General features: G+C 38.9%; 6 protein-coding genes across 10 annotated transcripts in view; 4 read left to right on the forward strand and 2 right to left on the reverse strand.

Annotated features, from left to right (window-relative positions):
* The first annotated feature begins 27,213 nt into the window (after positions 1 to 27,213).
* LOC105832753 (nephrin) lies at positions 27,214 to 110,214 on the forward strand. 4 transcript variants are annotated; one of them, XM_036293892.1, is made up of 17 exons: positions 27,221 to 28,267; positions 30,043 to 30,216; positions 80,612 to 80,800; positions 84,636 to 84,806; positions 85,779 to 86,069; positions 87,619 to 87,918; positions 89,326 to 89,462; positions 90,061 to 90,214; positions 90,455 to 90,757; positions 91,477 to 91,752; positions 92,063 to 92,353; positions 92,959 to 93,137; positions 93,539 to 93,959; positions 94,816 to 94,968; positions 95,757 to 95,884; positions 100,675 to 100,864; positions 101,602 to 110,214. In XM_036293892.1, the coding sequence occupies exons 1-17, from the start codon at positions 28,093 to 28,095 to the stop codon at positions 102,093 to 102,095; spliced, it is 4,026 nt and encodes a 1,341-aa protein (XP_036149785.1). In that variant the 5' UTR covers positions 27,221 to 28,092; the 3' UTR covers positions 102,096 to 110,214. The 4 variants fall into 4 exon arrangements, with proteins under 4 accessions (XP_036149786.1, XP_036149785.1, XP_036149782.1 ...); XM_036293889.1 differs by having other exon boundaries at positions 27,222 to 28,267; positions 94,816 to 95,172; XM_036293890.1 differs by lacking the exon at positions 94,816 to 94,968 and adding an exon at positions 95,017 to 95,172 and having other exon boundaries at positions 27,229 to 28,267.
* Positions 110,215 to 124,626: 14,412 nt separating this feature from the next.
* LOC105839394 (CTTNBP2 N-terminal-like protein) lies at positions 124,627 to 138,376 on the reverse strand. Of its 2 annotated transcripts, XM_012685681.3 has the most exons (8): positions 137,466 to 138,376; positions 137,014 to 137,115; positions 136,490 to 136,714; positions 135,734 to 136,355; positions 135,483 to 135,578; positions 135,052 to 135,161; positions 131,920 to 132,414; positions 124,627 to 131,704 (listed from the first exon to the last, which is right to left on the reverse strand). In XM_012685681.3, exons 1-8 carry the CDS (start codon positions 137,751 to 137,753, stop codon positions 131,690 to 131,692), a joined length of 1,953 nt encoding a protein of 650 aa, XP_012541135.1. In that variant the 5' UTR covers positions 137,754 to 138,376; the 3' UTR covers positions 124,627 to 131,689. The 2 variants fall into 2 exon arrangements, with proteins under 2 accessions (XP_012541135.1, XP_012541133.1); XM_012685679.3 differs by lacking the exon at positions 124,627 to 131,704 and having other exon boundaries at positions 131,753 to 132,414.
* LOC105839395 overlaps positions 134,524 to 144,179 on the forward strand; it is a 29,064-nt gene continuing 19,408 nt past the window's right edge. The window contains 1 exon segment of the mRNA XM_012685682.3: positions 134,524 to 134,530. The gene's annotated coding sequence lies outside the window, so the exon portion shown is untranslated.
* Positions 139,345 to 142,548, forward strand: LOC105839386. Its single transcript, XM_012685668.3, has 5 exons — positions 139,345 to 139,539; positions 140,624 to 141,004; positions 141,156 to 141,434; positions 141,599 to 142,092; positions 142,169 to 142,548. Exons 1-5 carry the CDS (start codon positions 139,345 to 139,347, stop codon positions 142,317 to 142,319), a joined length of 1,500 nt encoding a protein of 499 aa, XP_012541122.1. The 3' UTR covers positions 142,320 to 142,548.
* LOC105839388 (DNA replication ATP-dependent helicase/nuclease DNA2) overlaps positions 142,807 to 144,179 on the reverse strand; it is a 5,041-nt gene continuing 3,668 nt past the window's right edge. The window contains exon 3 of the mRNA XM_012685669.3: positions 142,807 to 144,179. This exon is cut by the window's right edge and continues 2,512 nt beyond it. Coding sequence (XP_012541123.1) covers positions 142,969 to 144,179 — 1,211 coding nt within the window. The 3' untranslated portion in view covers positions 142,807 to 142,968.
* Positions 143,872 to 144,179, forward strand: part of LOC105839389 (eukaryotic translation initiation factor 3 subunit C) — a 9,594-nt gene continuing 9,286 nt past the window's right edge. Inside the window, exon 1 of the mRNA XM_028190566.2 lies at positions 143,872 to 144,005. The gene's annotated coding sequence lies outside the window, so the exon portion shown is untranslated. The remainder of the gene's footprint in view (positions 144,006 to 144,179) is intronic.

Raw genomic sequence — 144,179 nt, forward strand, 5'->3', positions numbered from 1 at the left:
CAAAACTTGGCGCGAGGTTTAGCCCGCGCGAATTCCGAGACCCTCTTGGATCTCGTGTTAACGCGCGGCGCGCGCAAATAAAAGAGGTGAGTTCTACATTTCAGATTTACAAATTAGAATTATAAATTCTCGCGTCGAAGATAAATCGCTGGCAGTTCCCGCCGGAGCAGCGCGATTCCGTATCTTCAGAACGCGCTCCGCATATTTCTCCCGGCTACAGAGGGATTCAGTCGGATTTAAATAAGTGAAAACGCGAATGTAATTAACGGATATCTGCGATCTCGCTCTCTCTCTCTTTGCCTTTTTTCTTTCTTTCTTTCTACCTTCGCGCGTTACCGATAACTACATCCTCGCACCGACTCGACTCCGCTATCGATATGTACCCAGGCGGTCGAGCAGTCAACCCGGTTGGTTATCGAGCAGCAAGTGCCGAGAGTATCGCGTTCGATACGACCGTCATTAAACAAGCGATCGGCGATGCCGATAACCGCTCGCATAATTGCTCGCAGGGTCAAGTGTATCCGCCGCGTTCGCAGATACGCGTTTCCACGCGATCGGGAACGGGCGACGCAACTTTTCCGGGTGGTTTACCGAGCCGTGAAAGATAAAACGGTGTTGAAGCAGCCGAAGCGGGAACAAAGGGAAAAACGATTGGACTTGGACGCATTATCCCTCCCGTCGAGGAGAACGCTCGCGGGAGATTTTCCATCAATCTCACTCCCGAATTCGATGAGGAAGATTAAACGACGAGCGCGCGAGGGGGGGGGGGGGCGACGAAGCCCGACCTACCTACCGCTTTTTCCTTCGCGTCTCTGTAAATTATTCGTTGTCGCGCGTCCCGAAGGCACTAAACTGCTTTACGGTGGTCGCCAACTGCGGCGCTTCACCGGCTAAGTTGATTCGGCGACGCAATTTAACAGGGGTTAGGTGGGTAAACATTTCCGCAAGCAGCGATCTCTCACCGTTGCGGCGCGAAAAAGTCGATCCCTTACGATCGCATCGGATTTGCGAGACGTCGCCGCTAAACGATCGACGACAAACGTAGGGACACGAGTACTCGCGAAGTTAAAAATGTCACGGCTGTTTTCGCGTTGTCGGGATAATCGGGAGGGAGAGAGAAAAAAAAAGAAAAAAAAATGGATACGTAGGGATTTCTTTGAGATTTATCCGAATGATATATCTTGTTTGGAAGCATAATATTGATTCAACTTTTTAACGTTTAAAGCTTTGAGATTCTTTTAGCGTGGTCAATTGACATGAGCTTGAGGCTTATTATTACATGTAATTTCAATATTTGATCGTGCAATATAAGCTGATTGCATTGTAATTATTCTGTTATATGGGAGAGATTATTTTGATAGACCAGATATATTAGAGCATACCGATAACATAAATTCCAAGGATAACCGTCTCGTAAAGTAGCCTCATTAGCTACGTAATGGTAATCTTATTTCACCATGAAACAAGATGAAGCGCGGGGAGAGTTGCGAGTTATCCGACATTAAAAAGAAAGAGATTTTTCTCGCTGTATGAGCTTTTTAATATAAGACCGAAATAAGCCCGGCAGTAAAAACACGACGTTCAACTCAGGCATCAACAACAATGTATTACTTTCGGTATCAGAAAGAGAATTACATACAAAGCTTGTTACGTCAGACAGATTTCACGAATCGCATCGCGCGACCTGAATTTGCGTAATCCATATTTCTTTTTCAGATTTACGGAATTGTAATAATATTTATCAACACGCTTTTAAAACGTCTCTGCGATCTCTCGCGCGCGGAACATGTAACAAATACAAGAGACGTTTTCGCGCCGAGTCGAGATTCCGATTAAGAGATGACCCATTTAATCGCAGGTTGCGAGAGAGATTCCGTTCAATTAACTCGCGGCATGTAACGCTTTAGCGCAGAGCGTAGCTGAAATAAAGATATAGAGCTCTCTCTCTCTCTCTCTCTCTCTCTCTCTCTCTCTCTCTCTCTCTCTCTCTCTCTCTCTCTCTCTCTCTCTCATAGATCCGATTCGTCTATTGCGAATACGCTCGAATCCAAGTAATCGCTGATGCGATGCGCCCGCGAACTCGTAGAAAATAATGGAGCGCGAAAATATGAAAAATAAAAACTAGAAACATTACACTTCCAGCTGAGTAAATTTAATTTTGAAATATTACGAATTACAATGCAGCGCAGATATGAAATAAAAGATATTACGTGGAAAAAAAAACAACGTTATTACCGGGAAAGTAAGGAATATACTTTCGCGGAAGTTGATCGAATAACATTTTGTTTTTCCGTGGAAACGGAGGAAATACTTCGGTATTCGTTGTGCTGTATGATAGATCGGGTACACGACGTTAACGTAAAGTATAATTCCGTTTTACCTCCACATTGTGTGTTCCTTACTTTTTCCAGCTTGCCTTTTTCCCACCCCTTGCCTCCCGTATTTTTTATCGTGTTTTCTTACGTGCAGGCGCATGCCGGGACGACGCACGGCATATTTCGTTTTAAATCGCGCGTGCCCGCGTCTACGTTTTACACGCGCGTTTAAAACGGATTATTGCAAACACCTCGCGCGTTTAACGTATGCAAACTCGGTGGCGACAAACTCGCTTAACAAGCGAGCGAGCCCGCACGCGCGCGCGCGCGCGATGAATATTCGGCTACTTTAAGCCGTCCGGCCGGCCGGGGCTAATGTCAAGCCGGCCAACTTCGTCGCAACGTTTTTGCTTATCACGCTTCTCTCGCCGTCCCGTCGGCGAAAATTGAAAAGGGAAAAAGAAAACAGAGAGCTGACGAACTTTGCGCGCTTTCTACGACCCGCGGGGAAACTGCGGGAAGCGCAATTTCGGATCGTCGCCATTCCGCTTCTGTCGTATACACAGAACGCTCCGCAATTTGCGATTCTAATTTTAATACCAAATTCTCCGACCAATCTGGAGTCGATTTTTCCGAGGCGGGAATGTTCGCGGGAGGACGTCATTTTTCTGGGCGACGACTCTTTTTTTTTTTTTTTTAGCACCGGATATCCTTCGCGCGAACTGTGAGACTCGAATTAAAATTCCTTTAAACTTCACCTGTGAAATTAACTGGAGAATATGATTTTGTCTGTCCATCTTTTGGAGCTCAGTTTATGAAACACGTCTTCTTTTTACCTTGAAAATCATCGGTACGTTCCGCTGCGGAAAAATCGATTGAAAGTTGATCGGCAAATTTGCCGTTCAAATTAAGATTGCAGTTGCAGGAGATGCATCGTCAATAACTCAACAGTAATATAATAAAAGTAATATCTTTTTCCTTTTTTAAAGAAAAAGAAATCACGAATATTTTACTGTTGACGCCGAGTTGTCTTTTTTTTTTTCGATATTGTATCTTCGCTTCCGACATCGCTAAATCACCCGGGAGTTGGTATCAAATGGAAAACATCGGCGGCACCGATCGACACGCTGAAGAATAAAATGTTAAACCTTGCTCATGGATAACTCTGGTCGTTACCCTCTGTACGCCTGTACGGCGCGCTCCCAATTCTCAATTTTGGCGGTGTTTTTCTACATTGTTTTGTTTTTACGCGTTCGCGAAAATCTCACAGGAAAATATTCAGAATAGGATGGGTGGAAATAGTTTTCACATTTTTTTCTGTTTTGTTTCGTTAAACTATACTATTTTTTATGTAATTCGCACCGACCCGTGCGCGTAACTTGAATCCGTGCGAAAAAAAATAGTCCGCGTAAATCGGGGATGACTGTAGAGTCGAAATAATTGCGACAGCACCGTCACATCTTCCAACGTTAGGGGGAAAAACGCTCGGTGCGAAGTAGCAGCTCGAAAAACTACACTCGGAAATATTTCTTTTTTTTAATCCGCGAAAATTGACCCGAGGACTTTGTATGCGAGTCGCGGAACCCAGGAGACGGCGCTTTCCATAGTCCAAACGCCAGTTGCAGGAGAACGTAGTGTCGACTCGAGCAGTGCTCCTAATATCTCTCGCACATTCGGGAGAGCAGAGCGATGAAACAAGAGGGATACGCGAGAGAGAGAGAGAGAGAGAGAGAGATGACACAAGCAACGCGCGGCGACCGGTACAATGCTTACGTTCCGGAAGCGTGTACGAAGCGCTTCCACGGTAATTAGTGTATTCTCTGAGTGGCCGGAGTCATTAGGCCCGTCGGCGTTGCTTCGTCGAAAGCTCCACCTTGACTCCGCCGCAGGAGACAAGGTAGAGAGAGAAAGAGAGAAAGAGAGAGAATCTCTTTCTCGGTCTCTATCCGCATCCACCTGTTTATTGCTCTCTCTCCATCCACTTGTCCTCGCGCCGCGACGCTTTTATCCCCGTCCCCCTTTCACCCCGGAGTTTGAATAGTTTCGCCGAGGCTTCTTCCGACGTTCGAAGACTCGCGTGCACGCGAGTCAAAGCCAGGTATTCATCGTGCGCCAGCATGGGGTCGTTAGGCGAGTTTGTCCTCGTGGTCCGTGCCGTTCTTGCAGATTTAGCGCGCGATCAGCGAAGCTTGCCAAACGCACGAGATTCCAAGCGTATCGGAAGTATTACCAGTCCGTTGCTCCTCGATAATTCTCAATATCTGCCTCAAAAGATAAGGATATTCCGATGCAACTCGTGATAATCGAGGCGAAAAAATTTAACGATGATAAATTAATACTAAAATCAAAGCGGTGTATTTTCCGAGATTTTCCGTGATTTTATTGCAATATGTAAATGTGTGTGTGTGTGTGTGTAATTAAATTGATTGATTTATTTTCCCTTTCCTTTTCTCTTGTCAAAAAACATATACATTTAAGTAGAAATTAGTACATATTTATCATCATAATAATTTTAGTATTAAAGTAATAATATAAAAAGTACTTTTTTTGCTGTTTTGTATCCGACTTTTACATCCATTTAAAGTGGTTCAAAAAATGTCTAAAAATTTATGAACGTACTTTCAAGTTTCCAGAAACAAATGTCCGTACTTTATTTTGGACAAAATAAAATACAAGAAATAGAAGAAGTTTCTCGGTCGAGACAGTTCTTGGTGCTTAATAATAATTTTTGTATAAATTTTTACAATCTTCAGCTTCATGTAATCTGTACATCGTATATTCCTGATATACAACCTTCGTTGCTTGTCGATTTAATTTATTAATCCAGCTTCATGTAAGGGTTGCATTTCACGACGCGGTGCGCATTTCAGATAAGTTAGAGCTATCGTAAAATTTACACAAAAATTATTATTACGCACCAAAAGTTGCTTCGAGAAATTTCACTTTTCTTATTTCTTATATTAATTATATATTGAGCCAACATTCTGTTTATTAGAAAATAAAATGTACAATTTAATTATCATCGAAGATAAATCACAAGTTGGATAAGATTTTTATTTAACTTAAAAAATTGTAACTTTCTAATAAATGTAAATAAAAATAATTTTAAAATTTTTTAGTTTTGACATTAGCTTTGAAAAAAATACAGCAATTCTAAATTCTTCAAAAAAAAAACATAATTATCCGAGCACATAACGAGAGATGGAAAATTTGAGAAACTTGGATAGAAATCGAACATAATAAATATTAATGCTGATCAATGTAGGCTTGATCCATGAAATAAATGCGTGAAATGTCAAGAATACCAAAACGTGCGAAAATTCGTGAGAGCACGGCTTTATCATTCTTTCATTTTGCTCAATAAGTCATAATGGAGCATACACCTTGAAATGTATATCATCCCTGGCTCTAATTTATTCCCCCCCCCCCTCTCTCTCTCTCTCTCCCTTTTCTCCCGAATGTGCGAGATATTAGGAGCACGACTCGAGTCGTGCCACGTTCTCGTGCAACCGGCGTGTAAGCTATAAACTGACTATCCGTGCCTGTTCCCAGCTGCCAGCAGACGTGTAGGCGCTGTCCCGCCGAAAAACGGAGCTGCGCGGACGGAATTTATTAGGGCGCACAGCGCGAAACTTTCGGAGCGGTCCTATCCATACATTTTTCACATCGTGATAAATTCTTATTGTCTGCCCGCGTAATGTCCCGCGTTACGCTGTCCGAGTAGTGACGTTATTCCTGCATTACGTCCGATCGTGACGTGTGCGCTGGTTGCGTGAGAGTAAAAAAATGATTAAATAGCGACACGTTTTCTGAAAAGTAATTTAACCGTCCGTTGGCAAAGCTGGCTTTTCAATTGTACATTTCGCATTGCACGACAAGAAGGTGAAGAATTTAAAATAATTGTTAAATTTAGATTTTTCTAATTATTTTAAAATATAAAATATTACACGTGTGTAAATAGGTTGCTTTGGTCATAGCGAAAAGAAGTATATAATTTCTCATATGGTTTGGATATTAAAAGGCCAGTTTTACCGGCGATTTATTCTTATTACATAGTTCACCATTAATTTCAATTACGCGCTATTATCGATATTACATTATCGTAATAAGTGAACGTATATTAACGTGTAATGGAGATATAATGGATGTATTATGGAGATATTATACAAATACGATCTGCGCCTGTGTAAAAGGGAACGCGAGATATTTTTAATCTACGAGAGGAAACGTCAACGTCCATAAAAAAAAAAAATGCGGAGCACTAAAAAGGTGCATCGCCTTTGTTTCCTGCTCGCAGTAGACGCAGTACTAACTTGTCACGTCACGCGAACTCATGTTTTATTCCGTTACGTTAGAGCGTCACATAGAGAGCGGGAGAGTGTATCGTAGTTTCAGTTTAGATTTCCCGACCAGCTCCGAGCGCGAGACGTATTATTGTCGCGTTACACGAGGCTACGTGAGGTCAGCGACCTGATAACATAAATGCGTTTCTCCATTCGCTAATAAGCTTCTTTACATCATTGTTTAACTTTGGAACTCGTGAGAGATGTGCGTCGTGGTCGATACGGCGTAAACTTCGCCGTAATGTAGTTCACGAACTTTCTGTTCCCCCGCGCGAGTATACTTTCCCACAAGAGCTTCTCTTAAAGTATCATATTTACGACTTATAGACCTCGTCGTAGGTAGTCACATTCCCAGTTCGCGACTACATCTTCATTCAATGTATACCATATACGCGAAATAAAGGAGAAAGAACAATAACTATTTTTAACTCATACACTGTAGAAGAGATGATCAAAGTTATAATGTCTAATGTTGTTTTCTTGTGAATTATAAGAATGTATCACTCGATTTTCAATCGTCTGTTATAATTGGCTATTAACTTGGCGATAGTTCAAAATGTGCTGAGCATTATGTAAAAAAATCTCTCAGGTCCTCGAGTTAATGCCTTGATCATCGTCAAAAGTAATCAATCGTGAAAAATATAGCGTAGTCACTAATAATTTTTACACAAAAAATTATGCTAAAGGTAATATATTTACGATTATGCTCAAGTGTGTAAAATGACTATTAGATTGTCAATATCAGTATGTTAAAGTACGTTAAGTACGTAAAAGAAAACAGAATGGCAATAATGTTCATTTTGAGCACAGAGCAATTCCTGTATTCTTCAATCTTTCTTTATCGTTTATCAACGTTGCGGTATCTCCTCATGCGATAAAAGAATGCCATTCGTTTAATTGTGCTGGAAGAGAAAGGATTAAAAAGGGAAGATAGCGGCCATCAGCGCGTGCAGATACAACGGCTCGTTTTTCGAAATTTTTGTCAGACGCCCGAGATAACGCGGCCAGCAATTTCTTACATGGGCGAGCAATCTCAGAGGGAATTTTTCATTACGCGGGGGTTGAAGAAGATTGAATCGATTTTGCAAAATAGGCGCTTTCACGCGCTTTTGCAGCTCTTTTCGGTTACGTGCGCATATACCCATCAGCCGACGACTATCTCTCGCTGGCGAGAACATAACTCCCCTAATCGGATTAACCGGCTCGTGACTTGACAACTAATTAGAACTACATACATGTATAAATATGATGTTTTATTAGCTGAGAAGGTTTTGAAATGCAACACCGAGCGAAACGCCCTTCGATCCTCCTGAATTAATGAAAGTGATTTTAAAGAGCGTCGAATATATTACGTACGGAATATTGATGCCGGGGACACAAGCTTGTGGAAATGAAATAAAAACACATCGGTGGTGTCATCTTCTCGCACCGCGCAGTATAAAGTGTGTAAAATCAAACGGAGGAACAAACACTTGAGTTTTTTACGATGGCTATTACAAGAGAAATACGTGTCAAAATCGCGCTGACCAAGTTGATCGAAGTGTGATAGGCGGTAAATGGCGCTTTTTATTCATAAAAATTCCGCAGTACTACGACCCTTTTTGTCGCAGACACGTAAAACGCTTTAACTGCGAGCACAGTCGGGCGCACTGTAATATCTTTATTCACGTCTGTCCGTAGATTTTATTTCATGAATAAAAAGCAGAAGCATCGCGACCCCATTTTCTCCCCTCCCTCCCTTCCCCGTTTTATTCATACACAAAGCAAGCTCGAGCGGGGAGATAGCATCGAGAGACGCTCGATGAAACGCTCGGCAGGTAACGAAATTCGCCGTGCGAATTGCGCGACGGTATATGGCGGTGAAAACAGAAGGCGATTCGTCCCGTAATTGGCCCCCCGTCCTCGGCCGGGGATCCGGTGCGCGGGAACAAGGACGCGTTTTTGCGGCGCGCCAGCCTCCGCCCCGACGGGCCCCCGTACGAAGGAAGGAAAAGGCGCGCCGGGATCTCGGCTCGGATTTTCACTCCGGCCAACACGCCAACCGGCCATTACCTATCCCACAACTCGCGGCGAAGTAAGCCTGCTGCACCCCGCGGGGCCCCGAACCGGCCGGCCGCGATCCAGTAAATACCCGATACGAGCCGCGATGAATGAATGGAAACCAGTCCCTCGCGCTTCGCAATGAGTCCTCCGCGGTTCGCTCCCGGGCAGAGGCGGAATAAAACCGGACATCGCATGGTAGGTATTGCGCCGGTCGGTCGCAAACTCGAGAGCGAACTGCGAGAGATAGCGGGGCTCTCGTTAACCGGGTACTTCTCTGTCTCTCTCTCTCTCTCTCTCTCTCTCTCGCGTATCCGCGGGATGTCATCTCTCCCGTGGCACCGGTCGTCGGGAAATCACGGCGTAACATCTGTTTATTACGTATCGCGCGGAATCACCGGTTAATCACTTGGCGCTCGCATAGCTTTCCTCAAGTGTAGCCTCGTCTCTTCGTGAATAAACGCGGCGTACCTTTTTGTTCCGCGGGCTAAATTAATACCTGCTCCAGGTAAATAACCGCGTGGTATTATCTTGATAATAATGAGATTGATTTTGAAGATTATGTTAGAAAAGTTAATCAAGTCAAGAACGTATCTCGTATGTGGGTAAATGATTGAGAAATTATGGCAGGTGCCAATATTTGACAGGTTTATTGAATATTCCTGAGATACGTTAGTAATTTGTTATCGTTCCATGTTAATATTAACATTACTTAATTAATTCCAGAAATTAGCGTACAGCTATTTTTACTATTTAAACTATGAGGAATAAAGAAGGGAAATAAATTGATTTAATCACGTATTGCAGCAAAAATGACGGAGAATCTCAAACAATGTTCAATAGTACTAGCAATGCTAAGTGCGCGAATAGCGCAGTCGTATTTCGCAATTTATTGTATAAGGCGTCACATTTTATTCAGAATGATAAGAATGTATATAAATCCGGCGGTATCTGAATACGAGTTGGCCGGAGCAAGGCCGAAGGGCATCTAAGGTATCGCTCGATATCGAATGACCACTTCCCAATTCAATATCGGATATTCAGGTTCGTATCGAATATATACTGGGGTTCAATTGCTTTCGCCGGAGTAGGAAGTGAATCTTAACAGTCCGAGTCGGCAGCAGAATTGATATTTTCTTTCAATCCCGGACATCTGCACGGACGTCTTGTCGTACGTGTAAAGTGCCTCTCTGATCAGCGTTACTTCCCACCGATAGGTATGTAGATGTAGACGGCCTTTATCTTCTCCCTTCTTCACGCTACGTTCTTCAGCCGCGATCCCCTGTTACTTACGGCGTAACTATGAGTAAGATAAGGGATAGGAGATCAACCGGTGTAATTGAGACACGTCGAATAATCGGGACGCGACAATAGTAATCGATATTTATTTATGCGTCAAGTTCCGGTTTTCCATCAGATATTTCCTATAGCGATAACCCAGATAACCGCTGCTCGATCGATGGGCGCAGAACAGGCGTACAATATTCCAGGCTCTCATTCATTCCGGAACGATGTCGGCGCGAGCGTGCAACCCTGGCCCTGGCGATAGTTGTCCAGTATCTACTTTACGTCGCGACATGTCGGGCGTAAAACCAGTTCAGCCGGTTGCCAATCCAGTTGAGCAAATAGAACTGGCAAAAAAGAACGAGAGGGTTCGGGAGGGGGGAGAAGAAGAGGGTAGCGTACTCTTAACAGATTGTACCGCGCGGCCTGAAGTCGCGTTTGCGGCTGAAGGGGCCAATCGTAACGCATCCAATTAGTCACGCGTCCCCTACGTGTTATTATCCGTTTAGAGAACCAATAAATTTTCGCATTCTTTCGGTTTCCCTCAACATTGTGAATGGCTCGCGTGTTAACGCGGCAGAAGACTCGGGAGTCGACTCATGGAGCCGCCATATACACACGTTCTCTCCACTTGACATCGTCCATCATCCCCCCCCTTTTACGTAGAAAAACCATTGCCAAGGGTAAAAGCCACCGGAGTTAGATAACAATCCCGGGAATTTCAAAGGCGGCCACTCCCGCCCGTCATGTCGTCTATCACGCCCTAAAATTATCGGTGAAACGGGAGGATGTAAGTGATGGAAACTACCGCACCTCGTGTTACGAAACCTCGCTTCATTGTATGGCCTACTTCTTTAAAATTCCTTTTCTCGTCGTTTTAAAGTCTTGCGATATTCCCGGAGGCTTCGGCCGTCCGCCAGACTGAATTCAATGGGAGGCTTGAGTGTCGTATTCGTAAAAATTGCAATTTTCGTCCATGTGAATATAAACATATTAATTCCATATGTTTTCATCGCGCAAATTTATATCTTCAAATGTGTCATTTTTAATTAGGAAGCTACTTTTGTTTCAGAAAGATTTAATGCATTAAGAAGGAAATGTGAAATTTCGCGCGCTTCTATGAAGCAAATACGGGAGGATTATACGGTTACATAGGAAACTCGTTTCCGATGAACTTTACAGCTTACATATTATGTACTTGAGACATAAGACAACGCGACAGAGTTGGCGGCGCGGGTAAATTACGCGTTATGATTCCTCGCTCATTCGCCCGATGTGTAACGGAAGAACCGGCGACGCCGCAATTACTTCGCGGAAATGAGATACTAATCGCGCCGCGAATGCCTCTGAAAACCTGCTCTCGGGATGCGAAAATAGTATCGGCGAACAGTGACAAATGCGCGACAGGATTTTCTTTTCGATTTTATGGAGATGAAGGTGCGCGCGCGCGCGCATGCTTTCGTGAATACAGAGTACTAGAGATTAAAGTCCTTCACCTTTATTAAGCGTACGGACACGGCTATTAAATCCCGCAAGTACCACCCTTATAAGCGCGTACATAGGAAATGCCACTTTAAGTGGACACTTTAAAGTGCGTTGCCATCAATCCTTCATTCATTTTTAATTTATTTTAATTATAGTCATCAATACGTGTTGATTATAAATTGTCGTGTTATTTATGTGATATTAAATTACTGCCTGCACACCTGCGATATTAATTATCTACCGATGCCCCCTTCGGAGTAAGATGAAAACGCACCGCGACATAATTGGCCGAATATATTCGAAAAGGATTAAAAGGAACTAATTTCACGCGGCGGAGTTTCCGTTCGGAATTTTCCCCGCGCTACTTGAAACGTCACTTCGGTCATTAATAATGGGGGGCGTGCAGTGGGAAATTTTTACCGGCTTCGAAAGTTGACTTTTGAAAAATGTCGGAGCTCTCGCAACGGCGGTGGCGGCGGCGGCTGACAGTGCATCCGAGTGCGGGACTTTTACAAATTGCAGTTAAACCGACGAAAGCGCGCAGAATTCAATTTCGCCTGAAGTTACAAAGTCGGGCGCATCCTCGGAGGATAGGAGAGAGAAAGAGAGAGAGAGAGAGAGAGATCGGTATAGGGGAACGAGGAGGAGGGAAAGAGGGGCACCCCCGACGCTCCCGTCCCCGCGCCCCGTAATAGTAATAAAGTCTGCCTAGAATTTCATTATTTCTGGTGATGCAAATCCCATTTGTGTCAGCGTGGAAAATGCGGCCGGTGCGCCGCAGCCGCATGCAGCAGCGGCGGTTACGGCCTCCGAGCGAAGGGGACAAATCCTTCCGTTCGCGTCGGGAGGAAGATAATACGAATTAGCGAAATGTCCGAGCGGGCGTTAGTCAAAGAAATGTCGGTCGCGCGCGCGCGACAGCGACCGAATTACCATAACTCGAGCGGCCGTGGACGAAGAGCGACGGCTGAAGACCGAGGATTCCTCGATCGTGCGGGGGCGTTTTAAAGCGAACGCGGGTTCCCTCCATTTTACGTTATACATTTATTTATTTCATTAAAAATTTCCCTTCGACTGTCTAAAAAAAAAAAAAATGCGATTTTTCATTAACGACAAATAAAATTATAGCGCCACAGAGAACCCTGAGAATTGAATTTTATTTCGCGGTTTGTGGATTCTCCAGTCTCTGGCGGTGAATTACAAGTGGATCATTGACATCGGCAGCTGTGGAAAGCCGACCGAAACCCCCCTCCCCCTGGATAACCTTCCCCTCCCTCTGGTTTCCGTTATCCGCGAATTTAGCATCGCAAACTTTGCAATCGGCGCCCGTGGAAAATTAGTAAACTGCACTTACCGCATCTGTGCGTTCGTTCGTTGCGATCGCACCGTCATCGTCGTCGTCGTCGTGGTGTGTTCCGAATATAGGATATAACAATTTTAACATGTAACGTTTCGACGTGGCCGTCCACCGTCGCGCCGGCACACTCGATTGTCCGATACGCTCTAAATGACAAAGCGACGAGAGTACGTCATTTCCCGAGTGGGCATGTCAGTCTGCCAATAAAACGCAATCGGACACACGGCAGCGCGACGAGAATTCGCGTGTTTGTGTTTGCGAATTTTTTTGTTATGACGTTATCTAGCCGACCGAATTAATTTGAGTCGATAAACCGAGAACGGGAAATTTTAAACGTGTAATGTTTCAAGTATCTCTTCTTATATATTAAATAAACAAAGACTACATTATATTGTAACGTATAATATGTTATTTATATATATTAATGTTAATGTACAGGATGATCAAAAGTATAAAATATCTAGAAAACAAGACGTAGAGTTATGTGTGTTTTTTTTTTAATATAAATAAAAGATTCATATAATAGTATGAAAATAAAATTATCGGGAAATTAATAGTTATGAGATATTTTATATTTCACATCGAAATTATCATTTTTAGAAAAAATTTGGCACGACATTAATAACTTGATGAAGAGCATTATATAATCTTTTGAATAATAAAATAATGTAGATGAAAGTTAAAAGAAGCTTTGTTTGCCTCATAAACGCGCGTGTGTTGCACTTGGTTTATTCCAGGAACGCAACCTGCGTAAGAGGGTTAAATAAACGCTTCAATAAACCCGGCAAAGAAGCTACGCAACGGAATTAATGTTGCTGGCACGAGAGCACACGTTACAGTACCCACTTCCATAATACTTATTTATCATCCTCGCGCAAATATCTCTCGCAGCCAATTCCCTGTAGTCGCGCGCCGTGCAAGAGTATCATCTCCGAGGGAAAAAAGAGAGAGAGAGAGAGAGAGAGAGAGAGAGCTCAACGAGGTTGTAAACGACGCGACACGTTTTCTACTACGTAGCAACCAATTACTCCGCGACTCCGTACGTACGGAGGAGAAGGCGTACGTAACCGAAAGAACTCGTTAATCCCGAAGGAAGCGTAAAAGCTCGCTCGCGCGAGACATCGGAACAGTCGATCCACCGCTGCCAAACGATCGCCATCGGAGTTTCTGATCCGAGACGAAACGCTGCATTGGCTGCAAGTCCGCCGCTACCCTACGCGTACTCTCCGCCGCTCGGCGAGACCTCGTTCTTCATCCCCCGAAAGGATCCGACGACGGCTCGTCCGCCATGAAACTTTCCCCATTTCCGAACTCGCCCGCCCGGTGAATCGATGCACGTAATTCGGATCCCCGACACATGCATCCGCCGCCGTCTTGCCGCGGCCTATAATCCCTGTAACTGCCTCGCCATTCTTCCCTCTCTATCCGCTTCTCTCGAAAGGAGAATGCCTCGCATTCACGCTCATTCTTACATCGTCTCTCCTACGCTCGCTCGACATCTTCCTCTTCGAATCACCTTCCGTATAACTCCGTATATACGATGACGATCCAACTTGTGATCCGACATAAACGCGCACCTCGCTCCTGTGCGTCGTCGAAGCAGGCGCTCGAAACTCGCGAAATTACAAGCCGCGAGAGAAGTACAGGGTGCACCAAACAACTCGAACAATCATAGTAAAACGGTGTCTTCCGTCTTCTGAATTTTAGGGTAATTTCTTTCCCTCATTAAAAATAGAAAATATAGAAACTATGGAATTGTTCAAGAGCGAAAATTGAAGAGGGGTTCTAGTACATATTAAGAAAAAATACTTAAACATTTATTTACAAAATCCTAAATCAATCTGAAATCTATTTTTCATTAAACTTCAGATGAATTATGTACAATAAAATTTTAATTCGACACGTTTAATTTGACAAACTCGATATGGATAATTAAATCTAGATAATAAGAATCTGATAATTTTAATTTAATTTATATCGAGATATTAGAAATTTAAAAATTATGAAGACTCGTGAAGAAAAAAGAAATTTTGAATTTTTCGTTTTCTTAATAATTTATGCAAATTTTCTGTAAGATTCGATGTTATTATCATTGTTCAAGTTTGGGATGCATTATTGATATATTCATGATGAAAAACTGTTCGCGAACAGCTTAATATCTATGTCAGTAATATCGACGTATCCAAAATGCAAAAGCGTATTTAAGCCTCGTAATTTTCGAGCCGAACGTTCGCTTTCCATTATTGTTTCAACAACAGAAAATACATGCATACACGAGAGAATTATTCAGGTAGTGATTACGGAATAACGCCAACTTCGCGTTTTAATTATCGCATTCCATCTGGCGTATGAAAATATAACGCGGCGCGAAAATATCGAAAGCTTTTATTCTAGATTTGGATTAAACTTGTAAATCTAGATTTTATCGCGTAATTTTTTCAGTACTTTTTAAAGAAGAGTCTTTAAATTGAGAGGAAAAGAAATTCATGTTCTTATTTCAATTATATTAATTATTAATTTAATATTAATCGATTCTATTATATTAAACTGTAATAAGATTATATACGTTAATATCCTAATTATGTTACATACGTTCGCAACGAGACGTATTAATTAGTCATGTTATACGTGCGACTATCATATTTTCCGGAACTCACTGAGGGATCTTTCGAACGTATTCCTCGCGCGTACGTTCTATATTCCTCTCTCTTCCCGCATATTAATATTTTAACGTCACTATCGTACACGACGTCGCGACGTTTCGAAACCGAGTTCAAACTGTAACATTCGTGCAGGTGCAGTGTGATGCAATTAATTATCCAATTCTACAATCCCTATCCTACGCGAAGACTCTCACAGATAAATTTAAAAGACGTTCGTTGTATATAGATATATGTACACCACGATCACAGCGATTACGTTTCAGATATCTACGGTTGAGAGATCTAACGTTCGGTCGATTCAGTGGCATACCACTAACGAGATTCTCTCTCTCTCTCTCTCACACACACACACACATACACACACACACATTCTCTCTATCTTCCTCTCGATTCGTCGACTACGAGTCAGAATTAGACGAGATATTCGAGAAGCGTATAACTTTTTCCTCGCGCCCGCTGAAAAACACCGCCGAAAAATCCTTCCTCGATATTACCTTCGAAACATTCGATGTATGATGCACAGCTCGACAACCGTCAGGACGTAATGTTAATGACACTTTTAGGAAAATGTCACGTTGGAAAATGAGATGTTTTTCATTAGGAGTTACTAAACGCGAAAGCATAGTTTCGCAGACAAATGCGATTTGAGTTACCCGAGAAAATTTATATAATTCTAATTTAAATTTAAATTTTTTAAATCTGTTATTATATTACAATCATGCAGAATATTTTTTTATGAATAGTTATGTTATCTCGTGAAATTTATTACTCCAGTTATATGTATAATAAAACGATTTTCATAAGGATAAAATAAATACTTATTATCTATCTAAGAAAGATGGAACCAAAATTAACGAATATATATAATAGCGTTTTATATAATAGTGTTTTTTTTAAATTAGAAATATGTAAATCCATAATAATGCAAATGTCAAAAAGATGACTTTTGAGTAAATTGATACAGGTTTAATGTATTGAAAGGTACATTAGAATTTTAAATGCAGAAAAGTGGAAAGAGGACAAATAATGGTACTCGAGGCAAGTGCAGTAAAATCCATTTGCATATTACAGAGTAGGTATGACAGCACGAAACGTGAAGAGTATAAAAATATGAAAAATGTTTTTGGCACTTGCATAGTTTTGCATTTAACAACCTCAATTTCGTGTGATGTTACTTTTCTAAAGAATATACAACTTTACAGAATTAAAACACATCTGGTATTATGACTCTTATTATAACGTCGACGAGAGAGAGAGAGAGAGAGAGAGAGAGAGAGATTATAAAAAACAAAGAAACTACAAGAAAGCAGTTTAATACAAAAAAGTATTTTCTTGATTTATAATTATAGTAATCACGAAAAGTGTTATGATAGTTATGATTGTTTAATGTATATTTTAACTTATGAATTAATATTATAGGTAATCAATAGGCATACGTAATAATGCATGTTTATTATAATAGTTGAATTATTAATATTATAAACGATTATATGCGATGTTTACGTCGTATGAAAGAGCTTTCAGTATTTTTGCATGTTGCATTAAAGAAATTCTGTAAACTAAAATTGCGAAATTAATATTATTTTGTAGTCACTAGTCAAATGCAGACTTTTTGAAACGCGATTAAAGAACATATAGTATCGAATAGTTAATTTATTCAGATTTAATTTACTTATCCGTAAAGTTAATTGTATTTTAAACGTGTACACAATTATGTAACTGTAAATTAATTTAAGAGCAGAACGTATGTTAAATGGCTATAATCAAAAGAACGATTGACATCCATATGAATCCCTTTATCGTTCTAATAATAAATTTAAAGTGATTTTTTAATTAATTTTTAATCTTTGATTATACTATTCAATATTTAATTAAATCGGTAATAAATCTTACTAATTTAATTAAAAATCGAGTAAAAACAGTAGAATTTATTATTGATTTAATTTAAGAGTAGGATAATTATATATATCAGAAATTAAAGTAGCAATCGCTTTATGCACCCTATAAAGATGGATAATTGTAAAAAACCTGTTTAATATTCCAGTTTTTTTTCTATAATTTGAACTCAAACTTTGGACTATCAATCTCTTCTTATCAGACATCTAGTATCAGCAAAGTATCTTATCGTTACGAGGTTTTAGTTACACTTTGCACGGTTTGTTTTCTCCCTCTCTCTCTCGTCCTTCCCACGAAAACCCGACCGTGCATCTGTCACACTTTAAGTGCAGCCGAAATAAACAGACCTCTGTTTCTGCTCTGAAATTCTGCTCGCTTTTCACCACGATAAAGGTCGAGTTAAGACGGACTCTCTCTTTCCCCTTGATATCTCGACAGAAAACACACGAAACAATCCCACGATACGCGGCCGCGTAACGCGCGCGCCCATGCGTGCCGACCTGTGAGAAGAATCGCAATTAAGAACGTTGAAATAACCTGCCTACCTTGCCTGCCGGACAAGAATGGAGATCGCCAGGCGCGAAAGGAAGCGAGCTGCGGTATAAGCGACGACGGCGAAAGAAGCTCTGCATCCGGTCTGCGTTAGCGGCGACCGCGGGCCGCCTCCTCCGTGTATATGTATATATACTATATATACGCGTATTTCCTTTTTAGTGCAGAGAGAGAGAGAAACGTCTCGTGATATCGATTAACCGAAATAGGTTTATTTACCGCGCGACACGCTCCGGTGAGCGTCGAGGGTGAGTGAGCCTACGAGTGTAATGAGGTACAAGAGAAAAGGGGGAGGGAGAGGGAGAGAGAATATTTATCTCCTCTCGTGCACACAGAGGCAATATATACTTCAAAAGTCGCGGAAGAAACTTTTACTACTACTGTGATGTACTTTTCCTCGGGGAAGATTCGGTTAAGATCCCGTCTCTCTCTCTCTCTCTCTCTCTCTCTCTCTCTCTCCTCCGCAACTTTTACATTCGCGACATTAAATTTCTCGACAAGCGAGCCTTAAATTACGTTACACTAAACTCTGAAGCCGACCGAGAAATGAAATTGTCATCTGCCTGCGTTTCTCGCCAAGTTTAAGCCCCGTTATATCTAACGTCCAAAAGGCGCGAACAAGTTATTATTCGGGGAAAAGTGTGTACGTACAGAAATGCAGGAGGTTCTCGTTACACGATGACGAGATCACACAGATTTTGGACGTTTCCAATAGCCGCTTTATATCGCACGCGGGCACCTATCATAAATCATAATTTCTCATCCGATCAGACTGCACCGGGTGCTTTATAACCGCATGGAGCGAAAGCCCTCGACCATGAAGAGTCGCACGATCTCAGTCGACCGTGACTTATAGGTTCCCGTATACATATATATTATATAAAGCCTCAAAGCAAACATCTATTCAAGGAAAATCTAATATCTAATTTATACGTAGTAACACGTTTTACCTGTAAAGCGGCGCCGTATATCTTCCGTCCGACCGATCGAAGGACAACGTCTCAATTCTAAATTTCCTTGGCCAAGCTCAATTTTAACAGGATCTCCTCTCGGCGGCCATTTCTCGCGCAAGGATTTCTTCGGCACGTCAACGTGCACTTTGTTGGGACGCTGCTAAGAACTAGGAATTAGTAAAATAAATATTCCTTCCTGGCCTAAGGTTGAAGGACTCGCGCGCTCCTCCGCTCATTACCGTGTTCGCAGGTTGATTCGCGCATTCGCGAAACCTTCAATTATCGTGATTGCATAGCGGTGCGACTAATTACGCAAATCGATGGTCTGGAGGCAGGAAGGGGAGAGGAGCTTCTCCTGTGAGAAGCCCCTGTTTTGCTCTCGATACGAAATAAGACACGTTTCTTTGATAATATCGAACAACGTCGAACGGAGACTGCTCATTGAAATTCCGCGGAGATACAGCTCGGTGTACACTATCTTCTCTCCGGTTCGCTGCGTGTTCCGATGATAGATGGAACAAACGAGCTTGCTATTACATTTTGACGGACGTTGATCTCGCCAGAGAGACATTTCCAACGTAAGTGAGATGGAATGTTTTTTTCCTTTTTCCCTCAACAGAAATTTGCATTGCGCGAAACTGATTTCTGTTACTAATTCGGTTATTATAATATTTTCCTTAGTTTTAATGTAATAATTCACATGTAACGAATTATTAATTGTGCAGAAACCACTGAGCGAGCGTCCATTGAACGAAATACGCGAGGTAAAATATTAATGCTATAAATGCCGCAAACAGTCCGGAAGTAATATTTGGCTCTCTTCGTGTTATATTGTCTCCGCGTTATATTGTTTGTAAAGGGGGAAAAAGAGGATGCTACGATGACGCATGGATCACAGAGAAACCACCAAAGGACGTCGCTTTAAGCTCACTCCTGCCTTTAATCAAGACTTCGTTATATTTCGTGTGCATGTTCTGCGGCGGCGGGTCTCTAGTGCGAGGTGATTATAAGTTAACGAGGGAAACACTCTCGAGGTTTGTTCAGAAAACAATTACAGTCGATACGTCGATTTTGATATATATCTACAGACCGCGAACGAAAGCGCGGCGTTGGTCAATTACCGTATACCGGCCAATCATTGTATCGGTTACTCTATCTATGCCCGCATTGTCAGCGCGCCGCTCACAATGCGCTATTCTCTAATTTGAAATAACGAGATAGCGGTATGCTGCGTTTATTTTCGCGTCGCCCAGCTTTCGCTGTGCCATGCGTCTGGTTCACTAAACTTTAAGATCACGAAAGCGAGATATTCTTCTCTCTCTGAAAGCGAGGAAAAAAGAAATAGCAAACAGAAAATAATATTGCGTAAATACATTATATATAAAACGTTTAGAATCGCGCATTGTGAATTATAATAATTTATTTCATTACATCTTATATTATTATATAACATAATTATTATTAATTATTAATTCTAACAAGTTTGATTGACGATTTTTTATTTCTTATGTAATTTAAACAAAATTTTATCGAAATGATAATTCCGAGGAAAAAGGTTGAAATAAAAGTTGTTATTATTTAAATGTAAGAAATCGGAGAATATTAATATTGAGAGTCAGGACACGCACGGGCCGTATTCTAGAAAAGGCAATTAAGATATCCCTCGAGATGCCGCGGTAGTCGACTAAAAAGTATCAAAGCTGATAACCGAAAAACCGAGAGATATCCGGAAGCGGTTCGCCCTTTTTACCTTTTATATCGGGACAATCTGGCTGGAAACTCCGGCGCGAATTCCCAGCATAATGTACGTGTCCCGGGTGTTGTACTCTTTTCCGCTGCGAATTACCGCGGCTTATTCTCGGGCCGTTTCGTACTCTAATTCGAGGTCACGAAGCCCCCGACGGTCCCGATAATTTCCCACGAGCTCTTTTCATCGGGAGAACTGTCCGTCCGAAAAAAGAAGGGGGGAAAAAAAATCCACACATTATGCGGACGACAGTGGAGACGAGAGTGAACCGGAAGCGCGACGGGGCGCGTACGTCGTCTTTCAGATAAGTTATACGCTTTTACTCTCTCTCGGTCGAACGAGAGTCGACTCAGTCAGACACCCGGGTTTCCTTTGTGCCGGTGTAAACGAATGTTCTCATTTCGTGCGATGCGCCGCGACCGAAAGCTGAATGAAATCGCCGACGAGGGGGAGGAGGGGAGGGGGGGGGGGGAAATCGGCGCGGCACGAAACGGCAAAAAGGACGAGGCTCGATACGACTCTTTCATTCTCCTCTTCGCGCGCGAGACCTCCTTTCTGCCCGGTTAAAGGCGGGTTTGCACGCTTGAACACGGACGATCACGCCGGCTCGGGCATTATCCAGAGTGAATGCATCGATCGAACGACTTTTTACTTCGACTTCCGCCGTCGAAAGTGATGAACTGTGCGACTCTGATGCGCTCTTTATGATTTAATTACTGTTTACGACTTTCGGGAAACGAAACCTCTTCTATATGTTCCCGCGCAAAAACATGACCGCGTAAAAAAACAGGGATTGATCCATCGACTCTTGATGATCATGCATCTCCGGGGTATCATTAGGTACGTTAGATAATCTGGCGTTTTGCAATTTATTACGTAAAATATTCAAATATATTATCATGTTTCGCTCCAATTAATACGGATGATTTATGAACGATAGATATATACATAGGGAGTTAAAATTTGGCTTCGCCAAAGTTGTAACGAAGTCGAAATCCCCGATCCAAAACGGGCGGAAAAAGGGCGATGCGAAGGAGGCTCGGGGAAACAATGTCCATTTTCTCTCATCGCGAACCGCCTCAGCTCTTTGCTGAGCCATTACGCTTTAAGACACTTCTTTTTTTGATTTGGATGATTCACAATAAATCGTTGTAAGCGTAAATTTGCGTTAAGACTGAAACTTAAGGCAGACACAAAAGCTGGGAAGAAACGGGCGCGGATTGAATTAGATGTCGTCGCAATGCTGGAAATTGCATTTTCGAGCGCAAGGAGGAGGAGGAGGAGGAGATAACGGAGGAGAAACGGAGGATCATCGTTTCCCTACAGAATAGGAGAGGCTGGAAAGAAGGAGGAGAGAGAGAGAGAGAGAGAGCTTCTGCATCCACCTTCCACCGTCATTATGCCACCTTTTCATTGCGGGTGGCAGAATCCACCCGATCGGGACAAGAAAAGCACGAAATGCGGAATTTGTTATGCCTGCGAATTCAACGTTAATATTTGGCTGGCGATGGCTGGAGATAAACGGGACAACAACACGAGGATGTTTCGAGCTAACGACGGTCTTGAGGATGAATGCCTCTACAATCGTCACGCGCAAATTCGTGTTGATACAATCGGGCACGAGGATTTTCTCTTATTGCATCTCATCGGAACTTTTTCAATGTTGAATCGCTCCTCTTTAAAATTTCGGTCTTTAACAAACGATACGCAGTAAAAAAAACATTTTGTATTTACGTTGAAAACCGCTCTTTGTTAAGATTTTTCTGTCAAATGTTTAACATAGTCGAGTGTTTGATACAAGTTGATCGTTAATTAAAACTAACGTAGTTTTGAAATGTAAATTCTAAATGGTCGAAATGCATTAAAATGTTAATTTTACTAAAGAAAAATGTTTCCACATTGTATCAGTTACATTTTTTTTGTGTTAATTTTTTTACATAATATTTATGTTGCTCTCTAACATATTCGTCCTGTATTAAATTAACATGAAAATTCGAGTAAGCCATTTGAGACAATAATTTAACACAAACTTTCCAACCGCGTAAAAAATTGTAGTATAAAATACACCGTTCGCCAAAGTGATGTAATTCCTGCTTAGACGCTCGAGTACATTTTTTAACGTTTCCTTTCGGATTAACGGACTGTCGACTCCTTTTTTCCTGTCACTAAAATTAATAAATTAAAGCGGATAAGACGGGCTGATCGGGCAATGAATAGGACTTAAGGAGTACGCTTCTATCTCACCTCTAAGAATCGAAAAGAAGGACGACGGAGTGATTTTATCGAAAATTCCGTGAGCCGGATCCACGCTTGAAATTCTAATGGCCGAGCGCGGGAAGGAAGTGAGATCTACATAGAATTGCCGGGTAATGCCGGTGGAAAGGTAAGTACGTACGGTTCGCGCGGGCGAAAGCCAACCAGCGGCGATGTTTCAGCGCCGGATTAAAAAAAAAAGCACGCTCAATAATTGATCGACAGCGCGGTGATTAATCGCGGAATTTACGCGGACACCGGCGGCGGCGGCGGCGGCGTTGCGCGACGTTCTACTACTGACGCTCTCTTCGCGCGCAGCTGAAATAAGAACAGGAGCGCGATTTAATCCGCGCTCGTGCTAAAATAAACAAACCAGGAGGGAATCTAAGCCGTACATACCGGAATGTATATGTACGTATGTGCCGGATTCCGCACTTCTCCCCGTGCACTTCCTCACGCCCTTCCGCCAATTTGCAGCCGACCTCTTTCTCGCTCTCTCTCTTTCCCTTCATAAAAATCTCCTTCGACTCCGTATTTTCTGGTAAATTTTCTATCACTTTGCCCGCCCGCGTATTTTTCGCGGCTAATTTAACATTCGAATAAAAAAATCACGTCGGTATAATTATTATTTTAATTAAAAACTAGATTAAATTAAATAAGAGATAAAGTTTAATATGATCAATTTTTATGCATTCGGGAAAATTAATTCTTGAAAATCTCTGTCACACACGCATGCGGATGACATCTCTCCAATAATTTATAATTCAAAAACAGCTGATAGCTCGACATTTTTTGTCCGGAGCGTATTTTACGTGAAAATGCGCGGGAAGCTCTTCGAACGCACTGTGTGATGTAGAATGCACTCTTATTAAAATACCCCGGTTGTGCATAAAGCAGCGTTGCGCGTAGTGCAGTGCAGTCTGAACGGGAAAAGGTTGCGAAGCGCCGATAATCGCGTAATTCATACGGCAGATTTGCCTGCCGCCGCCGTCGCTGCTGCATGCCTCTTTTTTTCCTTCTCTTTTTCCTCCTCTTTTCCTTTTCCCCTCTGGCTGAGATGTTTATTTCTCGCTAGGCCGATTACACGCGCGTTTTCCGCCCTGCGTCAATTAAGAGCCCGCTGAAAGCTTCGGCGGGTTAAAATGAATTTTACTTAAGCAATCGGCCGAACGCGTTGTTACACACATGCCGCGGCATTACGCGTTACTCTGCATGTCCGTGGAGCTTGTGCTTGGCTGCCGTGACAATTATTTATCGTCCTTCCAGCTGTTAAAGCCGGCTTTGTATGCATTCGCGGCAGTATAAAATAGTTATAACGCTGCGATATTTTTAACGATTTATGTTCTATCAGCACGTTCAGAAAGATTTACCGGTATTTGTTTTTTATGTCAGAGGAGAAAAACAGAAATCGAGAATTGAAAAAGATTTAAGATTTTTGGTAGCAAAGCTTCAAAGAGGCACAAGATACATAGCTCCTGTTATATAAATAAAATCGATTAAATAAAATTCAATTAAATCGATTAAATTAAATATATTGTCTGCTTAGCATATAATACAAAAGATCAACTTTGTTCTTTCGTGCAATAAAACATTTACAATAGTTGTTTAAACCGCGTGGCAAAAAACAGGAAAAATTATTTTTGATACCATAAGTAATCTGTTTTGATACCATAAGTAATTGTAATGAAAATTATGTTTTATAATCAAATAAAGAGACTCACAGATTTAATAGATTTTAACTTCAAATAAATTTACATTCGAATAAAACATTTATCCCGTAGGTGGAGATAAAGTTAATTTTTTTTTCACTTATTCGAGCCCTTTGCCTAAATGAAATTTTTATTCGGATAATGCCGTAGTCCGGCGATGTGGACTCAATTATAAACTTTATTTTCGTATCTCTCGCCGCTCGTTTGTTTTCGAACTCTCGTTCGCCGACCGCGGGTGACCAGCGTCGTTTTAATCCGTTCTCCACAATCGCGCCCAATCATTGAATCCCTTTGGACGAATCGCGGAGCGTCGACCGGGTTGGTCTGTGCTACAAAATTAAACGACGGCAGTCGAATCGCGCGTTTAGACCTCGGCCGGCCGACTCACCTATATTTTATTGACGTTGCATTTGGACGGCGGGATTGCGTAAATTCGGGCCAGGCTAGGTGACCGCTGGAAACGCAATTTACACGGTTCACTCTGGGCGATCATCCCGGATGAATCGTCCCAAGTGCGTACGCGTATTGCACGAATGAGTTTTCGCTTAGACGCGCCATCGCAAATTCACTCGCAAATGCACTCGCAAATGCAATCCGCATCATAAAAATTAATCGCTCTTTGAAAAATGCAGGCGCGCAGGAGAATCGTTTTGCGCCTGACAGACATCATTGATTACGATGCATTAGGTTTTTTTTACAACGGCGCGATTAAATCGCTCGCTTAGGGCACGAAAGCAATTCCATCAATTTTATGGCAAGCGTGAAAATAGCATTCGAGAGAATAAAACTCTAACAATTCTAACAGTCGCAAAACAAACTGTATACGGCTATTGAAACTCGTAGGGCGCGTATGTACATACAGAGTATTAAATCAACTGTAACTAAACTGTCCTCTTTTGTTACAAAAAAAAAATTTGTCGCGCAATATTGTGCTGATTTGATCTTAAAATATTTGTATTTTGTATTTTTTTCGGAATAGAAAATTTTATTTATAATTTATTTATTGGAATATTTCAAAGTCGACATAAAAACACGCTCAATTAAATGAAACTTTATGAAATTGCAGCAATGATGTATTTTATTCATTCTGCGCTTGGCAATAAAACTAACTGATCAAGGAGAGTCAATATTTTTACGCTGAAATGAAATTAGCAGCGATAATTCATGACCTGTACCATTTTCAAAACTAACACGAGAGAACGTGTATCGCCGCAATGATGAATGATAGACACGTTTCAGAATAGAGAGGTTGAAAAGCATCATTGATTCAATTTAACCAAAAAACATGAGCTATACCGAAATAAATTCAATTGTAAATCACTTCACATGTCCTATACCAATCTTTTTATTTTTGCTGCAATATATGTATCAATTTTTCATGATAAGCCGCCATATGGAAAAACTGTTGAAAGATACATATTTAGTACTTTTTATGTATGTCAAAATATAAATATGATTTTCCAGGTGTGTGTGTGTGTGTGAGAAAGAGAGGGGAGAGAGAAACTATGTAGAGGTAAATATACCAAATCACAATCAGCGAAGTTAAGAAATAAATTGTGATCTTTGATCAGTTTTTTTATTATGCAAATTTCATTTTGATGTCACTTTCATTTCATTATTAGGGTCGATTCAAATTATTATTTTTGTATACACTTTTTTTAATATAAAAACAAAATTGAATTCTGGGTCAAAGGTACAACACCGTATGAAATACCTTTGCTCAATACATATATGAAAGGTGTGTGTAAAGGAAGTTGAGATATAAATTCGTATTTTTAGATTTGTATTTCCAACGTTTCTTGATATCATATCAAGTTTCATATAAAATAAAATATATGAAAGTTAACTCTAACAAACTAAAATAATATAATATAAGTTTCACTTGTTCAAATATCTATAAGATGGTTTTACAGAATAACACGAACAAAGGTACAACGGATCAACGGCGTGCCACCTTTCCCTATTCAAGTCTTATTACATTATCCCAAATTATAATTTCTATTATTATTCACACTATTGGTGCAATTACATAATTAATTCAAATTCGTCAGTTGACACGACGTGAATTCGCTTTTAACGCAGCGGCACAAAGGGAGAAACACTCGCGTGTAATGCGTATAACGCGGACCGACCGATCTCGTGTGTGCGGTACCGACAGTGGAATACCATGCGGTACAGGGATTATCGATCGTATCGAAGCTAAACCCGTCCGATTATCTCGATTCTTCCAGCAGCAACGATACCGGAGAGAGCTTAGCGGTGGCTTGCGTGATCGCCGACATTATCGGCATAATTATTGCGCTCTCTCCCGTTGCCTCGCTAGCGCGCGCCTAATCGATCCGCGTTGGCACAGGGGCGCATCCTTACGATGTTCAATAAGAAGCAATTAGAACCTCACTATCGCCCGCTAAAAATGAGAAATTATACCGAGGAGCTCTCGGTTCCTGGTAAACTTAACACAAGCACTTGAACGGCTGCACCGACCGGCGCGCTGCGGGCTCGCGCAGTTGATACGCGAAACTTTTCCTCGTCTCGCGTGATAATCAACGGTACGAGGAGCAAAAAGATCCGGGTAATATGCAATTAAAGTTAATTAGCCAAGACGGTCGACGCAACTGGAACGTAAAGAAGCCGTGGATTACGGAGCGAGTGACGGAATCGGAAGTGGACGTCGTGCCGCCGTCGTGCGATAAATGCTGGATAACCGCATTGGTTATTAGAGCCACCAAGCAGTTATCGATTCCGAAGTTACGGGTTCCTAACTGGACCCGTTTTTACGCTTATACCTCTTGCCATTAATTGACGACTTGCCTCGTTTCTTTTCTTTTTGTTTTTAAGAAACGATGGACAAGTATCTGAGAACTCTCGAGATATAAGTTTTTCATAATTATATCTGTTTGTACTGCTTAATGCGCGCCAAGTTGAAGTTTCAACGATGCGATGTCAATATTATAAATATGTATACATATTATATATTTCCGTTTGCCATTACGTGAGTAATATTTTAATATCTAATGTCGAAAGCACGACGTGAACCGTCATTCTCCGTTTCTGTTCGCAATTATGCATAAGTGCAGAAAAATAGTTACAGAATAACTTGTTCTTCTTTTTTTTTATTATTCCTCGAGTTCCTCACATTTACTTATCAAAATTTTACGTGTAAGATATGAAATTATTTGCAGTAAATGTATTTCTGCAGATATATAAGAAAAGTATTACTTTTAAGCATTTGTCTAAATTGTCTAAAAGATCAGGCATTTATCGACGTATTTACCATAAAATCAGTCATCAACTCCCAGTATTTCTTCATGCGGATAGATAAAAGCTCACGCGGACGATTTCTACAGGGAGAAAATGCGCCGTAAACGTAATTTTATAGTCTACAGCGCATCACCCTACTTCGCTTTACTCTATCAAGCAAGTAAAACGCCCGCGAAGCGGTGACTCACGGAAACACGTGAGCTTATCGTCCCTCCGAAGAAGCACTGCTGCCGAATGGAAGTCATTTTTCATTTTCTTTCTGTTACAGGCGAAGGACAATATTTTCGGGTCAGGCCGAGCAACAGCTCCGTGCTGGAGGGCGGCGAGGTGATAATTTCCTGCGAGGTGGGGAATCGAGTCGGTACCGTCCAATGGGTCAAAGACGGCTTTGCTTACGTCATACAACAAAGTGAGTACAAATTGAAGCATAAATAGTGCGTCTGTTCATCTCTCAAGCGTAGTCTTTCGGAGAAAGACTACGCTTTTTATTCAACGAAAATCAAGATACATTAGTAATAATTATTATGTATGTGATTATAAAATTTCACAACAATTTAAAAAAACGCGTTATTCTTTTTTTTAATGATTTATTACTTTAAAAAAAAACTTGATCTCAAGATTCAACGATGTCTAATTTAAGATTTATTGAACGACGTCGGAGAGGAGGATCGTTACATTCTGATTTCCTCTCCAGCCGCCTTAATTGAGCGCCAATTACCCTCAGAGGAAACTGATTAGACCAGTTTTTGCCTGGTATTAACGCTTGCCAGTTTAAATCTTCAACAGCGTGAAATATGAAAGTATTGGAAAATTATGATAAAGACGACCGATTATGTTTTCTTTGCAAACATGAGTTTGAGATAAGATTTTCAAAATTTCTGACGTAAACGCACAAACGTGAATTCTGCAATAGTGTACGACTTTAAAAAGTTATAATTATTTGTAAAATGAAATCTTTTGTCTTTACCATTCGCATTGGGTTCCAATAAACTTAAAAAGAGAATAATCCAAAAAGTCATTTATGATATTAACGTATCGATAATAACAAAAGATAAAAAGATCAAAATCATACAGAGAGCAAATCGTGCATGTTAAATTTGATAAAGACAGGTAATCCTGTGTTTGCACAATTAACGCCTCGGGAAAACCAGTTCGTGTCTAAATCCACCAATTAAAATCGGGCGCAAAAGCTGCTTACAATTTCAATAGGAAATTGGGTTTTCGCTTTACGCAGAATTGTTTTACATTGGAATTTTCGGAAACACATTAACGCGCTAATCAAGAACCACCAATGTTACCTCTATTGTTTTCTACTTCATCGGATTTACATCTCCGTATACATTACGATTACACGCAGCCCACACGAGTTGGTGGGATTTTACAATTTATTTCTATCACATTTATACCGGATACGTTAACTGAAATTTTGTTCTGAATAAAATCTTCCTATTCTGAAATCAATCTTTTAATAAAGTTTTACAAGTAAAAGAAAATAAATTCGCAAATGCAGAATGTTATCTCGTTGATCTATTAATTAAAAATTATGAAGCCTTGAATTGTCGAATAAATTAATTATTTTACAAAAAATTTCTATTTACGAAAAAAATATTTTATTCGATAAACTTTCGATTTATAATCGAGTAATTTAAACATTAGCGACTGACGAATATTTGTTAACAGTTTTCAGAACGTTCAGAATTAATTTCTGTGCACGACAGAAAAATCTGATACGGATAACATACAAAAAAAGACAGCCAAAAAAAGTTTGTTCTATGTATTTTACACGTATGTACGGTTTTTTACGATCTCTCAATTAAGGAACGTAGTATCGATGTGGATTTATTATTTAAGCTCAACTGGGAAGAGGAATCTCGTCCGAGAACGGGACCATCGATAGTGAGCGGTTAATTACTCAGCGGTCTCATTGGCTTCCGCCTATCGTAATCGCATCGTTTTGCCGTGTGCTCGCATACCAACCGAATGAGCGCGTAATAAACACAGAGCTAAAATTAAAGTCGAGATATCAGCCGCGTGTTCGCTCATAAATTATGACATTCCCTAACCACGAGGCGAAAATTGTTAATCAGCTAATTTCCAACGATCGATCGTTCGCTCGCTCGCAGAAATACACGTATAGTGATCCTGCGAGCTGACATGTAACCCGATCCCGAATGGATGTTACAGACGGCGACATCGTGGGCCATCCCAGGCTGAAATTGATCGGCGATCAGAACGCCGGTATTTTCAACCTGAGAATCACCGACGCGTCACTGACCGATGACGGCGAGTACGAGTGTCAAGTCGGGCGTTACCTCAAGATCAAGCCAATCCGCGCCAGCGCACACCTGACCGTCACCTGTAAGTCGAAATATGATGATGTACTCAGAAAAGAAAGTTTAACCAGACCTGTCCAATTCCAGCGCGAATGAAGGAGCAGAGCTATTCCTATTTCAGTTCGCTCATATAACTTCTCTCGACGATTCGATTAGAAACTGACTGCGAGACACGGATATAATGAACACATATATTTTGAAATGACGATTAATGGCTTCAAGTCTGTTTCTCTCTGTTACTTTCTCCCCGAGATTTTTCAATCAACGAGATGAGGAGGAGAAGGCGTTTTGTGCGAGAACTTGGACAGGTTTGTTTTAACCCTTCCGCCGCCGATTACAAGAATCTGATTTAATGCATTTTTAAATATATAAAAATAAGAAATGTATGAAAAGTGTTTTTGTTCAAATTACAAGATAGGAAAATTATCTCGAGCCAAGACTAACTAAAATTTTGACTGGCACGCGGCAGGGTCAAATTACTTCTCTTTAATTTTAATATTTTAATCTCTATTAATGCACGCAAGATTATAATTTTGCTTAATCTTACGATTTAACGTAAGATTTTACGGCAATTAAATATTTATTCGTAACAACGAGTTCTATTCATCCTTTTGGACACGAGACTTCCAACGATAAAACGACGCCGAAACGTCTATTATTTATTTATCGATAGAGCCCGAGCGGAATCGCGGAAGAGTTCGTAAGATAAACGAAGTCGCGAACACTGTATGTTAATTAACATTTTCTGAGCGTGACCCACGATATTTCCACGGCAATCCGGGGTAACCCCGGCGGCGGCGGCGGCGGGATATACGAAAAAATACTTGCTCCTGCCTGGGAATAATCGTGACCGTGTCGTTCCGACGATAGCCCCGCACGGGGCGTGATACTTAAAATGCAAAGCGTGCCGTAACTCGAATTACAAACTCACGATCTCGAAGCCGTGCTTAAAGTTAATTTACGCGGTCGTGTGGGCGTTACGCCGTGTAATGTCCCGTCGCGAAGAGGGAGGTCGACTTTCGGGGGAGGTTCTCTCGGCGAGAGTACGGTTGATCACACCCGACGATGACACATTCGTTAGCCCCGAGCTTTTGTCACCAGCGTTTTCGCGCCATCGACGACGTCTCCTCCATCTTTCTCTCCTTCTCTCTCGTCGGTAAATTATGCAGAGGTTATTAAGCGCGACAATATGCACTCGTGCGGACTTCCGTGTAAACTAGTTTTCACGCGACCCTTCCGGCGCGAAGACCAGGACGACAACGCTTTTTCGACAGCATCGCGGGATCGCGACCTTTCGTCGGGACCGTCCATCGACCGTCACTATATTCTTCCTGCTTTCCCTCGCCCTCCCCCTCCCCTCCGCGTGCATCGCATACGTGGTGGTGGTGCATCGCGGTCGCACGCCTCGCCCGCTATGACCGGAATGCAATAGTGCGTTCGCGAGTGCATCGCAAAGCTAATTCCGCGACTGCTCCCAGCGCATCAGCGGGTTCCGATGACAAACGTTCGCTCGAAAATGAATTTTTCTTTCACGCTTTGCGAAACGGGAACGCCACTCGCAAGTTCGATTAGCATTGATCCATTTATACCTCGGGATTCTTTCTCAATGAAATTGCGCTTTTTCTCGTTTCCGTTTCTGTTTGGCAGAAACGCGAGACAAAATACATGTTTTCTCTCTCTCTCTCTCTTTCTCTCTCTGTCGGCACAATTATTTTGAAGTATGAAACGTGCGCGCGATCCCTCGGCGATATTATTCAAAAAATCATCATATATAAACTGCAAGTGATTTGAATTCTCTGGATCTCAGATGTACGTATAAATTATAGATTATGAGATTACCATAATAAGGAATTCTCCGAGTTAATGTGACTTATCTGCTGAATGTTCAATGATTCGATGAAAGGGTAGAACTCTGACCTACTTTTCCGCTATTATAGGTGGCGGATTAAAAGAGAAGAGAAGTGCATTTTACTAATTCTACTGTATTTCGCTCTTTCTTGTTACAAATGCTTCTCACAATCAGAAATGGGTTGGTACAGTTAGACCAGGTCGTTCTTTCAAATATACATATTTTATGTTAAACTACTTAGCTTTGATACACGTGAGGGTTGAACAAAAAAAGATTTTATGTAACTCGATGAATTGATTTAAATTTGAGTAGTTAATATTTAACAGTACACGACACGAAAATTTTCATAAAACGCGCTGATACCCAAGCAACAATTATTTACAGTTAACGCCAATCAAATAACGCTTTAAAAAAAAAAATGAAATATTTTACGCGACAATAAATCCGCAACGGGATAACATTTTTTTAATACGCGAGTTTCACGCGTAGGGAACGAGCACCGTTAAAATGACATTAGCCTTGATGTGCAAATTCTTCGTTCTCGGGGATAAGTCTGGTTTTACACCTGCGCCGGGCTTTTAATAAAACGGCCATCGCACGGGCGCGGGCATATTACTAAGTCGTCATATCCGTCAAATCAATCTTCCTCGTTGCACACGTCCGCGTTCATTACGCTCGTATATACCGTTGATGCTGAAAATACGCGGGCAGACACCGTCGACGATAATCCATGCCGCGGGTCAAATGGATCATCGGTGAAAATCGCGCGCGCGCGCAAATCTCGAGCGATCGTTAACGAGGGACATCAAGCCGGTAAATTCTCACGCCCGGATGCGCCTATTTTGTAAACGCGCGCACGTGTGTGTTTTTCACGGGGAGTATTCGCGGCCCGATGTATTTCTCCCGCATGTGCCCACGTGCAAACGCGGGCGCACAAACGCAACGATCAATCTGCGCCGTTAATTACGCGCGTAACGGTATTTTCCCGATCCCGCACCGGTAAACGGATATAATTGTATTTCGCTTTACTCCATCGATACCCGTGTCCGTCGTCATATTTCCTCTACCTTAATAATTCAAATCGATTTCTCGTTTGTTTCCCCCATCTGGTCGATCGTTGCCGCTATTATTGCCAAATAGCGAAGTTATCCTGTCACGGGCAGACTTACAGGCATCGAGCGTAACAGGTTCGTGAAAATAATTGTCAGAGAAAAGGTCTTTAACCTTCCATCGTTTGTGCGGAGAGAATGCATTTATCGAATAAAATTAGAGCCGACAGCGCGTCGATATCACGGCAGATATGTCTGATCGATTTTACAACGCTTGTGAAAATTGAAGCGAATCGTGTCAATTAGCGAAGTCGCGAGAAAAATAAGATATTTCAAATGTTAAGAAAATTAATTAAAATTTACGGTTGGTTTGGATACTTACTTATCAAAAATAATTTGTTAACAAATAATGTAATGTATGGATTTTAATTAAATATAGGTACGTTTAAGATATAAAAAGGGTAATAAAAACAATTATTTTTATTTCTCTATATAATTAATACACTTTTTTTAGAATAAAATAAATTTATTTTTCTGCATCCATAAGAATCTTTGGAATTTTTGTCTTTAAAATAGTTGAGACTTTATCAGTGACAAATTTTTTTCGTAAATTGGATTTTAATTTTGAAAATAAAACCCACTAAGGGCTAAGTCAGATTATACGGGAAAAAGAAATAATCTTTGATATTAAATCATTTTAAAGATAATTATTTAAAAACAAAAATTCAAAATATTTTTTTAGTGTAGAAAAAATTGCCAATCGTTTTAAGAAACGTATTAAAACAAAAACCAATTATATATTGAATAACGAAAATAGTTATTTTATTGTTATCATCCTGTTATCATCCTTTTTAACATCCCACGAATTTTGCTACGTATATGTAAATTTGCTGAAAAGACGTGTCGAAGAGAAAATTGCGAGCGAGCATTCACGATGTTTAAGCTTAATCCATTCAAAATGATACTATACGTACATACACCTAAAGTTGTATTGATCATTGCGAAAGTACAACATGTTTTTCTACTTCGAAACGATATGCAAACGACGAGAAAATAAATGCTGTTCGCATACACGCCATAACCATTTGAAACTTGGTCTTTCCCGACTGCGACGCACGTGGAAGTGTTTCCGTGTACACGATTATTTTGCGAAAGAGACTATTGGGGCACGCGTAATGCGACCGCCGACATTGTACCTGTTCTTAAATGCAACGGCATTAAAAACACGCTCGTGTGTTCTTTCAAGATTGGGCGCGAATTCTTCGTTTACATTTTAACAATGTGGCGATACCGACGTTCTCTTATGAAATGATAACGGTATCTTTTGGTATCTTTAATTATTCGAGAATTATCATCTGCGAATAAATAAGAATAAAAGAGAGTTTTCCGCGAACAACACGAAAGAGCAAATTAATGTAACTTCGTATATTACGTAGAAATCAGAATTAAGAAAAGCATGATTATGATTCATTTACTGCTATTGTTAAAGAGGCATACGTTTTTACTAATTCATAATTCTCTTATTCCAACTAATATAAAAAGACTAATAATTTTTGTTATTTATGTGATTTATAATAATTATCTTTAACGTGAAACATTACTAAATGATAGATATTTTGAATTATATATAAAGGACAATGAGTAAAATGAACCATTTTAGTTCTTGGAATGTAAGTAAAAACATATGTATGTAACAGTATATATATTTTTACAGTTTTTGAGCGCAAAATTTGATTCTGATTATTAATAAATTTTAATTTGTCCACAAAGTTTAAAAAATCAATATATATAACTATTCAAATATATTATAAGAGCGCCGTCAAAATTTAAAATAGTTTCCATCGATAATTCTTTTTCGATAAGTCCATGTTTTTCAGATGTTAATAATTCTTTGGTCGTCGTCTTCGTCATTCACTTCTATCGCTGTCAGAGGGTAGTTTCGGATTGCCGGAAGGCCATCCTTGAACTCGTCTTGGAAAAAAACTCACGTATCTCTCCAGGCATCGTACGAATTCGTGATACGCAAAGAATGAGGAAGAGGAAGGGGGGAAGTCACGGGATAAAGACAAATAAAAATGTCTGAGCACGAGGGGACATTTCTTTCGATCCAACGAGCAAATGAAGAAGTTGCCAGAGACTAGGGCGAATGAAAGTGGTGTATACGTATATAGGTACCATCGGAATAAGAAGACGCCGGTGCTTTATTAAAAATAGCGGACCAAAGGCTCCCGATGAGACGTTTAAATCTTCCGGCCGACATTAAAAAAGTACTGTAAGCACCGGCAATGGTTAACTTTCAGTGGCGGTCATTTAATACGGCGAAAAGTTCCTCGCAATTTTTATCTTAGCTTTCGATGTATTTTTTTAGTGAAATAATTTCGCTGCATTCCCGCGTTTGACCGTGTGTGCGCTCTGTGCGTTTCCTTCAAATTTATAAAACTGCCATTTGGATACGTTCTTGTTTTCAGCTCTTCGCATATTTCCTCTTTGTTTACTCTTCATCTCTGTCTCCCTTTATTTTTATTGTGTTACCTTTCGCATTCATAATTATTTTTGCGCGTACATTCTTTTTGAAATGCTAATTAAATTAATTTAGCTTTCTCGTGCATTTTAGCTGCATTTTTCATTGATTATCGTTTTTTTATTTTTTATTTTTATTCTTTAATTATTTTTCATTATATTTTTTAAAATCGGCCGTTGTTTATTCTCTGTCTCGATTTTCTACTGTTTTTACATTATTTTATTAAGAGAAATCTGCTCTATATTTTAAAAAATTTATCTATTAAGTTACATCATTTACAGGTTGAACGAAACGCAACTATTTAAGCAAAATGACAAAATGTGTTCCCGATTATACACATTTTGCATTATATATGCATTCGATTCAGCGATTCATTACAGACCGGCTGGCATTTCTACAATACAATTTACGTATCGGTTAGTTAATTCGTTGCTGGACAACAATTATATAAATGTCATTCAATGCGCACACTAGAATCGTTCGCAACAATGCCGCTGTAAACATCGGATAATTTCAGGTAATCCGAGTCGTGTTTACCGATATTTACATATTGTCTTGCAAAATGGACCCGAAGAGCATGACGAAACACCTGTTTCGTAAATCAGGTTTTCAGGTTGCACCGAAGTAACTGTAGCCGTTGCGAGCGAGAGCTTTTGCAGACTTTTGACGTGAACGTCATCGGAAACGTCAATGGACGTTCGATAGATCGATGTCGGTATATGAAAAGAAATTTTACGAAGCACGGACATTACGTTTTTCCCCTTTAAATAAAATAAAAACGCTGGGGCATTATTTGCACGGGATGATCGATATCCGTCCGCCTGTCTCTATGTGTGCATTATTTATTCGAGAAGTTTAGGGAATGATTCCTACGCGATTTTCTTCCCCGTGTTTCCGATGGTTTTTTTTTCCGACGGTCACATCCGCGGGGATGAAAGACACAGAAAAGAAATCGAATTTCTCGTAATTTATTCGAGTCCACCGTGGACACGCGAGTCGTGGCGTCGTCGTTTCAGTTTGCTTCTCTCTTCCCGGCAACTTTGTGCGCGCGCTGGACCGTCTTGTCGCTCGCCTTTCTTCATGCAAGACACGTATGAGTCGAGAAAGGATATTCCGGACTAGCCCCCTGAATCGTTCACGGCCAGAGGAGCAGCCCCCACGTGTGCGCTCTTTGGCGCGATGTGTGCGTATGTGTGTGCATATGCATGCATCGCGGCACGCTTTATGTATGAGACCTGAAAAAGCCCCGGAAAAGCTCGCCGCATTCGTGGAAGGTGTATAAAATTTTGAAGGGTGGAAAGGTTTGTTTGCCGGAGAGACTACGCGTGATTGTCGTTCACCTCCACCGCGCGGTTATTCTTTCTAGTTACATATACATATACAATTGTGTACGCGCGTACACATACGTATGTACGATTCCGGGGTACCGTGAAAAATCCTTCAAAGTAGAAAGACATAAAAAAATATATAATACGCGTGTTGTAAAAAAAAAATTTTTTTTTCCTTTTATATCGTGCTCACCGCACTTTTCCGTGCGCAAAACCTGATCTTTTTTTTTTTTTAACCGGATTACCATCCACATGCTACGCGATCGCGAAACGAATGAATTCGAAAAGTGCGAATCAAACATTTTTTGCAAACAAAAAGGAGAATACTGCGTTTCGAACGCACCGCTTTACGCACCGCTCTCCCGCCTATATTTTTGTTAGGTGAAAAAGCACGATGTAAAAAATATTTTTCATGCCTTCGAGGATCACGGCCATCGCGCGGTCTGACGAAGCGTGGTTCCTGAAACGCGCGCACCCGCGCGCGCTCCCCCGTTATCGTCATTGCTTACGTGCCATTTTGTCGCGCCCGACTCGCTCGTTTTCGACATATCGCGCATCCTGATCGATACCATGTCACGGTTTCTATCTGCTATTTACAAAAGGCCAGGGGTGAAAGGGAAGGCATCGAAATCGCTGTACACCAGGCACGCCTGGCATCAGCAGCAGCAGCAGCAGCATTCCCTCTCCTTCTTTCTCTCTCTCTCTCTATCGCTACTACATTTTTTATTCCCGTAAGACCACCCTGCTCGACCGCCCTCTCTCTATTTCTCGCCACCTTATCCGCCTCATCCCTCTCGAACATGCAGTTAAGCGACTGATGCTGTTCGGGCGCTCAGTTTTCCACCAACAGTAAAACGGTGTCGCACAGCTCTACGAGTGGAATTTATTTCGCTTTGCGCAAAGGAAAAGCGGCTCCGCACGCCGCCTCTCACCCTACATCCTACACCCTACATCCAGGCCATCCGCTTCTCTCCATTACCCTTCCTTACCCCTCCCCCCCCCCTTTGCTCCTTGCTCCGGTATATATATATTATTTTTGCCGCCGCCGGTCGCCTCCTATCGTCGTCCCTTTCCGTCTCGCGCGTGCCACGGACGGCTTAACGGTAAAAATGAGACTTATAAGACGACCCGGCAAAGAAAAATACTTTCTTACCGGACCGAGGCGCCGCGAATAAATCCTCAGTCACAAATGCGAAGATAAGAGTGACACGTAAACGAAATGTAGCAAAATGGAACGTAAGCGACGAGCTATATAAAACGGATATGAGAATCCGATCCAGTATAGATGTCAGTTTATGCCATTTATATTGCCGTTTTTCGACGGGAGAGCAAGTGTTTTTCAGTATTGTCGCAGGGCACACATATAAAAAATATAGGATAACCCGAAATTCACGAATAAAATTCTTATAAACAACAAGAAAGTTCTTGAGAAAAAAAACGCTAAAACAGTCATACGTGAATTTTTATTTCAAGCAACAGTTTTTTTGAGGCATAAGAATTTTCAACTGGTCAGTTACTTACATCTCGAAACTAATGTTTGAAATGAAAATTTGCCAATAACTGTTTCACTTCATTTTTCGCGAATTTCAGAATATTCTGTAACAGATATAGATCTGTGCAAAATAACGACTTAACAATTACTGTAAATAGCTTAACAAACATTGTAAATAATAAATTAATAATTTAAATCGTACAATATGTTTCATGAAAAGATCTAATGCATAATTGCAATAACTGATTAACAGTAAAATATATTTGTCATATATTTGAATGTTCAAGGAAGAGCGTTAAGAATCCTAGCAGATATTTTATTTCTTATTAATCTGTTGTAGTTACGAATCTCCGGAATAAAAGGTTCACAGCATTTCCTCTTAAAGTATGTTTTTTATCGAGCGCTTGGTAAATCCGATAGAGTCTTCGCGATTCGACGGAAAACTCGATAGTGCTCGAACTGATGCAGAGCCTTGCATTTGTGACAAGTAACGAACGAAGTTACAAATGCAGCGCGGATGCCCTCGCTCACGTAGAGAGAGAGAGGGAGAGAGAGAATCGAGAGGGAAAGGTCTGGCGAGGGAGTTCTCCATTCGTTGATAATTAACTTTGCAAAACGTCGGCGTTACGCACGAAGGGCGCAGTCGTTAATGCCGATGATGCCTGACAGGAGACGCGGCCTGGCATAACGCGATTGTGTGTACACACGCGGCGTGTACCCCGCCGACGCGCGTGTGTCGCGGCGCGCGCAAATGCAATTCCACGCTTATCATCCGCCGGCGGATATAATTGAAGCAGCGCGAAAGAGATAATTTGACAAACGAGCGAGTACGGGAGCGCGATAAAATTAAGCGCGGCCGCGACGCCGCCGCCGCCGCCGGTACGTGTGATGCAACGGTCGGCAGATGAAGAAGGCTAATGTCGCGCGACGCGCGATGAATAATTTACGTCGTGTGTACGTCGTCGGGTCGCTCTCGCGATTAATTGGTCGTAAGACCGATACACGCGCTCGCATATATACGATATGGGTTTTTTATCGGGGGAAAACTCGGGCACGTGGAAAGTGTAAACGCGCTGGGTGATTTACGCGTTCGGTTCCGCTCGCGCATTAACCAACCCGACGATTTTCGCTGGCTGATTTTTTACGTCAGATTGAAAATGAATTTTTTTTTATCTTGACGAGAATTTGATGGCTGGTCATTTGCGTTGCAACCTGTTGAATTTGAAAAATTAGTGTTCGAAATTAATTAAAAGAAAAATTTTAATTGTCTATTTAATTTGTCGCTGTGCTTAATTTAATTTTTAATGCTACAAAGTTTCGGCCGTAGAGCGTATGAAAAAATTCAATCTGTTATTGCGATTGAAGAGAAGAAAAATCAACAATGTCGGACGTGTTCGCATATTGTGTGGTCGTTTATATTTACTGCATATGATGTGGCATGATCGTTATCATCGTTATCAGTATCACGTGCTATTTTTCCTCGTTTACGACTCGTGGCGCACTGATCCTATTTCTCGCGGTGAAATATATGGGCGATGCATATTCGCAAATTTAAATGGATTTTAAGAAACAGCGCGAGAGAGAGAAAGACCTCCCTGGTGGCTCGCAAGGCAACTGGAAAATCTGTACCTGAAATAATGATATATTAAGCGCAACAGGGAGCTCGTCTTAATGCAATTATTGTTGGCAATATTACCTAACGCTAATAACGCAACTCGATTTCTTACATATTACGAATCGAATGTAATTTGCAATATCGGTGAATGGTAGACAAGTAATAGCACATCTATCGGGATTTTTTTAAGACTTCGAAATACGGCCTAATCGCAGTCATAATAATTTTAATTAATTATATATAATACCATTGTTTTTTAATACATTAGTATCTCGATGTAAGCATTTAAACATAACTTAGCTCATAGTTTTATATTTATTTAATTCACTTTTTTTTTGTAAATCTCTAAATATCAATTACATATTTTTTATTTTTCTATTGCCAAAATGAATATCGCAAAATTTGCTTTGACGTACGTAATTATTTTAATGAGAGCTATCGCATAGTGTCACATTTGTTTAAGATCCGTTTAATATCTTAAACATTTAAAGAATATAAGAAATACAGGATATAAAAATTTAAGCAAAAATGAAGAGAGAACGTTCCGACGAGAGAAGACTCTGATGAAAGACTAGAAATGTTCTGCTACGCTTCTGACAAGAAAAATATTCCGAATTGCGAGTTGCCTGTAGCATCAATGAACCGACGACACCGGCGGCGGTTGGTGTAACGCGGTTGCGTTATACGTTCCATTTACATTGGCTTGCATTTTCACAAGCGATGGGACTTGCGGTTGCGCGTCGTCGCCGCCGGTGGAGATAATTGAAAAACGTCGAATGATTGAAATTCGAGGCAGCGACGATAGTCAGTGCCGCAGAAGGCAAGCAGGTAGATACATTAAATGGGCGGCATGAATAAACGCGAAGCATATGCAGTATCAGCCGAAGGTAGAAATCGGATTTAAAACTCGAAAATTTTTTACAGAGCCTCCATTAATTCCAGAGAAAATCGATACAAGCCGAGTAACGATCGTTGCCGAATGATTCCTTTGCAATAAAGCGCATCGTTAATAGGAGCAGCTTAATCTGAATATCCTCTACAAAATGGATATATGAATTTATCTATAATAAATAAGTTTGTCTATTCATATTTAATGAAGATATTATTTCGATAATTTCTCTTGGAAACATATGCGTATATGTGCATTATATGTTTAAATAATTACTCGATTTGCAATATATATATATATGTATCTAACCCTCTATCGAACTAATATCTATTCTATTCTATTTGATGAATTAATTTCAAATATTTATGCCACGTTCAGTCGTTATGATTAACTATTAAAAAAAGATTATATATCTCACATATATATATCTTTTTTTTTAACGTGTCAGAAAGATATTATTTGCTGCCAAAGGTTTCCAAGATGCTCGACAAATGGTGCAGAATACAGATAACCAGAAATTTGCCAAACGACGCAACTTGTTGCCACCGCTGACAATTCAATTGTTGTTTACAAGAGAAGCAAGCTCGAGTTTAAACTTAAGACGCGCCAGACGGATCCGATATAAAGCGCCGTAATTAATTCCGAAGTTCTCCAGATTTAATGCGTCTAAAGCGCGACGGGACGTATCGGGTGATCCACCACAGTGGATACGATAGTAGTTACGGAAATGATCTCTCTCTCTCTCTCTCTCTCTACCTATGTACCTACTTCTCCTTCTCTCTCCCTCTCGCGGATGTAATGAAAGCGGCGGTGTGTTTCCAGGGCGAATTCCCTGGTGACGTCTGGCAACGCCTGCTGCATGCGATGCACCGGTGCATCAGATCTGTCTGGATCACCGATCACGCGCCAGCCGATGTTGCGAGGAGTCATTGTATTATCGCGTTACAAACCGATTTTAATGCCAAGTATTTCGAAAACCGTGCTATTTTCTCTGATTTTTCTCTGCAGCTATTGCATTACCAATATTTAAGCCGAAATCTGATTACAGAGTTTTACTTAATATTACATATTAAGAAACTAAGTGCATTATAGACAGATTGATATGCTTCTCACTGTTCTCCCAATTTTAAATAAATTTTAATCGCAAAAAGAGTAATTTAGTAACTAAATAGATAAGTTTTAATTAATATTGGCAAATCTAAAATCATTAATTTTTGAAAAATAAAAAGAAATCGTTAAATTTGATAAAAAATACTTTAATTTTATCACGTAAGTTTCTCAGAAACATGTATATGTCCGTATATATGTGCACTTGATCTGCACACATTTTTTCTCCCTCATTTCATGGTGCAACAAAAGAGCACAATATGTGAGAGAAAACTTTGATACCGAAGTAAAATTACGTTCATGAGTTACACTGCGTTATTCTAATGTCCTATGCCATTATTGTCACCTCGCGAAACATCACACAAAAAGTCAAAATTTACAACTCGTAACCATCATTTGCAACATTTGGATTTCGGTCAATAAATCCTATTGATCTCAGCGCGGACGTTTTACATTGTCTCTGAATATTCGCCTTATAAATTTTTAATTAAAATTCGTAAGATAAAACTTCGATTGCAAATGAATTAACAAACAAAAATAAAGCTCCGTTTATTTAAACCGTTAATAATTTGTAAGTCTTAATATTTTTATGTAATTTAATTTCTATTTATATTTAATATGATTAATGCTAATACCTTGTATTACTAAAACATGTGCTCTTTATATTTTAATTTTTTTAAGGTAAAAATCTGCAGACATTAAACTATTGTATACTGTGATAACGATTTCAAATGGCTAAGCTAAAGGATTTTCTTTTGAAACAGGCAAGTTTGCTTTTATTAAAGTAACTTGTGTAATACAAAGCCAGCCGTATTAATTGCACCTAGGTAATTAAGTCTCTGATTAATTTCTCTGTGAACAAAGGTCGAATGCGCATTAGGTATACATTTGAAGCTCTACCATTGATATATTTTTCTATGAAATTTTTTATATACTCTCTAAGTTCTTTCAGTCTTCTGCGGTCAAACAATTTTTCCTTTACGAAAACGTCGGGAGAGATCATTATTTATCGCACACACAAACACTTCCCTGATTTTCAATATTATACATCTTTGTAAGTTTCAAATTAAAGTTCTACCAAAGTTAAGTTCCTTTGAAATTAACTGAAGGATACGATTTTGATCATCTATTTTCTCGTTTGAAGCTTAGCTTCTGTTTCACAGAACATCTTTATTCTCGTTAATTACTTGAAAACCGTCGATTTCTCAATATATTTTCATCGTGAAAAAATTTATTACAATCTAAAGAATCTATTGAATAGTATCCTGATGATTTTGAGATTGCTTTGCAAATATTAGAGACAAAGAAATTGAAAACTAAAGTTTTCCTTTCTTCTATTTTCCGTATACTTTTTAATACTTTTAACAAGATTTTTTTAGCTTATATGCAGTTTCTTTAAAATTATGTGATTTTAAATCTTAACAGTTATAGGTAATGTTACTACGTTTTTATTAAAAATTGTAACTTAAAAATTGTAAATATTTGATTAGATTGAAGTATATATTTTTGTAAATTATTGTCAACGTGATGTATTTATAGATATTTAATTATCAAGGAAAATATTTACATTATAAAACTGTATTTTGCAAAATTATTTGAATACATTTGATATACAATATTATAATGAGCATAGTAACTATTCGTATATAGCTCTTGCATGGTTTTAACATCTCTCTGAATATTTGCTCGTAATCCAGTAGTACCAGCATCAAAGCTGGATCAAAATGCTTACGAGCGTAACGCAGGGCAGCCGGGTTTCTAATTGAAAGAACCTCGCAACGCGAATCGGAGCGGAGATTTAAGCGGTGTATGTGGCGGCCATATAAACCAGCAGACAACACAGTGGGAGAACGGCAATAAGTGGAGCCGGTGAGAATTATGGTCCGACAAAGACAGGGCAGCAAAAAGCGAGGCGGGAAAGCCGCGATATTCGCCGATGTCTCTCGCGAGGACCTTACTACCTCCTTTCATCCGCGCTCGATGTGTCCTTTGTTGCCTTCCTCGCCCACCCGTCGTCGCCCGGCAACCCCTTCGCGAGTAAAATTCCTCGTAAAAACTCATCGCGTATATCGCGAAGCTTTCTGGCACCGGTTAGAAGAAGAAGAATAGAACAATGCGGGATGGTGCGCAAACGAATGTTAAAAGTGCAGGGATTCAAGCTGGCTTCTCACACAGTGGGCTGCCAGCTGTTATCGTTTCAAACTTTCAAGTACAGTACCGCTGCAGTTCCACGGAAATCATGGCAGATTTTAAATTAATAGCACTTGAACTATTGGAATGAAGTGCGCTCAATATCTAGTTTCCCCAGAGCTTTTCGAGGTGTCGAAGTTTTTTTTTATTTTTTTTTAGATGTTAATTAGATACGATGAACTACTTTATAATTTTTTTTTTCGCACTTTTCTTTTCTCGCATTTTTTTTCGATAAATGTGACAATACTTTTTAGCAGATTATCAGTATTTTATTAATTGTAGGGGTTAATTTACATTTTTTCACGTTAATCTTTTATCTTACACGATTAACGCGTTTAAACCATGCGTTTTATACTATTCTGTTACAATAATCGATTAACAAATTTGATTTTTACTGCTGACGATTAAAAACACGTTCTCTTTTCTTGACATCGAAGTTTCAATTTTACGCAGGATTTTCCAACATTCAGACACTCTTTAACTCGATTGAACTGAAATCTAATGCAAGCTGCTGGTTAACCTCGAGTTAGATATTATTTCAGGAATTACTAACTGCAATTAAGCCAGCCTAATCCAGTCAGTGTCGTCGTAATCGATCTTTAAAGCTTAAATGTCGCACACGCATCTTCGTGTTACCCGCATCGATCTCGACGAGTTGTTTTTACGAGTTAATAGCTCGTTCTCTGTAATTGAGAAGACCACCATCATCACAAGTGGCCTATCTATCGAACATTCGACTCAGGGTCGATGGGTCGTTTCCAATTCTCAGACCAAACCTCTTATCAAGGAAAGTGTCCATTACAACAATCACTCAAATTAGTTTGTTCGCGATGATCAATCATTCAAATACATCGTCGCATTAACAATTTAATTCACGATTTGCAAGTAGAAAAATAAAGAAAGCCCATCTTTCGGAACGAAAAAATTTTGACAAACGGAAATAATTATAGCGAGATTGGTAGTGCTCGTCCTGTCACGTAATATACATCTATATTACATAAGCTTTGTATTATTGACGCTTGTTACCGTTGCAGCATGCCGGGTCGCACGAATAAATCAGGGAGAAATATAAAGTCACGATTGAATTTCGCCGGAGTTCGTATGTTAGGTCCTCGATCTGACACGGCGAACAAATTTGCAGCACGGCGACGGATAAGCGATTGTCGGCATGATACTGTCTTTCCTCTCCACCCATAAACAGAGTCGTGCGATCGTTCACATGGGCAGGTGAAGAAGAGTAACGGTTGCTCAGCGAAACAATAGCCCGGTATTCCCATCCCACATACATACAACACGTTACACGTTATTATGCTCGTACCACAATTTCGTCATAATGTTTAATAGACTCTCATATGGATTACGATCCATTTGCGTTTTCGATTGGCAATTTTCTAGATTATGATTTTTTTTATCGCGAAACATTTTTTTCACATCGAAATTATTTTGATCGGCCAATAAAAGTTTAGACAACTTTTATTCATAAATAATGTCCGGAAAAATATCTTCGTCTGTTTACAAATGTTGAAAAAGATAAAGAAGTCGGTTCTTTCCAAGAAACCAAGAGTGCAGAGAGCTCTTTCATTCTGTTTTATTTTTTCGCCAGTAAGAAATTTCTGTCGGTTACTCTTTTTTTCATCAAACAGGCAATAGCAGATCGTTACAACGAAAAAGCCATCGCGTTATTTATCTGGTAATGTTGACTTAACTGGAAGCACTTAACCTCGTTGCATCCTTAAATTTCGACTACGCTTACAACTGGCACGTGACCCTAAAAGTCCGGGTTAATTTGCGAGAAATGTGGGTCGTACAAGTGCGCGCCATGCTTGAAGCTCCTGGTTGCTCCCGATCTACTAAGAACGTTTCCTTTTTTTTTTCTAATTCAAATTGGAAGGCCGACTGGCTTAGTAATTTGATTAGACGTCGACGAGGCAGAATTTAAATTAAGAGGACGCAATCCTAAATTAACGGCGTAATTGAAAGGTAGAGAGACAGAATAAATTCAACTTTTTCAATTACAACGAACAGCTATTGCAAATCTCAAATCCGTAGAGAGAAAGAATTATTCTTAATTAGTATTTTTTAAAATAATTTTAATCGACTGTAAAATAAATTAGCGAAACGACGCTTCTGCAAACGTAAGCTTCAAACGTTTCTTTGTTGCAGTTAGGAATATTATTTTGGGTGTTTAGCTGATATTGAGCTTATACTTTTGAATTAATAAACACAATCAAAGGAAGTGCAGCGTATCTGGTGTGCACCATGCGCAGCGAATGTAACGCTGGATCGTTTCAACTATGTTGGTTTGGCTGTTACACTCTGTGGTGTAGTAAAGCAACATCACATTGAAATATCAAATTTAATACGCTCGCGTCGTGTTGCATCAAATTACAAGCGTTAATGAATATTTTAATAGAAGCCACAAGTAATTTTTTAATGCAAAAGCTGGAATATTTAAAAGCGGATAAATAAACATTACGCTAGAACACTCGAACACTTTAATTATAATAATTGATGGATTTGGCGTAACGGCACATTAAGCCGGGTATAAATCCGTAAGCATATAAAAAAAAACTTCCATAAATCATTAATGAGATTCAGTACCTCTTTCTCCCTGCAACTTTTTTTTATCAAATTATATTTTTAATTAAATCCCATGTAAAATGAAGAACGTTACGAGTTCCAAATGTAAAAGAAAGTTAAGCTTACTTTTTTTAAAAAGTATATCGTTCTCTTTTCTAACAAATATTGAAACTTCATGATATGTTGAAAATTACTACCGAAGAAAGACTTCAAAAGGGCTCGAGCGTTGCGAATTTAGATGTCATTCAAAAGAAGAAATACAAGCATTAAAAGTTAGAAATCATTATTAAACGTTCGATTAAGCGTGCGGTAAGAAACTCATCTAACTTTTGCTCGTGTAATTTGCCATGCCATCGTTGTAAGCCCTTCCAATTACGTCGACTGCACTTCACGAAAGTGCCGATGCGCGATATAATGTTGCATCAACCTTCCCTCTCCTTGTAATCCCCTTGTTTGCAATTCATAATAATTGCTCGTAGCGAATGCAGATTGCACTTTAATGTACATGCCTACGCATTACGTGTAGATGACCGAAAGCGAGCGGAATTAAGAATGCATACTCGCGTTTCCACAATTACGCGATTTAAATGTGCGGCCAGGAGTTCGGTCCGAAGTTTAGGTCGGCGAACAAAACGGGGGGGAAAAACACCGAACAGACACTGAGGTTTCTATCTGCGGATCATTATGCGAGCGTGTGTTGCATTTACGTGTTGCGGTCGATTAGTTGCATCATTATGGCGGTGTGAACGTTTGCGGAAGGAGATAAGGGGACCCTTGATAAACTTGGACAGGCTTGTTGTACAATGTATAATTTGATCTTTACGCTTAATTGATATGATAAAGCTAATTTAGAGTAAATATCCACTATTCAACATTAATTAATCGTCACAGAAAGAGAGAGAGAGAGAAAGAGAGAAAAATAAAAAATAATAATTCATCGATTACATAATAAAAATTTAGTTTTCAATCTGGGAAAAAAGCGTCCTCTGAAAGAAAAATGTCATTAAACTGACTTAATTTTCCAATTTCATCAAGTTTCTTCAAGTATCACTGAAAAAGAAATCCTTGGTAAACCTATGAAATGTGTTTAATAACGATATTGTTGAAATATTTAATTGTTATAAACAAATATTGTAATAATAACAAAATTATAATAATATTAGCAAAATGTTTGGTAATAATTATAAACATTCCGTTATAATTACATTATTTTGTTATATTTACCTTACGTTTAGTTAAAACTATTTCACTAAGGTTTTGAGTAATTTTGACCAAGGCTGGATTGTTATAAACAAGTCTTTTTCCAGTATATGCATTTAACTTAAATACATAAAATACTTAAACTAAGTATTTATATTTTTGGACTGAAATAATTAATATTTGAACTGTGGAAATTTAATCAAGTTGAAAAATTTAGTCAAAAGAACAACTTTTTTTCTCAGGGCGTAAATTCAAAAATTAAATACTAATTTTGCACTTGTTAATCGTATACGATTCGTGAAGTACTTGCAGACAAGCAAAGCTCCAAATAATCGTTCATATCGCTTATCAGTGCATCACCGATTAATCTAATTTTTCTCGAATATCGGCGAACAATCGCGAATCAATGAACCGTCCTTGGAATCGACGATCGGCAGGAAGTGCGAGTGCCTTCCGCCAATATTTTTTCTCTCCGGTTTCCTCCCTTTTTTTTTTTTTAACGCATCGGTTCGGTACCACCAGCCGAAAGGAGAGGCGAAACGGGGAGGTGGTGATCCGGTCGTCGGTACCACACTCTCGGGTCGGCCGGCGGGTGACGCTCGGCGATACGTGACGCGCGTTTTAAAAACGCGACGACGACGACGACGACGACGACGAACGCTTTGTCAGTGCTGCCGCTGCTGCCTACGGGGTCGTGGCCGCGCGGATGACAAACCGACACGAGGGGATATCCGGCCCGCCGGCGAACGAGTTTATTTATGATGCGTCGCGCCGCGCTGCAGCGGGTTCGCGCGGTGCGCGCGAAATGCCGGCTTCAATCGGCATCGCGTGCACGGAATCGCAGAGAGAACACGGGCTTATCGGACCGGTGCGTGTGCGCGCATCTCGTATCCCTGTACGTACGTACGCGACCCAGTTTACATAAGCAACACGGCGATTTTCGGAAATTCCGCTGCCCGACCGACGGGGCCGCGCGCGCTCTTCGACCGGGGAGTCGACACACCCGCGCCGATGAATCGTTCCCGAATGCGGCGCATCCGGGGGCGGACGGATCATTGCGATTCGCCGCCACCTGTAATAAAGCTCTCTCGTCGCTGAATTCGTAACATCACGTCCAGTAGATGGCCGAGATAATTGAAGTGCAGGAACGGAATAGCGACTAAGTGAGAAAGGTGGTATCGTGATTTAACTAGGGGGGGAAAAAAAAGTGAATTTAATTTATCCCGAGGCATCTAAGCATCTGTTTGCACGCGGATAATTAAAGAGAAAATAAAAATTTCGTGATGTTTAAAATAAACTTGTTTTCAAAGCAAAAGGAACTAAAATAAGATATTATCTTCTATCAGATATTATAAGAATGTCTAATTGTGAGAAAAAAAATTAATTAAAAAATTATTGGGGAGAAAGAGAGGAAAGAACGGCTTGTCTCTAAACGTCTTACGTCAACGTTAATTATTAGTCAAACGTTGAAAACTGCGGCGGATTCTTCAATGAGAGAACACGTTTCCAGCTTTACGGCTCGCGCCTTCGCGAGAATCGAAGCGTACGAAAGTGACATTATCCTTCGAGAGTCTCATTCGCCGGAACGGCAGATTAAACCGAAACCGGCCGCGATTCGATTCGCGCGTATCGCAGTCGGGAGAGTCCGGCATTTCTAATTACACGCGCTAATTCCGCGGAATGAAAGGGGCGAGAGTCGCCAGAGTGAAGAAGAACCTCCTACCGATGACCTCCTACCCCCTTCCCCCCCCGCTCGCTAAGGGAGGAGAACGAAGGTAAATTGAACTCTGCGACGCGAACTCCAATTACGCGGCCTTGATTCGGGCTGGGGCTATTCGACAGCCGTAAGCTTCACGCGGAACCGAGTTCGCGAATCGTAAAATCCACAACGGACAGTGCAGTGCGAATCGACTGTAGATTGTAACGTCGATGTGGACGTCAATATTTACTACGAATCTCACCGGCCACTCGATCGCGATGAACGGGAAACCGATACGCGAACAGAGGAGAAGATGCATTAGGAAAGGGAACCCGAGAGAAAGAGCCGTAGCGCGTGAGCGAGAGAACGAAATAACTGTATACGGATAGAACACGTCTACATATTTATCGCTGGATAAATCTCTTCATTATGTACCAGAAACTTGGAATGAAACACGAGAGAGAGAGAGAGAGAGAGAGAGAGAAAAAAAACGGCGAGGAAGGATAGAAACGCATTAGCTACATGTATAATATCTATTTTCTTCCATTAAAAATATTTCTATCTAGTTTCTGATTTTTTTTCGGATAAATAAATTTTTAATATTAAAAATATGTACAAATATTTATAAGAAATTATAAAATATTTAAAAATATTTATAAAAAATTATAAAATATTTTTACTAAAATGCTGCACATATGGGCGAGCGCCCCAATACTCAAACGTATCGTTAATATTTACATTATTTTTAATTTTTTGTAATTTTTGATAATCCGGATATTGACTTGATAATTCGGATATTTTACAAGTTTTTATTATTTGCTTCATTTAAAAATATCTAAACATTTTTATAAATATTTACAAATATTTTTTATATAACGTTTTATATATATTCATATTTGAATAAATTATATGATTAAATAATTTTATACAGTGAACTCTTATAAAAATTCAACAATCTCTGCTCGTTACATGTTCGATTACTAGGACATTCTCACAATATCTAATATAAAAAACATTCGCAACAATAGAATTTATAAATGATACTTTATCTTAATTAGTATCTTTTCATCACATATCTGTACAGATTAATGAGAGTCATAAAAATACGTTTTTAGATATTGATAATGCATACTCAAGTAGAGATTAAATGAGAAACCAACTAATTGGTCATAATAAAGTTATCGTCGAGTTGTAAAATAGTTTTGCAGGCATAACTAAGTAAGAAATATAACGAGCCAATAAGGAAGAACGGGTCATCGCAATAAAAGTGGAAAACCTCTCGCATTCCGCGGGATCTCCAACGAAATCCGGTTATCCATATCTGTAGTCATAACATACCCATGTTTAGAAGAACCTTATATCCAGAGATCGCGATGCGTAAGACTTTTTCTCCCCTTTTTATCCCGTTTTCCTTTTCTCTTTCTCTCTCTTTCTCTTTTTTTTTTTACGAGTGTTCCGCACGTACGCGCGGGATATCCTGCGGGGAGTATCCGCGGCGGCGAATGGCAAGCCCGGCTACGTCGAATCTTTCCAATTCCGAGTCTGAAATTTGTATCGCGTCTCTACGTAACGCAACGTACTCGTCGCAGCTGTCGAATAAGTTGCATCTATCCCGACGTTCATGCGACTCCCGCACACGTGGGGCCGCGCACCTGCATCCCCGGGCCAGCAGCACACGCACATGCACACGCAACACCGCAAACCAGCCCCGCAGCGCGTACGTACGTGCAACCGGCGCCGCGGCATTACGAAACGATAGTACGTGCCGCATAGTATGCCAGACCCCGCGTATATACGATTTTCCATCCAGCCGGCTTCCCCTTAATGGAGGCGTCGTGCGCACGTATCTCTCTCTCTCGCGCGCGCGCGCGCGCGCCTTATGTCGACCGGCTATGAATCTCATTTCGCGCACGCGACTCGCCCGTGGATTAAAGGCACGCAGGACCGGGGCGAGGTGAGTTGCAATTCTCGGCCGTCATCCTCGTAGAGAGACGAGCGACTTTTCGTAGAATTCGAAAATTCGAATCGCAAAACCCCATCCCACGAAACAAAATTGCCTGTTGCGATATTTCCTCGAATCGGAAACCTCGCGGTGACGTCGTGACGAGAAAGAGAGAGAGAGAGCTCGAACGTCGACCCTTTTTTTTCATAACGTGTAAAAAGATCTGCAGCGTTTTCGCCTTCGGATCCCCACGCGTTTTGGTAATCCCTAGTTTAATTACGTAACCGTTATGTAACTATAATGATTCGCTAAACAACGGAGCGACAGTGCGGAGCTACACTCTTTGGGTTAATTAATTAACACTACACGGTGTTACAACGCGTTACAACGCATTCGGGTAGACGGGTATACATATATATATATATATTATAGATACATGCACGTACGCTGCATATACTCGTCGTATCATACTCGTGCAGTAAGTTCGTTAAGCATAATGTAGGCCAGGCATCGACGACGACCTAAACCATATGCAACGTGGGGCGCGCGCGCGCGTGTGCACGCGGTGCTCGGTGCGCACACACGGTACATTATTCAGCGCGTGCATAAACCTCGATGAGTTCGCGATTCCATGCGTTGACGTTGCATCAGCACGCACGCACATATACAGACGCGCGTGCGCGGAGAATTGATCTTGTGCCCGTGTGTAATAACACGCGAGGCTCGTTGCGGTGCCGCTCCGCGGAAATCGCATTCCGCCTGTGTCTGTCAAATAGCGTCCCTTCATAATTGAAAAAGCCGTTACATTCACGCAGATCCCTCCTGCGTCCAGGGCGCATTTCGCGCGAATTATTTCGAAACTCGCGCAACTATCACCCCGCGCCCCGCGATATTCTCCCGTTGCATACCGGTAATTTAACCCCCCCGAACGCGCGATATTCGTCCGTTCAATTGGAGGAGCGAAAACGACGAGGCTGTGATCCCACAAGATCGCAGTGCCTTTAAAACAACTCGGATTTAAATCGAACGGAAAATATAAATGCGACTATGTGCACATGTTTTCGTATTAAAATTAATTTAATTAGTGAAATTAACATCCGGGTAAACATTGGATATTTAAAGCGGGCGTGTATACCCGAATTCCCGTTTAAACGTTCCCTTCGCATTTGTCGGACGTAGCAGAGATTGCGAGGTAAATGAAAACAACGGTAATGAGAATACGGAAAATGATTTGTAAAAAAGGGGGGAGAGCGAAAGAGATAAATAATGCGCGACAGGTTGCGTGCTGCGCCGGGTTTATGTGCTACGGGAAGTAAAGCGCTTGATTATCGCCGGCAAACTTCTAGAGGCGGAGAAAAAAAAAAACGTTTTCAAGTTTGAGCGACGAGAGCAGTTTCGCGGTTCGCCGACCGCAAAATTGCATACCGCCCGATCGATACCGTTTCATTTTCACGGGTTAAAGAGCAACCGCGCGTCCATTTTTTCTAATTACTTTGTTTGTCCAACATGTTTATGAGCGTCAACGTAATTATCTTGCTTGATAATACGTAACGATGTTTACCGTTACGCTTGTTTTTCATCATTGCGGCGCGATAAAGCCAAAACAGCCCAATCGCCCGTTTATTCCGACGACACACTTTCCCCGTAGTTTCCTAATTGTGAAAATTAAATGTGTCATTAAGGGAATGTCAAGCTGAAGTCCTGTTGACGCGCCAAGTCGGTGTAAAATTAAATAGAAGATAAAGTGCTTGTTGTACATTTGCATACTTTTGAAACTCGCCAAGAATTTAATTATCAACCGTTTGTACCGGTGCTATTGATACTTCATTTCGCGGATAAAGCGAAATATATTTTTGCAATTTAATCTCTGTTATCTCTACAAGTGAAAAAAAGAAGGAAGGGAATTCACGTAATACCCGGTATAACCATTTTGTATCTGGCGTATCCCTCCCTTTAGAACTCACCGCGAGAAAGATTAAGAAGTTATATAAAGGAAAAGTTATGTGTATTTGTCCCCCAAGCGTGATAGACATTATTAGAGACACGGACAATGAAAATTTGTTGTCGTCCACGGAATAAATGAGATTTTTCTCGGCTACCTGCCGTCGCTGTAAAAGTCATTACATTGTAACGACATGTTTGTAGTGAAAATAAAGAATGTCCGGTATCCTGGCGGAACGGAGAGAGGAAGAAAAAGAGGGCAGCGGAGAATAGTTTTATATCCGGCTTGATATCGCAGATTACCCGTCGGATGATACTTTTCATCCCCGCTAATGGCGCCACATTTCGATCGCGTTTGATTGACAATTATCAATATCAGCCGCATAATTTAGCCGCGGGCAATTCCGGGCAAACATGAAATCGATTTCGCGGCACATCGAGTTTGAAATGAAATTATTAATTACGGATTTGACAGAAAACATGCCTAAAATAGACACGTTAATTCAATTTCTATGAATAATTTCTATTTGTATGTAGAAGAAATAATGTAGACGAAATAGACGTGAAATTAACATAAACGTTAATTTCACTGAAAGGGCAATTATATAAGCGCAATATCCGCAGCTTTTTTGTCCCAAGATTCCCATAACAAACCCTTCCTTTTTACAAATGCAAATGCAGCTTTGAATTGTTGCGTGCTTTAGTAAATTACGCATGTAAAGTGACGTATCATTCTGCTTCTAATGGACCTACGTGTGGCGTTTGAAAATGAGCCGTTTAATTAATAATCGCGCGAAATGCAACACAATCGTTATGTCATTTCGCTCAACTGCACCGCACAGTTTCTACCGCAACGGTCTTTTAAAGCCGGTCGGAAAATCATCGTCATCCGATCGATCGCCGCTACCGTGTAATTTAACGTCGACTGCATCGGCGGAAAGGTACGCCGAAACGTGTCCGATTAACATCGACGTGTCGGAGGTTCCTCGCATAATGCGCTCGCATTTGCGGAATGATCGACGAGAAATATCGCGTATAACAGTGGATCGGTTAGGTGGTGGACATTTCGCTTCGTTCTCGGTGCAGGAAACCGAATTTACATTGACGTCGAAATAGAACCAACGAGTACGCTGCGCGCGCGATAAACGCAATAAATTTCGCACCCGGCGGAACACGAGCGCGTCGCGACGTTAATACCATAATTTTCGTCTCGTCCAAGAGTCCGGCGTCTCGACGACTTCCGCGCGCGAGGTCCGGGCCGTGTCGACGTGTCAACGTCGTCCTCGGGAGTGTTCGATCCCGGAGTTTGCGACGCGCGAGGAAATGGAAATGGAAAATAAAACGAACGATATCGAACTCCGCAATTTCCTATCGCCGAAAAAAAGCAGTATCAAACATTGATATCAAATTAATGTATTTTATTCAACAATTATTGTATCATACATAAGTAAGAAATTATAGAAAGCAATGATAATCTCGTTTGTATATAATTTAATATTTTTTAAAAAATTTGATCTTAAATTTCAACAAAATATATTTTTATTTCAAGATTATAAAATAATCATCATAAAGAGCACTAAGTAAATTAACGTCTGTTTAAAAAATATTAAATGTATTTAAAACATAAAAATGTATTTAAAACAAAAATGTCTTTTCTTTCCTATGTAAGACGCATGATTAAATATTTTATTTCTTTTTACGCGATACGCCAAGTTAAAAATTGTATTAAGCGCAGAAGATTATTCTTAGCGAGAAACACTGAATTTAAAACACGTTTTACCCCATCCTAAAAATGTTATGTAAAATAGTTTTCATTTTCTTTGTGCCATATGCATAGCCAATTGCATATTATTTGCAGGGGTTTCAAAACATTACGACAGTACACAAACCCGGTCTTGAAAAATGTTCGCGTACCCGGCCAAGATAATTTTTTCATGGCTTCACATTCGCGCGACTCCTCGAGACGAGAAAATAATGAAAAAGCGTATGGTTACGTTCCTTCACTAGGTAGATCATATAACGATGATACATTTATCTGTGACAAGTACCGCGGGAGAAAAAGAAGAGAACTGAGACATTGATGGCAAAGAAATCGTCGACGCCACCGTGGCGATCGCAGGTGTCGACGACTCTCATTCTCCCTCTTTTTCCCCGACTTCTCTATTCTTACGCGCGGTATTTAATTTGATCTGCAGACGAGTTGACGGCAGCAAACACGGAAACCGAAGAAGCACTTGGGGAGCTTAAGCCGACACGGTCATTAACGACTGCTGCACGAGTCGCGCGATAGCAACCGGCAAGCCGTTCCTCGCCCTCTCCTTTCTCTCTTTCATTTCTCTATCCCGACGGGTGCGATGCTCCGTATTCAGAAGTCATGATTGCACTCGTCAAAGAGCAAACAGTACCGACGGATCCTCGACCCTAGCGAACACCTCGCACAAAGCTCAAATTCCGAAATGCTCGACGGCGATGACCTCACTTGTATCCCAGGAGCATTCAACGAAGCTTTTGTTAAACCGCCTAACTTTCGAAAATTTGTAGAACGAGATTATGGAAGCGTATTAATTTAAATCTTTCATTTTTCGTAATCTAATCTTTTTGTATTATAATTGAATTTCCGACAAATAATTTTGTAAATTTAAGTCATATATGGCGCCAAAGATCATCTTCTACTGGAAGTGTCACGTGAACAATTTTGCTTCGACAAGAATCAAACGGTAAACATAACTATAAATAAGTAGTAAATATAAAATTTTCAGCAAGAATCAAATAAGTAATTAGAGGTTTTTTATTTTTTAAACAAATTCTTTAAAATGTTAATCCTAATGCTTAAACGTACACTTGTTATATTCAGAAAAAAATTATCACATTTATACAAAGAGAGATATAAAATGATATTTTCGTTAAGAGTAACTTATAAAATAAAATATATAAAACATGAAGAACGTAATTACTTTATATTTTAAATAATATTTTCTTTTTCGCCTCTCTTAATATTATTTAAAAAATGAAAATAAACATTATGAAAAAAAAAAAGAAATTATAATCAATACGTAATAATTTCCTTATTTGATTTATATTATTTATTCCATTTAATTGAAAATCATTGCAAGATAATACAATATCTATCAGTTTAGTATTATATTCTATTCTTATTTTTTACTTTATTCGTCGTTTCTTGAATTAAAGGTAAGAAAAGGTGAACAATTTCCGTAAGAGACAATTAAGGCTTAGATCTACGAAGATCTCCATACTTTTGCTGAAAATTGACATAGCTTTACAGAATCTTCGTCAGAATGTTGACTTAATAATCAAACCGAGATTAAAACGCGATCTCAGAATTCTGGCCACGTCGGTTACATTTATTTTCATTAAGAGATTTCGCTGATCGTCTTATACCTCTTAAAATAATATTAGCAAGACCATACTGTGACTAAGAATGCGACCATTGTTATATATAGATAGATAAATAATCGTTCCGAATGCAAATGCTGATCTTTCATTTTCCATCATCGATCGCAATCTCAGCGCTTTATCAACGCCATAATATTCATAGCACGGATAACTAATTAGTCGGTAAAGACAAAGTCAAAGAGTTCCGGAATAAAACTTTCTCTCTCTCTCTCTCTCTCTCTCTCTCTCTCTCTCTCTCTCTCTCTCTCTCTCTCTCTCTCTCTCTCTTTCTCTCTCTTCATCATGGGAATAAATTACGCGAGAAAGACGCTCTTAGAGCAATGCAAAGAAATTCTGAAGAAATGTGCGGATGCAAAATTAGCTTCTGCTGCATGCGAAAAAACGACGACATAATTAATTTATGAAATGCGAATTAAACAGGAAAAATACGCAATTGCTTAATGCTACTTCTTAGAATTAGTGGGATGGAAATGAAGATCTCTAATGAACAAAAGGGAAATACAAAGTCAAAAAATCCCCAACATTAATTTTACACATTGCAAATTGCAGTCGCATATTTTTGTAAGCTTTGCATTCTAACTGAATAATTTTACAAGAAATGAGAGAAGTGCCATTTCTCGGTCGAAGTAGTTCTCTTACTTCTTATATTATCGGTACAATATTCAACATATTAATGTAAATAATTTTATATTTCTAAGCTTCTCGTGCCTCTTAAGAAGAAATAATTAATTACACAAGTGGAAAGAACGTTTCCGTCGCGCGGTGGCGATTAAAAGAGAAAAAAAAATATCGATTTCAGATGGATAAGTATGCAGCTGACTATCGCGGGGAAACATGCAAGTATGACGGGATCGATTTCATGACCTAATTTCTATGAAACCCGAAGGATCGGCTACGGAATTAAGGCCGCGGCGTTCCTACATTGCGCAATTTCCTCTCCGATGCCTTTCCACCGCCAATTTCTACGAACATCTACACTACCGCCCCATCTAAAAGCTGAAAGGATTTCTCTAATTTTCTGTTGCATGAATAGCCTTTATTTCTGGTTACCTTCCGAAAAAGAGAAAGAGAGAGAGAGAGAGAGAGATTCCAATAGAGAGAGAGACGGTGGATCTCTCGTGAGGTGTTAAGGGATTATGCAAGAGTAAACGAAAGACACCGAGTATAAACAATGCGAATATTCGTCGTTTTAATTGTCCTTTTCATAAATCATGATTTATGACCGTAAAGCACGGAATGCATCTCGAAAAAGCAGAAACGTTTCCACGTTTTACGTCTTGCGTCATATCAACGATATTTATTTTCCACGGCAGACAAAATCCGCGTATCATCTCTGGACATTATAGTACGAGAGCGATAAATCATCGGCGTTTTAATTATTTCATTTCACGGTGGACGCGGATAAATCACTCTCCGGGTGTGAGCTCGCGCTCGCACGCGTTTGTTGTTTAATTTTCCGCGGTCTTATAATTACTCGCCCACTACCTTTCCGGCCGAACTTTTTTCCTCTCTCCCGCCCTCTTCCATCTCGTCTGCGCCTTATTGTCTTCCGTAACCAACAACGAGGAGCCGCGCACTGGGAAAATGTCCCTTTAAATAATGTAAAGTGTTTCTGAATAATGCATGTCGTGCAGACTCGCGGAATCGCGCGCACTTCTGCGCTAAGGAAAAGGGGGGGGGGGGAGGGGAGGAGGGTAGATACGGCGTACGGTGTAAGTACCGCATTAACAAGCTACATTATACGCCGCCGTAAGTACGTCCTAGTCAGATGTTACGCCCGCGGAAACAGAAAGCCCATGTCGGGAGCTCTCTCGTAGTTTTAATCAGGATTAGAGAGGCGGGCAAACGATTACTCGATTCATCGACTCGGCGGGTTCTACACTACCGCGCTCGTTAATCAGTGCCGTTGCTCGCCGCTCGGATTTTAGAGTTGTGTGCCCATTATCCCGCGATCCACCGGTCTAAGGATTACGTTTGATTGCGTATCACCAATATAATACGCCAATATAACGTTCCGATATCTCCAGAATTGCATGAATTAATGCGTGTGTATTACTTAGAGATGTGCGAGCTATTCGAGTGCGAATCAAATCGGGTAAAATACTTTATTTCTAAAATCAATGCTTTTTTTTTAGTATATCCATTTCCAATATAGATTTCTATACATTCTTAATACGCAAATGTCTTGTTTATCATTACCTAATTAATATTCAATCTAATAATAATTATGTCGTTAATTAAAAATTATGTATTAATTCGATTTAATTCGATTTAACATAAAAAAACCCTTAACTTTCTAATATTAATCAAATAAAAGTGAAAAGGTGTATGCAGTAGCGTAATAATTAAATCTTTTATTTTAAAATATCTTAGAATGTATTTTATTTACGGCAAAGAAAATAATTTCTTTGCTGATGGCTTTTGTAATGTAATAACAGTAACTCTCTATTAACTAATTTAAGATAAATCTTAACTAAACATAAAAGAGTAATTCTCTACTCTAAGAAACACGACTTTATTCTTTGTAGTTCGTTTAATTTTCAAACTTTGCTGGGAAACGTGTTTTTACGCACATTAATAAGGCAAAACGGGCATGGCTAAGTCTATTACGATTTATGTAATAACAGTCATTGGAAGTTGGATCGATTGCTGGCAGACGGCGAAGTCAAGAAACCTGCGTTGCAAGAGACCTGCCTACGCAGTGTTACAGTATTTTAAGGATTCATAGGACCTCTCTGCATAGAATTTGACTGCGCCAGCTTTACACTTCTCTTATCGCGCAATACTGAAATTTTTGCAATACTTGAGAGGAATGTATAATGCAGAATGCAAAGACTGGGAGCCATCTGAAAAATTTTATAAGCATTTTATAAGAACTACTTGAGTGAAAAGATAAATGTAAGTTAAATTTCACGAGTCCGTTTGATTTCATGATGAGAAAAATAAAACGCAATTTTGCGTTCTCAATTCTTTATGAATCGTAATACTGTTTTCCAACGATAATTCGGTGACTTGGTAACATTGTTAATCCGTTAATAAATGCAATTTGCCCTGTAATATACGTGTCTCTCAGTTATGCGTTCCTGTACGGTCGTAATTATATTTTTAGTAGTTATCTCGTTTGTATTCTCGTGGATGAGAGAGGAATCAGCTTAAATACAATGGCAACAATCATTGAAACAAGCTGGTTACGTTTAGCAAATGAGAGCAAATTGTAACGAGACGGCTGTTAGAGAAAACTACGGTTTCATTTAAATATTTATAGAAGCACGGCTGGAGGTTTCCTGCGCGGGAAGCGCGCCTGTCTCTTCGCGGTCCCCCGACTTACCTTCCAGGTTTCGTTTTCGCCGCGGAACGGAGAGTAAACGCTAAAAATGGCCGTAGGAAAAATTCACTAGGAAAATTCAGTTCGCTCTCTACGCCCGTTGCGTGTTTGCGGCGCGTTTCCGTTGTGTCAAACCGCGAGAGGACGTTGACTTCGCGCATAGTGCAATTGTACAAACGTTTCCTCGCCCCTTCCTCAGCCACCGACATTCCTTTTCTAAATTCTCGAGGGACATAATTCGCGCAATGTTCCCGGTATGAAAGCGATATCAGGGAAAAAAAAAGGATCCTTTCTTTTTTGCACGTCCTACTTTTTCCCGCCCCTCTTTAAAAGCTACGAACGGCCCTAGGTTTTTCTGTCTGCCATTGTGCGCGCGCGAAAAATACGGTCACCCAATTTCCGGGGCAGTCGTGCGGTTTGCCCACCCTGAAAGACACCGCTGGATGGTGGTGGCCGGGCCGAACTCTTCGTAATTCAGCCGGGCCTCCGAACAAAGAATGGCCGTACGTACGTACATACACGACAAGTCCCGCTGCCGCCGTCGACGTCGCCGAAGCCCCGCGTTGCCGTTGAACATTGTACGAACATTGTACACTGTTCCCGGCGACGATACGAGCCAGCTGGCGCGTCGTGCTCGTATTTCATCGAAGCCGGGGCGGCCGCCGCCTTCTATCGACCGTTTAGTAAAGTGCCCTCGTGCGACCGTCCCGCACCATCACGATACGGTACGTGCCCCCTATCGCCAAGAAACGCGGTACGTAGGCGACAAGAGGGCGAAAGAGGCTGCGGGGGAGGAGAGGGGGAATTCCTTCGACCAGAAGGAACGGGAGAGAGAGAGCTCCTATCCTATCCTGCGCCCGGTCCCCAAAGCTGCGTTTATCATCCGACTGCTCGCTCGCTGCCGATGCTGCTGTTCGCGGCCGGCGATATCGCTCGGGGTGAAATGGAAGGTATATCGAACGATAAATAGAACAATCGTTAGCGGAGAAATACGAGTATACGCTTCGCGGAATACTTAGGCCCGACGACGGCGAATTATATCGAGGGATTTTATGACGCAATCTAATTCGAGGCTTTTGTTGCGTACATGGAAATGCAGTTGTGCCCGTATCGAATATGATTTCGACGATTACAATGATGAAATAAGAAATAAATATTATATAATGTATATTGTCAACTTGTGCTCTGCTCGAGAATTTGTTATTTTTTGTCACGTCTGTCATTTTTAGTTTATACAATTTCCTTCACGTTTTTATACCGGCGTTAAAATTAAATTGCCTTTAATATTATAACATATTTTATATTTTTACGAAAATATAGTTGAAAAATACATTTGTTTATTAAATTTTGCGTAATAAATTATTAAACAAGTAAATATAATATACTAATAAATTGTAAAATATAATCAAACATACATAGAAAAAAAAGTAATATAGTCAATAACATATGTAGTTGCGGGCTGCCAACTACATAAAATACTCAATACAATAATATTTGTTGTTAATGCAAGTACAATGTTGATACTGCAACAGCATATATTATTGTATTGAATATATCTGTAGTTGGCAGCCCGCAACTACATATCTTATTAGATATATTACTTTGTTTTTAGTGTAATAAAACATCAAACTATTTATTAAATATTACGTACACGTATTTTTTAGCAGAACTGTATTTTTAATAGAATTTTTAATAGAAATGAAACAAGACATTTCAATTATTCTTTATCTCTATAAATAATATTTTTTTTATAAATAAGTATATACAATTAATGTCTTTCCCGAGTCTTCTTCTGATCTTTTTTATTTACTAAGGAACATCACGAAAAATGTTAAAAATCTTAATAATTTGAAATGTATTTAATATTAGAAAAAATTTTTCTAAACAATACAATTAATAATGCTCTCTACAGCTAAAAAATTCATGTAGAAAGTGTAGCAAAAGAGAAAAGTATGAAAATATATTTATTACTTGAGAAAAATTTTTGTTTTTATAATTTTTTTTTCACTCTTTATTAAGCCTGCCCTACTTTATAAAATATTTCTATCACTTGTTTTATTTAGTTTTGTGAAATTTTTTGCTCTATAAAATTTCAAACGAGTGATGTATTTTGTCGTATAAGATACGGTCGATATAATGTGTTCTACTATTTTTTCAATTTGACGTGCACATAAGTGCACTCTTGTGTGCATAATAAGTTGTTTGCATACATTCCAGGGCCACATATAAATTTTTATCTATTCTAGCCCATCCATTTTAAGAATTGATGAAATCTATGAGATTTTATATTATCAAGAATATGAAAATATTCTTATATTCAAGTACATTTTCATACTTTAATACTTCTCTTCTATAAATCCATTAGTCTATAAAAATAGTTTAACTCACCAACACGTAACAGCGAAAGTAAATTGCAAGTTGCGTTGTACTGTAACATAAAAAAATATATCCAAGTTATTGCAGTGCTCAAAGTAATATTTCTAAAAAGTGTTTGTACTCGAATATTTGGGTTGTCAAACTTTCCCCTTCCATTTCTAGTCCCACGTCTCTTGTCTCGCAAAAATCACGTTTTAAATTGACTGCCGTTTATACGTCTTATCAGAAAGTTCAGGTGAGACATATGAGTGCTATATAATTAGTGATTGTTACAAGCCAAGACGTGACGAGAGATAGAGTTCACTTCTTTTCGGAGAACTCTCGCTTTCTGGGGAGAAGGAGAAGGGTACTCGTTGCCGAAGTCTAACATTCTAGACAAATCAAGGAAATGAGATCCGTCACGCGCGAAACCGCCAATTAAGCTCTAATCAAAAGTCAAATTAAACGCGACTCATACACCGTAGGATTCTGGTGGACGGCTGATAAGCGAAACTGAGAGAAATGGACGCCCGGCAAATGTGATCCTACGAGCCAGCGACGAATCCAAGTCGATCGATCCGTACTCTTATCGCTTAGGACCGAGCCGTTTGCCGGAGACAGAGCGTGTTCTCAATCAGGCGATAAACCGCGCGACATGCACCATTGCGGGGAACATGACATTACGCGACCCGGCATTACCTCGTGCCCGATGCACGTTGGCGTGAGAACGTTGCGATGAGCCGTGGCCACCTGAGCAACGCCTCAATGAGCGTATCACACGTCAAGACTGTTGGATATGCGACACCTAGCCTCGAACTATTATAGAATCCTGTCGAATGGGAGTTACGAAAAGTCCATTAGCCCGATTATAACTTGAACGGCAAAGCAAGCGCGCGACGCGACGAATCGGCTGCGATTCGTTAATTTTCTTATAAATCGGCGACGAGAGAGGTGTGTTGACTTCCTCTCATTAAATTTATACCTCGAAGTATAGATATCTGTAAGATGTGATTAGAATATCCATTGAATAGGCCAGACATGTTATACTGCTATAGTAATATATATTATAAATATTTTATTGAGTATTTAGAAAATATACGTCTCGAAATCAAATTAAAAATAAATAAGTTATTAATCACAAATAATTTAAATAAAAATTATTCATTTCACGGTTATTACATGTAAGTTATAATTTCTTGCAAGTTATAATTTCCGACCCTACTGCGTTGAATCAGAATAAATCAATGGAATACTTGTTTCGGTAAATATAACAGCTCGACATATTTAAATTGCCAGTCGCAAGAATGATTTAATCGCGCGAGTTAAGTAATTGTTAGTAATTGCTACTGTCTCTGTGGGAAACAGCAATTAGCGTCTTTGGTGCTCGACTGGATTTCGAGAAATAATGTGAAAATATGCACGCACAGCTACCTGCTTGGTTGACCATCGGTGAGCAAGTGACAACGCGTCGACCTTGTTTATGCAGTATGTTGCAATAACCAAGATTGCTCGCTAATCCATTGCTACGAAATGTTTAACGCATTGAAATAAATACGTGTATCGAATATTTATTTCCTTACATTTTAAATAATATTAATTTCAATATTTACTTCAATTTCAATAAACGAGCCATTGTCCTGCGTTTTAAATTTAATGCTTGTTCGAAGAATAAACTTTACCTTTTATTTCTTTCTTTATGTATGATTAAAAAAGTTTTTCTTTATGTATAATAATTAATTTATCAATAAAATTACTTTATTTCTTCTTTAAAATATTGATGTTTTTAACATAATAAAATTATGCGCGTGATTTTAATAAGTCAAGAAAATAAAATAAAATTGTTATAATATAAGTTGCGATTTATTTTTTCTTTATTAAAATCAAGGAGAAGTAAAATTTTAGAAAAGTAGTTAGTATCTCCATTTTTTATAACATAATAGAAATAAATTTTATTTTTTACATTTAAATTTATTATTAAATTTAATAATTCTTTTCGAATTCATAAATCGGTTATTCAAATTTAAATTTTTATTTAAAAAATTTTAATTTGCATGCATGATTATGCATGCACATGAAATTAAATAAAGTTAAAATTTGCTATTATTTATTAATCTTGATTAAATAATCTAGTTCTGAGAATTAATTTTACGAGTCTTAAAATTTCCATATAATTATTACATATTTTATCTATGATAAAATTATGAAGCAAAACACATGTATTAATAAAAAATATTAATATTACATTGATAGAAAAATGATTTTAAAAATTAATACAAATTTACAGAGAGTTAAATTCAATTTTCTATTCATTAGGTTTCAATGACGAGCTAACACTTCGAAATAATAGATAAAATTACTTTCTCCGTTTAGTAGTAATGTCATGATAAAAATTGTATCAAAAAGATTAATATTAAAGTTTTCTTTATGTAAATCCTTACGTCAAGAGAAAATTCTTAAGAGATATGTTTCACGACGCGAACATTCACGGGTCGATGCATTTCGCTTCGTCGTCCGATTGGTAGCCGATCAATGCAGTGGTCTTTCGTCGCGGAACTTTTTCGGTACACGCGGTACCGTTTCCAGTTGCGAAACCAATTTTGATAGCACGGTTTTACAAGGCCGTGAAAGCTGTTTGATATCGAGCTTAACCGACGTTATTTCATCTATTCTCGATGACCGACGTGCTCCGCTGACTGTTAGCCGTGCTGTAAAAGAATCGGATACGTATATCGCGAAAGACTCTTCTTACGTGTCCTAGAATCACGACGACGACAACGACTCGGGCACATAAATTTTCCAAATAACGATCCGAAAACGCTGCCCACGTCCGTAATCTGCTCCGTCATTTCTCTTTCACCTCGCTCTTCTTTTCGATATATCGGCGTGCACGTGCATTGCACACGCTGCACTGTCAAGATTGCATCGCGAACGTAATCGAAGGAGAGATGATTAATTATCTATGGATTGTCGCACATCAGATTAAAAATTCTGCGAGAGTCTGCGACAATCTGAAGCCAATTTTGCTCAACAAAGATTTGAACTTCTTATTTTTAACATTAACGTTAACGTCTTTTGTGGGGAAATATTTTTTCAAGAAATTTGCGTAAAATTTAATTATGCTTTGTTATTAATTCAAGGCTCGCTTGAACAGAATTTTATTTTAATGTTTTGTACGACACGCGAGAGAGTTGTGTGCGATCGGTACAGAGAATTGTCTGCACTTCGTGCCGGAGGTCTAGATTTAAATCTACTTCGAAACATTGGATTTTATTCAATTGCCACCTCTCGGAAGGCAACGGCAAACCTAGAGTATCTTGCCATGAAAAGGAGCCCCTCTAAATAGGCCGTTTGGAATCGGTGTTGAAACTAAGTCACGCATCTGTGTCAAAACTGTAATAAAAGCGCACAGGAATACGCTGAGGGATCACCACGCTCCTAACAAAAGACTCAGTTACAGTGATACTACATATTTAAGAATTTGGATAGTCATTCGTGACAATAATATTACATAAAAAAAATTGAGTGATTACAATTGATCAGTTTGTAAGTTTGAGAATATCCGAGATGATATGAATGAAATAAAGACTCGAATTCTGAGTAATGTATGATTCACGGCGCGAATATTTTTTTAATACTTTCTTTTCTTGTTGTTACAAACCGCAAAATATCCAGAATTAGTTTTGTAAATAATTTATGACGCCGTTTCCCGCTCGTTATATATATATATATATATATATTATATATTTAACACTCGGGATGGGAATTCTCTTGAAAAAGAAATAGAAATTTTGAACTTGCAGAGTTCGTTGTTTTCTTGTTAGAACGTGGACGGGAATGGGCGAATTTAATAATAGACGACGCATTATTAAAATTTACTCGCGAGCTGTACGTGTTTCCCGAAAGTTTTTCCTCCTCGTTCTCCTGCAGTCGTTCTCTACAGGGATAGGCGAATCCGAGGGATCTCACGGTGGCAGTGCATCCTCGCCGCGCGCGCGGGGGGAAACGTTCAACTTTCCCGATTTTTCATGAAACTCGTGGTACTTGCGTGTGACTCGCCGGGGCGCTACTCGGCCCGCGGAAGACGTAAGGTACATCCGGGAAAAAGTAAAGACATGCCGCGGAAAAACGGGCGGTACGCGCCGGGCGACACAATGTCGCTATGTTATGCACCGGCGAACGTTTCAGAATACACAGACTCTCTCTCTCTCTCTCTCTTTCTTTCTTTCTCTTTGCGAGAGACTCGCGTAACCGGAATCTATGTTTGCCGAGTTTCTCGCCTTGGTTATCGGCGTCGTATTCTCCATGGCGATTAAAATGCGCACTCCGGCCCGCCGAGGCTTCCGATTTTCATGCATTTTTATTCGCGCTCCTATCGCGGAAATGGAACGGCGGACGAAATTTCAGACCGAGACGAATATCGTGACGAACTAAAACGATATTCTTATAACTTTCGAAAAAGGAAAATGCGAGCCCGTAAGTAGGTTAAAGATGTCGTTCCTTCTTGAATTCGTCAAAGCGGCATCCAGAAAAGTTTCAACGCTTCAGCATAATCGCGTCTTAAAAATGAAACTTTTTCGAAAACCCGAGTTGTCGCGTTATTTCAAGGCGGAATTTTTAACATTTTGAAAAATGTAAGGAACGGCGAGTGCCGCCGATATTACAGCGCGTAACATGAAAATGTCATTTTAATGTCGTACCGTAGAAGCGGTTATTGCGCGACGCCATAATGCGAAACGACCTTTCCCTTAGAACCAATAAAGTACGGTCCATTGCACCACGAATGACGATAAATCAGACGCAATTAATAAGATAAATCGAACGTCGAGACAAAACGTTTAAATTTGCGACGGGACATTAATCACGGAGCATTATAATGTTGCGCACGTAACGTAACCGTGTAATAATAATAATAAAAAGAGAGCACGCATAAATCGTGTACCTATTTTAGAATATAATGCCATCGCGCCCGAATTTTGCTTCAGATATTTATGACAATAATATAGATAATAATGCAGTTAACAAGCACGTCGTTGTTGCAACAAATGAGCGAGGTGTCACTCATCGTCGCGGGCGAAATTTTTCCCGTAAAAAACGGATTACTCGCCCCTCTCGCAAATCGCTCTTTCGCGACGCCGCGTTCATTTCCCCTTTTTAATATAACGTTTCGCACATTGTTCGGGATATAAAGTCCCAGTGCGGACAATCCGCGCGCATAACGGGAGGGTTAAAGCACGACGCGCGAATCAACGTCGATGCCGACTCGCGCTCGCATTTTTGCAGGACGCTGGCCCACGCGCGCGCACTTTCGCGAATGCCGGTGTTGCACCGGCGATGCAAGGTGGGGCAGGGCCACGGGACGGTCGATGCCGCATGAAATCCCGCAGTGATACAACGCCGGCTCATTCAATTATCACTAAACCCCGGGACTCACCCGCCCATCTGCCTATGCCCTGTCCTCTCTGTTTTTCTCTCTCTCTCTCTCTCGCTCTTTCTCTATCTTTCTCGCGGTCCTTGCAGATGCATATACACAGGGATGAAGGATACAACACCACGACGAACCAACGCGCGAATTTACAATCAACCCCTCGACCCTGTGGGCTCGACCGATCCTTCCCCTCCCTTCCCTCTCTCCATTTGTCCGCGCCTCTCGTTCTCTTCCTCTTCGTCGTATCCGTTCCTCTCGCCGTCCTTGTTCACCGGCGTGACTGCGATCCATCCATCGACCCAGTTCCGGGCATATTGGCGGTGTCCTTCCAGCTCACCGCTCCGGAAAATGTAAAATGGATGTTTTGAGATCGTGAGTCCATCGGCGGACTCCGAAAACCGGATTCAATTCCTTTGCGTCCGGCGAGAGGACAGCGGATGTCGTATAATGTGACAGCATCTTCAAAGGGAGATAAGTCCATTTCTATGGGCTACGGCGAACCTCTATGTAACTGCTCGGCCTTTCGCGTCGCGGACTCGAAATAGTTCAGAATGTTTACAGAAACACACGTGAATATCGCTACGAATGTCTCGGATTTTACCAGACACCTTTGGAATAAATCTATTGCGATAGGATTACCGTAAATCGAATGCAACGCTAAAATGCCGACGATAAACTAATCATTTAATAATCATAATTATATTAGTAGTCACAAATAAAATTCGACAATTTTAATAATATAAAAATCTAATAGAAAAAACTAATATGATTATTAAATCTAATTTTGTTTGCTCCTACGTTAGACATGATGACGTTTTTTTTTTGTGCTATTATAATTAACAATGATGAAATATTCATCGCGCACTTTTTATTTTTTTTAATTCCGTTACGAGCTTTGTACGGAATGAAAACCGAATTTTTATTAAATATATGAAAGCTTAAATATATCCAGCTTGCTAGCTTGTAAAAAAAAGCGATACCAGAGGAAATGGTTGATTGAATTACTGCCTTGGGTCTCTTAATGTCATAAATATCTTATGCGCAAACCGGGTTCTGTTGATATTCCAAGTAATCACGTGCTTTCGACAAAAATTCCATAGTAGTTTGGCGATTGAAGTGCACTTAATTAAACCCCTGTTTTTTATTTACTAAAAATACTCATATAAAGTTATTCATCTATACTCGTAATTTAATTAAACATATATTGATTAATCGATATATTGAAGTAACTAATGGTTTTTTTAATTTCACTTTTTAGATATATAAAATTCACGATTCTTTTTGTGTATATATGGCAAACATAATACATTACAATTTATATAAGTTTTTATATAGGAGACTCTGTTTAAACCAGAATTTACATATTTTTTATGAAAACATTTTCATAAAAACCATTTACGTTTATCTTACGTTGTCTATTTACGGTATCGACTGGAGAGAAAAAAAAAGTGAAATTGGTCTTGTAAAATTATAGTTTATAAAGTTACGTTGCGATTCACACTTCTTTAATTACACCGTTAGAAGCAATCCATGGATTAGCAGCTGATCGTTTCTATCGTTTGTTCACGTCAAACACTACTTTCCCCCCCACCTCCCACCCTCCTGTTTCCTCAACTCACGAAGATCCAAAGAAAGAGCTGGCCGCCGTACCATTAAATTAAATAGCAGCATCCCGCGGGAATATCATGACGAGTCAAACCGGAACTCGCGCTTTCCTTTAGAAATAAAGGTAAAAAAAGAGAGGCGGAGAGAACGTCGAAAGGACCTGCCGTTCTTCAACGTGGCCACTGGGGGCCGATAAACCCGCCGCCACCCGTTCGATTTCGCGTAAAAGGGATGGAGAGCTATATCGGTCTATCAGGTTACCCGCATCCACGCGACTTAGAATCCAATTGTCGTTAAGTGCGGGTGCGATTTATCGCGAAACAAACGGGCGGTGTGCTTCTTTAGGCGCACGCTTAACACAGCGTGCGAATATCGCGGTAGGTAAAGACAGGGGATGTCGTTACAAGACAAGAAAGTCGTAGAAAGTTCTCCAAATTGACTTCGCGTAATGAAAACATCGTTTATCTTTTCCCCGCGAAATGTATAAAACATAAAAGAGTAAAAAGAAAAAAGGCGGAGAGCGAATAGGAAGATAAAAAGAAAGTGTAAAAAGTACGAATGTATATACAAAATACGGAAAAGGCAGAAAAGCTTGAAAATTTTTTAAAGGTCCGTTAAATGTTATGAGAAAAGTTTAGAAGTAAAGTAAATTTCAATTTTTATTCCTCGATTTAAAACAACGCATTTCCATTTTTTTTTTGTTTTTTTGTTTAAGAACGGAGTGTATACGTTACGCGTATTTGAATTTACAAACAGTTGTATATTTTGATAAAGGTAGGAACGGCGTACTGACGCGCATTACGTTCATGTATCTCGTGCGATATAAAAATGTATGATGCGCATATTGTACCGCGGCATATTGTACCAAGTCTCCATTTCTGCGACTTGTATGAAAAACAAGCGAAGTAGATAATAGCCGTGGCATGAGATTTTCTTTCGCGGAACTTTAGACTTTTTCAGTTTTCCGCCTTTTGAACGCTACTTGCTTGCGGTATGTATGCAATCCACGAGTATAGCCGGCGTTCGCATTGTTACCGTTTTCCGTTTGAGCTTCCCAGAAATTTTATAAACGAGTTCAGGTGCGTTAAAATTTTTATCCAACACAAACGTTGTATGTTACGTACGTACGTGTCCGTATGTTATAAAAATTCGCACGCGTTTGCAACAGAAATAATGCAAAGCCGAACTACAGCTACTTCGTTAATTTAATTAAAACTGATGAAAAACTGACATTATTACAACGTTATTATTACCATTATAAAATCTATTCGGCTATTTGGCAAGAAATTAAATTTGCCATTTTCCACATTCTAATTAAGAGACAGATCCGTGCTGTCTACTTAATCACAGGAGCGTTGAGTAACAACCGAAAGACAGATTCCGTCTGTATTGGACAGCTTGATGTACACAACACGTCATCGACTATCGATTAGTCAAGAGAAATAAGCGTACATACATTGCAGCGACGTGAGTACAGATCCTATTAATTCGAACTAATGGCTGTAAAACGAAGCACGACGTATAAATCGTAGCGCGACGCTTCCGCTTAAAATCGAAGCGAGTTTATGCCAGCATCCACGCGAAATATGCAATTTCTTTCGGCAAATAGATTCGCAATCGGGTATCTTTACTACGTGCTAATTAAATTTCTCTCGGCGCGAATCGAAATTTTTATTGTATTTATTTTTACACGCCAATATAAAATTGACAGACTTTCATGATGTAGAACAAAGGGACTAGAAAATGATGTAGACCAAAGGGAACAGAAAATAAATATATGATATAGTGTAAAAAAAAAGTTAAATTTTTATTGTTAGCCCTGGCAGAATAATTTTATTTCAAGAATACTACTTGTTAATATTTAACAACTTTAAAATCACACATTGGTTAAAATTTTTACATGCTAACACATTTACATAAATTGACCTAAACTTATTATAGAACAAGAGAAATAAGAATATAAGTATATACAGTAATCTTATCAGAGAAGAGTTAAATTTCGTATTATTAATATTCCTGTCAAGAGAAATGAAATAATGTTTTATTCGGGAAATATTTATTAATATTTAAATAATCATTTCAAAATCGTATCGTAGAAGACGCGCGTTTTCCTCGATCCTGATTTTCTTCCGATCTGATTTTAAATTACGATCGCCTCGCGATCCATTAAAAATTATTGGCCCTTAGGAGCGGACCGTGCTCGCGCCCGTTCGCGTAGCGCTGATTAGCACGCGGAAATCGTACGCGATTCGCATATCTACGATTCGAAGTGTATACAGCAAAAGCGGACATTGGCCTGTCGAGATTAGGAAGTTTCGGAGTAATCTCTGGACGAGCGTACGGTTCGAAGGATCGACCGACCGGTCGGGCAGGGCGATTACGGGCGCAAACGCGCGCAATCGGAAGCTGTAACGATCATTAGCCTATAAATCCCGGTCGAATCCATTTACGAGGAAGGGCGCGTTCGTGCATAAAGGCGAGGATAAATTCCTCGACTCCGAGAGTCGACGAGATACTCACTCGAGGGATTTCGTGAAATATTCGCGACTATATAAGCCGGTCTTCTCTTCCCTCCGCTCGTCCGCCATTCTCCAGCCCCCCCCCCCCCTCCCTCCTCTCGTTCCGGTCCCTTGTAATTAGAACAATCCTTCGACTTTCGCGCCTTCCTTCGCGCCGAAACTGCCTCGCTCCCTCGACAGGAGATAAGAACCGAGACGGATGCGACGTAACCCGGCGGCTGAGAAAAACGGGGAATGAAAGACGAGAGAGGGGGAGGGGGGGGGGACAGGAGTCAACTAAGCGGACTAAATAAGCATTTAACGTACAATTGACACCGTCTTCCCATTCTGCGACAGCGAACGATGTTATCGGGGGACGGTGTCTCTCCATTTGTCTCCTCCTCGCGCCAAAGTTTGGCGCTTCCTCAGTCGACGTCGCGCATTGTTCCCGATTGCCATTTTATACACCGTATTTCGAGCGATTCAAACCGGTTCGAAATGAAAAGCACCGTACACAGCTCGCTTACAATGATTTTATTAAGGCCTTTAATGTTCTGTTTAGTGACATGTCCGATCGCGACGTTGAAGCACACGTGTTTGTGCGCACGTGTTTGTGTGCGCGGACGATAAAAGGCGAGAGGGTTTTATGTTCGTTTCGGCGTTAACATTAGCGCGCTTTGAACGGGACGTCCGCCGTTTCGAAAATCTATACGCGATATTTTTAACAAATTTGTTCGAATGTATTATTAAGCCCCCGCTTGCGTTATCCGATTTTGTAGGCATTGTAATTTTATAACCTACGGTTTTATGTAACAGAAATATCCAAAATCATCGTGGGAGGAAAAAAAAAGGGGGTTGACAATGCGATTTGTCCCGTTGCGACCGGGGCTCAATATTATATTGTTACACGGTGCAAATTCGATGTAGCGCATTGTTGGCCGTATTGTCGACGAAATATGCTGCAAGCGCGGCTGGCTGTAATATCGTATCGGGACGATTTTATGCAAGAGTTCAAGTTTCGCTTTGCACGTTGAAGTTTTACAGCGCGATTTACGCTCCCTGCGCTGTTATATGTCTCGATCGTAATCCGTAAACGGGGCGTAATTACATTTTAACGATAGGCAATGCTTATCCGTTTGAAGCGCTTAGACGTCGAAACCGGATCTATATAAGAGATCCTTTATGACATCGACCGGGAATCTCTGGAATTCCGCGCCAATCTCCGCGGTCCATTCGAGAATGGCTCGCGATTCACGCCGAGGGTGAGATGAACGGTCGCAAATTATCGGCGCCAATAATAGTCATCCGACATTTATCAATAAACGTCCCCTCGTCTCTCCTAACGCCGCGATATTAACGCAAGATAGATATTTACAGGGTTTTTATGACAAATTACGGTCCCCGCGAAATATTAGCATTTACACTGCAATTTTCCAAGACCGGTTTACATTGAAGATAACGCCGTAACGGTGGGGCGTTTTAAATATCTCGTTCACACCGCATTCTAATTTGAATTTAATTCGATTCTCCTTACGTCTCCCTAAGGTATCTTATTTTACGTATTCACGACAGTAATTGCTTGTCCAATCAAGACATTCAGCATTTTCTTAATTACGCGAGATACCAACAGTACCAAAAATTAAAAACCCGCGATATCGCGAAACTCGTGAAGAATTTCGTGAAAAGACTCATGATTATGGAACGTATATAATAAAAAATATTTTCGGATAAAGAAAAATATAAAAAATATATAAAGACGTGATGGAAAGTGCAAAAATATAAAAAAATAATAAAATGTAAGTGTTGCGCCGTATTGTTCTGCGGGAGAAATATTGCTCCCAATACAGCTTTCAATATTTAAATGCACTAGGTTGTGTCTCGTACATTTTCGTACGTGAAAATCTCGGCGCTTTCTTAGAATGTTTTTAAAAACCAAATTAACTATAAGGATTGATGAGCCATTGACGGTTACCTTTTTGTATGAGAAATCAGTTTTAAAATTGTAATAATCTTTGTAAAAATGAAATAAAAATATGCATATTAATAAAATGTAACAAATATAAAGATACATTTATAGCTCGCACAAAAAGTCAAGGAAACAATAATATGTACGCATAATTGTTTAATTAAGCGTGAATCATCTTTTATCGAGAATCATCAGTCTCATCCTTATATAATTAATGGCAATATTATCGACTTTCAAAAGTACTCTAAGAAAACCCCGAGATTTTCACGTATCGTACGAAAACGTACGAGACACAATGCCCGGCGTGTTTAAATGCTGAAAGCGGTATCGGGAGCAATATTTCTCCCGGAGAACAATACGATATAAAGGGGAAGAGCGAGAGAGAGAGAGAGAGACCAACTGCCGCGACAATGTTCGCAGTTACCGCCGTCAGGAAACGCACGCGTAACGACCATTACCCTACTACGTTTACTCTGCGGATGCATTCGCCGGCGCTTTATATCGGCGCAACACTCGCGCGTTCGAGGTCCGAAGACGAACGCGAACCTTTTCGAATACGCCCAGGGGGATACCCCGAAGTGGGAAAATTTATCTCGGATCGGTAATGGGCCCCGATCGGAGCGCGTAGCGCCGACCCGACCGACCGATCCGAGCTATGTCGAGGTCTCACGGTGACGAAGTAGCTTTTCCGGGATAGCGGTAGTGTAGTTGCTCCTCCTCGTCGCGTGCATCCCCCGGAGGATTTTCCGAGCGGCTGCCAATATAAACTCGAGGAAACAGACGGAGTAGCGCACGGCCGGGTAACCAGCATCCCGGCGCCCTTTTCCCACCTTCCCCCTCTCACCCTCTCGCCTGCCGTCGTTGTCGACGCTGCCGCCCGTTGCCGTTCGGCCGCGTAAAGTGTCTCTTACGCGTACCGTGCCGTAAAAATGGAACTGCTCGCGCATAAATGTGTTTGGTCTTCGATCGAGGGCCTCTTCCGCAATATAAACGACCTCGTTGTTCGAATTTCTCGAAAAGGAGAGAGCAAGCAGCGTTTTCCGTCATCCTGCAGCAATGTCGAAATGTGTTACGCCGAACAGAGAGATCGATCAGTAGAAAGGAATACATACATCGAGTATCGATCCCTGTTTTATTGATTTCTTTCCCTTTTTTTTTTAAATTAAACCTCCGTCAATTGCTACCGATTGAATTTGTAATTACTTTTCCAGGGTTTAATTCATGTCAGTTTTTAACAATGTAACTACTATTAGTTTCCGTTCGTACAACTTTTGTAATCAATGTACCGCACATAATATACGTTTCAAAAACACCGATGTGTTATTGACGTAATTTTGAAAAAGTTATAATCGCTTTGTGCCCGGATTTTCCGAAAATGCAACAAAGTGCACGACACCGAATCAAACGTTATTAACGGAAAAAAATAAAGTTCTATTGGAATAGCAGTTCCATAATGCAGATTTTATTTATCCGAGGTATTTTACACGAAGTATACGTTGCATTCAGCTGTGCCAATAGCGAATTGATACATTGTCGACCGATTGAATGCGAATGCCTGAATGGATGCACAAGTAGCCCTCGATAACATGCCTCAATGACGGCTTTTCACTTTGTAATAGGATCGCAATAAAAGGAGAAAAAAATTATATTGTCAACGGTAAAAATAGGTATCAATGGAATAATCATTAAATTTAAATCATTGCCTCAATCGCGTAACTGTCAACAACCATCTTCTCGCACTTCATTTTTCATTCGTTTCAAGCCTCAATCCATCGAGTCTGTCATCGAGAAGTGATATGCAACCATAATTTTTAAATAACTATAATTTATACAGACTTGCTATCACCTTTACTGTCTATCTTTTTAATCTTTTTACGGGATAAATGTCGTGCGATATATTTCAGATATTATAACATTTTACGAAGTTAAACCTTCTATATCTATATCTATTTAAATAGCTTGTGTTGATCTTTAATTATAGATAAAACGAAGGTCCAAGCTACGTCGCGAGAAGTGAGTATCTTTTTTTTTTTGCAGCACATTATTGTGTCGTCTATAATTTCCTTATCTCGCAGAATCTACATGCACTTTCCACGGTAGTCGGGTTCTATGTGCGAGTTATTGCGCCTAAGTGGAAGAAACTCGATCAGGTTAAATGCGATTACGCATTTACGTACAGAGCCACATCCCGTATATAATTATTGCGCCGACGAGCACGGTTTTCTGTATGCGCTTAATAGAATTCGGCAATAAATCGCGCGCGTACGCCATTCTGACGTTAAATTAACTCATGGATGTAGAGAGAGAGAGAGAGAGAGAGAGAGAGAGAGAGAGAGAGAGAGAGAGAGAGATTGGCGTGCGAAAATCCGAGTGCTATAAAACAAGAGCGAGCCGACAGATCGTCCGAAATCAGCAGATTGCATCGTTTATCACCCACTGTCCGAAAATCTATGTATACGATATGCGCAATTTATGCGAAACGACCATTTAACGGCACGCAACGCGTATAGGTTCGATTTTAAATGCCGTCTACGGCATACTTAACCGAATGCAACTGCGCATGACGACGTAATTACTGCGATCCCGCCAGGGACACAAAAAAGGCGAATGTAAAAAAATTCCACAACGCAGGGTTAAATAATTGAAAATATTTATTCGAAATATTCGTACATGTATTACGTACGAGATATTGTACCACCACTATGCAATACTTCAACTTTTTTGCATTTCGGAGATTTAATTAAAAGCCCAAAATGTGAAATTATAATTATGAGAGATTGAAATCGCGCGCGATTGACGTTGCGTATATATATATATTTGCAAGTTGTTATAAGTTATTCTCAAATTAATAAAATGTTAATAGAAAACCTATGAAAAATTGTTACAGTTTATACAAATTCTTTTATTACATCTCAGCAATTCATGTAAAAAATAATTTAACACTCACCAGAATAATGTAAGAGCAGCACAATTGCAGCACGATCGACTTGAAGAACTTCTCGGTCTGTAAAGTACAAATACATCTAATTATAACAGCTTCCAAAATAATGGATATTTTAAAATGTAGTATAATAATTATGAATAATTACGCAGATTGATCTTTTATCTTTAATTTGAAAATAGTCATTACCTAACTTTTTTACGCAAACCCACATTTATTCCATAATTTGAGATCATGATACATTATGTATATACATGTATATTCAATATATATTTCTTTTAGTAAAGAGAACTGAAAGAATAGGTACAAAGTCTTAATTAACAACAAAGAGTACTGTACTGAGATCCATTTCTTACTACTGAGGTATAAAAAACACCCCGAGTGGAAAAGATATTTAAAAATAGAAAAACGTAAATTATGATATCCTTCATACATACACTTCCATAAAATTTGATACAAATATATCTTATGAAACATCTATATTTTATTTATGCAATAAAGCACAGATAAATAATAAATCATACCCTTTCGTTAAGCTGCCTCTTCCTGACACTCGGAAGATATTCATTCGCGAGAGAGCATAGTTAATTATCGCGCGCACGCTAATCACCAGGATACACAACGACGACGACGACGACGTCGCAGCACTTTACATGGCATTTTCCCGGTGCGTTAATCGCACGTGATGTTAATGACGGAAGAGCAACGCAAAACGAAGAACGACACGGGGATACGATTCTCTTAGCTCTTGCAACGTCTTTGAATAATTAGCGGCGCGTGAGAGAACTCGAGGAGCGAAGCGGAGCCATCACCAATTTTACGTTGATAGACGACCGTTACTGTCGCCAATAATCGTGCACGCTCGCGAAATAATGCACAAACGTATACACGATCGCAGAAATCAATAGCACTAAGACCGATAAGTGTTTGCGGAGAATCGCGATCGTGTACAATGTTTCCCGGCATTCGCACTTCTCTCATTCTCCTTACAAAGGGTAATGCAACGTCACGAATGCCCTGCTCGGTCTTGTGTCTCTCGCGGTCATCTTGTTTACAATGTAATAGTACGCACCGCACATCAACCAGTTTATTGCTTTCACAAAATATTAATGTGCTAATAACAAATGCGTACTGTAGAATAAACGTACATATACTGAATTTCGTGTTCCTGAACGATCGATTTGACTTTTCGTTGCTTAAATTGTTTACTACTCTCATGATTACTCGTATACTATTCCGCGGTCTTGATACGAGAGCACGAGTCGAACATTTAAATACTTGAAACTTTAAAGCACGATGCGGAACATACTACGCTAAGTCGACGCCAAGTACTTTTCGTAAGTAGTATGAGTAAGCATTGAGTAATACTACTGATATCCGTAAATAATTCTTGTTTTTGATTGTTTGCGATTCGCGCTTCTCTATCTTACCTCTGTGAGCAATACATAGACATGTTAATGAAATCGCAAGAGTTAATTAATCATCAAGAATGCTTATATTTTAAGTAAGAGATAGCATGCGTTTTCTTTTATTCACATTACACATTATCTAACTACCGTCAGATTACCGCGTCAATTTTATATTGTATTCATAATATCAAACAATCCAGTTAGGTATTACGTTCGTCGTCTTGAAAAAAGAATTTACTAAATTGAAATAAATATTTTTTCAAATAGTACCATGCAGAAGTTTTTATAAAAAATAAATAATATTTACTTCAAATAAGATAATGTTTTTTATAATTTAGAAAATGTATAATACATTTTTTAAATTTATACAAAATGTATAATACATTTTCTAAATTATAGAAAATATTATCTTTGAAATAAATATTATTTATTTTTTACTAAACTTCTGCATGGTACTATTTGAAAAAAATATTCATTTCAATTTAATAAATTTTTTTCAGTGTAATACTACTTCTCATATAATATCGATTATTTCTATTTTACACGAAGAGGAGAAATTTGTTAAGAAAAGAAATTATAAATTTAAAAAATGTATAACAGTTTAATACCGAAAAAAAATCAGAACAAGAATTTTATGTATTGTACACAGAATTATTAGATGAAATGACAATTATGAGTTTTCGCTAATTTTCTTTCACATCTTTTTCAAATTATTATCAATCTACGTGATTGAATAAAAGCATTCTTTATTCTGAATTAAAAGAATTAATTTTTCATTTATATTGGATTTGTTTGACGGAGCAAGCGTCATTTGTTCACATCATACGTCACAGCTTCCGACGCGAACCGGTACCGACCATCAAAATGTTCTCTTCGAGAATACCGGCCACTGACGGCCATTTGACAGCGACATATGTATAACAGGCAGCCTGAATGCTCTAATGTATAATATTTTAAATTGTATAATATTTTAATTAACCTGAACGGCAATCTATTTACCACCGTCTAGACGTAATGCTAATCAACCCTTGCTCTCGCGATTGATAACAAAAGCGAGCACGTGCGTATACATACTGGGTATTGATGCATAAACAATCGTAAACGAAGATATATTAGTTACGGCCATCATTGAACACGAACTATAAAATAAATGCATGTCAAATATTTCGCTCCCTGCATTTCGAAACAACTGCGAATAAAAAGATTATTATTGCACGTTACGCGTTACGCGTTTGTTCGCGAGTGGCATTTATGCTACGTCGAACGAAAAGGTATTTACATAAATTACTTGAACTGTAAAAAGTCGGTAATAGATAACAGATCGGTAGGAACATTTATGAGCAATGTAAATTTTATGCGTACCATAAAACGGTCAACTTCGATCGTTTGTAACTCGAAAACAAATTGCAACTTTACTTTTATATTCGAATAGTTTCAATTCTAATTTATTCTCAGAATGCGCTATTAAATTATTATTAGTACAGTGGGATATTGTCTGTATGTACATATAAGCCGATGTATAGTTTTTCAAAGCGTGAAAATAAATTCTCTCGTGAAGCAAAATTCGATACTAATAGATAAGAGGGTCTTATTTCTTAATTAACTTTCAGTGAACTTAAGTAGAGTCTTAAATTATGCTTCAGTTACTTTAATATCGAATATTGAAAAACTATAAAAAATGACGATGTACATTTTCATTAGCTAATTGATTGATTTAAAAATAAATTAATAAAATAAAATATTAGCACGTGAAATACCTGCAATTGCTGGCTCAAGGTAGCTTCTTCATTTTTCAAATGAATAAAATATATGTACGTAACAAAGAATAGAATAGAGAAAGAGAGAGAAACGCTTAAATTTTATATTTAAGTTAAAAAAGTGCTTCTTTATAAATTAAAATATTCTGAATAAAAAATTTAATATATTGTAAAATAATAAAAACTCTTCAATATGATTTATTATGTAATAAAAATACGTTTAAAAGATAAAAATGTGTATCTCCGCGTTACCAATGTCGCGTGAAAAAATTGATAATTTCAAAGAACTAAATTAAAAAATGTGTTTGCTCCTTTTTTTTCAGCTCCTCCACAGAAGGTGGCGATCAGCAATTACCCGAAGAAACACGTAATCGAGGTGAAAGTGGGCGAATCGCGACGTTTAGAGTGCGTCGTTAGTGCGGCCAAGCCGCAAGCCTCGATCATTTGGTATCGCGGAAACGCGCAGATCAAGGGTGGCGACACCACTATCTCCCCAATCTCCATCCAGGACGGTAAGTAGCTGCGCGCTATCCTGTTACGCACGTTGATATTCGATTACGATAATCCCGCGCGCGAATGAATATATCATGGTTATTACGCGACGAGGATTAAATGACCGCATTATACGTATGCACAGATAAGCGCATTTCTGATCTAATAACGCGCTATCGTCTAATTAAATTTCGCGACCGGGTATAAATAGTTCTCTCGTTTATACGCGCAAAAGCGAGCTTTTGAACGTAACTGCCGTTACTCTGTCACATTGATATTAGATTTGAGATAATTACTGCTAAACATACGTGTTCGTTTTTCTTTTCACATTAATTTTTGGTTCGCAAAATAATTAAGTTTTACTAATAAATAATTTTTACTGTTATTATAAACTGACCGATAGTAGAAGTAATCGAGAAATTCAACGATATTATATTTTTCAATGTCAGTTAATTAATAGGCTGAATTTTTAATAAACGTGTTATATTGAGATATATCTAGAGGCACACAAATCTTTCATAATAATTAAAGAAAAATAATATTTACTTCTCACATTGATCCTAAGCGGTTATATATATATTTCTTCATTTTTATGCTTTCTAGGTGAAAAATTGAAAAAAATGTTTAATGAATAAATATTAAATATATGAATTATATAAAAAATTTTTATACAGACTGTTTTATACAATTACAATGTCAGCAGTTTTATCCAAAGAGCGAACAAAGATTTCTGCGGATCTTTCGTTTAAAAATCGACGTTTTTTATTACGTTTTCTACGATCTTTTATATATTCCGAATTAATCGAGCCCGCTGTAGTTACAAGTTAAACGAAATGCCGTAAATACCTACAGTACCGAAATTGGATTCAGACTTAAGCAAACGAGGGCGAATGAGCGGCGAATGAATAACTTTAGCGAAGTGAATAGATGGACTGCCGATCGCTCTCGAGGAGGCGAGCTTGATGTTCATTCGAGCTCGTTCGCGCTTAGTCAAGATCCGGCTTTAGCGCCGCGCGCGATATTCAAAGGCGAATAAGTAATCTCGCGCGTTCCGGTCGGAAGATGCGCTCCGCGCGCGGTGGAAGTGGGGAAAAAGATTGGGACGTGGCGTCGCGACGCCTCTCCTCTCTCCCTCTTAGCTCCCGGCCGCCTTCCACAGTTGCCAAGAGCATCTTCGATCGATCCCCGTGACACACAGCTCTGGCCGCGCTCCAACTGCCGAAATTGACATTCCTGCCTCTCGCTCGCGCCCCCGCCGCTTTGGCGTTTTTACATTCGCTCGCAGACAGCCCGACGAGACATCAAACGATTGCATCGGCCGGCTCGCCGTTTTACCACCATCCGACGTGGGCACCGCTAAAATATATCCCGATAAGAACGTCGATAAATAGCACGGACGAAATGAAAAAGTATGCGAAGCGACGCGACGCGACGCCATAGTACGGTGGTAGTACGACCGGGTGTTCGCGAAATGAATACGACGATATTTTTGCAAATGCGAGCTCGCGGCAGTCGAAAGTAAATAAGAAAAGTTTCTGCGAAACGTGATGCATAAAGACGCCTCATTAACTATTTCGATGAGCGGGAATGAACGAATGAATATCCAATGAATGCAGAAACTGCCATTTCTTGTCGGTGATGAAATATTAATCAGTATCTGATGAAAGACAGAAGGAGAGAAAGAAAGGAAAGATTAGCAGGAAGAGGAGGCTTAATTTTTAATAAACATTAACCGTCATAGCGCCATTAATTTTAATTTAAATAAAGAACGAAAACTTTAACATGAAAGCATTTAACATAAAGCGCATAAAAATATTACTGCAGCTGGTTTTTTATTGTGTAATTAAATGTATGATTGATTCAATATATCGTAGAAATTTACTTGCACGTTTTCGCGAGTGCCTGCATACATTCGGTTCTCACATGTAAAATGCACGGAGAAGGAAGACACGTATTTTTATAAATATCACGGTTATTCGCGTATAACACGAATTTATTATCGGAAAATACACGTAAGCAGACCGTGATGAATTTATAGGTATTTAAAATAAATTTACTCTTTACATTTAGCGGATTATTCGATGGAAGGTAAAATGAGTATTTTGATATCATTTTACATTACGTGTTTTAATATTATCCCTTTCGGTGTAAAATGTGAACATCAATTCCAGTCGCAATTTATAATACGTTTTAAGAACAGGGAATAACATTATCGGTGATGCATCGTAATAAAAATCGCGTCACTCATGAACTTATCTTTGTGCTCACGAATAGGCTGCTCTTACGAAAAGTACGATAACATTTCTTTTCGCTTTGCGCGATAAAAATCACCTCCTCCTCGCTCTCTCTTGGAATTGTCTAATACTTCCAATATTTTATCCGACATCAGCGTAACGTTACTTAAGGACGTAAGCTGTCACATCTCAAAGAGTACCAAACATTTTAAAATTTCAGAGATTGTTCTATTGTTATATTGGAGTAGTTTAAATGTTATTTAATTTTTTGTTTGTCGCATTTGTAATACTTATTTGCAAGTTTGATGAAGAAATAGCATTAAAAAAGTTATTTACCTAAAACTGAAGCAAAAGAACTGTTTCCGCTACGCATATTTGTAAACCAAATGTTTCTTTGTTTTCTTCTTTACAGCTAGTTTCAGATATTTAAGATAAAAATTCTTAATTACGAAAAAAGAAAGAATAAACCCAAGAAGCCTGTTTTTTAAATTTCAACGGCTTTTAGCTATTATAGTTCCTTAACGCAACTTTACGTCCGCAAGAAATTGAGAATGTATATGTACGAATGTCTGTGAAAGGCGTCTTAGCGCTCGTTATACACGTTAGATACGCGCTGTCTAACAACTGTGAGGCTGCGAACAACGTGAAACGCAAGTTACGTGCAGAAATAAATCACAATCGTCGTCGTCGTCGTCGTCGTCGTCCTCGTCATCGTTGTCGTCGTCGTCATAGTCGTTTCCTTTTGTCACGATGCTCGCATCCCGCTTGTCACCCCAGTAACAATCTTTCCTGCGATTGTTACGCATCTAGTACACGACGCACTCCGTCGCTTCTGTCCCTGGCGTTTTGTCTCCAAAAAACCGTGTGGATTGCAACGCGCGGAATAAAAGAGCCGTGCGTCGCGCGCGCGCTTTCCGCGTAAAAGCTTGTCCGAAGCTTTTAACGGAGATTTAAAAGATGTGCATCGCGAGCACGCGTATCCTCCTCGTGACGTTGCGTGCACTCGTCGTAACTCTAATGTAAATTACGGTATCCTCGTGCGCGCCGCCTATGAATAATTCAACTTTCTATGCGAGTCTCGAATTAATTCGACAACCCCCCGCAAATAATCGAGCGATTAAAGCGCCTTTGAATCCCGATCGGGAATCAATATCGCGTATTGAAATTAATTTTCCCATAAATACATTAAGATGTTTATCGAATAAACGCGCCTTTTGTAACTTTCTTAAATAAATACTTAAAATTAATTACAAATTTTGAGCGAGACACAATATTAATTTGAACTAAAAGCAATTTTGGCTCTTGAAAAATTTCGAGAGGTAAAATTAATAAAATATTGACGTCACCATCTCTATTACACTTTTTTGAAATGGAGTTAGACATTTGTAGAGAATAAGCAGGGACAATTAAAAGGATTAATTCTGCTACTATGAGGTAAGAGTAAATGCCAACTGGAATTTATGGCAATTTGCTATTCCGCATTCCTAAAATTCTCAAGTAACATTGTAAGGCAAAAAAACATCATATAATATCGAAGGAAAGTGGTTGGATTCCGCGGCTATGGAGCAGAAGCGGGTGGCAGGTGGTATTTATTTCGCGATTTGCGCGGACAATGTTGCAGAGACGGCCAAGCCCGGGGAAACGAGGGAATTGCTCAAGTACGACACCCGCGGTTCCATTACCATCACGCCTACGGCGGACGATAATGGGATGGATTACACCTGCGAGGCCAACCACCCGGCGATACCCCGTGACAGGCCTATGCGGGCCACCATTACGCTTTCCGTTTTCTGTAAGTACAACCGACGGCTACGAAAACGTGATCGTAGTCGCATGATCGCCGCCTATGCGATCGCCATCAGCACGCTCGATGTACCGTCGCGGAAAAAGGCAGTAGCGAACGTTACATGAAATTGGAGTAGCATTATCGGAATTGCCTGAAACGGGCCGACATTAATTCTAGGCTCTCTTTAATTCTTTATCAACGCAGCGCGAAGCTGAAACGCGAGTCTCATCATTTGTACACCGAGAGAACAAATAGTTGCGATAGTCATAATATCATTGTAATTTATTGTAGTCATTTTTGGACCCATTTTAAACTCATTTTTATCGTTATTCAACAATATAAATTGTAATTTAAACTATATTAAAATTCTCGTAATTATAATATTAGAGTTAGACTGTGCAACTTATGGTTTCCATAATCAAAATGGAGATTTTAATATGGAAAATTTTATCATAAAACAATCACACTTAGTATATGGTTACTATTATCAATATTATAGTAATTATTATAAAAATGACACATTCCTGACTATAATTATTTTACTACGCAATCGTAGTCGCAAATGTCACATATTTTTTTCTCGGGGTATACGAATAAAATGAATGCTTTTTAGTTTTTTACGTGGTGCAAGATAGGACACCACGAGCCAAGCGGAGAGAGTAACTTTACCAATTCAGAGATGTATGATCGCGAGGGTGTATAATACCAAAATTAGCGTTGCTTTCGTCAATTATTACTGAAATTAATGTAACAAGTTACGTTGAGTTTATTACGTAATATAATTCTCGGAATGAATTGCAATTCGCCTAATATATATAGAACAAAATTAGAACATGCAGATTTACGATATCCGCGGTGAGCCCTTCTCGCATGCGCCATTCGGGAACGATCCCGATTATCCGGATTTTCAAATATCTAAGTTTCAACGTGAATATGAACTTCCGTGTAATGTGCTCGTCGTTTCGCTGTCTTGAACAGATCCACCCGGCCCGCCGTACATAGAGGGCTACACGGACGGCGAGACCGTGCAGCGCGGTCAGAACGTCGAGCTCGCCTGTCGATCACGTGGTGGAAATCCACAGGCAGAGATTGTCTGGTACAGGAACGACGAGAAGGTCACGGCGGCCCATCGGCGGGGGCCCGGCGTCAGCGAGAACGTGTACTCGTTCATAGCACGCGCGGAGGACGACAAGGCCCGGTACAGATGCGAGGTCTCCAACATCATGAGCGTCCAGCCCATGAAGGTGCACGTCGATCTCACCGTCCTGTGTAAGTGTGCGCGCCACCGCGCGATAATTGCGCGCGGTAAGGTAGCGGTAAAACCTTGCAAATTGCATTTCGAGAAACGCTCCGAGGAGCAATTCACCCTATCCAGCATCCCCCTCACCCCCCATGTCCATTCCCGCGTCTGTTCGCCGCAAATCACACACCCATTCTTTCTTCCTGTAATCACGTATTATTATCGCGTCTTATACTAATCGAATAATGGGCTTTAATTTTTAACACATTTAGCACATATTAATGAGCACGTTTTAATCCCGCCCGTATGTATAATTATATATTATAACCGTTTTTATATTAATACCTCTCGAATAACGCAAAATACCTCGATTTAATTTATTCACTTGTTTATACATATTTGAGAATTTCAGATTTTATTTTATTTATCTTGCTGAATTAATAATTTTGCAGAATTAATTAATTGATATTTTATTGAAGAGCTATAACTGGTGGTGTATAAAAACATAGGGAGTACGGGTTTTATTGCTCTTAAGATTTTGATATTTCTTTCTGTCGTTGAATATTGTAGAATGCACATTTCTCACGAGTGATACTTGAGACGTATTTAAGGTCTTAGAATATTAACGTTGCCTGATGCCTGTTTGTGGCACTCACCATTACTTTACCGCAATGCATAGTATTGCACGACTAAAGGTATTGCGCGGCATATGGACGATCTCTTGCCGACGGAACAGCCGCATAAATAATTCCGCTTCTCTATTTTCGCGCTGAGGCTACCGTTCGCGTTACCCAAATTGAAATTTTGCGAACTTTATGTTCGCGTGATATATGCGGGATAAAGCTGGAAAATACCGCTTGGCTGTGGCTTATCGTACACTTACGATTAAGGGTAAACGGCTGTCGGTCGTGTTGTTGCAGTTATTGACAGAATCTGTCGGTAAACCTTACCACGTATTTTTATGGCCAACGTCAAAAATGAAAATTGATGACGGCAAGCGACATTAGTTTCCCAAACGTAGCCCGACTTTTGGAAGCCGGAAATTTGCCTAGTTGGATCTCAAGATTTCAAAACCGCAAAATTCAATAATTTATCTCTCTAGCATTATGCGTTTCTGTCTTTATACTGATACGTAAGTATTTTTATTAATTATTTTATTAATAACCGACCTTGCCTATTTGTTTCGAAAAATGTGGAATAAAACAATTGCATCTTGCTTTTTCCGCGTAAAAAAATGATAATTCGATGAGACAAAATGGATGCATGAAGGAATACTTCCCATCTTAATTTTTTTAATTTTTTCGTTGCGTTTGTTGTATTGCAGTTGAGCATTATGTCATGTTACAAAATCAAAGTCGATTAGCTTATTCGAGAAAGGAATAAAAAAAATTGATTATTGAACAAACAATAAATTATAACAAAACTATACATAATTTATAAAAATGATATTGCCCATCTCCCTAATACCTGCTCCAGAATCTACTCGTTACATCCCTTATCTCCATCAGGTTTTTATGGACCACCGTTTACGTGAACTAATTCGAGCTTTTTCACGCCCTTACTTTTATGATCCCGCAGTTGCGCCGGCCGGAGTAACCATCACCGGGCCGACCGAGGCGAAGGCGGACGACCAGGTGCTCATTACTTGCGCGACGGAGAACTCGAATCCGCCCGCGGACATAAAATGGACGGTGGACGGGCATAATTTCGAGAGCAACGCCTCGAAGACGGAGGTGGCGCCGAACGGGGGCTGGATCACCAGCTCGAACGTGACGTTCAGCATTAATCGCAAGAGCCGCAGCATCGTCGTCATCTGCCACGCTTCCAACGCCAAGCTCACGGAGAACGTGGTCGGCACGCACACGATAAACGTGATATGTAAGCGTCCGCCACCCTCCCTCTCTCTCTCTCTCTCTCTCTCTCTTCTATCATACAATTTCGCCCCGGTACAAGTGCATCGCGCGGGCACATTGCAGTTGTAACGAGAGAGACTCCAGGCTTCTCGCCTGCGGCGAAAATCTAATTTCCGTCTCGCGTCAAAGAACCGGTACCGGGTGTACCGGAACTACCGCGAGATACCTTACGGAAGGACCTTTCAATTACCAATTGGCGATATTAAATTTTTCAGCGGCCGCGCGTCCGATAAATCTTCGGACAAGATAAAATCGAGATATATAGAATTAACGTAATTAAAATGTGAAGCGAAAATTCAGTTGATTATTTACGTACTTCGGGCTTCATTTATAAATTTATCCTTTTCGCGGGTATATTTGTTAAAGAGGAACCTACCACATTTTATGTATTTTCAATTAAAACGTAAGCAACTTAAATTTTATTAAAATGTAATATTAAAATCTCTATTTCCCTCTTTAACTTCTGGTAAAAAAAACTTCCAGTCAATGTACACACACGCAAAATTCTACATAATAGAAAAAAAAATAAGTAAAATAAACTACCCAAGTTAAGAGAAATATCACAATCTTTCCAGACGAAGTACAACGCGCGGACATTTTTCCTCAAATGCGCCGTCGAAATTACGAATAGCGTTTTCGCTCTTTCTTTCTCAATGATCCAATAATCCACGTTTAGAAAATTGAGCAACGATAATGCTGCAATTTGCCCGGCTCCGCTGACATCTTCGCGGCACGCGGTGACAAATTAATCGACCGCGCCGCCGTTATCCGGGGTCCGAAACATGCATACGCACACCATCTCGCGAATCCGTTGGTCAGAATTCATTTAACATATTCGACATTACGTCATGTTGTTGCGCGCATGATACACTCTCGCAATAATACAACCGTAATCGACCGACATTAATTTCCGCCATAAATAAATAATCCTTGTATAATCAACTGCGTTTTCAGCTTGTAATTACATGCATTAAAATTATTCGCTGTCTGAATATACTAAACAATTAGTGGCCTCCAATCAATACCGTTCGGCAATCCGAGACTATAACGAATGCCACTCGTGTCCAATAATGTAACTGGATTCAATAAATAATCCTTACAAATTATCATAAGCCTTTTACAAAATGTTCAACGAAAGCAAAGACAATAAGCGCGCGAACTGAGGCGCGATGAAAACGACGGCAAAAAGTCAATGTGTCTTTTTTTTCGCTACACATTCGTTTCCGGCTTGAAAAATTTTTTTCCAACGCGTATATTTTTTTCTTCTCATATTTAACTCTTTTTAATGACAATACTTTTTGAATCGTATAGAAGTACAAATGTTCATAATGCATGTCAAACGGTAATTAACCGGGCTTATTCGATCTTACAGATCCACCTTCTAAACTAACCGTCACCGGATACGAAGAGGGCACGACGATAGTCGCCGGAACGGTGCTGAAGCTTATGTGCATCGCTACGGCGGGTAATCCATTGGCCACGTTAACATGGTACAAGAACGACCGCAAGGTACGCGAACTCGTACGAGGGATCGTCGTAAATCTAGTAGTGGCGAATTATCACACGGAAAAGACACGAGGCTCTAAGCACAAAAAATCCTTTCCTGATTTTTCTAAGACTTCTAGGTCTCACAAATTTTATTAATTTTATTGAAGGAATAACAATGGAAGTAATTAATTTTTATTAATAAAATGCCTTGATTAAATATTCGACAATGATCTTGTGTGATCAGAGATTAAACTTCTCGTTAGTTTAAATATTTCTCGCAATGTCTCAAATAAGAAATCTTGAAACTCGTTCTTTCTGAAGCTGTAATAATTAATTATTAAAAGAAACAGCTTTAATTCTCCTTGCAATTTTCTCGGGAGGATACTTTCCTACAGGAATTCCAAGCAAGAATGATAAGACTCCACAATTTGTTAAATAAAATTATTCATTTTAAATCCGATTTTATGTTTAAAAAAATCTCACAATGGACTTATTTTCTGTCCTTTTAAAGCCTTAAAAATTTTTGTTGCAAGCATTTCGGTATTTAATATCGATTTAAATATTTTGAGAGATCTATTACAGCCGTAGATCGTTACATTGACATTCTCTTTTGTCGCAGGTACTCGGCACAGTGAGACAGCGAAATCACGCCGTCTCGAGCGAGCTGGCGATACTCGTCAACGCGTCCGACAACAATGCCCACGTGCGATGCGAGGCGACGAATTCCGCCACGGAGATCCCCCTGCTCAAAGTTCTCGTGCTCAAAGTCTACTGTAAGATATCGACTCATCCTGTCTATTCATTATAAGAATTCTTTTGTGTGCGTTTTTATCGAGACCTCCACCCAGATCGCGGGGAGAGTTAAGTTTCTTTCCGATAGGAAGAGCTAGCTAAACGTAAAGATGATTGAACGACGGTGTAATTACTCTCTTTTTCCTCGCATCGCGAATCTCGGCGTGGCAGTTGCGATATTTTAAACGACAAGCCGTCGACTTTTTTTCTCTTCCCTCCAGTTCCACCCGAGAGGGTGAAGATTAACCGCGAGCCCCAGGATTTTCACGCCGGCCAGGAGGGACGTCTAATCTGCGAATCGAGCAGCAGCAATCCCGCCGCCGAGATGTCGTGGTGGAAGAACGGGATACCGGTGACCGGCACCAGGAACAGCACCAAGCCCGGATTACACGGCGGCTACCTCTCGTCCGTCGAGCTCGCGCTGGACTTAACCGAGGACATGAACGGCGAGGTGTACACCTGCGAGGCCAAGAACGCTGAATTGGGGAGATCCAGCCATGACGCCACGACGCTCGACGTGCTATGTGAGTGTGTGATACCTAAAGTGGATCGCTCTCTTAACAGCATGTAATCCGCACACCTGCGAAGATTAGCATGTACGCGCGCGAGGTGTACGTGCCCGACACACACGCGAGTGCATTCAACCCGGAAATCTCTTCCAGTATCTCTTTCTATCTCCCTGGATGTGTATCACATTGCGCCGGTATAAATTTATTTGCATTTTGTCCGCGATATATCTCGTGTGTACAATAACAACGGCATACAATAACAATCAATCGCAAATGAGTCGAAAAGAATGCGTGGGGTGAGCTCTCGCGAAGGGAGAAGAATTAATCCGCTATTTATTTTTATACGAGCTTGTTATAAAACGTTAAAATACACCGATACGCGCGTAATATTAACAAATATTTTATATCAAATAGATGTAACTATATAATAAATAGATATGTAACACGCGAATTGTTGAAGCTTTTTTGAATTACACATGTTATATCCAGGAGACGAAAGAAATAAAACTAACAAACGTTCAAATTTGTGTACAAACGTAAAAAGAAATAAAACTATATGGCTTCATCAAATTTCATAAAGATTTATTAACGTTTTTCTTTTCGCTCGAATATTTGAAAATATCGTGTGTCGTCTCAAAGCAATGCTATTTTTTAATACCTTGCCCGATTAGATATGACGAAAATAAACTACGATAACACGTGTGTTGCAAACTTGTTTTCTTTTTGTCCCACAGACAAGCCGATATTTTCGCCGTTGGACCCTTACGAATTAATCGGGCTGGAAGGAGAGCCCTTTGTAATTTCCGTATCGGCGAGGGGCAATCCCAACACAACGGAATACACGTGGACAAGGGACGGTCTGCCGTTGGGTACTATTGGTAAGAGAATAACCGCGCATGGTTCTACGCTGAATATCACGAGATTGGATCGTCATGACGCCGGCACGTACATATGCGAAGCGCTGAACAAGGAGGGAACCACCTTCTACCAGCTAAACCTGACCGTGCAGTGTAAGTAAACAGTATTACCGCGTTAATTTGCAGCGCGCAAATAATTTTCATTGCGATTGTTATCGCTTGTTAATTTTATTACAAAGGGAGAATTAACAGTAGCTGACATCTTAGAAAATTGTCGATTAATTTCAATATCTCTACAGATGATTGATTGATTGATTGATCTCTCGTAATTTTTTTTGTCTCATTTTTTAGCCCAATTTCTTGTAATTTATTTTAATCTTTCTTTAATCTTTTTTAATTCCTTTTCTCTCTCTTTCTTTCTCGTGAATCATAACTCATCGTTTTTACTTGCGATATCCCACAGATCCGGCTAAAATCAAGCGTACTTCTTCATCGGGACTAGTTTATCCGCCGGGTATCGAGGCAAAACTATTCTGCGAGGTCGACGGCAGCCCGATCGGTGATGAGTACGTCACGTGGCAGAAAATAGGATCGAATCCTGAACTGCCGGGACGTTACTCGACGTCTTTCGTTAATCGGACGTCGTATCTTCACATAGAGCACCCCAGCCAGGAAGACGTCGGCGAGTATCGATGCAAGGTCAACAACGGCATCGGCAACGTGACATCGGATGCTATTCTATTTATTACGAATTGTACGTAAAGAATTTTATTTTGATTATTTATAATAGCAATACTGTTGAGTTCTGTGCGATTAAACGGGCAATAAAAATTTGATGGATTTTTCAATAATTTTCACAATTTACACATATCATATTGTAATTTAATTGCTGTATATTATTTAAATTAAAATAAATTAAAAATTAAAACATCATCCAATAATGGCGATTTAATTAGCTATTACTATATTTTTAGAACAAAAAGGGAAACACAAGCAATGCATTTAATATGTAAACGAGGTTGAAACAAAAAATCGAGAGCGCGATTAATAATTATTGGCTACTAATATTTAGTCCCAATATTCATGTACTACACAATTAATAATAGTTTAGCGGAAAGTATCCTAATTATTGATATTAATAATTAAATATTACAATATTATTGCAATAATTATTCAATCAATAGAAATGCTGTTTCGATTCCATAATTGCCGTAAAAACGTTGATGTTTAATTGGATTCCAATAAAAAAGTCAATTATAGGTATACGCGCGATACACACGAAACTTTACGAAATATATTCATGTGTGCGCGATTCGAAAAGGCGCGTAATAAAAAATTTACTGGTACTTTTATGAACAGTTAAACCGGAAATGACGAACACCCCGCTGACGCGAAAGGCAGCGGCGAACAGAGGAATAAGCGTCCAATTGTTCTGCAAAGCGCGAGGATCTCCATTGCCGCGTTTCACTTGGATCTTCAATGGGAAAACTTTATTGTCGAATGCAACCGAGGATAAATACAGTATCGTTCACAGTGATGTAAGTCGCTTTTATAAGATGCACTTATCTCTTAAATAACGACTTCCCTCACTAGTATATCTCCTTTAGAACGCGCCGAGGCTCCGCAGCGTATTGTACTGCGTATTGTAAATCTTGTTCTTCATTTAACTTTGAACGAATTTCACTTTGACAGAATTTCTGTGTCGGACATAGTTAAAGAGATATTTAACTCTTGTATATTTAACTGTTATAAATTCGAAAGTTGTGAGAAGGTTACAATACACTCCTCAATCAAAATTTTGCCAAGGCGAAACTGTATCATTGTAACAACTGTGTACTCGAAAGTACGTTACGTATTCGAAATATCTTTCTGATTTTGACGTCTTAATAATACTTGTGTTCTTAATGAGAGAGTAACGAAGCTTCTCTACGTTCTCTAGTTGTCCGAGCTCTATTCGGAAACGACGTTGACTATCCATCACGTGAGATCGCAGGACTACGGAAAGTACGAATGTCGCGCCCAGAACAAAATGGGACAGGCCGTGGATAACATACATTTGGACGTGACGTCGCCGCCGGATAAGCCGAGCGATTTGGAGGTCTACAATTATACACACGACTCGGTCACGTTGATCTGGAAGCGCGGCTTCGACGGCGGCCTACCGACGTCCCATCAGATACGATGGCGGCAGGCACAGGATTACGAGGACCGTTATCACTACCTAGACATCGCGCCCGGCGAATACAAGGCCACCATATCCGGCCTGTCGCTCGGGACTTATTACGTGTTTAGCGTAAAGGCCATCAACGAGAAGGGAGACAGCGGTTTCTTACCGGATCTCGTCAAAGTCCAGACGCTTCGTAAGTCGTAGATAAACATTATAGTAGATGGCTTCCCTATTCGAAAACAGAGCAACTTTCCGAGTAGTATAATGAAATATATCTAGTTGACACAAGTCATAATCATAGAGATCATTCTCACGGAGATTACAATCATTTTTTTTTCTCACGAGCAAAGTATCTGTATTGGATAGTACATCGTTATTTACGCTACACGATGGCAAATAACAGCTTGCTAAATCATTATGCAGATCATCGAGACATAATTAAACGCGATTGCCTCGCATCCATGTAATTAATTGTACTCAGTAATTAGGTTGATCGTGTATTACGTTACGTATATTTAGTGTGTCTCGTGAATGTTCGCATGGCATTTATAAGTATATTGGACTTTACATATAGCGTAGCATTTATAAGTATCATACATATCGTACATATAATGTAGTGATTTTCAGCATGATTCATTATGATGGTCGTATCAATATGGTGACGCTTAGCTTTGAAAAAAATTTTTATCCGGTACAATACCCTTCTAAACGCTTTCAATTTCAAGATAGAGAAATTACAGTCTTGAGAAGAAGTAGTAATCGAAATTTGAAAACCGATATGAAACTACTGTCGTAACTGCATTGCCATGGCTACTTTACACCAGTGCGAAGACATAATCCAAACAGTTAGTCGCTTTGCCTTTTTTATTTAAGGGGAGATAATAGATAAGCTGTAAGCAAGTATTTAGTTGCTATTTGATCTGTCTAATTGGCGAAGTGTTGTTACGTTCGCAATAGCCGAGGATTTCGAGAAGTTGAACGTGTGACTAACAACTGTAGATTGCATGAATAACACAAAATCGGTGATGGGGCATTGGCTTGGGTTACAGGCGAGGCGCCACCAACCGAGTTGACATCAAGCGAGAATAGTTCCTCCTACATCATCGTCATTATCATCACTGTTTCCGCCTCTGCTTGCCTACTCATTGCCGCGACCATAGTCTTTGCTACAATAAAGTCGAAAAAGAAGGTCCAGCGTGCTGGTAAATATGATATCTATCATGTGTTCTTTCTCTCCTTTATTTCCCTAGGCCCGAATAAAGAGGAAAACCTGCCAGACGTCCTCTTGGAAAAGGGTGATTTTCCGATGAATTATATCTATACATTAGCGGCGACTTCCGTCATCATTTTTATCGTTAATGTCCTCATCATGTTGTGGTACATAATACGAAAACGAAATAAAGCTCGTAAGTTTGTGACCAACAATATTTAGCGCGTTATACGCGCTTCAATTTAGAAGATTAGCCCAACGTTTGGCTACAGCCATGACAGAAGATGAGTCCAGTTTACTTTCTTTTTTGAAAGATTTTATTTAAATTGATATAAAAATCTCGCGCGCACACACACACACACACACACACACAATATTGTACATTTAATCTAATCAAAATGTCCAAGTCATTTAAAGTTTAATTAAGTATTGTCAATGAAATATACACCTAATTAGTACACTAATAAATATATGACTATATTATGAATTGATGAAATTCATTAATAATAATGTATTCATTATTGTGTAACATCATTACACAAACATTAAAGTATTGTCATATGTTTTTTAAATTGTTTATACACGTTATCGAAAAAATTTGCCATTTGCATATGTACAATATATATATTAATGGAAAGAAAAACAAATAAAATTAAAAGAATAACACTAAATTGTTTTGATTAAATTCATCTTCTGCGTGCGGCCGTAGCCTTACTACTTGCACTTTACCCTACTCTCACTTTGCCATTCACGTGTTCATCATATGTTATCTTTGTACAGGCATTAATAAGTCGCAGACCGCGGATATGTACGCACCGTCCACCGTCAACGGCGACACCATGACTGGCGAATTAAGTTCGATGTCGGACGAGAAGAGCGACGTCAATTTCGACGCTAATGATTACGTGGTCAGTGCCATCAGTCAGTATGTTCTTAGTAACAAGTAATTCCGGAGGGTAGGTTTGAGTTCTAGCAACACTTTCTGTTCCGCCCCCCCCCCCTCTATTAGTTTCGCTTCTCTCGCTCTCCCTATCTCTTCTTTTTACCCATCATTTGGTCTCTGCGGTTTTTTCCATTTATCTTTTAACGCAAGATGTTGTGATAGGTAATAGGATAATAAGCAGAATGCCCTAACGGTATGTTCTCGTTGCTACTAGTTTTAACTTTATTTCGCAATAATATGTATTGCACATATTAAACATAATATTTATTTTAATTATCGATTATTTGCACTATACACGAGTCTATTTTTTTTTACGTATATAATCTGTAGAAACTGCTGCAAAAAACTAATTTAAAAAACGAGTAATTTAACTTCAAATAATGAAACCTTCTGGTTACAGCTAACTTTCATTATTTGAAGTTAAATTACTCGTTCTTTAAATTACAGTTTTTTGCAGCTTGATACATTATACATAGCATGCAATTAATTTTCATATTTAAAACCCTGATATTTTTTATAATATCCTGTCACATATTTCTGTTACAATCTTATGTCATTTGATCGCAGAGTATTTGGCTAAAGGTAACTACCTTCAGTTAAATCTAATGTATCTGTCTCTTAAACTCATAAAATAATTACTCTATGATGAGAACAGTCTTGGTGTTAAATGCTCGCAACATCTTAATTCAATAAGATTTTACGGTGTCATAAATTCTCCACCAAATTCTCCACGAAATCTCTAACGTGACTTTTTTAATCTTAAATTAAATATTGCTTGCTTTCTTTCAGTAGTGTTAGATCTCGCGTGCAATGGAAGTAAGAGTGGTAACGAGAGAGTAACAAAATATATGAAGTGAAATTCAATCGAAGAGAAACAAATATTAATATCATGATTTTAAATCTTCACTTTATATAATCCATTTTAGATAACAATAAAAGATTTATATGACTCACCGGAATGTGTCCGTGAAACAAATTAAATGCGAACAGAGAACGTTGATCTGTGAATAAAAACAAAAATTATACATCAAAAATATTTATTTTTTTATTATACACAGAATACAAAAATATATAAATATATATTTGTCGATATACAAATTATTTTTTTAAAAGTCGAGAGTCCGAAAGTGCTTGGTGATTTTAAAAAATAATATTATATAAGAGAAGACTATTAAATTTCATGCAAAGGGAAAATTGAGTGAAAAAATTTTTCAAAATCTGTTTCAAAAAATTAAAAATGTTTTATTTCTCTATTCTCGGCTCTTGTTCGGATTTTATTACTCGTTATTTATTACTTATTTAGTTAAAAATTTTTTTATTATTTTTTATTGTTTCATATTCCGTTAAAAAGATAGGATTAACGAATGTAGCATGCAAAATATCAAATTTATTACTATTGATCGAACACGAGAGGAGTAATATGAGAATAATACACGTATATAACCTTTTTTTTCACTGACTCGCGATAAATTCGCTCTTCCGCGATAATGCTGGGGTTAATTAATCAATGATCGAACGAATCTACTTACCACAGTTGTTATGTCGCTTCTTCTTCGTCGTTGCTTTCATCGAATCCAGTCACTCCACCGGGTATATAGTTGATCGGAAGCACTAAACGGCTAATTGCGATCGCAAACGCTAATTAACACGACGTGACGATGCGCCCGTTACTTTGTACGGAGCTCCGCTCCGCCATGTTTATTGTGTCCGCGACGGAAAAAAATAACGCAACGGATATCCCAAAGGATCGACGAGCGATCGTCCCTTTGTCTGGCCGTGCTTTTCGACATTCATTACGCGCGATGTAATATAATGTGAAGCTAGTAAGTCGCGAATTACGTTACACGATACGGACGGTCTCGAGTCACAGGCGATTGTGGCTGCGTTCGGTAACGTCGCCCGAGTGCTCTTGGATATCATTCTATCCTTGTCTCACATTCAACGAACAGCAATGATAGAATGATACCCGAGAGCACTCAGGTGATGTTTCCGAACGCAGCCTATTAGTACGGCTGTTGATTTGATGGTATTTGGAACGAGCGAGTGGCGGGGAACGCTGCAGCTCGAGCGCACGGTGCACCGTGAAGTTAGGAAGGATTCGCGGCGCACCGCGGCAACTTCGCGCGGCTTCCGCGTCATCGCACATCGCGACTCTAGAGAACGAGATGAAATTATATTGCCTTGGCGAAAATTCCCATCGGAATTTTCAGAATGCGCACCTTTTCAGAAATACTCAGAGTCTTCTCGTGGAATTTTTCACGCATATGTGCATGAATTCTGAAATATTCTAAGCTTTCTAAGTTCCTCATCCTTTCATAGAGAAAAAAAATCTGATACTTTCTATGTAGAAAGGTTATACAATTGTACACGGATATTCGGAAATTTTTACATAAAAGAAATTCTGAAAAATTACGAGAGAAAAATTGCGAGAGAAATTTTTACACGGGATGAGCACAATCGATGCCAAATATCTATTCAATTGCTGACGCGATAAATTCCAAATGAATGACTGACGCTGAAATCACGCATTTTTATAAACAAATGGACTGCGCCCGTCGGATAACGGCGCAGAGGCGAGAAATTCGGCCGAAGGGAAACACGCTGAGTAACGCGACGTCAACGCGATTAATCTCGCGCCAGAGCGTACATGTTAATACAACACGCGATGATCACCCGTCGTGTGTTTCGGCATTTCCGTTTATTACATTCGCGACGCATTCGGGATGAGTGAATATCGCGACGCGCAATAAACCGATGCTCTCCTCGACAGTCCGGTGTGGCATCCGTTCCGCGTATCGCGCGACGTTAGAAGCGAGTCGAGGCGCACGCGCGCGCGGGCACTTCACACCGCTCCGCTTGACCGCGAGCTTTAAAAGATATTACATTATTTGATACTATAATTAATTATAAATTTATATAATAGTCTGCATATACGTTAGTGGAACTTTAATCTTGGTTTTTTTTCTAAGAATTAGAAAAGATAAAAAGTGATGTAAAAAGAATAATTTAATTATTTTTAGAAATAAATTAATATTTGTAAAAATAAGGGTTTATTAAGTCAGTATTTTTGTAACTAAATGAAGTCACAATCTTAAAGTTGCAAAAATCAAAAACTCTGTTTAAAATTGTGTTAAATTAATTTAAATTAAAAGTTAATTTTGAAAAGTGTTCTTTGTATGAAATTAGAATGCCATAACTTTTTTAAATTAAATTATGAATAATAAAACAATTATAATGTGGACCATAAAATAAATTTAATATTTTTTATGAAGTTTGTATGAAATAACAGGGAAATGTTTTTTTTAGGAATCTTTTTTTTTCTTTTACATGGATAAATTATTAGTTACAAAAATTTTAGTTACAAAAAATTGATAAAGTTTGTACGATTTAAAGATAACTAAAGATAACTAGTTAAATTAAAAAATTGTTAACATTTTAACTTTATTATTTAACTTTCAACTTTTTAATCAGTTAACTACTCAATCCTAAAAATAGATATCAATCTATTAGATAAGTAAATGTAATTAACGCAGGAATCCATTCGAGGCGCAAACGAGCTACGAGAAAGTAAACAGTGTTGAACGATGAGTCTTTTAATAAATAGATTATCTCATATTACATATCTGCAGATGCGCGAGGTGGAGGGAGGCAACGCAATATCGGGGAACGCGGTTAATCTCGATCGCGTGATTTAACACGCCACAGCGGCGATTATACGACGCCGTTCGACGCCGCCGACACTCGCGCACGCGAGATACGCTTCTCCCCGTCGGGGAAAACACGCGGGGGAAAAAACACACGGGCAAATTTCTGAACGTAAATCCACGCTGCGCAACCTACAAACCTACGAGGCGACTTGTGAAACAACGCGAGTTGCGCGTTTCAGTTAGAACAGAATGAGCCGAGCGAGGCTTTGTAATAAAATTTCTATAGATGTTAATTACGCGTTCGCACTTAACGTGCAACCGATCGAAATCCGATGCTCGATTAAGTGTCACTAATTACAGACGATTACAGATTTTATGTTGTATTATTAATTTATTATTAATAATATAATATTATATGTTATCAATAAATTGCTAATTAGAGTTTTATTATAGACCGATTATATTATTAATTAGATTAGTAAAATTAATTGTTAGACCGTTTGTGTGATACTTTCAGTTACTATTATCATTACTATTATCATTACCCTCGTAGAACTAGCACGAAGATTTGAAACGAAAACGAGGCCGATTGTAAATGTTAACAAACGCAAGTTGGATATACATATATCTATTCTGTTGTCGTGGTTAAAGCGTTATCGGATTACTTATCGGTATTCTAATACTATTAAGGTACAATTAAACAACTCTCACACCACCACTCGTACTTCCACTGGGAATAAGATCTTTCGAGTGCAAGAAAACACTTGTTGAAACCCGTATTAATATATTAACTGCAAAGAGAGAATGGCGTGAAACGTAAGGAATTCAGTTACGCAAAGGAAGCGACACATTTATTTCATATTTATTGTCTTATTATAGAAACGCCAGTGTAACAAAATAATTTTAATCTTACATGATGTCAGCAACGTTGTGTATATTGATTGTATTACTGTAAGAGAGATTTTACGATTATTTATTGGAGCTAAATTTCGAGACATAGATTTAGCTTCCAAAATCCGTTTCATGCCTGTCTGCTGTTTGTGAAATGCAACCGGATATTGCACCACAAATCACAAATCAATTTGTCGTTTAATTTGTTGTATAACAGGACGAAGGGCGCAAAACCGCAGCTAGCACGTATTTAATAGATCAAACTATACAGGATTTCGGGAAAGGCGGTTTAGAGATGCAGGTTCATCAGGGCACCCTTGGTCGTCGCAGCAATCACATGCAAACGTCCATGAACATGGACTCGCCGCCGCAGCGGACAACCGCCAGCGGGACTCTCTCGGGTACATGTAAGTATCAATAATTAAATGCAAATTATATAACTGCACTATTATCCACTTTTTTATACTTTGCACGTAATTTTGGCCCTTAACCGATTTGATCTTTTTTACTGGGGTATTGTGCGGTTAGTGATTTTAATTTACTTTAAACTAAATACATATAAATAACTTGGATTTTTTGCAATAATTTTATTGTATTTATGTAACTTTATCCTTATCTAAACAAGCACGAAATATGCATTAATTATATTGATTGATTTATTTAAATATTATACATATTTAATTTTTAAAAATATATTAATTTAAATATACGTAAATAAAAACTTTATAATATAGTTGAAGATAGAGCATTGTCATAAGAGGCGATAAAGGTTAAAAAAATTTGAAAAGGCAATACTTTGTTTAAAAAAATGTAAGCAGCATAAAGCTAAAGAAAATCCAAGTAATACTGGTCTTGAAGAAAAATCCAAATTATACAAGCTAAGATCACTGGTGGCCCCAGGATACCAGTTAAGCCAATTATTGCTCCTCTGTTTAGCATAATTCCAGATATGCAACGATTTCTTCGTGTAGTTTTTTCAATTTCTCAGAGTGCCAGAAAGTGAAATATGAAAGAAGATATAATATACTGAAGGTGACCATATCAGTGACATAAAATCTGTTGATCCTTCGTCAGTGTGTTTCTTCGGCTATATTCAATGTCTATGCGACTTCCGTCTAACGTCTTGTCACATCTAATATTACAGTGTCGAAATCGAGTTACATCGGCAACCCGAGCCCGGCGCCGCCCAACGACGTGAGCTTCTACAGCGTGGAGATGGACAACGGCGGTCGGAGTTACATGAGCTACGACGGCAATCCGAGTCCGGCGCCGCCCGCGATCGATCCGACCAGCGGGCCCTACTATCCCTCGTCGATGGGCTCGACGGGCCACATAATGAGCGGGCACATGACGGGCGTCAACACCGGCACCCTGACGCGCACCAGGACGCTACCGCGTCCGGTGCCGCCGCCTGACGTCACCGTGATGACCGCGGGCACTAAGTCGCCGATACCACCATCGGTGCCGCCGCCACCCGCCACATTTGCCCGTGGCCCCGGTGTCAATAACGGCGGTGGGCCCCATCCACACCCGCACTCGCATCCGACACCGCCACCGCCGTCCTCCTGTCAGAGCCATCCGTTGTCGACGTTCGCGGCGACGCCAACCTACTCCGACATCGACGGTCATCTTGTCTGAGGCTCGCCGATCTTCGGGCCCAGCTCGACGCGCGGCAAATATCGCGCCGTCGCTCAGAACGACCCATCGGAAGACCGTCGACCGCCTACGGAGAGGAGCACGCGTCTCTGAGTAACGCGAAGCGTCGTGATGATGGATCCTCCTCCGAATTGTCCGCGTTGTTCACCTCGTCACCGATCATCTCCTTGAACGACTGGGCAAAGAGGAACGCGGCGACGGGGTTGCAGACCCTTGCACTCATCATCACGCGCCTGAACGATCTCCGAGAACTCTCTGTTTCGTGCGCGAGAACGAAAGTACGACGAAGTGTGTAAATAGATAAAGACACAGGCAAAAAGAGAGAAGAAGAACGTTGACACGAGAATGGTGCACCAGGTTCACGCTGTAAACAGCCTTTCCCTTCCACGCGGTTACTTCCTAAATGAGAGGAGACACGCGCGGGGCTCTCCTACGCGATTGAATTCTAATCTTAGGGATATATATGTATGCATAATCGAACGCTCGACGAAGAGCGTTCTCGGAGAGAAGGAAAGGGAACGACCGCGCGCCGGTAAGTACTGCGCGCGAGCGTTCTCCAAAAAAGCTCGAGGACGGTTCTACCGTTGCTCCTCCGCTACTCTGCCTTCCTCTCCCCTCATCTTTATCCGTTTTCCCTGCTCTAACTCTTCGTCTTTGTCCGCTCGCCTTAGCGTTATTTAGCGTTCTATTCGCTAAACAGCGACGTAATCACGACGCATCGAACGATCGAGCTCCAAAATCGACGCACCGATCGTCGAGGAAAGTATATTTTTTCTGTAAATAACATGCATGATCCACGAGATAGACGATAGAGAGAACAATTCTGCGATAATTTCGTTCCTCGGTTGTTTCGTGCACGTCGGCAACACTTACGCCCTTCGTCATAGCGATTACGTTTAGATATCACTATGCTGGTATCAACGACTGCCGGGAAAATCCGCGAAAAATCTTCGAAATATCAATATGTGGGGAATGATTCTCCTCGCTCTGACTGTGACTGACGCCGAAATGCAAATTCCAAATTTCAAATGCACAATCATAAACTTCACGATCAACAGTGACATTGTCACTATAAATATCATGAAACATTTCCGTTTTGGAACTTGAATAGCCAATATCATGCGGTTTAAAGTTGGAAAAAAAGATAATATATGTTCAGATCACGCAATTTTACTTCTTTTTATAATAGAAAAAAGTAAATGTTTATCAAGTTATTAACAGATTTATAATATATTGATAGACATATTAAAATAGATTTTGTAGAAAATAAATTTTGTAAGTGTCTATTACAAATTTAGAATCCCAATAGAGAATTTGCTAACGGAACATAATGGCAGATCGATTGCAGAAATTAAGCAGTCATTTTGTTTCATTTAAATTATGTATTTTATGTAAATATTATGAAATAACAGATTCTGTTCGATTTCTACCGAAAATTTGCTGTTAGATTGGCAGGCGCTGCCGGCAAAACACAAGTTTAATATGAATACAAATAATATTGGATCTATTACAATTTCTGAGCAAATTTACAATCTATTATCATACTGCCGGCAATTTACTTACTGAGGGATATTATGAAATAATATCTGTAATTATATATTATAATATATACCTATTTAAACCTATTTTATTAAATAATATTTTAATAAATTAGACATTTTAAATTTTAATTATTTAAATTAAAATACTTTATATAATTTTATATATTTTTTTAAATTGCATTGTACATAAAACCAATTTTCTTTGAAAATTAATTTCCAAAAGCAAGCTAGTTCTTGCAAACTTTTTTTAATGTACAAATCGATTTACCTGTCTTCCAATTTTACGTTGGTTATCCTAGTTCCAAAATACCGATGTCATCGATACCAGGTTTTTACGATCACGACTGTCGCGCAAAATCAGTAATATTGATTCATAAAATATCGATAGCAATTAATTATCGCACAATACTGCCCCTTTAAAGCTCGTAAGAGTGGGCATATCCGTATCATGACCGTCCATTCTTTACTTTCGCGTCGATGAGTCGATTCATCCCGACGATTCGAGACTGAGGGAGGCGAGACAATCGTTATTACAAAAGAGATGTGCGTGGAAAATCGTAGAGCAAATTCGCTAGCAGCGACATTAAATTTTCTTTCTCGTTCCTCCATATCCTTCATTCATGTCATTTACGATTCTCTATTTGAGTTAATAACGTCTCCTTCTACACGATATCTACGGATGCTAACTTGGAGTTTAATGCTAAATGTGTGGCGGTTTGATCTTAAATCTCGACATTCTTGCTCGGCGAAACATTTAAAGTTACAGAATACAGCCATCTTTAGCACTAAATGACAAGAGTACTCGGCGAGTCATTATTTCGTACTTTACATGAAAATTCAGGATCTTGTGATTCTTGCGAGAATGAAGAGTCTGAAGTCAATGCTATTTTTAGAAAGGATGAAGAAATAGAATTAAATTCTTCGCAACGATGAAACGAGTGGCAAAAATAAGAAACAAGTTTTTACCACAAAATTTTAACCCTTTGATATGATAGTTTAAAATTTTTATTGAATACTTATAACTAATATCTAAAGTTATTTTTAAAAATTACTTTTTTAACGTGTTAAACGCAAATTCACCAGAATCTCTAAATTCAAGAAAATTATTCGTATTCTGTCACTGACGATTTGTACATAAAATTTTACAACATAAATATTAACAAATTTTTATTGTAAATCCAGTTTTACATTATTTTTTATATGATATGTTAAGCTTTATTTGAGTCAATGAATAAATTGCATTTCTGTAAGCATAAAAAACTTCTAGATTTTATTTTTTTTTATTTTTGGCGACTCAAATTATCTCTCAAATTACCATTTGTCTTCCATTTTTTAATTGACTTCGGATTACACTGCGCATCACAAGAAAAAGATTACGTGACAACTTGAGCTGTATGTTAGAAAGTACGCGGAAGGACTTTACTGGTTCGCTGTTTCTACGAAATACGAACGACCGATTGAAGCACGTTGTTAGCATAATTGCGCAATTTGCATATCATAAGTCACATTGGCACTTTAATTACTTGCGTTACATATTAAAGTTACTTATGTTGCTTAAGTTACTTATATAGCTATTTACGCAACTGCGCTGCGATTGTCGTCCCTTGAATAATTTTAACGAAAAAAACAAATTCGAGCACTGTCGTGCGTAGAGAACGAAGTTTTCACTGCCGATCCTGAAGTCAATACTGTAGGTAATCCGTACCAATCGTTTAATATACTTTTTTACCTTCTACATAAGTACACACGTATACAATGTACATAAACACTCGCCGCATTGCGATTTCACGATTGTCAATCGCAAGCGATCGAGTGTTTGTTTAAAAAAAAAAAAAAGGAACCTATGTATGCGTTTGCGTTTTATTGATAATTCCGAGTTTCTCGGTTTTGTTTACCACGAATACACGTGCTGATCGACCTGCCGAATGCATCTACGATGCCTCTTCACGCGTTTGTGAAATGAAAACCGGATAACGACGATGCAGACTCACTCGGCCGAGTCGAGTTGAGCCGAGATCACAATTCGACCATCACGGACCCCACTAATCGTGCGAGGATTTTCATCACGGACGTCTTTGCGTAAGATGAAGACACGCGAGACGTAACGTGATCAACGAGAGATCTTTTTCAAGAGAAAAGAAAACAAAAGAACGGGAGAGCGCGTACTAGTGAATGTCTCGGCGTAGTGATATCTTGAACAAAGAGACAATAGTACATAAGTTTAATTGCTACGTACGGTTTTTTAGTTAAGGATAAATATATACTCTGCCGACGGCGCGGCGATGTTTCGAGAGGACCGCGCGAAGAACGAGCGCGGTTGTTACACGCGACTCGCGCGCGGACATTCGCGTTTAGCTCGATTAAATGTTCATACATATACATATATTTTTGCATTTATTTCCAATTACTAATTATGATTAAATCTGTAAATAGTGCGATAACGTTTCTCAATGTTTCACGCGGTCGGAAGAGTGGAAAAAAATCACAAAAAAAAAAATAACCGAGAAAAAAGTAATTCAAATGGATCATATGAGGGTCTCACTATTACCTAGGCTATAAACGAAGTATTGCTAGAGGGTAATAACGCTGTATATCCGGAAAAAGAGAAATTAATCCTGTTGATTATGAACGAGTCTTTCCGTTCTTCGTCGAAAGCCTAAGTAGTCAGCGTATATATATTTTTGAAAATGACATGACGATAACGACGACGATAACGACGACGACAACAACGATGTTGACGATGACGATAACGATGACGACGATAAAACTCGATACGTTTGGCCTATTATAAGGAGAATATATTGCGACATAAGGGAGCCATGTAATGCACGCTGTGCCCATGTTTCGGCGGTAAAGGGCTGTGACAAAGAAGCGCGGGAGTCCCAACAACATCGCGTTCTCTCGAATCGACGCCTACCGACCGCACGAGAATGCTCTATCGGGAGGCATCATACACGATACAGTGTAATAATGCATCACAATTCCTGCGCTGTAGGATAATCGTTGTTAACTTCGCCACTTTTGGGATTACTTGTTTCGCCGGCGATAAAGCGGTACCTAAATTAATAATGTTGTACAATAATATTATTCTACAGACAATTCAAAACAAACTCAATATAGCCTCCAGCCACGATCAATATTGTGCAATGTTCTAATACTGCACAATTGTTACATGTTTTTGATGAAAATTAGACAAGATCGAAGTCGGTCATTACACTCACAATAGAAAATTATCCATATTAAAATTGTCTTTGTTAAAATTTTTATTATTTTATGCGTAAAATCTCAAACAATTTATGCTACGATTATTCTTAAATACGAAAGAATATAGATACTTTTTCGTGCTGATGCTCGATGCTTATTTTCAGAGTCAAGATAGATGCGTCACGTGATCATTCAAGTTCCATTAATCAATGTTAATTCTGATAACGTGATCTATTAAAATAATGTTAAAAATGAACATTATAAGTTGCCAATTGGTTTGGATAATAGTATCTACAGCCTAATATTAATTAATTGAATTAATATTAACTAAAGATTTTATAATATATTTCAAGAATTCTTGAATGATACAATACATTGCATAAACCTTTAATTTAATCTATAAACGATATCGACGCAATAATATTGAACACCTAAAAATCTTTATATTTAATTCTAAAAGAATATTGTACAATAATTTTGAATCCAAGGACCGCTTTAGATTTTTCCTTTGAACTGAAAATCGCGTGAGAGGGAAACCGATCCGTGGTGACGGGGAGAAAGATTTTCCGGGATCCGCGCTTCACCCCAACAAAGTGGAATTGTTTGTAGAAGACAATTATATACTTTACCTGGCCGACAGCCGCGTGCGTCACATCGCTCGTTGAGATTGTTTGAAAGTTTTATGAATAACGTTTTTCCGTAGCGTATGCATATATGTATATTGTTGTTTCTCATTACAGCGATATTATTTGTTAACACGATAGATACTACGAAGCTTAAGGCAAAGGGGAGAAAAGAGAGGATAAATAAAAAATGAGAGAAAGATGGAGAGAGAGAGAGAGAAAGAGAGAGAGAGAGAGACATGTATTGTTAAACCGCCGTTGTGTATGGAGCCGCACAGTTCGGCTTAGACTGATGATAAGAAATTCACGTATGCTCAATTAGAGATGAACATGTTCGCGCATAATTAAGAGTTCTATTTACATATACATGTTTTATATTTGTAATTAAAAAAAAAACAAATCATCTATACTTAATATTACCTGAAGATTATTATTAGATTTATGTAATCTCCAAAGTATTTGCTCATCAAAGTGCTAGGCATGTTAGACGGACCGTTATTCGTCCAAAATGGTACCTTGGAGATGGACATACCATCTAACACGTACGACATTTGATATTTTACATAATAATAAAAAACAGCTCGTAATTTCGTTGATTAACTCTAAGACATAGTCAATCCTAATTATACAATCATTAAGGATACGGAGGAAAAGAATCAATTAATCGTTTTACATGTATATAATACATATAATGTACATAGCACTTAGATAGACACAAAAGGGAGAAAGGAAATAATGAAGAATATTTAAAATTACGAATTATATCAAACTACGAAGTATGGGAAAAGAAACGAAAATCGAGAGCTTTTGTATACTAGGTGTATATTGGTAATATATTCACTTTGTATCGTTCTTTTTACCGCGACGAAATAATTGTCGATAAATAGAGATTAGCGGCAGCGTCATTGTTTCTAAAAAAACAAAGAAGTGCGACAAAAAGAATGTTCGACTACACGCGGATCAAGAAGTCGACGACGGTTAGACGAGAGGTAGAGAGAAAAAGAGAGGGACAAGTGAAGAGAACCAGCATCTATCAGGACGATAAACAAGTGCGAGCGACGCCGCGAAAATTATATCCGTTCCAAAATTGATATCGCCTTCGCATCACATGCCACGTTTTTCATATATATACACTTTTACGAGGATATTTCTTATTGCTCGGGCTATACTTCTACTTTTTCAACACGGACACCTACACACCCGCGCGCGTAGGGAGATGATTTTTACCCCTTTTGTGCCGAGAGCATCACGCCAATAACACACGAAAGTACGTTGTACTTCTCCTCCCCATGCGTTTTCGAGTTTGTATATAACTTATTATCGCGCCGCGACTGGTCTAAATGTTGCTTCCGTTTTATGTGCCAACCGATCGACGTTGTTCTTCGACGTGTGTAACATATGTTACGGAATATTAATGCGAGACGAAGGGGGAAGAAAAAAAAAGAAAGACAAGGAACCAGCACCGGTCGGCGGCCGTCTCGAAGGGGATTTTTCAACGCGCGGCCGGCGCTGTTTCTTCGAGTACAACAGAGGGAAGAAATAAATAAAAAAAGTAACGACGATTTAAAAAAAAGGAGAAAAAAATAGAACAAAGCGAAAAGGAAAAGCTCTCTGATCGACGTAAACGGTGTAACATAATTGAATGCCCATGATTAACTGATGTACATATACATAGTATTTTTACATTCTAATTCTAAATTACATTTCCAATTCTAAATGGTATACACAACATTACACTCACTGTGAGCTTCGCTCCGTCATCTGCGTATCGTGTCGCGACGATGACGACGACGACGACGGCCGTTGTTCCGCTCCACGTCGTCGTCTACCACCCCTGCGCGTCCGGGGCGGAGGGGGGGGAAGGGCGAGATGTATCCCGTACAAAAGTGCATTTACAGTGATTATTGCTCAGCAGCATCCTCTTCTCCATTGACGGCTCCTCCGCGCGTCCACGTGCATTTACATTCTCGCGCTTACGACATTCAATAAACGCATGCCTTGTGCCTTTTCGCCGCATCACGTTGATTAAACCGTAATACGTAGGGCTGAACGAAGGGTGAAGAAAGATATACTTGTTGTGCGCGATGCATTTTACTATTATTTTTGGGATACGTTCGCGCGATTTGTTTATGCTCATTGCCAAAAATTGGCGACGAGAGACGTTGGTTCGTTCAACGCTCTTTCAGGAATAATTGGGGAATGATTCCTTAATACGTATTCATTTATTTCATTTGATATTCCAAGCGATCAATATAGCATCATTAGCATAATTTGCCGATTGCCGGATTTGCGTTTAAATGACTGCCAATATTCTATATATTTGATATTAGGGAAGGAGAGGTGATAAATGCTGATTTATATAAACGTGTATACGCAGAGGCAGAGCGGAGCTCAACGCGCTAGTCCTTAATTTAAAACCAAAGTAAAAGCAACATTGTGTAGCGTTTAAGAATCTCTATTACGTATACACACCTGTGTGTCTATACAGACATAATTATAATTAACAATTCCAATCATTGTAATTAGGTAAATGAAACTAACCGATAAGCAGATAGGTAAAAATAAGCCACTCATTATGTGTATATCATCTTGTTTTTTCCATTCATAATTTTTCACTACACAATTAACAACATTTTACCTAGGAGAGCCTTTCGTCAGCTAGGATTATTCTGTATCTGTATTCTGTATATTGTTTTCTATTGCAACTATTAAAACTGATTGTCAACTTATAAACCGGTCTGTTAAACATCTTATTTTATTTCCTTTCCCTTTTTAAAGAAAATTTACCTAATAAAATAAATTGTGTAAATTTGCAACTAATTTGTTTTAAAATGCAAAATATTTACAATAGCAATAGTAGTTTGCTCGTTGAAATTAATTTAAAATATGAAGAACATATATATCTATATATAAAACATAAAAAGGATATTCTATTGTTTATATATGTATGTACTATCATCTATATCTATATATATATAATTTATTTTCAGTAATAATTAAATATACTTTGTATCTGCTGTCTGGCCTTAATATCGTTTTGATATACACAAAACTGTCGCGTTACATATTAGCAACACTCGAATATCCTGCTCATTGAATTATCGCAATAATTCTCTTAATATCTACCTATTAATTGATGAACTTCCATAATTAACGATTCAGATGACAGCTATTTATGGAGAATATGGATAAATAACTGTCTCCGCGTGTTTGATCGGCATGAACTGTTTCGTGTACCGCCGTCATTGAAATACGATTACTTTCTACAATAAACCAGTGATTAGTAGTTAGCAATTAATTGCAATTAACTCGCGTGATCAACGACAGTAAATATATTAACATCTTATCGAAGCTATAATTTCGAGCTATTTATTTAACATAGTAATCGAGATAATAGGAGAATAAATCATTGTTTTATATCGTGATGCTCATATACGAGCAATGAGTTTCTTTAATATATTTAAAGATTTTTATCATTTAATAATTTAATATCTGTTTTAATTCTATAAGTTTATTTATAGTATCTATAAATATCAAAGGTATTTGTTGAAAAATTGTTTTGCTGTTTGAAATTTATCGTATTAATTAATTTAATTTATCGTATTAATTTATAATTCTCACGAATGTCGAGGAACTCGAGGTAAAGCTTTATACCCGCGTCGCATAGAATGCATGTTATCGTGCATTTTAAATTAAGAATGCCAAGGGAGAAATGCCAAGTTATCGTGTGATTATTCTGTTTGTTATTCGAGATTGTAATTATGCTTTTACGAGTCTTATATCATTATGGGACTTTGATAAAAAAGAGAAGAAAGAAATCTAAAAAGCATCAGATAGAGAGGAGCAATTATTATATGTAAGTATATTATTTTTTATTTCAAAGCCATATAAATTCTAATTTCTAAAAGTTTAATCATATTTGTAAAATTGTTGTATTGAGATATAATTAATAGTATAACAATTATAATCTAAATAATTTTAAAAAATAAATTTAAATTTGTTGATAAAAATTGTGGACGAAATGCACAATTATGTAATTAAATTATTTATAAATAAAATTATTTTTTATTTCATGAAAAATATGATTCACTGACTTTATTGCCGGAACTTGCGGAAATTTGCGAAATATACTTTAATGTATTTTTTAATCAAACTAGAACATTACAAGCGCGCGCTGCGCGCGCGCTATTTGACTTTTTACTTTAAAAATAATAATAATTGCAATTGATTTTCTCTATCTTTTGTTTACATTAATCAAACGTCTTCTGCAATTTTAAATAAAAAAATGTAAAGTTTAATTATACATACATACCTACATACCTATCTACATACATACATACCAACATACATACCTACTTGCATACTTACTGCTATCTAGCTACCTAGCTACCTAGCTACCTAGCTACCTAGCTACATATTTATCTAGTTACGCTCGCTCGTTTGCTCCCTCTCTTCCACCTTTTTTCACTTACTCACTCACACACTCAGTCACTCACTGGCTCACTCCTCGCTCACTCCTCGCTCACTCGCTCACTCGCCAGCTCGCTCACGCGCTCACTCGTCGCTCACTCGCCAGCTCGCTCACGCGCTCACTCCTCGCTCACTCGCCAGCTCGCTCACTCGCTCACTCCTCGCTTACTTCTCGCTCACTCACTTGTTCACTCCTGGCTCACTCCTGGCTCACTTCTGAATCACTCCCGACTCACTCCCGGCTCACTCCCGGCTCACTCCTGGCTCACTCCCGGCTCACTCCCGGCTCACTCCCGGCTCACTCCTCGCTCACTCCCGGCTCACTTCCGGCTCACTCCCGGCTCACTCCTCGCTCACTTCTCGCTCACTCACTCACTCACTCACTCCTGGCTCACTCCCGGCTCACTCCCGGCTCACTCCCGGCTCACTCCCGGCTCACTCCCGGCTCACTCCTCGCTCACTCCCGGCTCACTCCCGGCTCACTCCTCGCTCACTCCTGGCTCACTCCCGGCTTACTCCCGGCTCACTCCTCGCTCACTCCCGGCTCACTCCCGGCTCACTCCTCGCTCACTCCTCGCTCACTCCTGGCTCACTCCCGGCTTACTCCCGGCTCACTCCTCGCTCACTTCCGGCTCACTTCCGGCTCACTCCTCGTTCACTTCTCGCTCACTCCTCGCTCACTCCTCGCTCACTCCTGGCTCACTCCCGGCTTACTCAAGGGCTCACTCCTCGCTCACTCACTTACTCACTCCTGGCTCACTCCTGGCTCACTCCTGGCTCACTCCCGGCTTACTCCCGGCTCACTCCTCGCTCACTCCCGGCTCACTCCCGGCTCACTCCTCGCTCACTCCCGGCTTACTCCCGGCTCACTCCTCGCTCACTCCCGGCTCACTCCCGGCTCACTCCTCGCTCACTCCTCGCTCACTCCCGGCTCACTTCCGGCTCACTCCCGGCTCACTCCTCGCTCACTTCTCGCTCACTCACTCACTCCTGGCTCACTCCCGGCTCACTCCCGGCTCACTCCCGGCTCACTCCCGGCTCACTCCTCGCTCACTCCCGGCTCACTCCCGGCTCACTCCTCGCTCACTCCTGGCTCACTCCCGGCTCACTCCCGGCTCACTCCTCGCTCACTCCCGGCTCACTCCCGGCTCACTCCTCGCTCACTCCTCGCTCACTCCTGGCTCACTCCCGGCTTACTCCCGGCTCACTCCTCGCTCACTTCCGGCTCACTTCCGGCTCACTCCTCGTTCACTTCTCGCTCACTCCTCGCTCACTCCTCGCTCACTCCTGGCTCACTCCCGGCTTACTCAAGGGCTCCCTCCTCGCTCACTCACTCACTCACTCCTGGCTCACTCCTGGCTCACTCCTGGCTCACTCCCGGCTTACTCCCGGCTCACTCCTCGCTCACTCCCGGCTCACTCCCGGCTCACTCCTCGCTCACTCCCGGCTCACTCCCGGCTCACTCCTCGCTCACTCCTGGCTCACTCCCGGCTTACTCCCGGCTCACTCCTCGCTCACTCCCGGCTCACTCCCGGCTCACTCCTCGCTCACTCCTCGCTCACTCCTGGCTCACTCCCGGCTTACTCCCGGCTCACTCCTCGCTCACTTCCGGCTCACTTCCGGCTCACTCCTCGTTCACTTCTCGCTCACTCCTCGCTCACTCCTCGCTCACTCCTGGCTCACTCCCGGCTTACTCAAGGGCTCACTCCTCGCTCACTCACTTACTCACTCCTGGCTCACTCCTGGCTCACTCCTGGCTCACTCCCGGCTCACTCCCGGCTCACTCCTCGCTCACTCCCGGCTCACTCCCGGCTCACTCCTCGCTCACTCCCGGCTCACTCCCGGCTCACTCCTCGCTCACTCCCGGCTCACTCCCGGCTCACTCCTCGCTCACTCCTCGCTCACTCCCGGCTCACTTCCGGCTCACTCCCGGCTCACTCCTCGCTCACTTCTCGCTCACTCACTCACTCACTCACTCCTGGCTCACTCCCGGCTCACTCCCGGCTCACTCCCGGCTCACTCCCGGCTCACTCCTCGCTCACTCCCGGCTCACTCCCGGCTCACTCCTCGCTCACTCCTGGTTCACTCCCGGCTTACTCCCGGCTCACTCCTCGCTCACTCCCGGCTCACTCCCGGCTCACTCCTCGCTCACTCCTCGCTCACTCCTGGCTCACTCCCGGCTTACTCCCGGCTCACTCCTCGCTCACTTCCGGCTCACTTCCGGCTCACTCCTCGTTCACTTCTCGCTCACTCCTCGCTCACTCCTCGCTCACTCCTGGCTCACTCCCGGCTTACTCAAGGGCTCACTCCTCGCTCACTCACTCACTCACTCCTGGCTCACTCCTGGCTCACTCCTGGCTCACTCCCGGCTTACTCCCGGCTCACTCCTCGCTCACTCCCGGCTCACTCCCGGCTCACTCCTCGCTCACTCCCGGCTCACTCCCGGCTCACTCCTCGCTCACTCCCGGCTTACTCCCGGCTCACTCCTCGCTCACTCCCGGCTCACTCCCGGCTCACTCCTCGCTCACTTCTCGCTCACTCCTGGCTCACTCCCGGCTTACTCCCGGCTCACTCCTCGCTCACTTCCGGCTCACTCCCGGCTCACTCCTCGTTCACTTCTCGCTCACTCCTCGCTCACTCCTCGCTCACTCACTCGCTCAATCCTCGCTCACTCACTCGCTCACTCCTCGCTCACTCACTTGCTCACTCCTGGCTCACTCCTGGCTCACCCCTGAATCACTCCCGGTTCACTCTTGGCTCACTCCTCGCTCACTCCTCGCTCACTCCTTGCTCACTTACTCGCTCACTCCTGGCTCACTCCTGGCTCACTCCTGAATCACACCCGGCTCACTCCCGGCTCACTCCCGGCTCACTCCTCGCTCACTCCTCGCTCACTCCTGGCTCACTCCCGGCTTACTCCCGGCTCACTCCTCGCTCACTCACTCACTCACTCCTGGCTCACTCCTGGCTCACTCCTGGCTCACTCCTGGCTCACTCCCGGCTTACTCCCGGCTCACTCCTCGCTCACTCCCGGCTCACTCCCGGCTCACTCCTCGCTCACTCCTCGCTCACTCCTGGCTCACTCCCGGCTTACTCCCGGCTCACTCCTCGCTCACTTCCGGCTCACTCCCGGCTCACTCCTCGTTCACTTCTCGCTCACTCCTCGCTCACTCCTCGCTCACTCACTCGCTCAATCCTCGCTCACTCACTCGCTCACTCCTCGCTCACTCACTTGCTCACTCCTGGCTCACTCCTGGCTCACTCCTGAATCACTCCCGGTTCACTCTTGGCTCACTCCTCGCTCACTCCTCGCTCACTCCTTGCTCACTTACTCGCTCACTCCTGGCTCACTCCTGGCTCACTCCTGAATCACACCCGGCTCACTCCCGGCTTACTCCCGGCTCACTCCCGGCTCACTCCTCGCTCACTTCTTGCTCACTTTTCACACACTCCTCGCTCACTCCTCGCTCACTCCTTGCTCACTCACTGGTTCACTCCTCGCTTACTCTTCGCTCACTAACTGGCTCACTCTTCGCTCACTCCTCACTCACTCACTTACTTCTCACTCACTCTCATTTACTCACTCACTCACTCCTCACTCACTCCTTACTCACTCCTCACTCACTCACTCACTTACTCACTTACTCCTTACTCACTTCTCACTTACTCTCACTCACTCTCACTCACTCTCACTCACTCACTCCTCACTTACTCTCATTCAGTCACTCACTCACTCCTCACTCATTCCTCACTCACTCCTCACTCACTTCTCACTCACTCCTCATTCACTCACTCACTCATTCTCACTCACTTTCACTCACGCAAGCACCCCATCCAAGTCGCTAACCCATGTGCACACTGCAAACAAAGTAAAGTTCACATATGTTTGCAGGTTTTCAATACAATGTCTGGTAACGGAATTAACACTTACTCATTTTACAAGTACACCCATAAAAAAAGTAAACAAAGACATTGCTTCGCTGTGGTCCAAAACCACACCTTCGCTGTGGTTTTGGAAGCTAAATTATTTGTACATATTTTTATGTCTGAGTTTGTCAGGTATTAAAAAAATTATGATAAACATTTATAAAAATATTTAAAATAAATATTTATACCATTATTATCAAAGAATATAAAAAATATTTCAAGTTTATATACCACTAGACACCACAGACGCGTGCTTCGCGCGCGCTACTTAACTTTTTATTTTTTACCTTTTAAAGATAAATTACAACAATAAATGTATAGATAATATTTATACAAATTTAAGAGCTGTCAAAATTCAATTGCAATGACAGCTACTCTTGCAACACGAAGTAAGCGCAGCGAGAGAACCAATTGGCATCGCGGAAAAGCGACAACAATGATCTTCGAGAAATGCGAGCAATCGACTTTACATGCCTTTTTTTAGATAGGACTAGAACACAACAATGCGCGCGCTTCGCGCGCGCCACTTAGCATTTTTATATTGAACATTGCACTTCTTTTTCTTCTATTAATATTACTCTCACACACTTTATCATATTTAATGCCCTTCTCTACCTCACGCTCCTTCTCCCCCTCTCTAAATTACTAATTATATTATTAATGATATTAATTATATTATTTTTATATTGTTCAATATTACTCTTACATTTTACTTTCTTATTTAATCCTCGTCTTTATCTCTCACGCTCTCCCACTCTCCACCCTCCGCCCCTCTCTCTCTCTCAATAAACACAAATTAGTAATTATATTATATTTTCATGTTTCTTAATATCACTCTTACATACTTTCACTCCATACTTAATCCCCTTTAAATAAATTAAAAATTATAATATATTATATGTAATGTTACCTGTTAATTTTCAATCAATTTTCAAAACATTCACTTTCTGGCGAACTCTTTAGAAAATTATTGTACGCGTCCGGAACTATATGAAAACTGCGTTAAAATAAATTAATCTGTCAATATTCCATTAGCACTTTACGTCTAGCCTTCAAAATTCAAGTTTTCAGGGCAAAATAATTGTTTAAAAAATGTTTTAATTGATTATAACACAGTAACTTTTTAGAAAACTATTGTACGCGTCCGGAACTATATGAAAACTGCGTTAAAATAAATTAATCTGTTGATATTCGATTAGCACTACACGTCTAGCCCTCAAAATTCAAGTTTTTGGGGAAAAATAATTGTTTAAAAAATGTTTCTATTAATTATAACATTTTATCTTTATATAAAACTATTGTACGCGTCCGGAACTATATGAAAACAGCGTTAAAATAAATTAATCTGTCGATATTCGATTAGCACTACACGTCTAGCCCTCAAAATTCAAGTTTTTGGGGAAAAATAATTGTTTAAAAAATGTTTTAATTAATTATAACACCTTATCTCTATAGAAAATTATTGTACGCGTCCGGAACTATATGAAAACTGCGTTAAAATAAATTAATTCGTCGATATTCGATTAGCACTACACGTCTAGCCCTCAAAATTCAAGTTTTTTGGGAAAAATAATTGTTTAACAAATGTTTTAATTAATTATAACACAGTAACTTTTTAGAAAACTATTGTACGCATCCGGAACTATATGAAAACTGCGTTTAAAATAAATTAATCTGTCGATATTCGATTAGCACTACACGTCTAGCCCTCAAAATTCAAGTTTTTGGGGAAAAATAATTGTTTAAAAAATGTTTTCTATTAATTATAACACCTTATCTCTATATAAAACTATTGTACGCGTCCGGAACTATATGAAAACAGCGTTAAAATAAATTAATCTGTCGATATTCGATTAGCACTACACGTCTAGCCCTCAAAATTCAAGTTTTTGGGGAAAAATAATTGTTTAAAAAATGTTTCTATTAATTATAACACCTTATCTTTACAGAAAATTATTGTACGCGTCCGGAACTATATGAAAACTGCGTTAAAATAAATTAATCTGCTGATATTCGATTAGCACTACACCTCTAGCTCCCAAAATTCAAGTTTTGTGGGAAAAATAATTGTTTAAAAAATGTTTTAATTAATTATAACACCTTATCTCTATAGAAAATTATTGTACGCGTCCGGAACTATATGAAAACTGCGTTAAAATAAATTAATCTGTTGATATTCGATTAGCACTACACGTCTAGCTTCCAAAATTAAAGTTTTGTGGGAAAAATAATTGTTTTAAAAAATGTTTTAATTAATTATAACACCTTATCTCTATAGAAAATTATTGTACGCGTCCGGAACTATATGAAAACTGCGTTAAAATAAATTAATTCGTCGATATTCGATTAGCACTACACGTCTAGCCCTCAAAATTCAAGTTTTTTGGGAAAAATAATTGTTTAACAAATGTTTTAATTAATTATAACACAGTAACTTTTTAGAAAACTATTGTACGCATCCGGAACTATATGAAAACTGCGTTAAAATAAATTAATCTGTCGATATTCGATTAGCACTACACGTCTAGCCCTCAAAATTCAAGTTTTTGGGGAAAAATAATTGTTTAAAAAATGTTTCTATTAATTATAACACCTTATCTCTATATAAAACTATTGTACGCGTCCGGAACTATATGAAAACAGCGTTAAAATAAATTAATCTGTCGATATTCGATTAGCACTACACGTCTAGCCCTCAAAATTCAAGTTTTTGGGGAAAAATAATTGTTTAAAAAATGTTTCTATTAATTATAACACCTTATCTTTATAGAAAATTATTGTACGCGTCCGGAACTATATGAAAACTGCGTTAGAATAAATTAATCTGTCGATATTCCATTAGCACTTGACGTGTAGCCTTAGAAATTCAAGTTTTTCGGGAAAAATAATTGTTTTAAAAAATGTTCTAATTAATTATATCACCTGAACTTTATAGAAACATATTGTATGCGTCCCGAACTATATGAGAATTACGTTAAAATAAATAGATCTGTCGATATTCGATTAGCACTTGACGTGTAGCCTTAGAAATTCAAGTTTTTCGGGAAAAATAATTGTTTAAAAAATGTTCTAATTAATTATATCACCTGAACTTTATAGAAACATATTGTACGCGTCCCGAACTATATGAGAATTACGTTAAAATAAATAGATCTGTCGATATTCGATTAGCACTTGACGTGTAGCCTTAGAAATTCAAGTTTTTCGGGAAAAATAATTGTTTAAAAAATGTTCTAATTAATTATATCACCTGAACTTTATAGAAACATATTGTACGCGTCCCGAACTATATGAGAATTGCGTTAAAATAAATAGATCTGTCGATATTCGATTAGCACTTGACGTGTAGCCTTAGAAATTCAAGTTTTTCGGGAAAAATAATTGTTTAAAAAATGTTGCTATTAATTATAACACCTTATCTCTATAGAAAACTATTGTACGCGTCCGGAACTATATGAAAACTGCGTTAAAATAAATTAATTCGTCGATATTCGATTAGCACTACACGTCTAGCCCTCAAAATTCAAGTTTTTGGGGAAAAATAATTGTTTAACAAATGTTTTAATTAATTATAACACAGTAACTTTTTAGAAAACTATTGTACGCGTCCGGAACTATATGAAAACTGCGTTAAAATAAATTAATCTGTCGATATTCGATTAGCACTACACGTCTAGCTCCCAAAATTCAAGTTTTGTGGGAAAAATAATTGTTTAAAAAATGTTTCTATTAATTATAACACCTTATCTCTATAGAAAATTATTGTACGCGTCCGGAACTATATGAAAACTGCGTTAAAATAAATTAATTCGTCGATATTCGATTAGCACTACACGTCTAGCCCTCAAAATTCAAGTTTTTTGGGAAAAATAATTGTTTAACAAATGTTTTAATTAATTATAACACAGTAACTTTTTAGAAAACTATTGTACGCATCCGGAACTATATGAAAACTGCGTTAAAATAAATTAATCTGTCGATATTCGATTAGCACTACACGTCTAGCCCTCAAAATTCAAGTTTTTGGGGAAAAATAATTGTTTAAAAAATGTTTCTATTAATTATAACACCTTATCTCTATATAAAACTATTGTACGCGTCCGGAACTATATGAAAACAGCGTTAAAATAAATTAATCTGTCGATATTCGATTAGCACTACACGTTTAGCCCTCAAAATTCAAGTTTTTGGGGAAAAATAATTGTTTAAAAAATGTTTCTATTAATTATAACACCTTATCTTTATAGAAAATTATTGTACGCGTCCGGAACTATATGAAAACTGCGTTAGAATAAATTAATCTGTCGATATTCCATTAGCACTTGACGTGTAGCCTTAGAAATTCAAGTTTTTCGGGAAAAATAATTGTTTAAAAAATGTTCTAATTAATTATATCACCTGAACTTTATAGAAACATATTGTACGCGTCCCGAACTATATGAGAATTACGTTAAAATAAATAGATCTGTCGATATTCGATTAGCACTTGACGTGTAGCCTTAGAAATTCAAGTTTTTCGGGAAAAATAATTGTTTAAAAAATGTTCTAATTAATTATATCACCTGAACTTTATAGAAACATATTGTACGCGTCCCGAACTATATGAGAATTGCGTTAAAATAAATAGATCTGTCGATATTCGATTAGCACTTGACGTGTAGCCTTAGAAATTCAAGTTTTTCGGGAAAAATAATTGTTTAAAAAATGTTGCTATTAATTATAACACCTTATCTCTATAGAAAACTATTGTACGCGTCCGGAACTATATGAAAACTGCGTTAAAATAAATTAATTCGTCGATATTCGATTAGCACTACACGTCTAGCCCTCAAAATTCAAGTTTTTGGGGAAAAATAATTGTTTAACAAATGTTTTAATTAATTATAACACAGTAACTTTTTAGAAAACTATTGTACGCGTCCGGAATTATATGAAAACTGCGTTAAAATAAATTAATCTGTCGATATTCGATTAGCACTACACGTCTAGCTCCCAAAATTCAAGTTTTGTGGGAAAAATAATTGTTTAAAAAATGTTTCTATTAATTATAACACCTTATCTCTATAGAAAATTATTGTACGCGTCCGGAACTATATGAAAACTGCGTTAAAATAAATTAATCTGCTGATATTCGATTAGCACTACACCTCTAGCTCCCAAAATTCAAGTTTTGTGGGAAAAATAATTGTTTAAAAAATGTTTCTATTAATTATAACACCTTATCTCTATAGAAAATTATTGTACGCGTCCGGAACTATATGAAAACTGCGTTAAAATAAATTAATTCGTCGATATTCGATTAGCACTACACGTCTAGCCCTCAAAATTCAAGTTTTTGGGGAAAAATAATTGTTTAACAAATGTTTTAATTAATTATAACACAGTAACTTTTTAGAAAACTATTGTACGCATCCGGAACTATATGAAAACTGCGTTAAAATAAATTAATCTGTCGATATTCGATTAGCACTACACGTCTAGCCCTCAAATTCAAGTTTTTGGGGAAAAATAATTGTTTAAAAAATGTTTCTATTAATTATAACACCTTATCTCTATATAAAACTATTGTACGCGTCCGGAACTATATGAAAACAGCGTTAAAATAAATTAATCTGTCGATATTCGATTAGCACTACACGTCTAGCCCTCAAAATTCAAGTTTTTGGGGAAAAATAATTGTTTAAAAAATGTTTCTATTAATTATAACACCTTATCTTTATAGAAAATTATTGTACGCGTCCGGAACTATATGAAAACTGCGTTAGAATAAATTAATCTGTCGATATTCCATTAGCACTTGACGTGTAGCCTTAGAAATTCAAGTTTTTCGGGAAAAATAATTGTTTAAAAAATGTTCTAATTAATTATATCACCTGAACTTTATAGAAACATATTGTACGCGTCCCGAACTATATGAGAATTACGTTAAAATAAATAGATCTGTCGATATTCGATTAGCACTTGACGTGTAGCCTTAGAAATTCAAGTTTTTCGGGAAAAATAATTGTTTAAAAAATGTTCTAATTAATTATATCACCTGAACTTTATAGAAACATATTGTACGCGTCCCGAACTATATGAGAATTGCGTTAAAATAAATAGATCTGTCGATATTCGATTAGCACTTGACGTGTAGCCTTAGAAATTCAAGTTTTTCGGGAAAAATAATTGTTTAAAAAATGTTCTAATTAATTATATCACCTGAACTTTATAGAAACATATTGTACGCGTCCCGAACTATATGAGAATTGCGTTAAAATAAATAGATCTGTCGATATTCGATTAGCACTTGACGTGTAGCCTTAGAAATTCAAGTTTTTGGGGAAAAATAATTGTTTAAAAAATGTTTCTATTAATTATAACACCTTATCTCTATAGAAAATTATTGTACGCGTCCGGAACTATATGAAAACTGCGTTAAAATAAATTAATTCGTCGATATTCGATTAGCACTACACGTCTAGCCCTCAAAATTCAAGTTTTTTGGGAAAAATAATTGTTTAACAAATGTTTTAATTAATTATAACACAGTAACTTTTTAGAAAACTATTGTACGCGTCCGGAACTATATGAAAACTGCGTTAAAATAAATTAATCTGTCGATATTCGATTAGCACTACACGTCTAGCTCCCAAAATTCAAGTTTTGTGGGAAAAATAATTGTTTAAAAAATGTTTCTATTAATTATAACACCTTATCTCTATAGAAAATTATTGTACGCGTCCGGAACTATATGAAAACTGCGTTAAAATAAATTAATCTGTCGATATTCCATTAGCACTTGACGTGTAGCCTTAGAAATTCAAGTTTTGTGGGAAAAATAATTGTTTAAAAAATGTTCTAATTAATTATATCACCTGAACTTTATAGAAACATATTGTACGCGTCCCAAACTATATGAGAATTGCGTTAAAATAAATAGATCTGTCGATATTCGATTAGCACTTGACGTGTAGCCTTAGAAATTCAAGTTTTTCGGGAAAAATAATTGTTTAAAAAATGTTCTAATTAATTATATCACCTGAACTTTATAGAAACATATTGTACGCGTCCCGAACTATATGAGAATTACGTTAAAATAAATAGATTTGTCGATATTCGATTAGCACTTGACGTGTAGCTTTAGAAATTCAAGTTTTTCGGGCAGAATAATTGTTTAAAAAATGTTTTAATTAATTATAACACCTTAACTCTTTAAAAAACCATTGTACGCGTTTAGAACTATATGAAAACTGCGTTGAAATAGATAGCATTGTCGATATTGGATTTGCATTTCACGTCTAGCCCAAAAATTCAAGTTTTTCGGGCAAAATAATTGTTTAAAAAATGTTCTAATTAATTATATCACCTGAATTTTATAGATACATATTGTACGCGTCCCAAACTATATGAGAATTACGTTCAAATAAATATATCTGTCGATATTCAATTAGCACCTTACGTCCAGCCTTAAAAATTCATGTTTTTCGGGCAAAATAATTGTTTAAAAAATGTTTTAATTAATTATATTCCCGGAACTCTTTAGAAACTTATTTTATGCGTCCGGAACGATATATGAATTGCGTTAAAATAAATAGAACTGTCGATATTTGAACAGCATCTCACCTTTAGCCCTCAAAAGTCATGTTTTTCGGCAAAATAATTGTTTAAAAAATGTTTTAATTAATTATAACACCATAACTTTTTTAAAAACTATTGTACGCGTCCGTATCTATATGGGAACTGCGTTAAAAAAAACAGAACTATCAATATTCAATCAGTATCTCATATCTAGACCTATAAATATAAGTTTCCCATCTAGATAGTTGTTGAAAAATACTTTTAAAATTTTTAAATTAATTAATTTTGTCTATCTGAGATGCCAGTTACACCAAATCCACGTGCGCAGACGTACACGCATATATACGTATGTTTTGTAACAAAAAATTATTTTTTCATTAATTTAATCATCACAACTATTGATAGAACGTCTCTAAATGATAGGACTCTATAGATTTAGTCTTCTCTGTGGTCGTATATTCAAAATACGGTGAGATGCTATTATGTGATTTTGGAAGTTAGCATCTCATTTATAAAATTTTAATTAAAATAGATAATTCAACGGAACTATTGTTGATACCTATCAAGAACTGTAGAACTATGCTGGATGCAAGTAATTCTGCAGTATTTTTATGAGATGTTAAACTTTGAAATGCTAACTTCACACACGTTTAATCGGCATCGCGGAAAAGCGACAACAATACTTCGAGAGATGCGAGTATCGATGCCATGCCCTTTTTTAGAAAGGATTTTTACTTCTCTCTCTCTCTCTCTCTCTTCCTCTCGTATATTTTTTATTTGGCTCTTTTTTCTTTTTCCCTGATTTTTTGTAATTATTTCAATCAACTATCAAAAGTGACAGTTTGACAGCTGAAAATGACACGAAGTAGTTTGACAGCTGGAAATGACACGAAGTGAAGAAAGTCACAACGCACTTAACAACGAGATAGCGAGACAGCCAATCAGCATCTCGGAAAAGCGGCAACAATAAATTCGATTTGATTTAACATCTCCTTTTTTAGATAGGAATATAGAATTTTTTCAACTTTATCGCAATGCTGTCGATAATTTCTCTTCAAATTTTCATTTTTATTTACGAATATAGACGTTTATCTAAAGTAACAATAAATAAACTATTAAGTTTTCTATGTTCATTTTAATCATTTATGGTAGCATCTGATAAAGAAACTATTAGGAGAAAAAAGAATCTTGTGATCATATGTCAATGTGTATTTTTCCTTTTGTATAGCACAGAAGATAACAATTACTATTGTATTACATTACATTTGTTGTCATTCTGGACATAGAGGGTGATAATGACGATGATCATGACAGTCTATAAAAGACAGATAATAATGTTGATGATAATGTCGAACAATTATGATAGAAACGAAGTACTTAGATAGATTTTAATAGAAGTACGTCTCTTAAATATCTAGTTGCGCTGTTCGAATCCAGTCTTTTTTAATATTTGACAAACGAGAACATCATCGAAAGTATTTTATTACTAGATTGCTCGATACACTTATAATTACTCGATTGCACGTGTAATTGTCTAAAAGTGTTTTTAATTCTTTATAAAAAGTCTCGTTATATAACTGATAGCGGCTTAATAGCGACATAAAAATTTTTAATTTATTGGATAAAAGGTCGAATACGTTCATCGTCTAAAACATTTGTAATAGATTTAAATTACATAATTCATTATAATGTCAATTCTATTATTAATTCCGTCGTTCAAATCGTATGGCAAAAATTTTAACAAAAGTATCCTATTGTATCATAATTTGACGAGCAAATTTTACAGATTCGAACGGTTCGCATGTCGCAACGAGATTACATACATAATTCGCGTTTACATACATACATAATTATCTACAAAGGAAACAGATCGATAATAGTGATTATGACATGATTCCTTAACTGCGCCTTCGAAAAAAAAATGCTGACGCATTTTTTCTCCATTCCTTTTCTCATATATATTCTCTTAAACTATTAAAACGCCTAGTTTTACAGCCCGAAATGCTCTTTCGTTTGTGACAGATGCATTTGCAAAACTCACTAGAATTCTGTACATTAATGAAATCGCCCGCTACTCATGATCATCAATGTAACTCAATCGATATCGACAGGTACCATGCTGATATATCTCATTATACAGGATATTTGCTTAAAATAAATACGGTCTATGTTCTAACGCTCAGTGATCGTAGCGGAGTATATTAATTAAGAATATGATAAATTTCTTGCAAACTATTTGCAAAATCTGTCCAAGTATCCTTCTCACGTGAGATATCTCGCGACGGAGCACGCAATTTACAAACTGTACACGAATTGCACAGAAGCGCAATCATCGAAGGGAGCCTGATTTATTGAAATTTTTATCTTTGACAGAATTCCATCCGAAATTTACAAACGCTATAGGAAGATCTCAAAACAGAACTTCGATATTAATACTTTTTAGAAAAGCGTAAAGAGAGTTTATTTAATATATATTTACATCGTAAGTGATCAAATTTAAAGCTAGCGTCAAAAACCGCTTAGCGCATAAGTAAAAAGTACATAAAAACATTAAAAAATATACACTGTCGGTCAATAACTCGAGCAATACTTTCTTCCATTCCTTTGTTAATCTTTTCATACATTAAAGCGTCACTAAAAATTCTAATAGTGTTGCTGTACAGCAATAATTAATACATTAATATCATCGTATCAAGAATCTTGTCAATGTTCGGCAATGTTCGGTTTTTTATTTTACTTTATTTGTTCTTTATGTTATTTTGTCCTTTTACTGCCAAAAAAATACCTATACAATAATTTGAACATGATAGTATGAACTTCAAACTTTTTTAAGAGTAGCATTCAAGCTCTTGACCAACAGCTTATATGTAACACATATAAGCATTTAGTAAGCCTGTGAAAGCCTTAATTACATCGGTGAGGGTGAAACTCAGAAAAGACGGTAAATAAATCGACAACCGAACATAACGCCTAATAACGTAAAAAAAAATCACAGTTTCGTTTAAGTCTAAATTCATATGTATATATAAGCGATATTAAATAATTATACTATTTACAATTTCGAGGAAGGCCTCGGCGCAGCCTATTGAGCCACATGAGACACGTTCTAATAATTAGTCAATTAATATGTTTTTTCTCCTCGCATTAGCTCCGTTCGAAAACGACGGTCTACCTATTACAAGAGAGAAATCTGGAGAAAGAGAGAGAATACAGTAATATAATATTTATAAAATAACGTTCGTGCTTTCGCATTAGTATGATTATTTTGATCCGATACTTTGACATGAGAGGTTTTTCGCGCTTTGTCGTACTAAGGTAAAAGACAAGCAACGTTAAGGCGTTTTTCACAAAAAGTACGTTCTGCAACATGATCTTGGTGGTAATTGCACGTGAGCGACAATAGTCAATACGAGTTAGTAGTTATTAGTTTTCTTATTTTGCTTGCGGTTACAATTTGGAACCTACTGCCAAAATGCTTAATTATTGCAAATATATAAAATCAAATTCTCTTAATTGTCGAAAACTAAAAAAATTCTGTAATACATATCTCATCTTATTTCGTTTGTTAATGAAAAAAAAACTTTACTAAATTTTATAGATTTTATAGAAATTTTTTAATAGAAGAAAACATCGATTATTAATTATTAAAAGAAATTAAATGTATTATTTCTGAGAATTAAGACGAACTTTTACTCGCAACCTTCATACCTTTGTTAAATTAATTACTAGCTTGGATGACAGTTAATCACGGTTCGAGTTTCAATTCTTTGAAGAAGTTTCACCCATAACCGCTGATCCCGGCTAATATCTTTTACTTTACTTTACTAGTAGTACAATTGTCGCTAACAAACGCACGCAATCCCCTTAGGATGCGAGGAGAAAGGGTCGCTTTGATTGAATATACACATAATATGCATATAATATGGCGTTCACGAGAACATCTCGTATGTATAAAAGTTTATCTCTTTCATTTAATATCCCGTTATTATTTAAACGGTAAAGTTTTTCCTACATACAAGAACAGTCGCTCGACGATGATACTCCTACTCGTACAACAACACGAAGATTTTTGAGAATTTGAGATCTACAGTATTATAAGAAACATAAATTTCAATTTTCAATTTGGCATTTACAGTATATAATTTTTTTAACTCGTAAATCGCGTTTATACAATTTTGTTGGGTATTTATAAATATCCAGTTCTAACAAATCCAGACAGACTAAGAAAATTATCTTTAACATTAGTACGATTTGTAACACGTGAAACAAATTGCGTGAAATCAATAGAATTACATTCATTAAAAAAGTGTTTAATTTTAAGATGTTAAAATGTTTTAGTTTTATCTCCGTTTTTTAAATACATAAATAAACGCTGCTTAAATTAAAAATGTTTTAGCGGCATTGTAAAATTTAAAATGACAAATACAAAACATTTAAAGCTAAAACACCTTTAACAGCTTTGCAAGTTTTAATGTTTCAAATCTAAATGCTATTTAAAACGTTTTTACTATTTTAAAACACAGACAAAAATAGAATATATTTTAATATTAAACACTTTCTTTATGAGTGTAAATGCAGTTATTAAATACACATTAACACATACAATTGAAAACAAGTATAATCAATGGGAAACGCCAGTAAAGATCGTGGATTAATGCTTTGTTAGCATCAGATATGAATCGATTTTATAGTATCCTGACACCCTCGAAATGTAAGCATTGTCCAACATTCATTTAAATACACACACATCCGCTCTCACATTTTTCAGTGACAACAAAACGACTGTCTTCCTTAAAACTTTAACTTCTATTCGCCTCCAATATTCGACTGGCACATACTATGCCTTATACACGTATATACATCACGTATTTGATAAAATTAACAAGACATGAATACAATTTCGTATGACCCATTATCTTTCGTCAACGTCTCTATTTTTTTTTTTTTTACGGTTAGCTTATACTTTTACGTACATATTGACGAACTATGTACACCGATTATCTATAAAGTATACAAAGTATTATTCGTCTTTTATGGAGCTATGTTTGTATTTATACGAGTGTGTGTATATATATGCGTGTCGTGTAAAATTAACACTAAAAAGACCCGTTTTTTTTTTAATATAATATTTTATCCAATTCTTGTCAAAATCGTAAAATAATTAAAGGGATGTAAAACTCTACTGTAACGCGTGAGATAATTTTCGATAGTTCGCTCGAGATCTGTAGTCGGACTCTTCTCGTATTAATCACTAATTAAGCTATCCATCATTCACACGGACACGAAAAACGAAACCTTTGTGGATGGTACGCAAGAACACAGTGGCCTTTGAAAGCAGATGTTCATTGAGAGTTTTACTAAACATTTCTTTATATCGTTTTCTATATATATATATATAAATTTTTATATCTATAGCATTCAGATGTGTATGTGTGTGTGTGTGTGTATATGTATCAAGATTTACCCTTTTGAAGGCTAATTAGTTTTTAGAACAGACCATAGCCATTAAGAGCCATTCGGGGTCCTAACTTTAAACAGTGTTTTATCGAGAGTTTATTAGAAAGTAAAACTCTTGAATGTACACCCAGCTTAACTCGGACGAATCTCTCTGTTGGATTATTTTGACTTAGAGATAATGAGTATGCACAATGCGCGATGAGATCTCCGTCTTTTCATTAATAATAATTTCTCTCGCCGATAAGATAATTTCTCTCCCTTATTTCGAGAAGCACATCTATTATTATTGTAATCATTAGAGCTAGTATTTACTATTAATTAATATACTACTATTGTTACTGTCGCTGCTGTTACTGCTGCTAAATGCTACTAAAATTACACATTTGCTAGAGTTATTCTTTTTCTCTCTATTAATATCATATTATCAGTTATTACCACATATCATCAATAATCAACGTAATCGTTAGCAATATATTGTTAATCTTATTATTGTTATCGTTTATTTAAAGTTCACTATTTATTGTTGCGGTTATTTTTTTGTCCTTGCTGTTGCTATTATTGCGAGCATATGTTCTTCTCGGTGTGTTGCAAGCTGCATGTTAATCCCCTTGATCCTGGTCCCAGTTCCTGCTACTTATTCGCTTGTGTTCGCAATGACGATAGAAAGAATGACTCAGTCCTTACATGTATATAACAAGGATATCCTCAACCAATTAATGTATCAGTTGTCGGACCATCATCGGACGTGACTAAATCTTGAACTTAAATTCTACAACCGTACGTAACGTAAAACACTGGAAGACTTTACAATAGACTTTATATGCCAGGAGTATTATTCGTTATTTTAGAGATCACACCATATCTCGTAATCGGAGATACGCCAGCTAAGAATTCTAAAATCAATACGGTTATATACATATTTTACGCAAATAGACATTGATTTTTACATTAATACGTGAATAACATAATCTGAAAGACAAAAGCTATTTAAGATGCTGCCAGAATCGCATGTTCGACGGTATAAGATAAATTGCGTGATTTATGCACAAATTATGCATTGCTTATTCATTCGATAAATGCAAATTTCTAACGTTCGTGATTTACGTGCACTCAAAAAAACAAGTATTTAATTTTAAGACATTAAAGTGTTCTATTTTTGACTTCATTTTTTAAATACTTCAAAACATTTTTTTTTTAATAGTGTTTACATTTAAAACAATAAAATGTTTAAATTTTTTAAACGTCTTATTATTTAAAATTAAAAATTTATAAGTATTTTTAAAATAGATACAAAATTAATACGTTTTAATGTTAGAATTAAATACTTTTTTTTTAGTATAATAGACTTCAACTTTTATCGTGCTAAATTAATGACAATAAAAAACTACGAAGAAGAAATTAGTACTTCTACAATCCATCTATTCATCGTACATTTTAGCGCAACACAGCGTTCTTTTACCTGAGATATGAATAAATCGTTATGTGAAAAAAGAAGACATTAGAATGTACATACAAATGTATAACCGTCTTTTTCTTTTATCAAGGGTTTTAAAGGATTGAGTAGAAAACACTGATCTTCATTTGCTGCCGTTTCCTCAAACATCTTTCTTAAGTCCCGATAATAAAAATCAATTGTGCTTTGAAAAAACAGTGATGCCTATTCTTTGGCAATGTGTAGAACAGTTCCTTCCAGATAGCTCTAAGCTTGTAGCTTATATACGCGATTATGTGAGACAAGGCAGTGATTAGCACGTGATAAAGTTTCTATTTTCCCCATCTATAAGTTGCATCCAACAATCCGATTTTGTTAACTGAGCCTCAATTAGTTCACTAAATTCATTTAATGTTTTAATCATTTAATTTTAGTATTAACTATCTTCTTTTAGAGTTACAGTTCTATATGCCCGTGATATATTTATATATAAATACAGAACGATCATGCGAAACAGATTGAATCCTGTTAGCTGTTAGATAAACTCCGTGATAAATTCACAAAGCACTATATGTTCAAGTTTTCCTTAACAAGATATAGATTATTGACGTTACTTTATGTACTTTATCTAGTACATATAATAATGGCGAAAAAGGTAGAAGAAAAAATATCTAGAGATTGCAGAATATATATATAAAAATTTATAAATATATAAAAATGTGTACTAAAAAAACTTGTTTTTTTACAAAGCCAATGAGATTTGCAAACGGTGGATTCAACTCATTTTGCGTTATCGTTCCTTGAATAGGAAACGAAAATCTAATTAATCAGAGTTGATATTACATGACGCCGAGTTTTTGCGAGACGTTAACAGTCTCCGCGTCTCGTAACGCTTTTCGTATTTCCCTATAACAACTCGTGTTCGTCAATGTCCATACAGAATGAGCTAGAAACCTACAGCGGCTATCTTACATATCCGAGAAATATCTCGTTTCCGCGCGGCTGCTTCGGTTATTATAACTTTACACGAATGCCATTCCGGTTATGAATAGAATCTTGAATCCTTTTATCGGCGTCGCCGCCGATCGATGATGAGATCTAGTTGTAATGTACAACACACACCGCCGTCCTTAAAGAACGGTCTATCGAAAGTCTATAGAATGTACACAGAGAGCCTCTCTCTTTTTCGTTTCTCTCCCCCTGGCAATCTTAGAAATGGTCTCCGATGTGAATACGGAATCTCTTGCACCGTTGCAGATCCCAGGATAGATCCAAAGTTTTGCGACGTAGCGTCTCTCGATTTCTTTTCTATTACGGTAGTGTAGTATGTATCGCTTTTATTCTCTCTTTTTCAGCGCTAAATCAACGCGGCTTTGTCTGAAATCACATTCACACGATGCTCTGTATATTGAACACATACTGCATATTACGTGAGTATATGTGTGGGTGTGTATATGTGCGTGTGTGCTGTATGTGTACATATTTACATTTATTTATTATACGTTTATTGGTGAGTTTAACGAGTGAATCTTTTACTCTATTATGAGGATCATTCCGCTAATCTATCTCGACTCCACCGTCTTGTTACTGACCTCTTCGTCGGCGGCAGCTTGGGCGGCGCCCACCGGAAGCGGTTGCTGCTGCCCTTGCATGGGAGCGGCTCCACTCGCCGCTGTACTCATCGCCGCCTGCTTACCACCGTACTTGACGGTGTCCTGTTGCGGCGCGCTTTGCGACTGCAGTTCCGGTCTCCGGAGATAAGCGGCCGCCTCCTTTTTCGGTGGTACCACTGGCTTATTCGGTGGTACCGGGGGCGGCACGCCGCGCGAGATCGGCGGCTTTTTTGCGGGCAGGATACTACCACCGCCGCCACCACCACCAGCACCAGCACCGGTGGCGGCGGCGGCAGCAGCAGCAGCGGACGCTTGAACAGTGGGGCTGGCGGCAGGACTCGAAGACTGGCCGACGTGAAAGCCGAGCTTCCCCGCAGCGGCGACGGCGGCTTGCGACGACGTGATAAGTTTAGCCGCGGCGGCGGCCGCGGTACTAACGGGCGCAGGTACAACCGGCTGTCGCTTGTCTACGGCCTGAGAAGAATGAATACACAACCATGACCGATTTCAGAGGAACCGAGCCGCAAAGGCAATTGCATTCACGTTCTGCCGCAGGACAAGAACGAACACACCGTTAAAAAACGTTATTCTCGGACTGCAGAGGGTGGTGGAGGAAAAAGAACCATACCAAAGAACTAATCCAAAGCAGAGAGAGAGAGAGAGAGAGAGAGAAACAAAGGCAGATTCGATGGAAAGGGGCGATAGTTACGAAAAAATTCAAGTCAAGACCGAAGAAAAGGAGAGAGAAACACCATTATTTAAGCGGCAAACGATCACAACTCAGGCCGAGGCTCTCGAGATGCTGAAATCAAATTGTGCGTGTATATATCATCAAATTGTGCTGTTAATAAATAAGATTGCGAGGATATAGGAACACCTTATCTGGCACACTCGCGGATCATCGGAAAATAAGACATACTTGAGATCGCAACCAAAGAATATATTAGTAAAATTTACTCAAAAAAGAAGTTTTAATTTTAAGATGTTAAAATGTTTCATTTCTATCGTTTCATTTCTCCTCGTTTTTTTAGATTAAAACGTTTAAAGCGTCTCTAACATATATTAAACATTTTAGAGTTTTAAATCTGAACACCATTTAAAACTAAAACATTTCTAAGTATTTAAAAAATGAAAATAGGAATAAAACATTTTAACATCTCAAAATTAAACACTTCTTTTTTCAGTGTTGTAATATAGACGACAAATCTTCAGAGAATATACGAGAAGAGCTAATTTTTGAAAGATAGGTATTTCAATTTGCGTATCAGGATGAAATTTATTTGAAACAATACAACAACTGAGATTGAGCTCAAGTATTCATCTACTTGTTAAGATATGCTGCAAACCAATTAAATAAGAGTAGAATAACGTCAAAGTTCCATAAGACCGTCAGACCGTATAATTTAGTAGCAGCGAATACGCAATTGCGATTAGGAAGTCAAGCTGGGACAGTTTAAATAAAGCTCAGAAATGAGTTGCATACAATCTCTTTTTTAATTTTAGGAATCGGTTGATGTACACATTTATGTGAAATAATAATAATAATAATAATAATAATAATCTTATGTACACAAAATAAAAGTACCATAATAAAATATAATTCTAGGTATCGGTAATGTGCTAACTTATAAGATCGGTATATAGTGGAAGTGTGTATAATATTGCGAATGTGTAACAATAATTAACACTAAACTTTTTAAATAAATCGCGTGTGAACGTGTACATAAAAATATATACATGTATAAATATAAAACAAATTTGTCAAAAATAATGTTGCAGATATTTATAGCGATCTTATTCATAGAAATTTGTGAAGCAATGTTTGTCTTAAACTTTAGTGCACCATTTCGTACAAGAGCGATAAAAAAAAGCGAAAATGTATTCCAATCAACGTGACAGAAATTTTGTGCATTAAATGTAAAATTATGTGAAAGCCAAAAACGATGTTATTTAGAATAAACAAAGCTCTTCAATTTAACTTCTTTAATTTTTATTTAAAATATGTAATATATAATATTATATACGTGAATATTTCTGCATTGTTGTGCTATTTAACAGTGCAGAAATATTTTGTGTCTTCATTGTGTAGCCAAATGCTATGTAAAGAAATGTAACAAATTAGTTACCAAAATATATATGCGTCTTTATCAGAAAAAAATAATAAATACATACGACATCTGCCTTAAAAAAAAAATATATATATATATATTAATTGTAACAATTAATGTAATTGCAATAAATACATGATTAAAGTGCAATATATTTTTGACTTATAAAAATATGGAAATAAGGTATGTAAGACTAGAGAAAAGTTTAATAAAATGTTCGTGTAAAATCAGTGATAACAAATGCATTGTTCCTATTAAAGTAAAGCTATTAAGTGATGTAATATAAAAAAATTATTCGCTAAATAACTTTTTATACACGATCTTCCTTTTCAATTGCAATGTCAAAGATTATAAAATTTTGTGTTAAAAAAATAATTAAAAATACAATATAAATAATTAAATTATTTACATTTCAAGGATATAAATGTTTCAAATTTCTTCAATCAAGTAAGATTTAACATCTACATCACAGTGTATCAACGGTACACTGTGCGCAGAAAATCATTTTCATAAAATATAAATTACATGTCTCCTAAATTATAAAGAGCCTACTTATTAAAGTCTTTCTAAGTAAGAGTTCTACATTACTTTAAAAGACAGGAATATCTTATCTGTCTTAGACAATTTATGATATATAATCGGAATTATTTTTTATTCTTTTCAGAGTCTATTTTTAAATAATATCAAACACGCAAATTTATTATATCGAATTAAGACTAATCCCTATCTTTTGCACGAAACACAATACTGCCTAAGTTAACTAATTTCTATTTTCAACTAAATTTTTTTATTATATTATTATTATGATGTTAATTATTCATAAATTACGATCCTTCTTAATATCTTACTCTGTCTCTTCCAAGAAAATACTAACAAAGTGCAGAAATATTTCTTAACGTTAGATATAAAAATATCTATTGTATGTAACACTTTGCATGTACAAATAGGCTCTATATAATTTTTAGATTAATGTCGAGTGTGTAGGGAAATGTGGATAGGTTACCTGCGTATCTGAAGAAGCTGGGGACTCTCCACCCACAGATGTTAAATTAGGCGTATATGCAACTCCACGAAGTGCTTGTCCAGGTGTTACAGACCTAGCAATTCCAGTCGCTAAAGGAAAAAAAAATGTTTATCATTTAAAGTAATAATACAATTTATAGTTTAAACTAAATTTTTATAATATACGTATATGTAATTTGTATCTTATCAAAGATCTCATTTAAGCTTAGGGATTTAATATATATCTAAATATAATTTATACCACTATTTAAGATGCGATTGTTAATTTCATATGTACACTGCGCGTCAACGATTCGTTCCATTCCCCTAACGAGTTTATATAGGATATGTTACATCTTACATGCTAGGGGAATGGAACGAATCGTTGACGCGCAGTGTATATATTATATTGAGATATTTAAAAAATCTTACTTGGTCCACTAACAGGAACACTGGATACTGTTGCAGTAGGCTGAACAACTTTACTGCTAACCATAGGTGTCCCTGTACCCAAGACTGCCCCTTTCACTATAAAAAATATATAAAGAATTATAAAAAGATTCTATTCCCTATGTAATCTGCATCTTGAAGCAAACAAATCTCTTCATAATTCATATAATTTAATAAAATCCTGTTTAATATGCGTATTTTTTATTCTTATAACTCTGCGCGCAATAACGTACTTGCTTGTGGAGCACTAGCTGGTCTGAGAGTTGGCATGGCGACCAAGTTCGCTGGTTTTGCAGGCGGCGGTGGTGGAGTTACGCCAACTCCTCTCGCAGAACCGCGAGCCTGCGACTCCTTCCATGTTTCCATCTCAACTCGTAACTTTTCCAACTCTGTTTCGAAATCTTTCGCTCTCTTCTCCTCCTTCACAAGGGCCTGCCGATACTGCTGTCTCTCCATATCGAATTGCGCTAATTGCTTTTCCAGTTCCGCCTCCATCTGCAGAGACTTTTTACTCTCCTCCTCGAGGCCTTCAGCCATTGAGTCTATCCTCACCTTCTCTTCACTTAGTATTTGAGCCAAATCTTCAGATCGTTTCCTCTCCTCAATGTATTTCATAATAATTTTTTTACGCTCTGCCAAGAGGAGCAGTACTATCTGCTTCTGTCGATTCTTTTCTTCCTCGAGATGATCGGTAACTTTCTTTAACTCCATCTCTAATCTTTTCTTTTCTTGTTTCTCTAATTCTAATTCCTTCTTCAATCTTGTCCGCTCTTTCTCAAGACCATAAGTGATATCATCACCTTGAGCAGTATCGTGTTCGTGTTTCCGTTTCTCTTCCTCCAATTCTTTAATTACCTAAAAATGTTTATATTCATAAGAAAATAATTATAAAACAAGGTAATAATATAACATATCACAATATTTATACTGTATATCATTGTACTGTTACTTTATAATGTAACGACAAATACAACAAAAATAAGATGTACCGCTCTATGCCTAATTTCAGCATCTCTAAGGACTTTAGTCATCCTACATTGCGCCTTTCTTTGCTGCGTCACTAGTGCTTCTAGACTAGCAACTTGTTGATCAATTTGATTTCCTTCGACGCCAATAACACCACCTACTATCGCGACGTCGCGAGCTAATGCCGCATGCGGATCTGCAGTACTACTAAGATACCGGGAACTTAGAAGGTGTTTCATTTTTTCTGACTGAAAAAGAAACAATGATAGTTATACAACAAGTCAAACAACTATTATGTAATATAGTCTGTGAAAGAGATAATATGATTAAAGAGCTTGAGGATTAACATGTCATTATACAAAATAATACTCTTAAAACTTAATTCAATTTTTTATAATTCTTTATCCTTTTTCCAGTTATTATTCCATAATTTTTTATACATGTTACTGCCCAAGCTGAAAAACTTGCACAGTTATACAGGAAGATAATCACAAGATAAAACATAATCACAAGATAATTTTTTAATAAATTATATCATTCTAATTACTTTTAATGCCGCTATCACTATGTCTCTTGCTTGGAGCTCGCCTTCCAGGTATCCCAGTAACTTCAGCAAATCAGTTTTGCTCAGCTCCATCTTTGGATTACGCTAAAAATGTGCACAAAGCCATTGTTAAACATTTCTAAATTTATATTAATGTAAATTATATCATACTCTTCATAAACCTCACAGAGTAAATAACCAAGCTTGTGCAATTATTCAAATAATTTGCTACTTAACCAGTCAAATTCACTTAGGATTAAATAAGAATTGTACAGTAAATTTTTTTACTTATATTAGAGTAGCAAATCATTCAACTGATTACACACTAATTTTTTACTCTTTCAGAATAATGTATTACTCTACAAGATTTATAAAGTAGTTTATTAGATAGATTCTTGTAGCAGAATCTTAGCAATTAACTCCGAAACTAAGAAGAGTGCACGCCAGGAACATACCTTCAGAGTGTTAGAGGAACTCTTGTCCAGTGGCTCAATGTTGTTGGCCTGCTGTTGCTGCAGTTGTTGCTGGGATTGCGATGGCTGAGCGCCAGGGGCGAGGGTCTGCGCCTTCGCGGCCGAGACGCTGGCCGCGCTGGTCAGGACGGTAGAACCCGGCGCCAACGGTGCCGACGTCAACGGCGGCCCATTCGCCGCCGTCGTCGTCGTCATCGTCGTTGACGTCGTCGCTACTGACGCGACGCCGGGCGAGGTGACGTTGACGGCGGCCTGATTCTGCGATGCCATCGTCGCGGTCTATCGTATAGGGTAACTGGCTATCTACCGTGGCCTCCTAGCACCTCCGGCGCAGCTCGGAAAGGGCGATTTCGTGAAACTCGCTCGCTTGCCCGCTCGCTTGCACGCAATGCACGCACGCACGCGAGCTGTCGCCTGAGCGCGCCCCAAGCTGCTCCTACGTCGACTTCCTCACCCCTCGATCCGGAGATTCACCACGGCCGTCACGGGACGCGCGAGCACCCCCGCCGGAGGACACCCAGCGGCCCAGGACGCCCGCCACATTGCCGACACGGGACCGACGGCCGCGCGTTCCTCTTCCTCCCGTCGTCGTCGTCGTGGTCGTCGTTGTTGTCGTTTCGCACCTCCTCGTCTTCCCAAGTTCCCAACACTTCTTGTCGTCGTCGTGCACCTCGTCGCCGGCACCTCGGTCGTCGTTAATCGTCGAATCGGCGCCCCTCACGCCGACAAAGACGAATTAACGTGGCGGCATCCGGCGCGACGGGCCGATCTGCCTCTCGCTAGGCTGCACTCGTCCCCTTGACAAATCAAGCGCACAAAGCGCAGCCAGTTCTACGACACGGCCAAACGAGACCTCAGCGAGACTTCTCGTGAAAGGCGCCCCCGATCTACCATCGATATCAATTCGATCGCGCCGATCGATCGAATATCGACGGTCACCATATCGAATGATCGATATCGCCTGTCCCTCGCGATTGCAGCGGCAAAATACAAAACGTTTGAGAACGCGCAGTCGCCATTCACCTCTCCTTTTTGGTTTTTAGATTCTTCATGTTCCGCATTGATAATATTTTATTAAATCAGAATCCTGCTTGCGTTAAATAGAACGCCATCCCAGAAAAGTTATGTGTTGAAATTTTATGACTTCTCTCTCTTTCTCTTTCTTTTAACCTGTCGATCCTTTCAGGTTATGTATTTATTTTTACCGATTATTTCTATTAATGTAGATTAACTTTACTTTCGATTTAATTTAGAAAAAGATAGGAAGAGCGAGATTAAAGTTAAGCCAGCGGCACACGATACTTTTGTTTTCGTACAAAATATTGCTTGTTGGGTGGAAATACTTTCGTATAATTTCTGAAAATGAATGAAAATATTTCCCCGTTTCTATCAACGTAGATTAACTTTTATATCTCGATTTAACTTAATTATTATCTCATTCCTGTTCTAAAAATTAAAAAAAGATAAACGGTAAGATTAAAGTTAATCTACGTTGGTAGAAATAGAGACATTGGGCTAATATATTCATTTATAACGGAGTTTTTCGAACATATCAATTGGTTATCAGAAGGAAAAGAGAATTTTCAGAGAATTCTTTGTTTCATAGCCAATCAACGCGCTTGAAAAATTAGTCGCGCGCGCGCTAACAAACAGACGTCTGATCACGCCGGTATCTCTCGCTCTTGCGACATCGATGACAGAAGTGCGCGCGGGTAGGGGAGGGGCTACCATCGGGATTGAATTGAGATCGTGTCGCATGCATATGGTGCCGTGCGTGTTTGTTATGTGGACGGTGTTGCCGGTGTTGGTAGCGATATAAGCCTTTTTCTTCCTCCACGCGGTGTGTGCGAAACACAACAGGATGGGCAATCAGGTGGTACGCGGTGGAAACACATCGCACAAGAAAACGGAATCGGCGACCGCGACGGGCGGCGTCGGTAACGGGAACGGGAATCACGGCACCACGAACGTCACCTCTGCCACCGTCTCCAAGAGCGAGCCGGACTCTCATCACAACTCTCACACGCAATTCCACCCGATCGAGAGCCTCGCCAAGGTATATCAGCTCCTCTGGACTGTCTCTAATACTGATAGCGGACTTTGTGCCCTGGAGAATTGTTTGGGGAAAATATAGTGGAGGAATACAGGCAGCATTCTCTGTTGCCAAACATTTCTGTAGTTGTTTCTACAGCTGTTAGGAAAAACAACTTTTACCTCTTGGTTTTTTAAATTTACTGTTATTACATTTATATATTTGATATATTGATATATTTGCGCTGCAGCACATACAAGAAATTATTTTATATTCTTGCAACTTAATTTGAATATTGTTATCATAATTTCCTGATATTCTAAAATTGTGAATCATCTTTTTTGTTATCAATTACATAAGTAAGTCCTAATTAATACATTAAATCTAAGATAACTATGATTAAGTCAAGACAATTGAATAACTTATTTTTCTATAAGGGCATTTGAGGATATTGAAAACAAAATATAACAAACTATTTAAGTTATGAAAAATATTAAGGAAAAATGTTTAAGGAATTGTAGAATTAGGGAAGCAAGCAATTATTTCTCCAGTTTATTTTGTTTTTATATCCTGAAAGTTTCCAATTCTGTATTTTATTATATATTACTTTTTTAACATACAAATTAATAGCTATATATATTTTATACTTGAATAGCTATTATCAAAAACTAGCGTTACCTGACTAGTTTTATTTATATGATAAAAACATAATTCTTCTCTCTTTGCAAGCATAAGTATAAAAATTATTTTTGCTGTTTACATGTTTTTTATGATTTATTTAGTGATTTTTCTTGCAAACATAAAAAGCAACTTGTCTCTTGGAATAAATACTATAATCTATTTGTACCAATTAAGATTAAAGTCCATTTTTACCAATGTAGATTAACTTTAATCTTGATTTAATTTACTCTTATTATCTCATTCTAGTTTCAAAACTTAAAAAAAGATAAAGAACAAGTTTAATCGAGATTAAAATTAACCTACAATAATAGAAATGAACCTAAGTTAGATTAATGATTAAAACTTAGTTTAATATACTGTTTATTTCTAAAAATTATTTAGTGTACATTATATTTCTAACATTAATGCAAATATATAAATTTTACAGATACTATCGCATCATGCCTATCAAGAGACACATGTCAACGGCATTACTATGTCTGTCTTCGAAACATACTTATTTCCCACTCATCCAGAACTGAGTGAAAAACTCTTCACCTATTTACACCACAATGCCCATAGCACAACCGCATACATAAGTACAAATGCCTTCAAGCAGCAAGCAGAAAAATTTTTGTCGGTGATGAATGACCAAGCTATACTCGAAAATTACATAAAGATGTATTCTGACATGAAAAACGGCGGTAACGTTACCCCTGAAACGCTGCGAGCGTTGTTGATGTGCTGCTATCAGCTAGCGATGGAAAATAACAGCACCAGTTCGTGCCTTCACTCGCAACAGATAATAAATGCAGTTGTCGTTTCATGCGTTAGTAAATTTATTTGCTCAATACAATATATGTAATGGCAATTTTATTATTGTACAATATAATTGTTCGTGAATAAGTTCTAAATCTAAATTGGCTGAATCTTAATTCAAACACAAATATACAGTTAATGGATCCTGAAATATTTTGCAGTTTCACGGCAAGAGTAACTTGTCCACGAGTTACGTGAGCAATTGGATCGGGCAACACTGCCCGCGCCTAGTGTACGGCCTACAGCGATACGTAATACACGTATTAACGACTGCTTATCGCAACGGTAAAGTACTTTTGTCGAAGGAGCAACCGCAACCTCCAGTGGAAGTATTTACTCCCGTATTGGAAAAGTCGGATCGAGAGTTTCCTCAAACAAACTCGTTACCAATAAGCTATGTCTGGCTGTTATCGTGTACGCTACCGCAGTGCTACCTCCAGGTACGTTGTTGCAGAGTATTTAATACGAATGATATATCGAGTACTATTTTGCCCTGCCTGTAAAGTATTATTTTGTGCAAAGAGATTAATTATTTGCCGATAAACTTTAAATATTGTATATATAATTGGATCTACGTATCTATGTGCGTGGTGTGTATGTGTAGACCAACGATTCACCGAAGGACATAACTCACGCTTTGATAGCCAGAAGAACAGGCAGTATTTGTCCAAGGCATTGGACGTTACTGTACAATAGCGGAGAGCACGGAGCCGGAGCTAATCGCTTCCTTCACCATGTATTAAGTTACAGAGGTCCAACTTTGCTAATTATAAGAGCAACTAGCGTAGAGAGGGACGAGGAATGTCCGACGTATTGCATATGCTCGGCCGACGAGTGGCGTGAGAGTCATCTCTATTGGGGCGATGAAGACTCGGTGGGCATTCAACTAACTCCGTCCTACAGAATCATAGAGAAAGGTCCGAAGATACTATATCTGAATACGAACATCAGGGGCTATCCGCATGGTTTGCGACTCGGTAGCGATCCGCGCTCGCCGCTTATCAGTATCGACGAATCATTCCACTCGGTGTCTATCGCCGGTGCGCCTTATCGCATCGCCAGCCTGGAAGTCTGGGGTTGCGGCGATATGAAGTTGAGGTACGTCTTCGCGAACTGCAAAATAAAATCTGTTCGTTGACGCGTGATAACGAAAGAGATAATGTTGCATTCGCAGGGAAAAACAATTGGAAATCAAGAAATGGCAGGTGAAGGAGGCGGAAAAGCAGAGGGTCGTCAAGATGAGCGCGAGTGACTGGCTGGACCATCCCGATCGTTACTTACTAGAACTGGCTGGTAGAGCGTCTTACAATGAGTCTAACAAGTAGAGTCGCGTGAGGACACGCGCGCGCGTGCGCGCGCTTAAATAACTGCTCATATTGCTACTTTACATGCCTTGTACATATGTATATAGCAAAGATATTATCACCGGAGTTTCTGTACTTATGTTGGTGTACGAAGAACGTACGCACGAAATGTGATTATTATGTGACTTACGTGAAATACAGGGACTTATGCTTGATGTACTTAAGCACAAGTGCCAGTTGGTAATCGTCTATTTTTTTTCTTTTTTTCAGTATTTCCTCATTAAAAGAAAAGAGTCGTTTCTGTTATTTTTTTATAAATACCATGCGTATTTTTATTTGGTGGATTTATCTATGAAAGGATTATATTTTTTTTCGAAATTTTTTAAATTTGCAATTGTTTTAAACCATTTTTACATGATTTTTACAAGATAATTTAATAAATTTTATTTCAACAAACATGCAGAGATCTTAAATTATTTATACAAAAGGAAAAAAATACATGCATATATAAAGTTGAAAATAAATATATTTTTGTACAAAATTTTGTACGCGTACTTATAACTCGGTATGTTGCGTATTTGTATATCTACCAAGTTTTCATTAATTGTACAGTGTGATGCTATTTTATGAAATACTGACAAAACGCAAGCTAATTCAGCAGTCTATTTTTTTATGTTAAATTGTCATTTGATTGGTTCTTCGATTCTTTATTGTGACTGTTAATTTTACAAATAAGACTCTGCCAGCAAAAGTTCTCCTCGCCGTCGCGCAGATTTATCACATTCTTCTCATCGATGACGTCAAACAGATTTTTAAACGGCGTATATCTCAGTACTGTGACTTTATCAGCAACAATGATCAGCTTGTGCCTCGCACGAGTAATAGCTACCGTTAGACGTCGCTGATCGTCCAATATCTCAAATTCCTTCTTCATGTCGCCACTTTTAACACACGAATACAATATAATGTCCTTATCACGTCCCTGGTATTGATCTACTGTATTCACCTCCACTTCCTTATCTATTTTCTTCCTCAATAAATTTATATGAGCGTTATAAGGTGTAATGATTCCTATATTTCTAGCGCACACACCCGCGTCGGTGAGCACCTGGACGAGACGCGAGATTATGGCGGCCTCGCAGATGTTGGAGTACGTTCGATTCCACGTAACGTCTCTGTTGTTTGTCTCTACGTTCAAGTTATAAGTGCTACCGGTGTCGAGTACAATCACCGAGTCGTCCAAATGCCTGGAGAGAGCGTTTCTTATCCACTTCTCGCAAGACGAGAGAACTTGGTCCATGTTTGCACCAGTCAACGTTGCATTCTCCACCTGCTTGCTGCCCGCCACCAACTTTCCGCGATACGTCACGTCATTCGCCAGCCGCATGATTCTCCCGTTCATTCTATATTGTTTCCGTAAATTGACAGTGTTGTCGTCGCTACCCAGCCTGACGAACAGAGACTCATCCGCGCCGAGTTTCGCCGCGGTTTTGTTTTTGATAATAGGCGGCAGCTGATCCGGATCGCCGACGAGGACGAACTTATGCGAGCTGTAGAGCGGTCGTAGCACTGTGGGCTGCATAATCTGCGCGCTCTCGTCCACCACGCATACATCGAAGCTGCGTCTCCTGATGAGCGCGTGATACGCGCCGTAACAGGTCACGCCGACGATCCGCTTGCTGTTGTAGAGCGTCTCCAACTCCTCCGGTGAGTCACAATTTGCGATTGCGTATTCCTCGCTCTTGCACGTCAACAATGGATGGATGCTTCTGGTTGAACCCAGACGCAAGAAGTCGATGTTCCGTTCCAGTAGCTTGAGGAGGACGTTGTCCACCGCGCTGTGTGTGTGCGCGGTGATCAACACACTAGAACCCAATTCCC

Source organism: Monomorium pharaonis, chromosome 11, assembly GCF_013373865.1.
Source record: "Monomorium pharaonis isolate MP-MQ-018 chromosome 11, ASM1337386v2, whole genome shotgun sequence".
NCBI lineage: Eukaryota > Metazoa > Arthropoda > Insecta > Hymenoptera > Formicidae > Monomorium > Monomorium pharaonis.

Excerpts from the sequence above, each read along its gene's own strand:
- LOC105832753 (XM_036293889.1), top strand. The coding sequence starts at position 28,093 with ATGGAAGTCATTTTTCATTTTCTTTCTGTTACAGGCGAAGGACAATAT. Across the intron at positions 84,807-85,778 it reads CATTACGCTTTCCGTTTTCT|ATCCACCCGGCCCGCCGTAC; the intron begins GTAAGTACAACC and ends TGTCTTGAACAG. Across the intron at positions 93,138-93,538 it reads ACAGTATCGTTCACAGTGAT|TTGTCCGAGCTCTATTCGGA; the intron begins GTAAGTCGCTTT and ends TACGTTCTCTAG.
- LOC105839394 (XM_012685679.3), bottom strand. The coding sequence starts at position 137,753 with ATGGCATCGCAGAATCAGGCCGCCGTCAACGTCACCTCGCCCGGCGTC. Across the intron at positions 136,356-136,489 it reads CTGAAATTAGGCATAGAGCG|GTAATTAAAGAATTGGAGGA; the intron begins GTACATCTTATT and ends AAACATTTTTAG. Across the intron at positions 135,162-135,482 it reads TGTTCCTGTTAGTGGACCAA|CGACTGGAATTGCTAGGTCT; the intron begins GTAAGATTTTTT and ends TTTTTCCTTTAG.
- LOC105839386 (XM_012685668.3), top strand. The coding sequence starts at position 139,345 with ATGGGCAATCAGGTGGTACGCGGTGGAAACACATCGCACAAGAAAACG. Across the intron at positions 141,005-141,155 it reads ATGCAGTTGTCGTTTCATGC|TTTCACGGCAAGAGTAACTT; the intron begins GTTAGTAAATTT and ends AATATTTTGCAG. Across the intron at positions 142,093-142,168 it reads TGCGGCGATATGAAGTTGAG|GGAAAAACAATTGGAAATCA; the intron begins GTACGTCTTCGC and ends TTGCATTCGCAG.